At 44.6% G+C, this 143,835-nt stretch overlaps 4 protein-coding genes and 2 non-coding genes across 10 annotated transcripts in view; 1 reads left to right on the top strand and 5 right to left on the bottom strand.

Moving 5' to 3' along the window:
• Window positions 1–2,620: 2,620 nt before the first annotated feature.
• On the bottom strand, window positions 2,621–40,609 carry PABPC4 (poly(A) binding protein cytoplasmic 4). Of its 2 annotated transcripts, none has more exons than XM_061596311.1 (15): window positions 40,407–40,609; window positions 33,153–33,346; window positions 31,492–31,607; window positions 30,916–31,055; window positions 28,876–28,970; window positions 27,140–27,277; window positions 26,441–26,536; window positions 24,908–25,180; window positions 20,935–21,022; window positions 7,812–7,931; window positions 6,383–6,510; window positions 4,176–4,269; window positions 3,625–3,755; window positions 3,418–3,516; window positions 2,621–2,972 (listed from the first exon to the last, which is right to left on the bottom strand). In XM_061596311.1, exons 2-14 carry the CDS (start codon window positions 33,324–33,326, stop codon window positions 3,430–3,432), a joined length of 1,680 nt encoding a protein of 559 aa, XP_061452295.1. In that variant the 5' UTR covers window positions 33,327–33,346; window positions 40,407–40,609; the 3' UTR covers window positions 2,621–2,972; window positions 3,418–3,429. The 2 variants fall into 2 exon arrangements, with proteins under 2 accessions (XP_061452295.1, XP_061452294.1); XM_061596310.1 differs by having other exon boundaries at window positions 39,013–40,609.
• Window positions 25,997–26,132, bottom strand: LOC133371046 (small nucleolar RNA SNORA55). Its single transcript, XR_009759251.1, has one exon. It is a non-coding gene; the product is annotated as a small nucleolar RNA SNORA55 (small nucleolar RNA).
• On the bottom strand, window positions 26,702–26,834 carry LOC133371045 (small nucleolar RNA SNORA55). The gene has a single exon (XR_009759250.1). It is a non-coding gene; the product is annotated as a small nucleolar RNA SNORA55 (small nucleolar RNA).
• Window positions 40,610–44,288: 3,679 nt separating the features above from the next.
• LOC133370516 (F-box only protein 6-like) lies at window positions 44,289–45,493 on the top strand. Its single transcript, XM_061596944.1, is given in 2 exon segments — window positions 44,289–44,820; window positions 44,823–45,493. Coding segments are annotated over 2 exon segments (762 nt in total). The 5' UTR covers window positions 44,289–44,690; the 3' UTR covers window positions 45,455–45,493.
• A 5,352-nt stretch (window positions 45,494–50,845) lies between these two features.
• On the bottom strand, window positions 50,846–66,350 carry HEYL (hes related family bHLH transcription factor with YRPW motif like). Of its 3 annotated transcripts, XM_061596556.1 has the most exons (6): window positions 65,813–66,350; window positions 63,019–63,073; window positions 60,610–60,693; window positions 60,100–60,181; window positions 52,894–52,989; window positions 50,846–52,392 (listed from the first exon to the last, which is right to left on the bottom strand). In XM_061596556.1, exons 1-6 carry the CDS (start codon window positions 65,914–65,916, stop codon window positions 52,322–52,324), a joined length of 492 nt encoding a protein of 163 aa, XP_061452540.1. In that variant the 5' UTR covers window positions 65,917–66,350; the 3' UTR covers window positions 50,846–52,321. The 3 variants fall into 3 exon arrangements, with proteins under 3 accessions (XP_061452540.1, XP_061452537.1, XP_061452539.1); XM_061596553.1 differs by having other exon boundaries at window positions 50,846–52,989; window positions 65,813–66,349; XM_061596555.1 differs by lacking the exons at window positions 60,610–60,693; window positions 63,019–63,073 and having other exon boundaries at window positions 50,846–52,989; window positions 65,813–65,869.
• Window positions 66,351–106,417: 40,067 nt separating this feature from the next.
• The window catches only part of NT5C1A (5'-nucleotidase, cytosolic IA), a 40,183-nt gene continuing 2,765 nt past the window's right edge, over window positions 106,418–143,835 (bottom strand). Inside the window, exons 2-6 of one of the 2 annotated variants that reach the window (XM_061597323.1) lie at window positions 121,460–121,627; window positions 113,851–113,980; window positions 112,407–112,529; window positions 111,176–111,360; window positions 106,418–109,478 (exon numbers count right to left, since the gene is read on the bottom strand). In XM_061597323.1, coding sequence (XP_061453307.1) covers window positions 109,113–109,478; window positions 111,176–111,360; window positions 112,407–112,529; window positions 113,851–113,980; window positions 121,460–121,627 — 972 coding nt within the window. In that variant the 3' untranslated portion in view covers window positions 106,418–109,112. The remainder of the gene's footprint in view (window positions 109,479–111,175; window positions 111,361–112,406; window positions 112,530–113,850; window positions 113,981–121,459; window positions 121,628–143,835) is intronic. The other variant, XM_061597324.1, reaches the window with a different exon arrangement.

Consider the following 143,835-nt stretch of genomic DNA (forward strand, 5'->3'; position numbering starts at 1 on the left):
ACCCACCCCTCCAGGTTTCAGAAGCAACTGCTGGGGAGCAACAATGGGAGAAGGCTTCATGTCCTGGTGGGCTTTCCAGAGGCATCTAGGTTGGCCTCTGTAGGAGACAGGATGCTGAACTAGAGGGCCTTTTGGTCTGATCTAGAGGAACTCTTATGATGCATCTTTTTTGAACAGACAAATCTTTTGCACAGTTCTCTGCTGTAGTTACAAAAGGAACAGAGAACTACAGAATGATTTAGCTTCATTAGTGTTTCTTAAACTTTACTCATCTGCTTCTTTCTCAAAGTATCTCTTTGCTGTTAAAATGCATAGGTGGGGATCCGAAGAGCTGTTATAAACTCACCCAGGAGAGTGTGGGCATAGGATTCCTGTCTTAAAATAGCAGACCCGAGCCATATCGTGAACAAGCTTCTGAAAGCCCCCTGCCGTTTTCAAAGTGGTTTGCTATGTGGTATGGAGAGCTGATCCAAGACAGCCTTGTAAGGCATGAAGAACTACCTGTGGCTTTTTCTATCCTAGCCTTAGTCTTTAAAAAAATATCAGATACTGAGTACCTATTTCTCAGGTTATAAGCCTGAAGTAGAAACCACCTGCAATAGTGGAAGCTTTCCAAGTTGCCTGGGCTATCCTGGAAGTTAGAAGGTACCTTAGGGGCAATCTAGTCCACCCCCTGCTTAATGCAGAATAGTTTACAGCATCTCTAGCAGATAGATGGCCTCTGTTGAAATCTCTAGCGGAGAGCCCACAATCCCAGCTCTTTCCATCATTCCTCACAGAACTTGGTTTCTAGACCCTTCAACTCTCCTAATCATTTTCTCTGGATATGCTAATTTGTCTGTGTCCTTAAAATGCAGTGCCCAGAACTAGACAGTATTCGAAATGCAGCCTGACATGCAATGAAGGGGAATGATTTTATTCAAAGCATTTTTCACCTTCCTTTCAGCTGTACAGATTGCCAGACCAGGTTATAAATCAATAAAAAAGTCAGTAACTGTCCTTAGGCTTACAATCAAAAAGACATGACACAAAAGAAAAAAAGGAATAGGGAGGAAGAAAAAAGTAAACTCAGTTGCTAGTTTTTAGAATTACCAGGTGGGATGGGCAGTTCAGGTAGCCTGTGGAATGGCAACTGCTAGATGACAGCTGAGGAAGAGCCAAATGGCAGCTGGTCTCCCAACAAAGCCTACAGAATAGCCCTGCCTCTCATCTCCCTCTGCTGCACCCTGATGTTGAACCTCTGCTCACCCACGAGGGCTTGGGAGAGGGAAGACATGAGCTTCAGACTCCCCAGCTGCCAGGAGGCGCGGAAGACATAGGAGTGGTGGAGTCTCAACAAGACCTTGGGAGCGAGTGTGAGGGTGAGTTCGGGTCAATTCTCACGGATGGAGCAATATCCGAAGAGAGCGCGCCACCCCCAGACAGATCAGAGGAGCCATCGGAGGTTGCCTCCGAGCGTGTGTTAACTCCCTCTTCACCGAGCGGCTCAAGGGAGCCTCCAAGTGTGTCTCCGCCCCCCGACCTAGAGCCTGTTGCTAAGGAGCCGGTTCTTTTGGATGAGCCACTGGAGGCACGCCCCCCGTCACCCCGCTTGCAACACCGTAAGAAATGGACAGGACAGAGGCCGGACTTGCGCAGGAGTCAGAGATTACGATCAAAGACTTTCCCTACTTAAGACTGCAGCTTTCCAGTTTAAGCTGCTGAGTCAACTTCCTTCACATGTTGCAGAGCATGTCTAGAGTTTAGTTAGGGAATTCTAGTGAGCTAGCGTAGAGATTCTTATGAAGCGCACTGCTTTTGATGTATCCATTACTTTAATAAAACAAGATTTAACTGCACCTGTGTCTCAGCCTCGTGGATCCCGCTCTGAACGGGACACCTGATGGAACTATTACTTCTCCCAATTTGGGCAGTTGGCTTCTGTTAAGGCAGCCCAATACTGCATTGGCTTTTTCAAAAGCAGCTGCAGTGCACTGATGGTTCATGTTCATTGTGATCAATATTATACTCCAAATGCGGGTATCAGCCTTGGAAGTAGGCCTCTAAAATTGGTCAAGTTGGTTCTGTGCAGTGGTGTAGTGGTCTGGGGTCTTTGACCCCTTACTTTTTTGGGAGCAGGGTCCCAGCAGGATCCCTATGACTCCCCCAACCTGTGTTAACCTCTAAGAAGAGTCTTCTAACATGCTCCCTTGTCCTTTCCTGCTGATAGGAGCTAATCAGAGTGAATGGAGGTGAGTCACCCACAAAGGAGACTCTTCTCAGCAGCTAACACTCTCCCCTTTCATGCTTATTGGCTCCTAAGGACTTCTGTTGTTGTGGGAGAAGGCATTCACAAGGATCTCATTCTCAACCCCACAGCAAAAAGGGTGTGTGCTGTGACTATCACGAAGGGACCCTGCACTTCTGAATTTGCCACTGCACTGCTTGTTCTGTGTGGCAACATGAAAATAATAGGAAGCAAAAGGAACTTCCACTGAACTTCTGAAGAGTTTGCATACAGGTACCATTCATTTCTATGGAGCTTGCACTAGAGTTCCTATTTAAAGGATTGCACTCAGGACAATACATTTCAAAACTGCAGGCCACATCTTTGGGGGCCATGAAGAAGAGTAAGGCATGAAACATTTTAATTCTTTTATTGATAACACTTTCCAGACTTTGCAAACAGGATTGTTTGATTAAAACCATGAAGCACAAACGAAAAATGTCCAGTCAGAAAAATGTCCATGCTCTGCTTATGGGAAGACACAGCAGCTGTGTCCTGGCTCTGAGAAGGAAACCTTGCATATTGAAATCCTGGAAATCAAAAGCTGTAGTGGAAGTTTTGTGTTTGTTTTGCAAATAAGGCATATTAAGAGTTTTACACACTGATAATGAAGTATGTTGCATGGGGCTGAAATGTGCAGAACACAGTTATTTCTAAACATCTTTAACAGAAAGTTTCTTCAGAGGGCTCATTTGGCTTTTTCAACCTAGAAAGAGAAAGAGAATGCTTGAGGGTGCTTTCAGGACAGCCTCCCGCTTCAGACAGTGTCATTCAGTATACGTTGTTCCACCATGTGTATGTTTTAGGAAGAACATAAGATGTTTTAGGATTAACTTTGCCAAGGAATTTATAGATCAAGGTGATGTACAGATGGAGGGGAAGGAATCAATACTGAATTCTAATTAACAGAAATTCCCAAGTGATTTTGACTAATTACATGAACATCAATTGACTCTTTATGCAAATATTTTGGTCTTTTAAAAGATGTGGTAATAGCCAATGAACACTGCCTCTCGAATAATCTCCACTCATTTTCCCAAAGGAAAGGCGAGTTACCCTTATGCAGTAAGCCAGGAACCAAACTGTACTTGCTATCTTGATGCAGCAGCTTTTTTTCACCAAAGGGAAAGATCTGCAGCTCGGACACTCACCAGCCTCCCTAGTTAAGAGGTAGCAGCAACGATGCCCACTTTCTGGGCAGCTTCTTTCTTGGCTTGGTGAGCTTGCAGCACAGCCACCGCCTCCTCCACCTGGGACGGGAAGAAACCAGGTTCAGTGTCACTCTCAACCAAGGAAGCAAAAAGAGATATACCCTCGAATGTCTGTGGCAGCGTAAAGACAGCGGGGACAGCCATTACCTTTGAGCGGAGGGATTCTGGAGACTCCAGCATGTGCAGTAACTCTGAGTTATCAATCTCCAGCAGCATTCCTGTGATCTTGCCCGCAAGGCTGAGATGCATAGCTTGGATCAGCGGGAACAAACGTTCTCCTATGGAAACAAATCAAGCCAGTCGAGAAGGAGGGTACCACTTGAGGCTTACACAGCCAGGCCAATTTTGGTGAGAAAGATACTCAAGTGTGTGGGTATTTTGAACTTCTGTACCATTCTGTACTATTCAGCTAAGGTAAGTCTTGGCCAATAAGGGGTTGTGGCAGGAGATCAACAACGAAGGCTGAAAGCTTCCCAAGTCATATTAAATGTCAGGGAGCATTTAAAAATCAACATACAAGGCTCTAAGTTCTCTATGAAGCAATTTGCAAATTAAGATTAAGATTATTGTTGTTCATTGCGACTTTGGTACACACAAAGTAAGAGATTCTAGTGAAACTTGATTCTACAAGATGCCTATGGCACCTCCTACCCCAAAGAGATCCCCAATCTCTCAAGGGCTACAAAGGACTTGCTTACCCAGCATCTGTTTTTGCTCTTGGGGAGGGGCAGCTGCTAGCATGGACGCAGTTAAAGGCTCTTGTCCTTGCACATGGACAGCAGGCTGAGGGGCCTATTAGATAAAGGAGAGAGAAGAAATTGGACACTAACATAGCAAGTGAAAAGGTAATTGGTTTATTTGTTTTGAAGCAATACAATTATCAAACAATTATAGCAAATTATAACAAGCCACCTTTCTAGAAGGCACAGGTCAACTAAAATGTTTAAGAGAATAGTGCATCTTCCTCACAAGAACTATGCTTTCATTTTGGAACTCCTTCAAGTCAGGGAATGGGAGCACATCATCAAGCATTAAAACACAGTGAATGGTTTGGGGAGAAATAAAGAGTTATTCTCTCAAAATCCTCAAATTTTGAAACTGATGAACAAGAAGAAAGGCTTAAATCTATCAGCCAGGTTCTTTAACAAAAGAGCAAGAATGGGCTGCATAAGCTCAGTATTTATTTGCCCTATTTATATACTGCTTAATCACCAGAATTTCTCAGTAGGGTACATAAAAATTCCAAAAACACAATGGCTAAAATCAATTAAAATTATAAAAACAGAGCTTCCTTATAATGCCTGCAGGAATACAAAAATCTTTGTCAAGCACCTGAAGTTCAACAGGGAGGGGTCCTGTCTGATCTCAGCTGGGAGTTCTATGCTGAACGCATGGCTTCTGGTGGATACAAGCTGTGCATATGAGCCATGAGGGACCACTAAGAGAGACTCGCTGAAGATCTCAATGACCAGGCAGGAATTGGGTGTCCAAGATGTCCTAGACCCAAGATGTTATGGGCCTTATCAACTGATAAACAACCTTGAACCTGGCCCTGAACCATATGGGCAGCCAGTGCAAGCTTTTATGCACCACTATTAAGTGCTGGCGGGAGTCTTCTCACAACAGTCCCAAGATAATGACAATTTGCCCTATCATATTACACTAGAGGCAGGATGCCATTCCCTTGAAGTTAGTGTAGCAAACATCTGAAGGGGGTTCTTTAGGCTACTTCACAGTTACCCAGCGCAAAGCTGAGTGGTTCATTTCTGCCCAGACTGTACATGCTCATGGTAAACTAATTGTCTGAATTATACGTAATGAAGAACAGCTGCTGTTTTCTGAGTCAAACTGCAAACAGCTGTTCACATGCCGAATGCTTGCTAAAACTGGTGACCACAGATTCAGATGAGATTTAGAATCAAGGGGAGAAAAGGATCTGCCCACCTTAAATGCAAGAGAAGCTGGTCTGAACCGGTATGAGGTATATAAACACTGTTTCATTCTGAGATTGAAAGGCCTGACCATGACTTCTGCACTCTAGAGCAGTGGTTCCCAAACTTTTTTCCACAGACCACATGACAAACGCTGAGGGTCTTGGCAGGTCACGTAATGATTTATCTACACTTTCCCTCCTAAACATAATCACAGCTTTATCTCCCCCCCCCAACCTCATCATGCAGATGATCCCATGCATTTACTCAGATTTAAGCCCCACAAAGATGAATGGTAGATGTGAATATGCCTTAGAAGATTGATCCCATGCACCTTTACTCAAAAGAAAGCCTGTGTTCTATAGGGCTCTTACTTGCAAGGAAACATCATTTGCAGCCTGGAGATCCTTATTTTATTGGTTTTGCCCCTTCCTACCTGGTGTCTCTCAGCAATACCACATCCAGGCTGTTGAGCAGGAGACTTCTGCTTCAAAGAGGGGACATTAAAGGGAGCTACAACATGGGGGGAGGGGAGAAAGGAAGTGTGGAGGGTGTAAGAGGGGAGTGACAGCAGTTTCGAGCACAGTATGTCAAGCCCTTACTTGCCTGACTGGTTCCATCCCTTGGCACACACGCACAAACAAGAGAGAAGGCCCAGGAAGGGTCACCAGAAAGAACAGGCATCAGCTCTGACTACTGCAGCTGCTGCCAGGTAGAACTTGGGAAAGAGCCAAGGGGGAGGCTGACTGGTTTTCCAATTGTGTGCAAAGCCCAGGTTTAGATTATGACAGAGCAGCCATGACTGCTGCTGTTCTGCAAAAACACACTGTAGACCACCAGCCTGAGGCCCGCTGGTTGTCCACTGACCAGAGTTTGGGAAGCTCTGCTCTAGATGAAAAACCAGGGCACAAATATTTTAATAACCCCTGCTGCAGTTTAACACTGGTGTTGCCAAGCAAAGCCTCTCACGCTACCTGCAAAGGCTGTACAGCTGGGTGGGGGCTGCGGACACTTGAGGCATATTTGTATGGCGGAACAGCCCTTGGAGCTTGGGCAGCTGCAGGTGGTCGAGGCGCTAAGTTTGGAGCTGTGGCAGCAACCCCTGTTGACAAAAAAAGATGCGTAACGGGCAGTCAGAAGCTTAAAGAAGAAAAGGCAACAAAACTAGTATGTATGAGCAAGCTAGCCTGAGTATAAAATGAACATTAAGCAAACACCTTGACTTCCCGTAAGCATATCAGATAGCAGCTATTACCTCTATTAGAATGATATCCCAAACTTTCTTCTAAAAAGCTAAGACAACATAATTATCCCCACAACAAACCTGTGAGGTTAGGCTGGGAGATGCTGGCCTGTTTTCTACTTCATATTAAATCATAGTTTAAAAGAATTTGAACGAACAACGTGCTAGTGCTTTAAGGGAGCGGCTGTAGCTCAGTGTAGAGCGTCTGCTTTCCATGCAGGAAGTCCCAGGTCCAATCCCTGGCACCTTCAGGTAGAGCTGGAGTCCTGGAGAGCTGCTGCCAGTCAGTGTGTGTCCTGGCTCAACACACTGGAATCAGACTCAGACCCGCCGGTATATCTTTCTCCAATATGTTTAATGAAAAACTCCAGTTCAGTGCACTTCATGGATCAGGTTACAGATCACACAAGATTCTGCATCTCCACACCGCATGATTAAGCATGACTACTCAAAGCTAAGACATTGTTGCAGCAAGCAGACATACCCCCTTACAACACTTAAGTAGGTTCGGGCGGGCTCTTTCTACTTGCATGAGGGAGGTGTCACAGCAAGAGAGTGCACACTGGTCTGAGTCTGTATAAGGCAGCTTTCCTATGCTCCTGCTACTCAACAGTCCCTGTGAGGCTCCTCCCTTGCTCCTGCTGCAAGCCAGAGCCTGGGTGGTTGTGTCATCTGAATCTGGGTTTGTGGATTGTTTACTCCCAACCAGAAATGGTGAGCAAGATTTTTTTTCTTGGCTTACTGCTCATGGTTTTGCTGGTGCATACTGCTCAGTCATATTAAACCATAGATCATTTTAAAGTGGCCTAACTTTAAGGTGACATGCAAGCTGACCCAAGGTCACCCAGTGAGCTTCACAGCTGAGTGGGGCTTTGAACCTGGTATCCCCAATCCTAATCCCATTCAGCAATTTTCTTGTGAATCCAGAGCCACGATCTTTCGCTTCTTATAAGATGTGCATGAACTAAAATTCTCTGCTCCCACAAGGCCTTTAGACAGTCTCATTAACCTTAGTGATTGTCAGCATCATGCGACAATACCCACATAGTGCCACTCTTTCCACACTCCAGAAATATGATGTGAAGAGAAAGCTGAACAAGCTGCTTTCTATCCACACCCAGCATTAGCCTCTACGCCAGAGGGACAGGGCAGTCACTTACCAACCCTTTGGGTTGCACAAGGCATGCCTCGGGAGGCCTGAGTATTACTCGCTGGAGCCAGATGGCGCAGTGCTGGCCGTGGTCCAGACTGGCGCATTGTGCTTGGCATCCCTTGGAAACCTGGGGGGGGGGAGAGCACATGAAGAGTCACACTAAAATACTACTTCCAAGTTAAATTATCACAAGAACCAACACAGAGATTAGACATTTGTGACATACAATGGCTGCCAGGCTACCATATCCTGAGAGACAGGAAGGAGGAGGAGGAGGCTGTCTTCTTAAGGCAAGGATGGCTAACTTTTGGTCTAGGGGCCTGATTAAGTCCCCACCAAGCAAATGTTTCTTCCATCACCACCCCCGCCCCAGAAGGCTGATTTTGACAGCAGCAAAAATGAAGAAATTAAGTCTATACAGTACTGGGTGGGCGGAGCCAGCAACTTGATAGGGGGATGCAAACTGCCTCCTCCCTGCTCATTAAAACAATCGTATGGTGAGCAGAACGAAGGCGATAAGCCCCCTCCTCAGCTGATCTGCATAGGATAGCTATGTGAAACTTCTGTTTAATGATTTGTATTGAGCTTGTCTTCAGGAATTTATTTTACTGGAACCTGACTGTAAGACTCTACAGCCTCTCCTGCAGCAGAACATTTATCTGAGTAACTCTGCATAACTGTACTTAACATCGAAGGCTACAAACCGGAGGGGTCGGGAATGCCATTAATCTCTGGCTGTAGATATAGCCATTAATTACGCCACCTGACGAACTTAAACTTAAGACGTAAATGACCTGTCTCAATACTACAATAAATCCAGATAGTACTGTCTCATTTTGGCACACTCACTTATAAACTCCCTGACCAGTCTCTGGAACCGAGAAAGAACTCTTATCACCTCAGCTCTGTAAACAACCGGCCTATTAAGGAGCTGCTAGTAGGAGCCAATACAGAAATGGAGCAAGATAATTTGAAAAGTAAATTCCAAACAAAAATTACGGAATATTTTTCATACGCTCAAGACCCTGCGCCCATTCTATCTCATTTCCAATCGGTGCCAATAACTAACCTACCGCCACCAGAGTCACATGAATGGACCTTAGAACCATTTTCAGTAAAAGCATATGGTGCCAGCATAGCTGCTAAAACTCTGGCAGAGGAGCTGAGCAGCTAGACGCTGGCTTTAACTGCACCACAAACTCATTGATTGATGGTCCTCCCTCCGAGGTGATTACAATCGATTCATATCACGAACCCCAAAGACAACTATCACCTTTGCCTGTGCTGTTTCACATTCTCACACATTCTCACACATTTACATCCCCTTTGGCGTCTAAACCTGCTGCTCATGGATGGCAAGCCCTCCTATTTGAAGAACTGAGTCTGGTTAAAGTGTACATAGCAGAAACAAATAATCTACTCACCACTCTGGTGAAAACACTCGGACCTCACCTCCCTCAGCGAACTAAGGAACAAGGAACTCCAGCAACCCTGCCAATTACCACCTTACAACAGAAACTGAAAGCAGGAGAACTAGGGAAATACAATAACACCCTTTCGAAGAAACTTTCCTCAGCTACTGGGAAACAGAAACACAAGGTTTGACAAGGTACCTCACCAAAGGCTTCTGAGGAAGCTCAGCAGTCATGGAATAAGAGGAGAGGTCCTCTTGTGGATAAGAAATTGGTTAAGAAGCAGAAAGCAGAGAGTAGGAATAAACGGACAGTTCTCCCAATGGAGGGCTGTAGAAAGTGGAGTCCCTCAAGGATCGGTATTGGGACCTGTACTTTTCAACTTGTTCATTAATGACCGAGAATTAGGAGTGAGCAGTGAAGTGGCCAAGTTTGCTGACGACACTAAATTGTTCAGGGTTGTTAAAACAAAAAGGGATTGCGAAGAGCTCCAAAAAGATCTCTCCAAACTGAGTGAATGGGCGGAAAAATGGCAAATGCAATTCAATATAAACAAGTGTAAAATTATGCATATTGGAGCAAAAAATCTGAATTTCACATATATGCTCATGGGGTCTGAACTGGCGGTGACCGACCAGGAGAGAGACCTCGGGGTTGTGGTGGACAGCACGATGAAAATGTCGACCCAGTGTGCGGCAGCTGTGAAAAAGGCAAATTCCATGCTAGGGATAATTAGGAAAGGTATTGAAAATAAAACAGCCGATATCATAATGCCGTTGTATAAATCTATGGTGCGGCCGCATTTGGAATACTGTGTACAGTTCTGGTCGCCTCATCTCAAAAAGGATATTATAGAGTTGGAAAAGGTTCAGAAGAGGGCAACCAGAATGATCAAGGGGATGGAGCGACTCCCTTACGAGGAAAGGTAGCAGCATTTGGGGCTTTTTAGTTTAGAGAAAAGGCGGGTCAGAGGAGACATGATAGAAGTGTATAAAATTATGCATGGCATTGAGAAAGTGGATAGAGAAAAGTTCTTCTCCCTCTCTCATAATACTAGAACTCGTGGACATTCAAAGAAGCTGAATGTTGGAAGATTCAGGACAGACAAAAGGAAGTACTTCTTTACTCAGCGCATAGTTAAACTATGGAATTTGCTCCCACAAGATACAGTAATGGCCACCAGCTTGGACGGCTTTAAAAGAAGATTAGACAAATTCATGGAGGACAGGGCTATCAATGGCTACTAGCCGTGATGGCTGTGCTGTGCCACCCTAGTCAGAGGCAGCATGCTTCTGAAAACCAGTTGCCGGAAGCCTCAGGAGGGGAGAGTGTTCTTGCACTCGGGTCCTGCTTGCGGGCTTCCCCCAGGCACCTGGTTGGCCACTGTGAGAACAGGATGCTGGACTAGATGGGCCACTGGCCTGATCCAGCAGGCTCTTCTTATGTTCTTATGTTCTTATAAGAACAGCTAAGAAATCCAAGAACATTAAAAATAACAAACCTACACCTGAAAGGAAAATGAACTTCAAGCCGTTATTTAAGCTTCTTGATCCCCAGACGCTGAATTACAACCATAGGGCACGATCTCATACCAACTTTAACAACATAATTTGCCCACACAAGAATGGTATCTTGCCAAAACAAGGGGGCAAATTTCTTAGATCTGAGCCACAAAATAGGGCTGGGGAGGCAAGTGCTTTGTCATCAACGTCACAATTGGATATAAGGTCAATTTCTATCAATACTCAACTCTTTCCTCGGAACCTTGTACTGCAAATGGACAAACTAGTAGTGTCATACAATCAGAGAGGCCCTGGACGATGGCCTTCCTTTCCAAGCATCCCATTCTTGGATAACTGTTTTGCCCAACTCCTGCATCCTTTATACCGCACGAACTATATTAAATCTATGGTCAATGCTTCCTCTGAAACTGACCAGTGCCGATCGATTGTAACCTTGCACTCTTCAAACATCGCCAACCAGATTTACTGTATAAAGGAGAACTTCAAGACTAGGGGCTTAACAATACATAGCTACTACATAAATTCCGCCTCTCCTTCACCACTAGTGACTTACAATACTCAAACTCCTAATGCGACTCCTTCTGAGACTGGGATATCTTCTACCTATGATACTCCAGGGTCTCCCCTTCAGTCCAGCTCTTCAATCAAAATTTGTCCTTCTGCTCTCCATACTCGATCTCAAACTCTGTCTTCCTTAATGAACGATCTGGAGCCGGAGGAGCTCCAACTAACGGAACTTTACTCCCAACTCCCAGACTCAGAGCACGTGTTGATCATCAATAAGCTACATCAGTTAATCCAACGTCTCAAGGATATGAAAGCTGATAGGAATCCAGAGGAACAACATTCCTATCCACCCTTAAGCGATACACAACATCCCACAGCTAATCCATCTCAAACTTCGAACAAATATATCATCCCCGCTAAGACATCTGGAGCAATTTACGCGGATGTCACAGGTTCCTTGAACCGAATTGATATATTACACTGACACCCTCTCCTTATAACAACCTCTGTACAGCGACCTATAACACTCCCCTCCTCAACGCGTCCATATACCACTCGGAAAGCATCGCTGACAAACCCTCCTTTACAGTTATTATCTTGGAACATAGCAGGTTGGAATGCTAAACACAACAACCCAGACCTGACTACATACCTACAACAATATGATATAATTTTCCTCCAGGAGACCTGGAATACCAATAATATATTGCTGGATGTTTATTCTTCTCGCGTCCTTCCAGCAAAAACATCCATAGGGATATGCAAAGGAAGAGCTAAAGGAGGATTGGCAATTCTAATCTCTACATCAACGACTGCACATCTTAAAAACATCCATCCGACTTCCGGGAAGGGTGACTTCGCTTGTGCCTGCTTTTGAGACGGGCTCCCGCCTCAAAACAAGCTTATTCAGATATAAATCAGTCAGAACATTTTTTTTTTTTGACTGATGAAATTTCTCCCGGGCAGGGAGAAACGTAGAGATCAACCTCAAAAGCCTGTTTTTGTTGGGAGGACTTGATTTCATTAATTTATGAGAAAAGGTCCAGCCAGCAATGCCGGATGGACTTCCGAACAAGCTCTATCTGATTAATGCGATACGTTTATCTTTTCTTCAAAGAGAAAACGGACTAACAGGCAAGCACCCTTCTTTCTATTCTTCTTTTTACTTGGTTTAAATTGTTGCAGCAAAAAGAGATTTGTCAAATGAATCAGCTTTAAAGAACTTCTGGGTGAGCTATAACTCTTCTCTGTTATTCACGAGATTAACAGCTTATCTCTGTTTCTATTGCAAAAAGCTGTCCTGGAAGTGCATTCTAAAGATATAAACAGAAGAGGGATTTCTATTCCGAGGAACATTATATTGTCTGGGACTATTCTCTTTTTGGTCTATTTTATTTTGACGAATCTGCTTCTTCACGACGCCACTAACTGTTTTGATGCTGGGAACTAAATTTATTTTGCATTCTTGAACATAGAGAGGTAAGGCAGGCTGCTCTGTTTATACTGTGATGTCATCAAGCCTGGAATATTAACTCAATTGTTGCTGAAATAAGAAGTGGTTCTTCTTTATTTTTGTTTTGTTTTGGTGGTTTTAAAAATGGCAATCAAGAAAGTGGCTGAGAATCTGGAAGTAATTATGTTTCAGAAAATAATGGATGAGATTGAGATAACGAAACAAACCCTGCGACAGGGCAGTAAGGAGCTGAAAATTGAACTGAGCAAAATGACGCAGGAGCTTAAAGAAATAGGGGATCCTGTGAGAGAGGAGAATGAGATCAGAGATAAGAAAAAATAAAGGGAAGATACAAGCCCTGGAGATTGGAACAAATGTGGAATTGGAAAAAGATCTGGAGTTTATGGATATTAGAAATAAAATCTACTGTTTGGAATTTAACGTTATCTCTGAAGAAATTAATGAAGATATTAGAGATAAAGTTATCAATGGCTTGGATAATCTTCTGGACTGGAATGACGTGATGGAGCTTGATATAGAGAAAATCTATGGAATTAACTGCAGCCATGTGACAATGGAAAAACTCTCAAGAGATGAGCCAGTGCATTTTGTAAAAAAGAAGAACAGAGATATGACTTTACAACAATATTTCAGCAACTTATTCAGAATTGATGGCAAGAAAATATTTGGGATAGAGGAAATTCCCATCAGACTCTTATTATATGACTATGGCTATGACAGCAAGATTATTACGGAATACTGATAATGGAAGATTGGACACTGAAATTACTGGACTTAACAGGACTATTGAAGATGGAAGATGGAATTTATTTATTTATTTAATTAAGCTTATATACCGCCCGACTAGCAACAGCTCTCTGGGCGGTGAACATTAAAAATACAATAAAAATAACACAAAACTGTACACAAAACTGTACAGTCTAAAATCAAAATATAATAATTTACAATGAACAGGAATTAAAATGCCTCAGAGAAGAGAAAGGTTTTAACCTGGCGCCGAAAAGATGATAGTGTCGGCGCCAGGCGCACCTCCTCGGGGAGACCATTCCATAGTTCGGGGGCCACCACTGAGAAGGCCCTAGATCTTGTCACCACACTCTGGGCTTCCCTATGAGTCGGAACCCGGAGGAGGGCCTTCGTAGGAGACCGTAGTGTACGGGCCGGTTCATATCGGGAGAGGCGTTCCGACAGATATCGTGGTCCCGCGCCGTATAAGGCTTTATAGGTAAGTACCAACACTTTGAATCTGGCCTGGAAGCATATTGGAAGCCAGTGCAAACGGGCTAGCACAGGTGTTATATGCTCAGACCGCTTAGTTCTTGTTAGCAGTCTGGCCACCGCATTTTGCACTAGCTGTAGCTTCCGAATCGTCTTCAAAGGTAGCCCTACGTAAAACGCATTGCAGTAGTCCAGATGCGAGGTTACCATAGCATGTACCACTGATGAGAGGTCCTCCTTACTCAGATAGGGACGTAGCTGGGCTACCGACCGAAGTTGGTAGAACGCATTCCGGGCCACCGAGGCTACATGAGCCTCAAGTGTGAGGGAAGAGTCTAAGATGACTCCCAGACTACGCACCTGTTCCTTTAGGGGGAGTGTAACCCCATCTAGGACAGGGTATATATCCACCATCCGATCAGAGAAACCATCCACCAACAGCATCTCAGTCTTGTCAGGATTGAGTCTGTTTGTTAGTTCTCATCCAGTCCATTGTCGCAGCCAGGCAACGGTTCAGCACGTCGACTGCCTCACCTGAAGAAGATGTAAAGGAGAAGTAGAGCTGCGTGTCATCAGCATATTGATGACAACGCACTCCAAAACTCCTGATGACCGCCCCCAGCGGCTTCATATAAATGTTAAAAAGCATGGGAGACAGAACCGAACCCTGCGGGACCCCACATTGGAGAACCCACGGTGTCGAGCAATGTTCCCCAAGCACTATCTTCTGGAGACGACCCGCTAAGTAGGAGCGGAACCACTGCCAAGCAGTGCCTCCAACTCCCAATTCCGCAAGCCTCTCCAGAAGGATACCATGGTCAATGGTATCAAAAGCCGCTGAGAGGTCAAGGAGAATCAACAGAGTTACACTCCCTCTGTCTCTCTCTCGACATAGGTCATCAAACAGGGCGACCAAGGCAGTCTCAGTGCCAAAACCAGGCCTGAACCCCGATTGAAATGGATCTAGATAATCGGTTTCATCCAATAGCGCCTGGAGCTGGTCAGCAACCACACGTTCCAGGATCTTGCCCAGGAACGGAACATTGGCTACTGGTCTGTAGCTGCTGACATCCTCTGGGTCCAAGGAAGGTTTTTTCAGGAGTGGTCTCACTGCCGCCTCTTTCAGACAGCCAGGGACCACTCCCTCTCGTAAAGAGGCATTAATCACTTCCTTGGCCCAGCCAACTGTTCCTTCCTTGCTAGTTTTAATTAGCCAAGAGGGGCAAGGATCCAGTACCAAAGTGGTCGCACGAACCTGTCGAAGCACCTTGTCCACGTCCTCGAGCTGAACCAACTGAAACTCATCCAACAAAACATGACAAGACTGTGCTCTGGACACCTCAGTAGGATTAACTGCTATTAAATAGGAGTCTAAGTCCCGGCGAATGCATGAGATCTTATGCTGGAAGTGTTCAGCAAATTTATTACATCGAGCTACCGATGTATCTGCCGTATCTTGTAGGCCTGGATGAAGTAGGCCACGAACCACTTTAAAAAGCTCCCGTGGGCGTGAGAGAGATGACTGAATAGTGGCGGCGAAATGTTGTTTTTTTGCCGCCCTCACCGCTCCTACATAGAGCTTAGTAGAAGCACGAACCAGCTCATAATTGCATTCGTCAGGAGTTCGTCTCCATCTCCGCTCAAGCCGCCTCCTGTCTTGTTTCATCGCTCTCAGCTCCGGAGTATACCAAGGAGCTGTATGAGCTCTACATAGGAGAGGGCGCGCAGGAGCGATCGTGTCAACAGCCCGGGTCATCTCTGTATTCCACAGATCGACCAGGGCTTCGACAGGAGCGCCAGTCTTATCAGCCGGAAAAACCCCCAGAGCCTTTTGAAAACCTTCAGAATTCATTAGTCTCCGGGGGCGGACCAATTTAATAGGTCCCCCACCCTTGCAGAGGGAAAAGGCTACTGAAAGTCTAAACTTCAGCAAGCAATGATCTGTCCATGACAACGGGAGAGATGTAAAACTCCTCACATCCAGATCACTATCCCCATGTCCAGTAGCAAAGACCAGGTCAAGAGTATGCCCCGATGTATGTGTTGGGCCACTAACATATTGAGACAGCCCCATGGTTGTCATGGCGGCCATGAAGTCCTGAGCTGCCCCAGACAAAGTAGCCTCAGCATGAATGTTGAGATCTCCCAGTACTAATAGTCTGGGGGATCTCAACAGTATCTCCGAGACCACTTCCGTCAGCTCAGTTAGGGAAGCCATTGGGCAGCAAGGTGGGCGGTATACCAAAAGGATTCCCAGTCTGTCCCTCTGGCCCAGCACAAGATGCACTCCAGACCAGTGATTGCATGGACATGGTGCTTGGTGAGTGAGATGGAACTCTTATAGACCACAGCGACCCCCCCTCCCCGACCCTCAGATCTACCATGATGCTGAACCAGATACCCCGGTGGGCAGAGCTGGGACAGACTAACTCCTCCCTGTTCGCCCACCCAGGTCTCGGTTATACATGCCAGATTGGCCACCTCGTCCACAATCAAATCATGGACGAGGGAGGTTTTATTATGTACCGATCTGGCATTAAAAAGCAGCAACAATTAATCATCAAATCTCATAAACATTACTTTATTCTTTCCACAAAAAGTCAAAGAGAGGTTTCAATTCTTTAAGAAATATATCTATCAATTTTTCTCCAAATAAACATGTCGATTAATCCATCTTGTTAATAATAATAATAATCTTATTGTCATAACCATAGTCCAAATAAACATATCGATTAATCCATCTCATCAAAATCTGTTAGGTCCAATAATTTCAATAGCCATTATTCCATTATCCATATTATTATCCATTATCCATATCCATAGATTTTATCATCAAGAGGGGAGACCTGAGGGGGCCCCAATTGCCGTAGTAGCAGCAACTGGAGATCTGAGAGTTGGCTGATAGGACAACCAACAACCCTGCGGGTATGAGAAGGACCAGAACGCGGCACAGCCACTACATGTCTGGGCTGCGTTCTCCTTACCTGGCACGACCCTCTCATATCACCATACCTCCCTCTACCCGTCACTACGGCAATTGGGGCCCCCTCAGGTCTCCCCTCTTGATGATAAAATCTATGGATATGGATAATGGATAATAATATGGATAATGGAATAATGGCTATTGAAATTATTGGACCTAACAGATTTTGATGAGATGGATTAATCGATATGTTTATTTGGACTATGGTTATGACAATAAGATTATTATTATTATTAACAAGATGGATTAATCGACATGTTTATTTGGAGAAAAATTGATAGATATATTTCTTAAAGAATTGAAACCTCTCTTTGACTTTTTGTGGAAAGAATAAAGTAATGTTTATGAGATTTGATGATTAATTAAGATAACTACTGGAGGAAAGTGATCTTATAATATAATTTAAGAGACAGGATTGTTATATATTGTAGACCTATAACTGATTTGATCTGCGACAAATGGGAAGTCAACATTTTATTTTTTTGTTTAATCATTTTTGTTTTGTTTTGTTTTTTGTCTTTGAATGTTTTATGATTTTGTTTTGTATGTTTTATGAAAATTTGAATAAAAATTATTGTAAAAAAAAAAAAATTAAAAACATCCATCCATGTAACAATATTGCTATGTCTGTTTTGATGATGCTTCACTCTTTATCTCTACTCTTAATTAACGTATATATCCCCCCACCCTCGTCACGGGTGGATACCGATCAAACATGGGATGACCTTGATACCTACATAACAGAGTTGGAGGCCCGGTTTCCCAAAGCTTTACTAATTATCATGGGGAACTTCAATGCCAGGATTGGTCCCAATAACGATATTCTTATGGCATCAAAACTGTGGGGGGGTGAGGACAATGGAAACTATGTTTACCACTCTGATAGGGCCTCCAAAGATCATAGGGTTAACTACCCAGGAATCTGCTTAACCCGACTAACTGGAAGTAGGAATCTTACTATCCTTAATGGATTAAAACCCTTGGATACTTGTGCCGAATTCACCCACATCTCCAACAGAGGAAGTAGTGTAATTGATTACATAATAATTTCCCATCAGTTACTGTACGTAATAGATAACTTCTCTGTGGGCACGAGACTAGATAGCGACCACCTGCCACTAACCTTTTCAATACAAACAAAAGAGAAAATTCGGTTAGAAATGAAGCACAAACCTGCAGTTAACCCAACGAACAACATTTGCAGGAGATCTAACTGGTCCCCTCAAACAGCTTCTAAGATAGCAGCCTTTATCTCCTCCCCCTATTGCTTGGCCATTAAAGAACAACTAGGAAATCCCTCTAACATCCCATCGACCCTAAGTACTTATGATTCCCTGATAGAGATTTTAAATTCCTACTTAGTTTCCAATTTCCATAATAAGGAAAACCTAAGAGATGGCCGCCCAAAATGGTTTGACAAAGATTGCCTAATTGCTAAGAGAACTAAAACAAACATACTTACAATACCGACAACATAATGTAAGCAATCTCCCTTTGGAATACTATACCATCAAAAGGAAATATAAGTCCATAATAGCCACTAAAAAGAGACAAGCACAGCAAGAGGACTGGAAGTCATTAATACTTGCAGCCAAGTCCAAAAATCCAAAAAAATTCTGGTTCCTTGTATCTGGAGCCCTGAGACCCACCAATTACATTACTTGTAATATCCCTTCCTACATATGGGAACAATACTATCTAGGTATACAAGAGGGTACTTGCCACTCCGCTTTAAAATACCCTTTTGCCTTTGACTTTGTAAATCTACCGGTGTGGCCCCCTGTTTCTCAGGAAGAAATATCAGACCTAATCACTCGCCTAAAGGCCACAAGGGCACCAGGTTGCGATAATCTACCACCAGAGCTTTTGAAAAACCATCAAGAATAGTGGGTTCCCATACTGGCTAATTTGTTTACTTTTATAAACAATACCGGTCAGATCCCTGAGGCCTGGCGTGAGGCCATAGTCATTCCTGTATACAAAAAAGGCCCAAGAGATGATCCCTCCAATTACCGACCAATTAGCCTGCTCTCGGTAATAGGAAAACTCTACGTTAGTTACCTGAAAGGAAAATTATCCACCTGGATAGAAGAGGAAAATATCCAGGGATGGGAACAGCTAGGATTTAGAAGAGGTAGCTCTGCCATAGATCACTGCATACTCTTACATCATTTGGCAAAAAATATAAGACTCAAGCGGGGAATGGCCTATTTGTTGCTTTCGTGGACCTAAAATCGGCCTTTGATTCTATCTCCAGGGACAAATTATGGGCCAAATTGGCAAACACAACCATTGAGAAAAGATTGCTTTTTCTAATTTACAGCCTGCATCTGAACACCTCACTTCGTGTTCGTTGCGGTAGAGATGGCGGATTGAACAACACAATTCCCACAACGAAAGGGGTCAGACAGGGCTGCGTCCTGGCTCCACTACTCTTTAACCTCTTTCTGAATGATCTGAGAACAAGATGTTTATCCCCTAACTTCCATGCGCCCAAAGTCAATGAGAACAGATGCCCCATCCTGCTCTATGCGGATGACGCAGCTCTCCTGTCATTCTCTAAAGTGGGCCTCAAACGTCTGCTGCGGGTTTTTATGGCATACTGCTTAGATAACCATCTAACCATAAATTTTACTGAAACTAAAATTATAGTCTTCTCTAAGCATCCTGTAGACTCTGAATGGATAATCAATAGACAATCAATCGCCCAAGTTACTTGCTATAAATACCTTGGTATTATTTTCCATTACACTCTCTCATGGGCTGCACATATTCGCGCAGCGGTAATGACTGCTCGTTCCACAGCAAAAAACATCCAACGCTACTTCTACACCAAAGGGGGGCAGTATATCCCTGCAGCCATTCAGGTTTTCAAAACTAAGATCATTCCCCAACTATTGTATGGTGCCCCTCTCTGGATCTCTGCCTATAACCCTTCTATAGAATCAGTACTATCAACCTTTCTGCGTCAAATCTTCGGGATGCCAAGATGTGTCCCGAATGCCGCTCTCAGACTGGAAGTCAGTTTACCATCAATTGAATGTCAAGCATGGTCTCTTGCGTTCAATTACTGGATCAAACTCTCTTATAATTCCCCATCTGGATATTTAGCATCCCTCTGGGAAGATTCTTATCTTTCCACGTGGATGAAAACCTTTCATGATAAACTACCTAGGCTTGGCTTCTCCTTAGAACATCTAGCCTCCATAGACCCTACAGTGTTTAGACACGCCATCCGAAATAGACTTAAAGATATAGACCTCCAAAGCTCAACTGCAGCAGCTTCCAAAACCTGTTCACCCTTGCATCACAAGCTGTGCTTTGACCCTCTGAACCATGCTCAATATCTGGAGTTTCTAACAATTCCTAAATACCGCCACTCATTTGCAAAGGCTAGATTTAACTGATTTATCCTCAGCAATATTAGAAGGGAGATACAAGGGAATAGCCTACGATCAGCGTTTTTGCCCGTGCAAAATGGGAGATCTGGAAACCCTCTCACACGTCTTTTTTGTTTGCCCACTATACTCACAAGAACGCGATAAATACATTATCTCAATTATAAATAAGTATCCAACTAAATCTCCTGAAAGCCTGCTCCGCTGCTTTCCTGAAGGTTCAAATAAGTCCCTAATGAGATCCGTGGCCAAATTTGTCTACGCAGCACAACTTAAGAGGTTAAAACATTCCGATTAAATTTTTCTTGTAGACTCTATTTTTATTCTATTTTATTTCTACCTCATTCTCCTTTAGTCTAATTTCATTTTAGCTATTGTACCATTTTATATTTGTATTTTATACGCCTCCTATGGGTCTTTGACCGTAATAAACTTTGATTTGATTTGGATAGCTGTGGGTCCTGTTCTGTGTGTGCAAGAATGTTGGATTGCCATGCCTACCACTGCCATGCAGCCCCCCCCCCCCGAGACTTGGCCAAGGGTGCACGTGGCCGGCAAAACCAAGAAAGGCCAGCTGTTTCTGCTTTAAGGTTTAAGTGGCTCCTTCATGCTCACCTTGAGGTCTCCCTCCTTGCTGCCAGCGTGGGTTGGGTCTCATCTGAGTGATCTGATTAGGTGCATAGTAAGTGGGTCTGTTCTGAGCCTGAAAAGTAGGACAGGGTCATGCTCAAATCAGTCACATTGCAAAACGGTTCTGCAACAGGTGTCAAAACCCTGACTCATTTGCTCCCGCCCCAATTCACAGGAAAAAGTGGAGAAACTGTGACGTTGCCTCCTATTCCGATGCAATCTATGGCGTTAGCAACTTCAGGTTTGCAAAGGAGATACAGAAAGGGAAAGCAGGACTTCCTCCCAAGAAGTGTTTTTCTGGTCAGCAGGAGAGAAGAACATACAGGAAAGGGTTAACTCCTCTTCTAAAAGGCAGTGTCAAGTCTAGACAAAAGATGTTTCCTGTGGCCATCAGGGAGGGGAGGGAACCCTCCCAGCAGTTCCCAGACTTGGCGATAGCCTTGCAGGTCGTCTCCAAGTGGAGATCCTCACAACACCAAACTGTTAAAACCACAAAATAAGGACCAGAAGAAACTGAGAGGGACAGAACAGGAGGAATGCCCACACAGCCCATCTTAAAGCTACACGCAGAATGCACGAGGCCCCAAAGGTGCCGGGATCGACTTGCAGGCAGGGCCCTATGCTCCACTCTCCCTTGACCATAAGCGCCTAATAAGAAGTCCAGCTTGCTGTTCTTCGCCAGTGAAGAAGTGCAGCATGCAGAGGCGTGGGTGGGAGGAGAATCCCTGGCGGCAGCATTTGCTGGAGGACCAACCTCACAAAATACACATGTGCCCACCTTATCTGTCATCCTCATGGCAGGTCGCCTGCCACTTAGCCTGCAGGCTAGACGTTCCCCACCCCTGAGATAGATCAGTGGGAGTGGCTTCCCCATCAGGAGGCCCTCCAGAACACTGTAGAGATATGGGGGCTTCCACGGATCAACCTGTTAGTGACCTCCTGCAACAGGACAGTGACCCTCATGCCTGGATTCTGGGACCCAGAGGTGAAAGCGACCAAAGCACAGATGCCTCCATGGCCACAGGGCCTTCTATATGCCTCCACCCTACTTCTCCTTCTGCCCAGGGTGTCTCCATGTTCTGCTGGTAGCTCCTCACTGGCCCAGGAGATCATGATTCCAGGATCTTGTGGATCTCTGCTCCAGACCTCCCTGATGCATTCCTCTCGGGGGACTGTTCACCCATCCTGACCCAGACTGACTCTAGCTCTACAGGTGGACATTGAATACCACATACTGATGGGGCAGAGATTTTCTGTCCATTCTCGCCTCCAGGATTTCCTCTGCTAATCAGAACTACAAGATGACTTGGAAGGCCTTCCAGAGGTGGTGCAAACATCACCAGATTCTCTCTTCTGAGGCCAAAGGTGCCTGATATTTTTGAATTCCTGCAGGCAAGCTTGGATTAAAGGTTTCTGCCCAACACCTTGATACATCAAGTGGTGGCCCTGGGCAATGTGATGTAAGCCCCAGGGGATCTCAATGGCCAGCCACCCAAGGGTCAAGACCCTCCATCAAGGGGCCTCTCTCATCTTGTTTTCTGTCATCCACAGGCTCCCCATGTGGGATCTTCCACATTATCTATCCGAACTATGCCACACTTAAAGACAGTGATAATTAAGCAGTATATTAAAGAAAATAAATATTGCCAAGTTTTTCCTGGAAACTTGGGAGGCCAGAATCTTGCTGCTAGGTACAAAAGCAAACTCAGGGGTATAGCACAGTGGGGAGGAGAGCCTGGCTGGGAGCCCAGAGTCTGTGAGTTCAAATCCCCGCTTGTGTCTCCTGGGTGGAAAGGACCAGCTAAAGATCACCCCCACAGTGAGTGGCTCAGGGGTTACGTGCCCTGCCACCTGTGCAGCCGTGGGCAAGCTGCATAGTCCCAAGGAGCCCAGTTGCCCCCCAGCTGGCAGTTGTGGACAAGGAAGGGGGCTGGCTTGTGCAGCTGTGGGGAGGACTAGCCCCAGTGGGAGGCAATGGTAAACCCCCCCTGAATACCACTTACCATGAAATTCCTATTCATAGGGTCGCCATAAGTTGGGATCAACTTGAAGGCAGGCCATTCCATTTTTTTTCCCAGGACCCAGTTGTCCTTGGTGGTCTGGTCCCAAACCTCCTGGAAGCCCATCAGTGGGTGTGGGGACCCTTTGACTGTCCAGATGTTGCTGAACTGTAACTTCCATCATCCCTGGCCATGCTTGCTTGGGTCGGTCAGAGTTGTAGTTCAGCAATATCTGGGTGGCCAAAGGTCCCCACTACTACACTACAGACTCTCCCCCCCCACCCCCCATTGGAGAGGGCCAGGTGTCATGCTGAGGACTATCTGAGCTGGAGATTGCTCCCTCGATTTTGTCTTCAGGGTATTTGGAAGCCTGGAAGCATTCCATAAACTTTGAAAAGGCCTGGTGGTGCAATAGGTGGTTGCGTAAGTTCTGGGCCAAAAGGACGATTGGGTCTATTTTTAGACTTGTCCTTGGGCACAGACAGGAATGCCTTCTTTTCCTGTTTCCACCAAGATTGGTTCTAAGGACTTCCCAAAAAGCTTGCCCCGTTGAAAGCAAGTGGTGCACAAGTTAGACTTAGACCAATGGCTAATTTCCCAGTGCGTAAGCCTTAAGTTATGACACATGCTACAGGTCTAAGGCAACAAACTTGGCTGAGTACTGAATGCACTCCAAGGAGTCATCAACCATGGCAACTCAGCCGCCTTGGCCAGCTTATTTAGGCCTGCTCTCAAGTGTTAGGTGTTGGCTGGTTTTGAAAAGTGGACGGAAAGGTCCCACCAGTTTGGTGACCCTGCCTAAGGCAACACAACTGAGGACCCATAGATTTTACCACCTCAGGCTGAATTGCAACCTCCTTGGTCGGCTCCAGCTATAGAGCCTTAATGGCTTTGTATAGTATTATCAGATGTGTGTAAAGCTGCTCCTGAGATGGGGATGAGAGCAGCATTGTTCCTTGAAGGCGTCCTTCCTCTCTGTCCTAATTCAGACCAAGACTGATATATGTGTAGCCATTTCATTCTCACCTTCTCCCATCTGTGGGGTGGAGAGTAACCTGGAATACCAGATTCTTCTCCAATGCTGTCAGCACTTTAGAATCAGTTTTGAAAAGACAGGGGTCATGCTCCTTGAAGGGCACCTGCATTTATCCCCACTGGAGCAGCTGCGCCTAGGGTGGGTACTGTGTCACTTCCTCATGCCACATGCTCACTTGAGTTATCAAAGGAGGTAGGTGAGGAGGAGCAGGAGGATGAAAAGGATTAATAATCCCTACACCTTAAGATTTAGGACCCTTATTCAGAATGGTGGGGAAATCTTTTTGCTAGCTGCTTCGTAACCGTTTCTCTGTCAACCCTTGAGACACCTCTATGGGGAAGGGGTTTGTCCCAATGTTACTCAAGGAGGCTAGAGGAGGATCTGTTCATTTCCCCTTCTCAGGCCTTCCTGCTCTCTCCTGGGAGGATCCAAAATGGCACCCATCAGGGTCATCAGTATATCCAGGGCACTTCTCATTTGCAGATTCCCTTCACCCTCGCTGAGGGACATGGTGAGCTTTGCTCTACTCTCTCCTCTCCATGGTTCGGCTGACGTGATCAGGGGAGACAAGCACACAGGCTAAAGGATAAAAATCAAACAACACCCCCCCCAAACTGCTCCTGTCCCAACCCAAGAAAAAATTAATAAGGAGCAGCAGCAAAGGATTAACCCTGCTCTCCTATCAAAGACTGGAGGAAACTCCCGCCTTCCATTTAGACCCTCTCTGCTAACCTTTTCCTGCATGTTCCATTCTTCTGCTGGCTAACGACCTACACATTTTAAACGCTGATGCAATTGTGAACAGGGTGCCAGTTTAATTATTTCAAGAAATGCAATCTGCCATTGGCAGCTCAAAGCTAGCATTTTGGATGTACAGTGAGTATAACCCTTGAAAGGACGGACAACTTTTGCTGGGACTTACCTGGGGGACAGCAGGCATGAAATACCCTCCTGCAGCTGGCTGGAACTGATTGATGATCGCATTTGCAGGCAGGGCTCTCATTCCAGCAATGCGCTGCATATATTGGTTGGTTAAGTGGGCTTTCCGCTCCTCCTTTCGCTGTGCCAAAGCCACATACAATGGCTTGGAGCCCACAATGCGCCCATTCATTTCCGTTACAGCTTTGGTGGCTTCTTCTGGAGAGGAAAAGCAGACAAAGCCGAAGCCTTTGCTTCGCCCGTCTTCTAGCATTACCTAAAGAAAGGTCGTTTTTTAAAAACTCAGAGGAAGTATTATGCTTTCTGCGTTGATGTTGCGTCAAACTGCCTGAGCTGGTGAAACACCACAGTGGGAAAAACACCCCAAGATGGGGATCCCAGAGGAGCTCCACTGTTACGAGAGATTATGCCCAGCGCTCTGCATGGGGCTGTCTCTAGCTTAGTTCTCAGTTTCGTTACAGAAGGTTGTTCAATAATCCAAGCCACCCCTCTCCCTGCCCTTAGTCCACACGCTGATGGTTAACTTTAGCCTTGTTCAGTCTCTTGCTGTTTATTATTTATTTATTTATTTGATGTGTCTCCCACCCTTTCTCCCAGTGGGAGCCCCAGGGTGGCAAACAAACGCACTAAAAACACTTTAAAACATCATCGAAACAGACTTCAAAATATATTAAAACACAACAGTCATTAAAAGCATATTAGAACAAAACCTATTTAATTTTTTTTAAAAAAAAAGCTTTAAAAACATTTAAAAAATAAAAAGCAATCCCAGCACAGTCTCTACTTTAAAAGGCTTGTTGAAAGAGGAAGGTCTTCAGTAGGCACCGAAAAGATAACAGAGATGGCGCTTGTCCAATATTTAAGGGGAAGGAATTCCACAGGGTAGGTGCCACCACACTAAAGGTCTGCTTCCTATATTGTGCTGAACGGGCCTCCTGATAAGATGGTATCTTAACAGTGCAGCTAGAAACAACCATAAGCCTAGTACAGGCTTCAACATCTGAATGGCAGAAATGACAGCAATGCTGAACTGAACCTAGGAGGCGACCCTGCAGAGGTGTCTGCAGAAGCCCAATGTTGCAAAGGTGTAGAAACAAGCCCGCAATGAGGGAGAAAAATGACTTGTCTGGATTTCCTCTGCTTTGCTTTAGCACCACATGTCCCCAGGCCTACATGTATTTTGCAAGACATGGGAAAGATTCAGGTGCAACCTCTCACAGCAGCAACAGCAGCACATATGATGAGTCTTGTCAGAGGTCACGCGAGAGGCAAAGCCATGTGTCATTTCCCGTCCTCGTGTCCCTACAGGTTTCAACATATAGCATGCACACAATATGTTTTACAGACTTATCCTAAGCAGGTTACCCTGAAGAAAGTTCCACTCAGTTCAGCGAAATCTCAACTGAATATATTTAGGACTGTACCCTTGGGTGGATTCCTCAACAGTTCCTACTTCTGAGGGACTTTCAGTTATGGATCCCTGTTCTACATCTGCTAAATTCCATCCGCTCATTACCTTGGCACTTGTGATAGATCCAAAAGGAGAGAATTCCTTCCTCAGTTTCTCATCATCAATAGTATCATCCAAGTTCTTAATATATAAATTAACTCCCTAAAACAGAGAGAAGGTATGAGCACGACACAGTAGCAATGCAGAAGGTAGCAATTTATAGTTACAAGCAATCATCTACAAGCAAAACCAGATTATCTCATCAGCCAATATTCAATGATCAATGACCAAGAACATTTCATTACCTTCTGCAGGCAAAAAAAGCGGCAATGTTGCGGAGTCGTAGAGGCAAGTCTCTTGTAAGCGAATGTAAACTTGCCTGGATTTGCTCTGCATTGCTTTAGCATCCCATGTCCCCGGGCCTGCACCTCGCAGCAAGGAGCGGGAAAGATTCAGATGCAACTCAGGTCAGCCCACTTCCCTGATCTGATCTTTCTCCTATGCTACATAGAACCCATGTATGGTTTCTACCAGAATTTATCAATACTCAAATCTGATGTTAAGTTGATATGTTGCACCAAAGCTTCTCACGTGGTTAATTCCACTAAGTGGCAGTGTCAAATGGTACTTCTCAAGAGTCCCTTCTTATATGACCCAACAAAGAATGCATAGGAAGATCAGACAAAACCCAGCACAACAATTACACCTCTCAAATGTGTGAAGAAATCAGAACACCTATTCGAACTGGGAGCAAATTCTTTTTACCTGGTATCGGCTGATTCTCTCTTGTTTTAGCTGCTCAAACTTCCTTTTCAGCTCTGCCTGGCGTTCCACTTTCTTCTGCGCACGGCCCACAAACACCATTTTCCCATTTATATCTTTTCCATTCATCTCTTCCACTGCCTGTGAGGGAATTCAAGACAGTCAATGCCCCTGAGATACTGCATCAGTTACCAATATTCCTATTTACACCACTGTTTATCCTGACCTAACAACCCCTTCCATACCCTAACTGGAATGCTACAAGAGAGGCCCTTCAGACAGCTGCAACATATTCTTGACACAATAATAGTGCATTCGTAGTGGATTTATTCTGTTTCAATTTGTTCTGTGATGCTTCCCCAGTGCTACCACATTTGCTGTAGCCCTTCTGGACAGCAGTAAATAAAAGCAGGAGCAAAATAAACCAGAAAAGTTAACAGGATTTCAGCAGGAAGTTACGAGATATTCACTTATTGGAAATGAAACAGTGGAACCATCCCAAAGCTTTTGCAGGCACAAACAGTGTGGAAAGCAGGGTTGCACGTTTCTGCTCCAATTGCACTGAGCACAAATATAACGAAGGCACAACAAAAAGGATGTCTGGAGGGACCCTCACAGATTCAAGAGGGTTGAAAGTATCAACAATCCATGGAAACATCAGGGGCTGCTTATTCACATTATATCTTTGGATCGTATTATCATACGGGTGCTAACCTCATTCAGTGAAGCTCACAGTTCTCTACAGAAACACAAGGACTTGTGAATGACCCACCATGGTCAACTGAAATACCCAGAAATTCCTTGTTCACACAGGTAGCTGTTCCTGGGATAAAAGGTAGGAGCATGCATCCACTTCAGATGAAGCTTGAAGGCAAAGCTTCCCATGTTTGAGATATCCGGAGGAGACTAATCCAAAGTGGTCCAAACTAAAGCAGATTGATTCAACGGCTTTGGACCTGCTTTGGAGTTTCAGAGGGTGGTTTTTAGTTTTCTAGGCCTAGTTTGATACATTTTTTCATCTTCCCAAGCTCTCCACACAAGGAAAACGCCAGGCAGGATGGGAGGGGAGGGAATGTAATTTTATGATTGATAGCTCTAGCTTCCAAACAGGAAATGATGTCACCAGGGCTATCCAATCAGAGTGCTTTTGAGAGGGATGTAGAAGGAACCTCAGCAGTCCTCTGCTGTTTGTGACAGCCTGTCTCTGGCATCAGCAGCAGCAATGCTCCGGTTCTACTTGATAACCACCACTAACTAGGAAATGATATCTGACCAGTGTGCCCACTTCCATATCATCAAGCTCTGCCTTCTGCAGTTCATCCCTGACCCCCTTGCATGTAACTGTGGGCATGACATGCGTTCCTGGGCAACCTTGGCTAAGCCCTGCTCCAGAAAACAGACCAAAGTGAGGTTCCTCCTCCTTTGATCCATACTAAAGTGCTATTTCCATCCAAACTGAAACAGCTCCCATCTAAAGTGGGTTCCAAACAGATTTTTTTCCTGTGTACACACCTAAATATTATCCAGGAGCTAGAACTGACTTTTAAGTATAAACAAGTCCCTTTACAGCCCAGAAGCACCCTGTTCTGTGGTTGCAGAAGGACAGCTTGCAAATAATGCAAAAACCTCAAAGCAAAGAATAGGCCCTGTTTTTGGATTTCACCCTTGAACCTTTGATGAAAGACTATTTTCCAATCCATAAGCAGGTAATGCATGTGCCACAGCCTGGATGTGTATACCTTGTTGGCTTCTTCATGCTTTTCAAAGCTGACAAAGCCGAAGCCTTTCGACTTCCCAGTGGGGTCTGTCATGACTTTAACGCTGAGAGTCTTACCTATCACCAGAAGAACAGAGTTAGTAAAGATAGCCTACTGCAAAATTTCAAGAAGAACCTTTCAAAATGAAAATCAGAAGCTTAAGGGTTATTTCCCCTGCAAAATCCACACCGATGCTTCAAATTTACCAAACTATTTGAGACCCAATATTTATACACTCTCCTAGGAGAAACTCCCTTTTATTCTGGTTTGCAATCGTTCATTTTTCCTTTGTTAAATTTGACTGTTGGGAAGTAGTAACTAAACAACCTTATGCATAAGAACTTAACCTCCTCTGCCCTCAAAACAGCACACCAAGTGTTGAAAAACAAGTTCTCAGTTTTCTATTAATTTGCTCCAGTGAGCATATGGATAATAACCAGAGCCAGAACCACACGAAAATTAAAGTCAGCTTTAAATGGTGAACAATTGTAAATATTAATTTAAAAACTAAAGGCATGATATAAAATGAACAATGTATTGCATTAAAGCAATGTTAATCAAGCATTATATTTTTCATTTGTAATCATATTATATTCAGAAAACTATCAATACAGCACATTTTTCATTCTCCCTCCAGTCCAGCTAAATTGAAAAGCAACAGCAGTGAAAATGTTTCACTATATTATGAAGGGATAAATGCAATATATTAAAACAATACAGGAAAAGTTAAGAAGATCTTAAGAAATTAAATAAGCTATTATAAACTGAAAAATATCAATACCTTTAATATACAGGAACAAAACAATCTCTAAGAACGCTGGACATCATTCTTTAATGATAGCCAGAATGTAAAAAAATCAGGAAACTTTAAAAATAAGGCCTTATAAGCCTCTTCTAGAAGCAAGATGGAATGGAAGAGGTAAGACTTCAGAGTTCAACACAATGGCACACAGGGTGATGTCAAGCCCACAGCAGGAAAAGCAAGAGATACCTTGTACTTTAACTTAAAGCACCAACATTTCATCTGAATCTACAATAGCTTAACTGCTAACTATGCATTAATTAAAAATGATGTCTTGTTTCGTGAACAGCCAAGATCAACCTGAGAAACAAATACTCATAAGTGGGTTTGTCACAAGATGTGGCACTATTTATGGAAGAAACCATGAGGCTCAGCCCTGAGGTGCCCAGTATATCCACATTTCATTACTCCCTTCATACAAGTCACTTTTCCCTTGCTCTCTTCTGCATTCCAGTTTCATAAGACAGAAGTAATTCTTAACCCTGAACAGTGAGCCTCTTCAATCAAAAGACACCCAATGATCTCAATGGATCAAATAATGAGATTTGATCCAAGCTCACATGACTTCAAATAAAATAAAAGACTTCCTCGGATTTTTAGCAGGGCTGTGTCAGAAATCAAAAGTTCCATTATGAAAGAGGTTATAATTGTAGAAACAGGAAATCTTCCCCTACAAGTTCTGCCAAAACCCAAAGGTAGAATACAGAAGTGTGAATCAAAATGAAAGCAGACGAAAGCCAGATACCATTAACCTGCAGCCTAATATCAGCCCAATTTTGTTTGTTTAACCCTCATTCCAATTAACCCCCCAAAAATCTTGTGTTAAAGCTGCCTGTCAGGGCTGCAACAACTTGTCTCCCCCCCTTTTTTTAATTAATAAGGAGTAATCAGGAATTTCTCATCAAGAGGTACATCATGTGCTGCTGGCAGAGTGCAGTCTATTATCAAGACACCCATCTTAGGACGAATGGACCTCTGGCATTCAAGGATGCTTTGCCAGCATCTTTTCAGCTCTTCCAGCCGTTGGCATAGGCACAACAGATCATCGTGACCCCCATCATGACCAAACTCTGGTTTGGTCCTTATGTGAACACGCTTCACGGTCGCTGCTCCCCAGAATCCAGAAAAGAAGTTTAAAAGGGAACCAACAAAGAAGTACCAGCCACAATGGGTTCAGTGGTTATTTCAGAATGTTAAGGACCTGCTGCTGGGATATTTACCATATTTGCTGAAGAGCTCCTTCAGCTTCTCATCATCCATGTCGTCTCCAAAGTTTTTAATGTAGACATTAGTGAATTCCTTTGCTTTGGCTCCCAGTTCTGCCTCACGCTCTTTACGGGATTTAAATCTGCCAACAAATCTGGATGGGAGAAGAAGCTATAATGAAAAATCCTCTCCTGCCAACAGTATACAAGCAAAGCACTATTTCAGGGGATAAAAGCAAAAACAAGCAGCAGGTAGATGTGAAAAGGGCAGATGTAAAAGGGGTAAAAGGCCAAGCAGAAAAAATCCACTGTCCTCATATGGAAAAGCGGCAGCACTAGAACACCCACCCAGCTCTGCTGAGCAGGACATAGCACAAGGGAGCCAACTAAACCCAGCAGCAGGGAGACACCCAGTGAGGGTAGGCCCCTGCATCAGGGGGAGCGGGCTGTGGCTCGGCCAGGGAAACTCACCAGCCCTGGAGTAGAGAGGTAGCCGGCCAAAGCTTGGGCCAGGAGGACCAGCAGCCTTGTGGGTTAATACCGAGATGCATCACGGCTCATGCGGTGGCTGCTTCTGGCTGAGACACTCACACTTTGCGGTCGTTCAGCAGCATGCCATTCATCTTCTCAATGGCCCGGTCCGCAGCATCTTGTGTCTCAAAGTGCACAAATGCATAGCCTTTAGAGCCGTTCTCGTCACACACCACCTGCAAGGCATTTTGGCAGAGCTGAGTAACACGTACGAGCACCTCAACGTGCTGCGTTGTTCAGTTTGCTTCACCTGAACTGAGCCTCATTGACACAAAAAACCTGAGTGTTTTACATGTTTGTTAAGAGACTGCAAAGAGAACAACTCAGCGCCACTTTTTTGCACCAATATCGTGAATGAAATCACAACAGCTGTTGTTCAATGTCTAAAGTGGGCGATTCCAATACTTTTTTTTAAAAAAAGAAGCAACTTTCAATAAGCCTCTCTTCTCTTGAACAGCATGAAAACTCATCACCTACATCAACTGATTATGTGAAAATATAGATAGAATCTCACAGAAAAGTAACTGGAGAAAACTTATTCCACCTATTCCTCCTGGAACCAAGAAAGAATTAGGACAAATATAGACACAGTTAAGACACTTGCCAAAACAAACTTCTTGTCTGGGAATCATTTTTATTTATTTATAGGATGATTGATTGATTGATATCCCACCCTTCCTCCCAGTAACAGCCCAGGGTGGCAGACAAAAGCACTAAAAACACTTTAAAACATCATAAAAACAGATTTTAAAATATATTAAAAAAAAATCTGTAAAAACATTTTTTTTAAAGCTTTAAAAACATTTAAAAAAAGAAAAAAGAAAAGGTTTAAAAACATATTAAAAAGCAGTTGCAACACAGACTGGGATAAGGACTCAACTTAAAAGGCTTGTTGAAAGAGTAAAGTCTTCAGTAGGCGTTGAAAAGATAACAGAGATGGGGCCTGTCTAATAATAAATAATAATAAACTTTAATTTATAGGCCGCTTACAGTAACATATGATAAAATACAATAAGTAAGATCTATTTAAGGGGAGGGAATTCCAAAGGGTGGGTGCCACTACACTAAAGGCCAATTTCCTATGTTGCGCAGAACGGACCTCCTGACAAGATGGTATCTGCTGGGCGCTCTCACCTGCGCGCGCGTGCTCTCTCTCGCGCTCTCTCTCGCGCTCGCGCTCTCTCTCGCGCTCGCGCTCTCTCTCGCGCTCGCGCTCTCTCTCGCGCTCGCGCTCTCTCTCGCTCGCGCTCTCTCTCGCTCGCGCTCTCTCTCGCGCTCGCGCTCTCTCTCGCGCTCGCGCTCTCTCTCGCGCTCGCGCTCTCTCTCGCGCTCGCGCTCTCTCTCGCGCTCGCGCTCTCTCTCGCGCTCGCGCTCGCGCTCTCTCTCGCGCTCGCGCTCTCGCTCGCGCTCGCGCTCTCGCTCGCGCTCGCGCTCTCGCTCGCGCTCTCGCTCGCGCTCTCTCTCTCGCTCGCGCTCTCTCTCTCGCTCGCGCTCTCTCTCGCTCGCGCTCTCTCTCGCTCGCGCTCTCTCTCGCTCGCGCTCTCTCTCGCGCTCGCTCTCTCTCGCGCTCGCTCTCTCTCGCGCTCGCTCTCTCGCGCTCGCTCTCTCGCGCTCGCTCTCTCGCGCTCTCTCTCTCGCTCTCTCGCGCGCGCACGCACGCACACACACACACACCCTTCATGCTTGAAGACACTTAAAAGCAGATATTTGAAAAATCTCACCTTGCAAGAAAGGATATTCCCAAAAGCTGAGAATGTGTCATAAAGCGCCTTGTTGTCTATGGATTTGTCCAAGTTCTTGATGAAAACATTCCCTACACCTGATTTCCTCAGAGAAGGGTCCCGCTGAGACCACATGATGCGGATGGGTTTGCCTTTGATCACATCGAAGTTCATGGTGTCCAGGGCTCGCTCAGCTGTAAAATTAGGAGCAAAAAGTAGCAAGGACTCATTCTGTCCACATCACACATTTAGGCAATTTTTTTTATAAGTTGTATTTTAAATAAATAGAACAAAACATTTTCCTCAACTTAGCAGCAAACCTTTTAAGTCCAAGACTCCTGACTCCTGACCCTCGGCTGCTGTGCATACGAGAACTCAGCTGGGCACATGGCCGCCAAGATAGGAGCAGCAGCCTCATCCAGCCAAGTTTCCGTAATACATACCAGGTCTGCGCTCTCATTCAATATCATATCATGGATGAGAGATGTCAGGCTGAAGCTCAATCCTGATAAGACCGAGGTGCTACTTGTGGGCGACAGGGGAAAGTTGGGTGTTGCTGACCTGAGTCTTAATGGGGTAAGATTACCCCTGAAGGATCAGGTCCGCAGCCTCGGGGTTGTTCTTGATTCCAAGCTGTCCATGGAGGCTCAGATTTCGGCAGTGAGCCGGGCAGCTTGGTATCAATTACACCTCATACGGAGGTTGCAACCCTACCTCCCTATTCATCAGCTCCCACTGGTGGTACATGCCCTGGTCACCTCTCGATTAGACTACTGCAATGCGCTCTACGTGGGGTTACCCTTGAAAACGGTCCGGAAACTACAACTGGTGCAGAATGCGGCGGCACGCCTGCTTACAAACAGCCGCCGCCGTGATCACATCACGCCGGTGTTAATTCATCTACACTGGCTTCCAGTTGTTTTCCGGGCCCAATTCAAGGTGTTGGTCTTAACCTTTAAATCCCTATACGGTCTCGGCCCAGTTTACCTGAAGGAGCACCTCCAGTATCACCAACTAAGCCGCCCGACCAGATCAGCCACACAGGGCCTTCTCTCCGTCCCACCAACGAAAACAGCTAGATTGGTGGGGACTAGAGAGAGGGCATTTTCAGTGGCGGCCCCCACTCTCTGGAACTCCCTCCCATTCTATCTTCGCCATGCCCCTTCCCTAGATACATTTCGCCGAGCCTTGAAAACATGGCTCTTTGGACAGACCTTTGGGATCCCCGGGGTGGGCTAATTTTTTTATATTGTTTTAAAACTGTCTATTGATGGCCCTAAACTGTTTTGTACTGCTGCTTTTAAAATGATTATTGTTGACTGCACTGTATTTTATTATGTATTTATATTGTATTGTTGAACTTTAATGTTGTACGTCGCCTAGAGTGGTTTCGGCCAGATAGGCGACACAAAAATTAAATGTATTATTATTTATTATTATTAAGAGGAAAGATGTGTGCATGCATGCACATCTATATATTATGCATCATGTGAAAATCGCCAAGGGAAAATGTTGATGATCTCTGCAGATAATTCAGTACATCTGCAACAATGTGGGTAAGCCCAGGGACACCACACAATACATGCAGCATTTGTATAGAGTGGCAAGCACACCAATGAAAGATCTATTCTGAGGGCACGTTTTGCCCTACCCAGGTGTCACAGGCAGAAAATGGAGAAAAATGCCTCTTGGATATCCAGAACATGTCCATGCCAAGTAATTGCTAAAACAGCAACAAAATTTGCATTGCCGTATGTACTTCAGCATCATCACTTCCGTTGCAATTAGGGCATTATTATGTATGTCTGAATGGCCGAACACTCCACCCTCCAACACTCCAATACATAACCAGGGAAGTCCTATGTTAAGCACTAAGTAGGAAATCGCATCCACCATCATATTCTAAAGCTTCAGCAATGTAGACTCTCTTAACTCACACTAATCCTCCTTCAGGATTCTATTTTTGCACTGAGTAGCATATTAAAAGCATGATGACATCTACACACCAGGATCCGGTTCATAAAATTTAGAGGCTTCGGACAGAGTTGCATGCCAAATGAGTAGTAAGAAAGAAAGAAAGCTCAAGGGTAGAATGAGAATGAACTCCTTGATTTGCCACTCACTTGCTCACCCATAAGATGCAAAAACAGCGGGCAGGGGGAGACCATACAAGGTTTTCTCGGCTGCTTCACTTGACAAAACACAGCCAAGGTAAGGCAGTGCCAGACAAATGAGGGGAGTATGGGTAGCAGGGGAGGGGGAGAATGTAAGTTTATGATTCCATAGATTTATTTATTTGTTTCTTACATTTCTACCCCAACTTTTTTCATCAGACCCCAAGGGAGCATACATATGGTTTCCAAGGCAGTCTCCCATCCAGGCACTGACCAGACCCAGACCTACTTAGCTTCAGCAAGGTGGTGGCCTCTTGCACTTTCAGATCATAGTCTGGGACCATGTACGGAACTCTTTATATAGCTATTCATACGGCTTCTTTAAAAAAACCTCAGCCACAAAATTAGAAAGAGCTGCCTGATCAAACTGAACTGAACACCTGCAGTTCCTTTTCCCTGGTGTAGGATATTCTAAATATAGGGAGACTGAGCCTCCAACAAAAGTGAAAACAGTTTGATAAGGAAACACTCATCATTCTTGACTATCTCTCCAAATACAAGGTGCAGTTAATATCCAACTGCATCTCAAGGAGGAAATGCGTACCATTTTCCCTATCCATTCATTTCACAGCCTTCCCAAAGTAAAAGGTCTCCCTTTGCACCCAAAATATGGATCTCAACAAGTACACCCAAGATCCTATACAGAACCCTTAAAAATTAACTCATGCACCAAGCTTCATAGAACTACGTCACAGTATAATACAAACTGGGCTTGTCACAACTTGTCACAAAGGAGTGCTTGCTACCAATAGCTCCTCAGGTCACATTACTGGACAGGTGGCACTGAAGCACTGACTGAGCAAGACACTAACACTACCCAGGAATGAACCATGGCTGGAATTTTCAAGAACTTGTACCGTCATACCATTCCCTTGTTGTCAGTCACTTGCTGAAAGAGGAAAGGCACCATGATTTTAGTTGAAGGTGAACAGTCAGTTGTTTTGCTTTAACCACAAGAATTCCATTTCAAGTGCCACCTCAGCTCAGCTAGTCAAATTTGGCATCATTTATTTATAGCAAGAAGACATGTGCTTGCAAGGATGGCAGCCCTTAGAATACGCCACTTGCAGCTGAAAGAGGATGAGCAGTTTGAAGCAGGCCAGGAAGAGGAGAGGTCCCACTACAGCACTCGCTGCACAGTAGATCTGCAGGACCCATGCCATGCAGGAGTCTCGTAACACCATGTGACCATGGGCTTTGAGAAGCTGCTGGAAAAAACACACTCCTCTTGCTTTAAGAACATTCGTATCTAGACATGGTAGCAGATGAATAGGATGCATTCCTAAACACTTACTTACAAGCAGTGCTTCTCTTCTCTACAGTGTTGGATCATATTCAAGTTAAGCTTGCATGGCACAGTACTTTGTGCATTTATTGATTTCTATTCTGCTTTTTGATGCAGAAAGATCCACAACTTAGCTTCCGTAAAATATACTCCTATCAAGGCTGCTTCTCTGACACATAGTATAGTTCCAGGGTAGCAACATGCCCTTTCATCAAAACTCTAGATCTCATTACAATATTACAACTCTTCAAATTGCTTTACACACACACACACACACACAATTGCTTCACACACGCACACACACCTGTTGGCAACTGGGTGGCTCATTGCCAAACTGCATGTTCCTTAGTCCCTTCCACTGAAGAATGCAATCAATCACTAAGCACATGGCTCAGATAACTTTACTTTGAGGAAAATGGAAATGCTTTTTTCAGCCCATGCTTGTCTCTAGACCACATGGCTAGCAGGAAGAGGGGCTAGTGGTTTCTGCAGACTGCAAAATAGGGCATTGGAATCTCGGGGGGGGGGGGATTCTGTGCTTTTTCACAGAACATGTTTCACGCTGCAAGCAAAGCATGTTCTAGCACCCCAAACAGAAGTGGGAATAGATGCTCTCCAGACAAACTCTTAATATTGCTGTAGTTCAATGTCCTTTGGCAGAGCTCCACATCTACATGAACTCACTTGCTCAAATCACCATGATGAGCATCCTTTGAATGTGCTCTGGCAAGAGAGGAGCACTATGTGAGTGGGCTGAGCCCCCATCCCCTCTGCAGCTTCAATTTGGAGAAGAAAGCTGTAATCCCTGCAATCATGCTCCAAATTCTTCCTCAACTCAGTGGGATATCAAAGACAAGATCCTGCCTTTCTTCAAATTTGGGTTGGCTACCAAGGTCACCTCAAATGTGTGGACCTCAGTCCCTTAACATTTGTTTGATCATCTTACCCTTAAGTTTTTAATCCAGCTTGGAGACTGCCTTCAACATCCTGGAGACCTCAGAATAAGTGTATGATCACCCCTATCTTTCCCCAAGAGAGATCAACATCATGTCACAGAAATAAAAAACTTTTGAGGCAGAGTGATGAGCATCCTTTGAATGTGCTCTGGCAAGAGAGGAGCACTATGTGAGTGGGCTGAGCCCCCATCCCCTCTGCAGCTTCAATTTGGAGAAGAAAGCTGTAATCCCTGCAATCATGCTCCAAATTCTTCCTCAACTCAGTGGGATATCAAAGACAAGATCCTGCCTTTCTTCAAATTTGGGTTGGCTACCAAGGTCACCTCAAATGTGTGGACCTCAGTCCCTTAGCATTTGTTTGATCATCTTACCCTTAAGTTTTTAATCCAGCTTGGAGACTGCCTTCAACATCCTGGAGACCTCAGAATAAGTGTATGATCACCCCTATCTTTCCCCAAGAGAGATAAACATCATGTCACAGAAATAAAAAACTTTTGAGGCAGAGTGCAAGCAAGAAAACAGCCCAGCTTCTCCAGAAAGCCTTTTTACAAGTATGGGCAACTTATTTCCTCTTATTAGCGGTAGTTTAATGTTCAATATTTACACAGCCCATCACAAACATCTCCACGACATGGTCTCCTTTAAGCACCCATTACCATTCATCTCATGGTGCAGCCACCCACAACAGTGAAAAGATAACTGGGCAGAACGCACTGCTACAGCATGAGGCATTAACTAGTCACCTACTGATAGGCAACTTCCACCTTCCGTGAAGATTTCAAAACAGGCAAACAGGTCTTTCTGCCACACTTTCACACATCTAGAAAAGATCTTGTCATATCCCTCTCAAAGCATGTCACTTTTCCAGTACGCTTTTTAAGCTAGCTTGCAAAGTACACCACATGTAAGGTGACCTTGCTGTTAGATGTATGCGCCCCAGAATAAAGCACAGCTGAAGTCATTCAACACTGATATACCCTTTCAAACCAAACTTTCAGCTGGATCTAACATAAGTCAGGTGCTCAAAGTCCATGCAAGGCAATGGATAGTTTCTGGAGGTACAGTCATGGGAAGCTGCCTTATACCGAATCAGACCCATCAGTCCACTTTGCTAAGTATTGTTTTCACTGGCTGGCAGCTGCTCTCCAGGATTTCAGGCAGGAGTCTCTCCCAGCGCTACATGGAAATACCGGAGATTGAACCTGAGACCTTCTGCATGCAAAGCAGATGCTCTGCCACTGAGCTATGTTGAAATCCCTGGAATCAGTCCTAATGAAACTTCAAAAAGGTACTGGAACTCACCCCATGCCTCAACTACCGGGTGGGAAAATGGGAATAAATTATGGGCTTAACATGGTAGAATACAGGGTAAATACTGGAATATGTTGCCCACCCTTTGGGATGCAATCAGACATAGAATCGTAGATAATCTGGACATGCCTCACCATCAGCTGGCTGCTGAAAGTTGACATAGGCATATCCTAGGGAGCGCCGGGTTATCATATCTCTGCAGACTCGGATGGAAAGCACAGGACCAGCAGGGCTGAACTTCTCATACAACATGGCCTCCGTGACATCAGGGTGCAGGTCACCCACATACAGAGATGCCATAGGGTAGCTACTGGCAGCTGTGTTCATCTTCCAACTCCCTACACACGGACCCAGGTGTTCCGTTTAAGTTTTCAACAAGTATTTCTTCCAAAATATATTTTTAACTTTACTAGTTTTTACAGGAAAGAGGGCAGAGCTTAGAGGATAGGCTGAAAGTGTTGCCAGAAAGCCTTCTGTGTTGGAACGTAAGGGGAAGCAGCTACCAGAGAAAAAAGCAGTGCAAATTTCAAAAAGATAAATAGTATTTGATAAAAAGACAGAGACAGAACTGGGTGGAAGACCTGCACAGAAAATTAAATGAAAGGTCCTGAAATAAACTTAGTTCAAAAAGCAGTTTAAATAGATTTCAAAAAATAAAATATCCAATTCTACCTTTAAAAAAATAAATTCTTAATCTTTCCCTTGCAAAATAAGCAATTTGGGATTGTGTTAAACTTGTACCTTAATGCAATCAGATTAACTTTTTTTCTATCTCCCAAATTGTAAAAAAGGTAGCTTTTTTTTTGGGGGGGTGGAGGTCTTCAACAACCCTGAATCATTTTAAACATATAAAGTTCCTTGCCCCCAGGAGACTATTTATAAAACACAGCTAAACTGGGCGTTCATGCGGTGCTTATAACAGACAACAAAAATATTGATCTAGAAAAGCCTGGCGCGCAGATAACACGGTATGACTTTTCTTTTTTTGCTGCTGCGAAAATTTTCATTTCAAAGGGCAGGAAAACACCAAGGAAGGACAAACCGAAGAAGACGGAAGTAAGGAGCAGGGGGGGCACTTACAGAGAAAATGATGCCGGTGGAGAGGAAAGAGAGAAAACTTGGGTGGGAGAGAAAAGAACATGCAGATGAGTCGCAGAAACGGGGGGGGGGGCGGAGACAGTAAGTTGGGAAGAGGGACCAAGTAAATCTTGAGTCTGAGAAAAGGCAAAGGCGGAGTAAGAGACAAGAAAAAACGGAAGAAAAAGCCCTCTTGGCGGGGGCAGGGAATTCTAGAATTCGGGGCCGTGAATATCGCGGGGGGGGTGTAAGAATATTAAATAGGGATCAAAGCAGGGGGGCGAGAGAGAGAAGACCCCAGCAATAAAAAAGGGACCCTGGGGGAGCCTTGCCACAAAATGGGGGGGGGGAGAACAACCAGGCAACAAATTTGGGGGCTGGGGGCACGACAGACAGACAGACAGGCTCTCCCGCGCTATTCTGCTTAATTACTATATTATTAATTAATTACCCTCCTCTTTTTCCTGTTTATTATTAAATCAAATTTTTCCTTTTGTTTTTCTCTTTTGCTGTTTTTAAGGCTTTTTCCCCCCTTTTAAGATTTTTTTTGTCCTTTCCCCCACCCTCCCTTCCTTCGTCCTTTCCTCCTCCGAGGCTGCGGGCAGAGAGGGAGCAGCGTCCGCCGCGGAGGCCCCTTTATAGGCCGCGCCGAGACGGGCTGCCGGGCGAGGGCGCCGTTGGCGCCGCCACCGCCGCAAGGCCTGCTGGGCCCCCGCGCGGGGGGGGGGGGCAGAGAGGCCGAGGCCGCTCGCTGCAGCGACGCCCCGCGGCCGGAGGAGCGAGCGGAGGAGCGGCCTCAGTCTTCCTCCTGCTCGCACCTCCCTCCCCTTTTGGCTGAAGTGGCGCTGGCACCGCCACAAAAGTTTCTCTGTTTGCTATATCGAAAATGGAAATGGGCTGCCTTCAAGTCAATCCCGACTTATGGCCACCGTACGAATAGGGTGTTCATGGTAAGCGGTATTCAGAGGGGGTTTACCATTGCCTCCCTCTGAAGCTAGTCCTCCACAGCTGGCTAGGGCCTGCTCAGCTTGCCACAGCTGCACAAGCCAGCCCCTTCCTTGCCACAACTGCCAGCTGGAGGGCAACTGGGCTCCTTGGGACTCTGCAGCTTGCCCACGGCTGCACAGGTGGCAGGGCACGTCACCCCTGAGCCACTCACTGTGGGGTGATCTTTAGCTGGCCATTGACACCCAGGAGACACGAGCAGGGATTTGAACTCACAGACTCTGGACTCCCAGCCAGGCTGTGCTCCCAACTGTGCTATACCAGCTGTGTTTGTTTTGTTTTGTTTTGTTTTGTTATGTTATGTTATATTATATAGCCACAAGAGTAGCTGTATACTATAACCAGCATGGATTTTTCACACTCTGCAATGTTAAATTTAAAATATTCTCCCATGCCATTCTGATGCTTCCCATAAGCTCATTTCAAAACAAAGCCTTACAAAACTTATAGTCCTGAACTCAGAAATGCTTCCTTAACAACTCTCTCAATTTTCATGGCGATACACAAAACAGTCAGAGAGAATCAGGAGTTCAAAGTGTAAAAAGTGTAGAGTGGCCGTTGGCCAGATAGGCGACCCACAAATTAAATTATTATTATTATTATTATTAAAAAGATCAAGAGAAAAACCAGACCCCTTTCGGACTTTTTTCTGTCAGAGTTGTCATAATCTGTTGAAATTAATTAAAAATCAGCCATGTTCACAGAGTACCTGTAATCCTATTACTGACCTTGCCCCATATTCTGATCTTCATCTTCTGCAGTTTAAAAGTTTTAAAAATTCCTGCCTGATTTTTAATTAATTTAAGAAACTTAGTACTGGAGTCAATGATAAGCCCGGACATGCTCAGTAAGAACCAGCTGTCAGTGTTCTAAAAGCCAGACTCACAGCTGCTTGGCTAATGAGGGGGCCAATACCCACACCAGACCTTTACTTCACTTTAGACAGTGCGGGTTTCCCCCAAAGAATCCTGGGAAGTGTAGTTTGTGAAGGGTGCTGAGAGGACACTTCTATTCCCCTGACAGAGCTCCAGTGGCCAGAGTGGTTTAAGAGTCAGCCGCTCTGAAGCTCTGTGAGGGGAACAGGGCATCTCCTAGCAACTCTCGGCACCCTTCACTAACTACACTTCCCAGGATTCTTTGAGAGAAGCCATGACTATCTAAAGTGAAATAAAGGCTTGGTGTGGATCATGTGGCCAGGGACAGCTTTGGTTTAAATTTGGGTGGGAGAGTACATGTGCCTGCTGTAGAATAAAAAGGTGGGGAAAACCTGAAAAAGAATGATGTTCACAATGTTTTCCTTTGGGAAAGGAAAGGGGCATCCCCTCTACCCAGTGCCCACCCATCCAATCTCCTCCCCTCCCTCCCACTCCCCTTCCTGCCCTCCTCTTCCCCTCACTGCCCCTCCCCCAGGTCAGTTTCATCTATCCTAAGCATGATTGCACAAAAGTAAATCCCACTGAACTCAAAAAGTATGCAAATGTTCAAACCTGCCCTCCCGTCCTCCCCCCTGTCTCTTCCCTCTTGCCCCTTCCCTCCCCCTTCCTTCACCCCTCCCCACCCCCTTCCAATCCCTTCCTTTCTCCTTCCCCTCCCCATCTCCCTCCCCCATGGTCAGTTTTACATATCCTAAGCATGTTTCCACGGGAGTAAATCCCACTGAACTCAACCATGCAAATGATCAAACTTGCCCTCTCCTTCTCCTCCCTCCTATCACATCCCCTTTGCCCCTTCCCTCTCCCCTCCTTCTGCTCCCCTTCCAATCCCCTCCTTCCTCCTCTCCCTCCTTCTCCCCCATGGTCAGTATCTATCCTAACCATGATTGCACAGTAGTAAATCCCACTGAACTCAACAAGCATGCTATTGATCAGACTTGCCTTTCCCCTCCTTCCCCTTTCGTCTCCCTTCCTCCCCTTCCCTCTTTCCCTTCCCCTGCCCACTCCAGGCCTCCCTTCCCATGGTCAGTTTTACCTATCCTAAGCATGATTGCATGGGAGTAAATCCCACTGAACTCAATAAACATGCAAATGATCAAACCTGCCCATCTCCTCCCCCTTCTGCCTCCCCCCATCCCCCTCTTCCCCTCCCTATCCCCCTGTGGTCAGTTTCACCTATCCTAAGCATGATTGCAGGGGAGTAAATCCCACTGAACTCAATAAGCATGCAAATGATCAATCCATTCTCAGCAATCTTGCACAGGATCCCATTTCTTACCTCCTGGATTAAAAAGCAGAGAAATTCACTAATAGGCAAAAAACCTTGCGGTTTAAGAACATACCTATAGCCAACAAATATTTCTATCAAACTTTAAAAAGCAGGGAAATTGGGCAGCTATAGTGAATGCACCAGAGGAGCAGGAGACCTGACCTCCACTCTGAGATACTGTACTGCCCTACAAATTTGACAAAATGCAAACACAATTTGAGTTGGTCTTTCACGGTCCGATCCACTTCCTGTGTAGCTTGGAAGAATTTGGTAACATGTGCCTCTGAGCATATGGTGAGTGGGGGCAACACCTGCAATCAGCTCAAATAACATAAGCAAGACATGTGCTGTGCTGATCTTGTTTTAGCAGGTAGGAAGCAACAATATTAAAACAGTTGATATTGATATTTCCTCTTTCAACAAGCCTTTTAAGTTGAGACCTATCCCAGTCCGCATCTGTGTTGGAATTACTTTTTAATACGTTCTTAAACTTCTTTTTTTAAAATGTTTCTAATCTTAGAAGATGTTTTGATAGGTTTTTTGAAGTAACGTTTTTGAAGATGTTTTGTTTTAATGTGTTTTAAAGTTTGTTTTTATGATGTTTTAATGTTTTTAGTGCTTTTGTTTGCCACCTTGGGCTCCTGCAGGGAGGAAGGGCAGGATATATATCAAATAATAATAATAATAGTTCAGATAGTCACTTTAAATATGTTTTACTTTTAGTGAAGTTTCCTATAGTAAATCATTTTCTTTTGCTTCTGTTTCTGTGAATATGTGAAGTACAGTAACACTTTGCAACACTAAAAAAAAGCTCCAAAAACAATTGTGGAATAATGGCACTGACTGTTCTGCAGAATAGTTTCCAATGGACATGAGGAGTGTCTCAGTTTGCACAAGATAAAACAGTGGGAGGTGAAATATATTCTAGCAAAATTCTAGGTGTGCTCTATGTTTTCAGTTGACCATGCCCACCTTTCCTTAAGTGAAGTTGTTAAGTACAGCAGGCTGAAAACATGCATCTTGGGCAGGCCAAGTTTGTTTTTTCCAACAGCTAGAGTCATTGCTGAAGTAGCAACATATTGTAATCTGTCTGATTTTACACCAAATTCCAGTTTCAGATTCAACTGTTAATGCACCCAAAATAGAAATAGAGCATAACCTCCAGTTTGAAACACAAAAGGCTGTCTTCACCATCATATGACACTGACCAATAAAAAGGCTTTGATTTATTTTTTTTTGCATATCTTCCTTTTTTTGCAACTGGTGGCTCTTCGGAGCAGAGACTCCTTCTCCTTTCCTCCGCTGTTTTCCCAGCACAGAGGCATGTGAGCCTGAGAGAGACTCGCCTGGCGCCTTCTTTGTGATCTTTTCATCAACCGGTTGAAAAACCTGTCGAAAGGAACAGGCGCGACTAGCTTATGAATTAACTTAAGTGGGTTTACTCTGAGCAAAATTTACGTGGATGCAGCCCCCCCTCTGTTTTCCTTAGTCCTCCTTTGCAGCCAGCTGAGGACCTTTCCAAAGTCAGATGGGGAACATTGGCGACTTGCCCAAAGACATCTTGATGGATGTGCTCTGCCTTGTCCCTGCCCGGGAAATCATCTGCAGCTGCCGGCTAGTTTGCCTCCTGTGGCGCAATCTGGTGGACCTTCCCTCTCTGGGAAACGCAAGTGCCAGCAGGAAGGATACCATCCCCAAGCGGCGGACAAGAGCATCCAGGACTGGAGGATCTTCTACTTTCTCTGCAGACTGAAGAAGAACTTAATCAAGAACACTTGTGCGGAAGAGGGTTTTGAGTCCTGGAAAATCGAGTCAAATCGAGGGAACCGTTGGAAAGTCGAGGATCTTCCTGGAGAACATGGGAGGGAATTTCCTGATCCACATGTCCAGAAATACTTTGTTACATCTTATGGGTCCTGCCTCAAAAACCAGCTGGTTACCTTAAAGGATCATGGCTACTGGGATCAGCTGATGGATGAGGTCAAGCCGGATATTGTAGTCAAGGACCGGTATGCTGCCCGACACGACTGCGGGTGCCGCTACCATCTGTGCATGAAGCTTCTCTCTGCAGACGACATTATTCTCCAGGAATTTCTCCCAGAAGATGTGGTCATTGAGCAGTGCAGTGATGCAGAATGGCATGAGGTTTCGTACACTTTTCACAACTACCCTCCTGGGGTCCGCCACATCCTCTTTCACCACGGAGGCCGTGACACTCAGGGCTGGTATGGCTGGTACGGCGTCCGAGTCACCAACAGCAGCATCACCGTTGGTCCAGAGGTAGCAGGGTGAAAGGAAGACCGTGGCCCTGATAGGCTTGGCTAACTTTATAGAGAGATGGTGGCTTCTCATTATGTGATCAATACTTCCTCTGCTAAATCTTAATACCTGTTGTAGTTGTTTTACTGTTCTGTACACCACTTAGAGAACTTTTTATATATTAAGCGGTATAGAAATAGTCTAAATAAATAATAATTAATTAATTAATTAAAATAAATTTGATAGAGATTTCTAGGATGAATATAAATTTGACAGAGATTTCTAGGAGAAATATAGTTTTCTAGATTAGATTCTCTGTAGAACCAGTATTAACACAGGAAAGAAGCAAAGTAAGAAGAACATCAAAATGGAAATGGAATGCCTTCAAGTCGATCCTGACTTATGGCAACCCTATGAATAGGGTTTTCATGGTAAGCGGTATTCAGAGGTGGTTTACGGTTGCCTTCCTCTGAGGCTGAGAGGCAGTTACTAGCCCAAGGTCACCCAGTGAGCTTCGTGGCTATGTGGAGATTAGAACCCTGGTCTTCCAGGTCGTAGTCCAACACTGTAACCATTATACCACACTGGTTCTCAGGAAGAACACCAATATACATACAAAAATGTAATTCTCCATCTTTGGAGATGGCAGGTGTTTCCCCCCACTCACCATATGCTCAGAGGCACATGTTACCAAATTCTTCCAAGCTACACAGGAAGTGGATTGGACTGTGAAAGACCAACCCAAATTGTGTTTGCATTTTGACAAATTTGTACAGTATCTCAGAGAGGAGGTCAGGTCTCATGCTCCGCTGGTGCATTCACTACAGCTGCCCAATTTCCCTGCTTTTAAAATTTGATGGAAATATTTGTTGGCTATAGGTACGTTCTTAAACCACAAGTTTTTTTGCCTATTAGTGAATTATATTAAGTTCACAGTGCGAGCACACGCCCGTCAGCAAAACATGCCCCAGGGGCGAGCGGGAGGGGAGAACCGTGTGTCAAATGGAAGAATAAAGAAAACGCCTCGAGATTATTATTCATTAGGCTATTTATAACCCACTCCTGCGAAGGTTTCAGGGTTAGGTACGCTGCTTGAAGGAGAGCAAACCCAAGTGTTAATCTGGAGTTGTACACCAGGAGTGGGGAACCTCAGTCCCGTTCCCCCCTCCCCGCTTTGAGAATGAACATGGCCCTCGGAGCATCTCTCTGGCCCTCTCCCCAGCCCTGTATCATAGCCTTCCTGGGTGCTTTTGCCTGTCTGGCATGTACGGTCTTGACCTGTGCTAAGGATGGGGGGGGGTAAGTGTGTGCAGAAGCCAGCCTACTATGGAAGGCGAAATTTTATGTTTGGCCCTCTGCTCACTTTTGCCTGAGGCAGGCCCTGCCCACCCCAGAAGCTGCCCAGAGGGGAATGCGGCCCTTGGGCTGAAAAAAAGGTCCCCAATGCCTGGGATAAACAATAAAACAATACATGATCTTAAAATGCAAACACCCATCATTACAAATTAAGTACTGGGTTACAAAAAGCTTGAGTACATAACCAGGTTTTCACCTGGCGCCAAAATGAAGGCCAAAGTCTGGTTGGTGCCAAACAGGTCTTCACAAGCAGTGTGCCATGACAGAGAAAACCCTCGTCCGCATCACCAGCACATCGTGTGCAAACACCAAAGATAGGACACGTAAGGAGAGCCTCCCAGTGTTACGTGTCGCCCAGTTGCCCGGTCATCTCTCCGGGGTGCTTCCCTGTTTGTGGAATGCCTTCCTTTTACCCAGGCATTTGATGGCTGAAGTATGGCAACCTTGAAATTAGCAACTGTGAAGGTAGGTGATTGCTTCTGAATGCTTTTAAATGTTTTATATGGTTTTTCAATGTTTTTAGTTGGCTTTCAGTTTGTTTTGTGAAGGCTTTAACTATATTTTTATTTTATTATTTTAAATTGTTTTAACTTTTTGGTGTTTGCCGTCCTGGGCCCCTTTGGGAGGAAGAGCAGGATAGAAATTTGATAAATAAATAATTATTATTAATAGTGCTTTTTTTTGGTAACAAATGAGGCTCCAGTACTCATACCTTGATAAAAGTGCTGTGAGTGCCAGCACAAAATGGTTGCTATGGACAGCAAAACCCCAAGAGGTGCCAGTACTCCATACAAGTGAATTCCATCACAAAAAAGCACATTATTATTGGCAATGTATTTTTTTAAAGAAATCAGCAAAATGTTCTGCTTTTGTGTTTGTTTTATTACATTTGTTACCTGTCCTGAACTGAGCCTTTGAGATGCGACCAGGCATTGTCTAAAATAAATAGTAATGCCTGGATTGGCATTTACAGAAATGCAGATAAACTCTTCAGGGAGCTGGAATTTGCTGTAATACTCACCCCAAACTAGGCACAGTGGCATGCTCAGGTTTGTTACTGCGTAATGTGTCAAGTAGCTTAGAGAGAGGATGGGATCAAATTTGTGCAGCTGGAAATAAAACAGTGGAACACACCTTAAAACTCTCCCTTTGCCTGTGGTTTTGTGCTGAGGTGATTTTGGAAGGTTTACCCAAACACCACAGGATCAGGAGTGATTACCAAAACTGCTCCTATTTGGAATGCCTAACTTCTGTGTAAGCTTTGTGCAAACAAATCAAATGCTGAATAAATGGGTCGTCTGGAGGAGCCCAACCTCATTTTAATCTCCAGCATTTCCAGTCAACTGACAGATTTTTCATGGCTTTGCCAGCAGGAGGCAAACATAGGCTGCATACATTTTTCTAGGAGCAAAGTAGTCCTGTGGCTCCTCCACTTTGGCATAACCTAGCTGGGATCATCCTGTGCACTCCCAACAGTAAAGCCAAAAGCAAAACAAGACCAGGAAAAATAGCTCAGAAGGTGGTAGAAGACACACTTTGTATGCAAAAGGAAAGGCTCCGGCCTGAAAGTTTTTGTGAGAGCCACTGCCAGTCTGGGTAGAATGATATAAGGCAATACTGAGCTAGACAGACCAGTGGCCTGATTTGGAAGTTCCGTTTGCTTCCCAAGCAGTGGAATAGCAACATTGACAGCCTCTCCCACATCATCTGTGACAGCCACAGCATAGCAACTTCACTGTCACCCACCAATCACAACATTGCCCCACAGTGATAATCTGCATGTCACCTAAGCAGAGAAGGTGCCGATCAAATCACAGGGACAGCAATGATGTTGTCTTGTCTCGTGCACACTCCTTCTACATACGCTATGCATATCAGGAATGTCAGAGAGAAGACACAGTTAAGAAGAGGGTAGGGTAGCAAAAGCACCACCTGTAACCGCAACCTCCAGCTGTCCCTCAGAGATGATCTTTAAAAAGTGATGGAAATGCATTAAAAAGTGTAGAATAAATTATTAATTAATGGGAAGACATATAATCACCATGGAAGCAAATCAGGATGAAATCAGGATGAATACTCATTACATAACCTCCCCACAAACAAATCAGAATAGATGTTCAATAAAGACTGGAGATCATCTAACCTCTGCGTAAGCTTTGTGAAAGCAAATTGAGATGAATGCTTAATACAAAGGTCATCTGGAAGAACCCTCGAAGTACACATGGTCCTCTTTTGGAGCTGCAGTTTGACAACATGGAACTTAATATTTTTCACTATGAATTTTGATAGTTTTAAGTCCAAAGTGAGGCAATACCACTCATAATAAATAGTATCACAGATTCACTTTGTAGGATCTGGGTATCGCATATTTTGTCAACTTCAAGGCCATTTATAGTTTCATTATGACTCTCTTAGCTATCTTTTAGGGAACAAAACTGACTGTGATAACAGCACATTTTGTGAAAAACAACAGCAGTTAAAATGTTTATTGCCAAATGTCCAGTGAAACTCTAGAAGTGTTCTGCATTGTCCAGTGAGTGGGCAGGAGCATATATATACCACCAAGGCAAACTCTAGGAACAGCTTATCCATGGAAAACAGGGTCACATATAACAACAGGGGCATTTTATTCCATATTGTATCTCATTTGATGGAGATACTTAAAGCATATCAGGAGCAGATGTGGTCTCATCGTTTGTGAAAGTTCACTCCCCAAATGTATGTTTGGCACATTTTTAACATGCCCACCAGATATGCCAGTTGTATCCTTTGCAAGTCACCACTTGTGAGTGACTTTGGAGTGAAGAGCATCTGTTTTGCATATATCTCCATTTCCCCCCACAAGGTTTTCCTTCCTTTTGCTCCCCATTTAGATTTATCTTGATAGAAGTCAGCCCAGTGGCCTCATCCTAACACATACCTAAAAGAGACTGGAGTTCTTCCAAGTGGCTTGAGGGGTGTGTAAAATTAAGGTACTTGTCACATGTGCTGGGCATGTTCCAAAGTTTACTAGAGTCAATGTGCAAACATTCCAGTTGACAAAATGTCTTTGGTTCAAGCACATTATAAAGTGAGGTGGGGAACCTCAATCTTTGGGGCCAAATGTGGTCCTCAGAGCCTCCCTATCTGGCCATTGGGACTCTGCCTATGCCACATCTCCTCCCTGAAAACACTGGAACAGGTTCAGAGGAGGGTAACAAGGATGATAAGGGGACTGGAAACAAAGCCATACGAGGAGAGACTGAAAGAGCTGGGCATGTTTAGCCTGGAGAAGGCTGAGGGGAGATATGATAGCACTCTTCAAGTACATGAAAGGTTGTCACACAGAGGACGGCCAGGATCTGTTCTCTATCGTCCCAGAGTGCAGGACACAGAATAATGGGCTCAAGTTGCAGGAAGCCAGAGTTCGACTGGACATCAGGAAAAACCTCCTAACTGTTAGAGCCATACGACAATGGAATCAATTACCTAGAGAGGTAGTGGGCTCTCCGACACTAGAGGCATTCAAGAGGCAGCTGGACAGCCATCTGTCGGGAATGCTTTGATTTGGATTCCTGCATTGAGCAGGGGGTTGGAATTGATGGCCTTATAGGCCCCTTCCAACTCTATGATTCTATGATCTATGACCCCAAACCAGCCTTGCCGCACAATCTCCATGAGTGTTTTTGCCTGACTGGAATGTGGCCTTGAACTCTGATAATGCCTCTTGCATCATCATTGTATGAAGGATAATGAAGAGTGCAAGTACGTGTAGAAACTAGCCTACTGTACAAAGATAAAATTTACATTTGTTGGTCCATCCACTTTTGCTTCTGACCTTGCCCACCACTGGCATGTGGCCTCTGGAAGGTTGCCCAAAAGGAAACATGGCCCCCAGGCTGAAAAAGATTGCCCACCCCTGATGAAGAGGGAAAGAAGATGCAGAAAGGTAAGTATCAGAGCAATGGTCACCTTTCACCCATCTCGTTTCTTAAAAAAGGAACAGTATACTACAACTGAGAGTGCATCACTGAACCAAACAAAATTTAAAAAAATTAGAGGAATGGCTCAGCAGATGGTGACGTTTGCATTTATTTATTTATTTATTTATTTATTTATTGCATTTGTATACCGCCACATAGCCAAAGCTCTCTGGGCGGTTTACAACAATTAAAAACATTAAAAACAAGGGGAGAAATTTGATTGTTTGCATTTAAACCGAATTTATCATATTTGCAGTTTCCAAAACAACATGAGGACCGAAACACAGTCATTCTTCAAAATTGCACTTACCCAAATTTTGTGATGTAGTTCTCCAACCAAGCAGTGTTTACAAAAATGCATATAATAGAGGAAAGTGTGCATAAAATATGTACTGGTGAAAATAACATACAAAAATTCATTATATTAGGATAAATTCCTTGCAAAAATGTGTACATTAGTCAAAACTGCATATGTTCTCTTATATTTATTAAGAGAAATTCGTACTAAAATGCTGAAGGATTTTCATGAGGAATTTCTTTTTTAAAAAATTCGCAAATTGCTGCAGAAATGTGGAGAACTGAATTTAAGATTAGAAAAAATAGAAACTGAGATAACTGAAATTGACAGATCCTTCCATCTCTAATAGCTCAGCCTTTAAGGCTGTGAGCATATGTAGGCTTGAAACTCACAGGGGTAATTTTTTCCAGAGTGTGCTTTTGTAGTTGTGCACACCTTTGTGCAAGAATGTCACCTAAAGCAACAGCTACTATTTGTGTTGTCTACACTCAGATGGATCTGTTTTCAAACTCCCCTCCCCTCAATTGGGTTTTCACAAACCTTTTTGTTTCATTTTTTTTTGCAGTCTTTCGAAAGAGAAGGACTGGAAACTGGTGTGCTGATATACTTATGCAGGGATATATATCGATATACAGAGGTGGTAGTTACTGTACTGCTTCCTATTTTGCCTATTTCATACACAGACAAGTTAAACATGGAGAGGCGGAGTGGCACAGCCCTGCAGCGTCTGCCCCAATAGAAGGTGTCCTGAGAAAGCCCTCTCTGAATGTACACATGTATGCAGGACGTGCGTGAGAACTACATCCTCAGCACAAAACAGATTATAACCATTCCATCAGAATGTGCTTTAGATCAACAAATAGTGTGGAACATGGACAACATGGGGATGACATTGTGTGTATAGCATCCCAAAAAGGCACTTGTATCAAGCACTGAGTGCACATTATCACATAGTGTATACATGCCCTAACAAACATAAAAAATTAAACAGGTGTTTTTAGAAAAAGAAAAGGAGGGAAGGTGCATATTGTCCAAGCACTAGCCACTATATGCTCCTGACTCTTGCCAATTATGGGCCAGGGAGAGCACTCCCAATTGAAATTAAAAGCATGGTAGGTGAGGGGAAAACATCATTTTCCTTGCAAAGACAATATGTCCCCAACACAATAAACAAAGTGCCTGGAAAAGTTCTCTTAGTACTGTATATGCAAAGCAGGGATCGGTGCTGAGTTTAGCTTCATTTTGTTTTTGTTCAAGCAAATTTAGTCTCTGTTGGAGAAAGGATCAGAAAGCTCCAATTTCTGTAGTCCAGGAGTGGCAGAGTCTAGCAGTGGCCCGGTTTTTGTTTCCTGGTCCTTGAGCAGAAGGGTTCAGAACATGAGGAGACACGTCAACTGGTGCTACTGGACCTCGAGCCGAAAAAGAGGAGGAAGAGAACAGAAATGCTGCATACTGGCTGCTCCTGGAAGCTGCAGCCACCTCCCTCATCCTCTCGCCTGATGCAATACTGGGGGTACTTGATGCCTCCAGCAGGGGCTTACCCATTTGGGGTGATGCAGTTCTACTCAACAGGGTGCTAGGGCAGACTGCTGTGAGAGCATTTGGGATCTGGCAAACAGGAGCTGCTCTCAGCATGGGGCCTGGATAGACAACTGATGAAGCAGCCAGGACAGCTAAGCCAGATGTGCACTCCCTCCTGGGGAGAGGCAGTTGGGTGAATTTATGGAGAAGCGCCCGAGGCCAGAGCTGAAAGGGCAAGAGGGACGAGGTGGCAAGAGGAGGGGGCTCCATTTCAGCCACACAGTTGTTCAGGTGGGAGAGGAGTCGTAGCTGGAGAGGATCGGTGCTGCTCTTACCCTTGAAGGTGCCCAAGTATCTCACCACTTCAGTAAGGCATTCACGGAAACCTAGCGCCCTGTAATCCACTGCCAGTGCTCGAGCGTCTAAGAACCCTGTTTTGAAAATGAAATCAAATACATCACCATTCTGTCCTGCAACAGCACACACATTAAACTGCTGCACTCTGAAATGCGGCTTGGGATACAGTCTTGATCTAGTAATGCACTGTGCAGAAGAGTTTAAGGTGTATAAGTGGCCTCCTTAAGGTACTTCCCCTGAGGTTGCCACTTGGAATGAATTGACCTCATTCATGCAATTAGCTATTGGATGACCATTTTGTTTTATTCAAAGAGTACAAAGCAGATGCAGCAGGGCTCCCAGTGCTGATCAGAGCCCTAGCAGTGGCTGGATGGAGGTGTAAGGGAATTTTAACCCTTTGCTCCCTGCTGCAGTCCCCAATCTGGTACCCTCCCCACTCCACCCCTGCAGTTTACTCTATAAAACCATTCAGGCAATTGCTAATTGCCTGAATGGTGTCACATCTAAGCTGCCTACATACCATACAGTTAAAGCACATTATTTTCCCCAAAGAATCCTAGAAGCTGTAGTTTATGCCTCACAGACATTCAGTTCCCAGCACCCTTAACAAACTGCAGTTCCCAAGTTTGGGTCTCAGACCATAGTAGAGTGAGATTACTACTGAGGAATCGTTTATACAAATCAGTCTCTACCTGCTAACTTTGAGGGCTGGCCAAAGACATTTTGCTGCTACTGAGGCACAGCAACAAATACCGCCTCCCCTCCATTCAAGGTCATTCATTCATTGGCGATCACTCATGGCCAAGTAAGATTGTCTTCCAGGGTAAGGTCTTTAACAGTGGGTCCGTAAGTGACTGTGGAGGCCGATCCACACAGCCTCCCACAGTGAGGACATAGGTTTCCAGATGGAAGATGGTCACGATGAGGATTTGCTTGATGTGCCTTCCGCTTAGCTCGTTTGTCCCTTTCGCCCTGTACGCATGCTTCTTCAAAGTCCATAGCACCTTTGATAATGGCCAACCTCCAATTGGGACACTCATGGCCAAGGCTTCCCAGTTCTCGATGCTCACGTTACATTTTTTTAGATTAGCTTTGAGAACATCTTTAAACCTCTTTTGCTGTCCACCGATATTCCATTTTCCATCCTTAAGTTGGGAGTAAAGTAGCTGCTCAGGCATTCGAACAACATGGCCGGTCCAGCGAAGTTGATGTTGGAGGATCATTGTTTCAACACTGGTGGTCTTTGCTTCTTCCAATATACTAACATTAGTCTGCCTATCTTCCCAAGTAATTTGCAGAATTTTCCAGAGGCAGCGTTGGTGGAATCTTTCAAGAAGCTGGGAGTGGCGTTTATAGATAGTCCATGTTTCACAGGCGTACAGTAAGATCGGTAGTACAATGGCTTTGTAAATAAGCATTTTGGTCTCCCTGCAAATATCCCAATCCTCGAACACTCTATGCTTCATTTGGGAGAATGCGGCACTCACAGAGCTCAGACGATGTTGAATTTCAGCGTCGATGTCAGTTTTTACAGAGAGATGGCTGCCAAGATAAGAAAAGTGATCAACATTCTCCAGCATCGCACCATTAAGCTGGATTGATGGTGCTACAGAGGGATTGGTTCGCACTTGCTGATGAAGGATTTTGGGTTTTTTTATGTTAAGCGAGAGGCCAAGCTTTTCATATGCTTCTGCAAAAACATTTAGGATAGTTTGAAGATCTTCCTCTGAATGTGCGGAGACTACATTATCATCAGCATATTGAAGTTCTAAGACAGAGGTTGTAATTACCTTACATTTTGCTTTCAGCCTACTGAGATTAAAAAGCTTTCCATTGGTTCGATATGTGATTTCCACGCCAGTGGGAAGTTTCCTCTCAACAAGGTGTAGAATCATGGCAATGAAAATAGCAAATAAGGTAGGAGCAATGACACGTCCCTGTTTGACGCCTGATCCCACTTTGAATGGATCACTTTGAGAGCCATTGTTATCCAAATTTGTTGCCATCATGTTGTCATGGAGGAGTCGCAAAATGTTCACAAATTTATCAGGGCATCCAATTTTCAGAAGGTCCAGAGAGCTGTTCGATTTACAGTATCAAAGGCCTTAGTCAGATCAATAAACGCCATATACATAGGTCGGTTTTGCTCCCTGCATTTTTCTTGAAGCTGTCGTGCAGTGAAGATCATGTCCACTGTCCCCCTGGAAGGGCGGAAACCATTTAAATTTGTTTAAAAACACTATATTAGAAGCTCAACTGGAGTGCATACCGCAGATCAGAAAAGGTACCGCCAGGGCCAAGAAGATGCCAGCATGGTTAACGAGCAAAGTCAAGGAAGCTCGTAGAGGCAAAAAGTCTTCCTTCAAAAAATGGAAGTCTTGTCCGAATGAAGAAAATAAAAAAGAACACAAACTCTGGCAAAAGAAATGCAAGAAGACAATAAGGGATGCTAAAAAAGAATTTGAGGAGCACATTGCTAAGAACATAAAAACCAACAACAAAAAATTCTATAAATACATTCAAAGCAGGAGACCATCTAGGGAGACAATTGGACCCTTGGATGATAAGGGAGTCAAAGGTGTCCTAAAGAACGATAAGGAGATTGCAGAGAAGCTAAATGAATTCTTTGCATCTGTCTTCACAGTGGAAGATATAGGGCAGATCCCTGAACCTGAACTAACATTTGCAGGAAGGGATTCTGAGGAACTGAGACAAATAGTGGTAACGAGAGAGGAAGTTCTAGGCTTAATGGACAATATAAAAACTGACAAATCACCGAGCCCGGATGGCATCCACCCGAGAGTTCTCAAAGAACTCAAAGGTGAAATTGCTGATCTGCTAACTAAAATATGTAACTTGTCCCTTGGGTCCTCCTCCGTGCCTGAGGACTGGAAAGTGGCAAATGTAACGCCAATCTTCAAAAAGGGATCCAGAGGGGATCCCGGAAATTACAGGCCAGTTAGCTTAACTTGTGTCCCTGGAAAACTGGTAGAAAGTATTATTAAAGCTAGATTAACTAATTACATAGAAGAACAAGCCTTGCTGAAGCAGAGCCAGCATGGCTTCTGCAAGGGAAAGTCCTGTCTCAGTAACCTATTAGAATTCTTTGAGAGTGTCAACAAGCATATAGATAGAGGTGATCCAGTGGACATAGTGTACTTAGACTTTCAAAAAGCGTTTGACAAGGTACCTCACCAAAGGCTTCTGAGGAAGCTTAGCAGTCATGGAATAAGAGGAGAGGTCCTCTTGTGGATAAGGAATTGGTTAAGAAGCAGAAAGCAGAGAGTAGGAATAAACGGACAATTCTCCCAATGGAGGGCTGTAGAAAGTGGAGTCCCTCAAGGATCGGTATTGGGACCTATACTTTTCAACTTGTTCATTAATGACCTAGAATTAGGAGTGAGCAGTGAAGTGGCCAAGTTTGCTGATGACACTAAATTGTTCAGGGTTGTTAAAACAAAAAGGGATTGCGAAGAGCTCCAAAAAGACCTCTCCAAACTGAGTGAATGGGCAGAAAAATGGCAAATGCAATTCAATATAAACAAGTGTAAAATTATGCATATTGGAGCAAAAAATCTGAATTTCACGTATACGCTCATGGGGTCTGAACTGGCGGTGACCGACCAGGAGAGAGACCTCGGGGTTGTAGTGGACAGCACGATGAAAATGTCGACCCAGTGTGCGGCAGCTGTGAAAAAGGCAAATTCCATGCTAGCAATAATTAGGAAAGGTATTGAAAATAAAACAGCCGATATCATAATGCCGTTGTACAAATCTATGGTGCGGCCGCATTTGGAATACTGTGTACAGTTCTGGTCGCCTCATCTCAAAAAGGATATTATAGAGTTGGAAAAGGTTCAGAAGAGGGCAACCAGAATGATCAAGGGGATGGAGCGACTCCCTTACGAGGAAAGGTTGCAACATTTGGGGCTTTTTAGTTTAGAGAAAAGGCGGGTCAGAGGAGACATGATAGAAGTGTATAAAATTATGCATGGCATTGAGAAAGTGGATAGAGAAAAGTTCTTCTCCCTCTCTCATAATACTAGAACTCGTGGACATTCAAAGAAGCTGAATGTTGGAAGATTCAGGACAGACAAAAGGAAGTACTTCTTTACTCAGCGCATAGTTAAACTATGGAATTTGCTCCCACAAGATGCAGTAATGGCCACCAGCTTGGATGGCTTTAAAAGAAGATTAGACAAATTCATGGAGGACAGGGCTATCAATGGCTACTAGCCGTGATGGCTGTGCTCTGCCAGCCTAGTCAGAGGCAGCATGCTTCTGAAAACCAGTTGCTGGAAGCCTCAGGAGGGGAGAGTGTTCTTGCACTCGGGTCCTGCTTGTGGGCTTCCCATGGGCACCTGGTTGGCCACTGTGAGAACAGGATGCTGGACTAGATGGGCCACTGGCCTGATCCAGCAGGCTCTTCTTATGTTCTTATGTTCTTATTATTTTGGGATTCAGGGAGGATGTCTTCTGAGATAAGTAGGAGGCGATTTGCAAGGATCCTTGAAGGATTTTACCTGCGGTAGCTAGAAGAGAGATGCCTCGGTAGTTCCCACAATCTGTTCTATTGCCCTTCTTGAAAAGAGTGATAATTATGGCATCCCTAAAGTCTTCCGGGATCTTCTTCCTCATCCAGATTTTTTCGATGAGTTTATGAAGTTGTTGTGTAAGTTCAGGCCCACCTTCTTTAAAGACTTCAGCAGGAATCCCATCAGGTCCACTAGCTTTGTTGTTCTTCATTTGATTAATGGCTTTACTGACTTCATCCAGATTAGGGGATACTGCAAGATCATCTCTAATTTGTTGTTGCGGGATTTGCGAGAAGACCTCATCAGCCACAATAGAGTTACGATTAAGGAGGTCGTGGTAATGCTCTTTCCAACGCAGTGCAATAGACTCTTTGTCCTTTAGAAGTTTGGTACCATCTATTGAATGTAAGGGATTTGTACCATAATTTGTTGGTCCGTAGATGGCCTTTGTGGCATTAAAAAAAGCATCATGAGCATCTGCAAAATGCTGGATTTCTTGAGCTTTCTTTATCCACCAGGCGTTCTTAAGTTCTCTAGTTCTTCTTTGGACCTCAATCCTTTGCACTGGCATAGATGTTTTTCTTAGGAGCACAGTTAATGTCTTTCTGCCATATCTGGAAGGCTTTCCTTTTCTTGTCAATGATATGTTCAATCTCACTATCATTCTCATCAAACCAGTCCTGATGTTTCTTAGTTTGGTATCCAATAGTTTGTTCACATGCTGCAATAATGGAAGTCTTCAGTTTAATCCAGTGTTCCTCAACGTCTTCAGGAAGTTCCATAGGTAGATGTTTCTTGAGAGTTGTTTGAAAATAGGATCTTGAAGGGGGTGGATGTTCATTTTACACCTTGGTTTTGTTCCTTGGAGCCTACATTGAGGAACAATATTAATGGCCATAGTGGATCGAATTAATCGGTGATCTGTCCAGCAGTCATCGGCACTCGTCGTGGCCCTGGTGAGGAGTACATCACGACAATCTCTGGCATGGACAATTATGTAATCCAGGAGATGCCTGTGCTTCGACCAAGGGTGCTTCCATGATGTTTTAAATTTATCTTTCTGCCGAAAGAGTGTGTTTGTGCTCAAGATTATGCTCTGCACATTTAGTCAGAAGTAGAATTCCATTCAGGTTGCTATTGCCAACTCCTCCTTTCCCAATGGTTTCTGGCCATAAATCAAAATCACACCCAACTCTTGAATTGAAATCGCCCAGGAGGATAATTTTATCCTCCTTAGGTAACTCTGATAAGATGGTGTCCAGCTGGGTATAAAAACTTTCCTTGATGTCTTCATCAGCATCTAATGTTGGTGCATAAGCACTTAGAATAGTTGCCTGCTGGTTCTTGGTAAGTTTTAATCGGAGAGTTGAGAGTCGTTCATTAATGCCAGTAGGAACTTCTGACATTAGCTTCACAAGATCATTTTTAATAGCAAAGCCTACTCCATGTATTCGTTGTTCTTGTTCAGGCAGTCCTTTCCAGAAGAAGGTGTAACCTCCTTTTTCTTCCTTCATTTGTCCCTCTCCTGCTCTTTGAGTTTCTTGGAGTGCTGCTATGTCAATATTAAGACATCTCAACTTCCTCACAATGATGGCAGTCCTGTGTTCAGGACGTTCATTATCTGTATTGTCCAGAAATGTCCGTATATTCCACGTTCCAAAGTTCATTTGTCTTTTGCGACTGCTAAGTGGTGACCCCACTGGACATGGCAATCCAGTCAGGGAGAGAGATGAGGCAGACTATGTTTAGGGCACCTTTTCTAGCCCCCTCCCCATACGGGGTGAGCAGAGTGGATCCTGAGTAGGACTGCTCAGTCATGGATATAGCTGCTGAACTACTCAACTGCCTCGGTCCTTGAGCCAGGACGACTGAGTTTGTATCCACCGCCCATGTGCCGGTCCATGACTAGGGGCTTCCGGATTTCACAGTCCTGCCCCTGTTGCCATTCGCCAATCGCCATGGGACTTTTGGTTTGGTTTGGTTTGGTTGGAAGATGCCTGTGCATGAATTTGTTTTATGTGGGGAGATCGGTGCACCATGATCAACACACAATCTTGACAGAAAAAGGTTTTGATCCAATGGCATGGATACCACGATGACTGGAAGTCTTTTATCTGCTGCAGCCTTTGTCTGCCTTCACAGCCGTTGTAACATACACATTGTTATCCTGCGCCTGTTCTGCCGTTGAGGACTTTCTTGGATCGTTCTTTTTCTGGTTCCTCTCCCTTGACCTTACCGCCATGGGTGACCCTGCTGGGAGTACATGAGTCCCGACAGCATCACTCACAGGGTTCACTGGAACACGCAAGCCCACTCACCACTGCAAGGTGCATAGCGCCCCTGAACATGCACAGAATTGTCTTTAAAGGAACATTTTCTTTCAGATCAGTAGGTAGCCTAAATGTAATCTACACTGCTATGCCGCCGGCCTCGTTTTCCCATAGGACCAAAGATAGGGCCCCCCAAACCCCAAAGAACCAAAGCAGGGCTGGAGCTGAATAATTGCTGTAAGGCACAATATATCCTATGGGTTTGGCATGATTTATCTCCTCTTTTTTGCTGCATTTACTCATGAGGAATTACTTCTGCAGCCTGATCTGTTCATGTGGGAGAGGTTCAGGTGGAATGACCAGAGAAGAAATGTTTTACCTGTGCCCTCAATGGCATGAAGCATTTTTAAGTGATCTACTGTCATCTGCAAAATCTCTGCTTTTTCCAGTTTAGAAGAGCCCTGTTAATTGAAAGAAAGAAATATTCCCATTATAATGTGTGTGAGTATAACGACCACTTGTAGAAAAAAAGGTGCAAACTGAATGCAGACTGTAATGAGTAATTATGGCGACGTCAAGATTGTCAGTATTTTGCAGGAGGGATTCAAGCACATACCAAAAAATTAGGTGTGCAGAGTTAAAGTGGATTAAAAGTGTGCTGTCACCCTAGTGCAACAAATCCAATTTTGAAAAAAAAACCCTCATTGTCATATAACCTCCCTGCAAATAAATCAGAACAAATGCTGAATAAAGACCAGACATTGTCTAATCTCCATGTAAGCTTTGTGCAAGCAATCAGGATGAATACTCAGTAAATAGATCATCTGGTGGAACCTGATGTTAGAACTTGGAGTGGGGGGGGAGTTGACAGGGGGATCCTTGTACCTACCTGCTTCTCAAAGGCAGTCGGAAGCAAGTGCCGCAGCTCAGACAGGCTGCTATTAATACGGTCCCTGCGCCGTTTCTCAATTACCTGCAAGAGCATTATGGAAGAGGACAACTGAATCATTTGTGCCATGCAGTTCTACCATTTCCTCCACCAAAGCTTGCAACCATATGGGACTGGTTCACACGGCAACTTACTGTGAGATTGGTGCTATTTGCATCCCCGTTTAATTTGCATGATTCACATGACATTGCAGGCAATCAGCAGCTATCACACAGTTTTCCCATCAACCAATCAAATTTTAATACGAAAAAGAAAGGAAAACCATCTCAGCTTCGCTGCGCTCCTCTGTGTAGGCCTTTGCCTCAATTTTTTTTAGTGGGCGGGGTCTCTTATGCCCCATCGCCAGCTCCCTCTCTCTGCCTCACTCCAGCCTCAATTGAGTTTCATACAGTATCATGTCAATTGCACCCCTACACTAAGCTGGGAGAGGCTTGCAATTGACAAGGAACAATTAAATTGACCAAAAAACTCTCCTCCATTAGCAATATCCATACTCTGGAGGGAGTAAGCGTGTAAAATTAAGGGCAGGGCCACAAGGAAACAGCGATACTAAACCTTTCCAGAGGAACACCTGCTTATGTGAAAGGAAAACAGTGGATTTGAAGGTAGGAAGTGTGAACCTTGCAAATCTATCAGGATGGCAAAAGTGGCGTCTTTACTGCGAAGTTCAGCTCCCACGTGAAGGAGCCCATGGACATTACCAGGGAGTAAATCTCACTGAACTCCCTGGGACTTACTTTTGAGAAGGCATACATAGGGTGGCTCTGTAAGTAGACTCAAGAATTATGGGCAAGGGGGAGGCAAAAGTTCTGTATTGCTCTGTCATCTTGTTCAACTTGATTCTGCTTGCTACTTTAGATTTCTTTTATGAGGAAAAGGTCTTTTAATAAACAAATAAATGAAATGTTATTTTTAAAAAAATAAATTTGTATTGTTTTGTTATGTTGTTTGCCTCCCTGGGCACCTTTGGAAGAAAGGGCAAGACAGAACTCTAATTATTCTTATTATACTAATTTCAAACTGAACAGTGTACTCTCTGAGGTAGTACACTATAATTTCAACACAGTAAGTCCCAGTATTGTACTGTTTCCCGAACATTTCTATCTTTATAAAGAAAAGGAGCCTTTCATAAGTTTATAGGAGGGTCCTAAGTTCAGTTTAAATTATAAGTTCGATCCAGAATGGGGACATCTCAAGTTTTCACTTGCTCCTCTTCCCTCTGCACCTCCCCACTGCACTCACTGAAAATCTGCACCGGAGGGTGGGGGGCACCCTCTAGAAAGTGTGGGAAGTGGTCTGGAGGCTGCAGAGGGAACTGGTAAATATCACTTCCTCCTACACTTCTGTTTACAGAAGCCTCAGCTGCATCAAAGCCCCTTCCATTCTAGAAATGGAACAACTATTCATGGAAGGACAGCTGTAGTATGAATCTGCATTAAGTTCAGAACTCATTTTAAAATACAGTATTTTTAAAAAGAGAAATGTATTGTAGCTTTAACTTTAAAAAGAATTAAAACCCAATTTAAAATTTGAATTGTTTTTTAATTTTAAAATAATCATCAACTATTAACTACCTAGCCTCAAAGAACAGCTGTGTGCCGTCTACACAGACAGCAAGCATCGTGTAAGTGCCAAGCCCCTGACTATTTACATTATAATGTATAAGCTGCCTTTCAAGGTAAACTCTCCCAAGACAGCCTACAATAATAGAGATGTAAAAACAATGCAATAAAACCGCATAAATTAGTAAAACAGCAGCAAAATAAAAGCTGTCATCAGATCAATCTGGCCAATGGGAAGGTCTACAGGGTCCACTTAAAACTCTGAAGTGAGGAAGTCAACTGAAGTTCTCAGGGGAGGGAATTCCAAAGAACTGGGGCCAGCACTAAAAAGGCCCTGTGCCTGGCATGGCTAGTGCTCTCAGGCAGTGATTAACTCCCAGCAAAGTCCTGAGGATGGAAGGCCAAACAAATGGAGAAGACTGGCAACTCTGATCACACAATCTAGTGGACAGTGATAAGTGATAGTCTCAGACCTGGGTTCAACTTGCCCCTCCCACCATGGACTCCTGGGATGTCCTTCAGACGTTTCAGACTATTTTCCTGTTAGAGCCTAATTCCTATTTCAGCCTATGTTCCTCCCAGAGCTTGGAAAAGTTACTTTTTTGAACTACAGCTCCCATCAGCCCCAGCCAGCATGGCCACTGGATTGGGCTGATGGGAGTTGTAGCTCAAAAAAGTAACTTTTCCAAGCTCTGGTTCCTCCTCATTGTAGAATTTGAAATATAATCACTTCACACATTAAAACCACTCTACAAAAATAAGAACAGGTTTTAGATCATGTACCCACCCCTCTCCGCTTCTTTCTTGCTTGTGCCTGGGATATTGTTGTGGGAGATGCAGACCTGGGCATGCGGTAAACAGAAACAGACAAGCAGACAAAGGTGAAAGGGAGAGGGAGGAGAGGTGGTTTTGCATCTTACGGACACAAATGTCAGTACACAAACGCTTCATGCAAGATATTTTCCAAACTAATTATTCAAAGGCTTTTAAAGGCACAATTTAGGGAATTTGTTAAGTGTTAAATTCACTCTCTTCCACATAGAGCCAGTTTTTATGTAATGCCTGATACATTCTGAATTATTTTAAAATAATTATTATCCTGAAACAAACATACCAAAAAGTATCAATATATGAAATGTGCTGAGGTCATTCCAGACAACCTGTTTATTGAGCATTCTTCCTGATTTGTTTGAAGAGAGGTTGGATGACGTTTCATCAAACATCCCACACTTTCTAAGGCATTTGCCCCTCATGTTCCTTATCGCAAAAAGTCTGGTCTGTTTTTGGGATTGTTGTGCAAGTGCTCCAGCTCCACTTTAATTGTACAGCCTAAATTTGCCCACATGAGTCTGGAAGTGCTGCTAGTCATCCCTTACATTTTTTCTCATGACAGCACCCTATCAGAGGGTAGGTGGGACTGGGTGGCTAGAAAGAGGAATGCTGAAATCTACTAAGCTGGAGGTGGAAAGGCCAGACTCTTCTGCATTCCTGGGCAGTGACTCCTCACTTTGCTTTGCTGATGAACCTTGCCATTCAGGCATAGTTATCCTATCTTCTGCAGCAGCTGGAGGTCATATATTATTAACACAGCACAAACGTTCAGAATGAAAGAGGCCTCTTATCATGGGAAAGAAGGGAGAGTGATCTTCAAACAAGGACAGAAACCATTTCCCAGTCCTCTCATTCCTACTCATCCCTGTGTCCGTGTTGGAATTGCTTTTTAATATGTTTTATATATTTTCTCTTTTTTAAACAAATGTTTTTATGCTTTAAAAATGTTTTTAAAGAGGTTTTGTTTTAATGTATTTTAAAGTCTGTTTTTATGATGTTTTAAAGTGCTTTTGTTTGCCTCCCTGGGCTCCTACTAGGAGGAAGGGTGGGATATCAATCAAATAATAAATAAATAAATAAATAACCCAGCTGATCTGTGCTTCCAGATGACCTGTTTATTGAGCTGATTTGTTTGCAAAAAGTTTGCACAAAAGTTAGGTGATGTCAGCTTATTTATTGAGCCGTAATTCTGATTTGTTTGCAAGTAGGTTATGTAACAATGTGTCAAGTAGTTGTTACCCACACTTTCCAGTGCATTTCCCCATCACTTTTATTCTTGCAAAATGTCAGCAAGATTGTTGTGCAAGATCGCCAAATCAGCTTTAACTGTGCAATCTGAATTTGCTGGTATGTGATTAAATCCCACCTGAAAATAGCAACAGTCTGGAAGTGCCCTCAGTTCCCGGTCACAGGATGTGGATAAATAAACTCACTAAAGCTCATTCCAGATAAGGCTGAATGAATGACAAGTGGAAGGCCTTGTGACCTCGGGAACAATAATTTGACTAACTGATGACAAAATCTTGATCATACAGATGTTAGAGCCATGAGTGTTCCTAGAGTCACTGTTGTTCCTAAGGCAAGGTAACCAGAAGAAATGTGCATAAATTCCAACTGGTGAGAATCATGTGTTCACTTTTCCTCAGATTTAGATCTGGTAAGAAGCGTTCACATCTTCACCACTTTTTGACTAGACTGCTATGCCATGCTTTGTATGAGGCTGCCCTTAAAGTATGTTTAGCAGCTGTTGCTAGGGCAACATTTTTTTTTATGGCCCAGAATTTTAATATGGTCTGGCCCTAAATCAGCTTGTTTGTTGTTATGTGTCTTCAAGTCGACTATGACTTATGGCAACCCTATGAATCAGCGACCTCCAATAGCATCTGTCATGAACCACCCTGTTCAGATCTTGTAAGTTCAAGTCTGTGGCTTCCTTTATGGAATCAATCCATCTCTTGTTTGGCCTTCCTCTTTTCCTGCTCCCTTCTGTTTTTCCCCAGCATCATTGTCTATTCTAGTGAATCACGTCTTCTCATGATGTGTCCAAAGTATGATAACCTCAGTTTCATCATTTTAGCTTCTAGTGATAGTTCTGGTTTAATTTGTTCTGACACCCAATTATTTGTCTTTTCGCAATCCAAAGCTCTCCTCCAACTTGTATGGTGATAAAATCTTCTGCATAATAGTAAGAAAAAGAGGACTTTTGCAGAAGCTGAATTGAAAAGGCCTGGTGCTCCAACCTGAGATCATCCCCCCTCCATTTGCACCTGAAAGTGACATGAAACATAAAAATGGAAATGGACTGCCTTCAAGTCGATTCTGACTTATGGCGACCCTATGAACAGGGTTTTCATGGTAAGGGGCATTCAGAGGTGATTTACCATTGCCTCCCTCTGAGGCTGAGAGGCAGTGACTGGCCCAAGGTCACCCAGGGAGCTTCGTGGCTGTGTGGGGATTCGAACCCTGGTCTCCCAGGGCATAGTCCAACACTCTAACCACTACGCCACACTGGGTCTCACATGAAACATACACATGCCAAATAATTTTACAACAATGCCAACAAAAACTAAATCTACAAACAAATCTACAAACCTTAGAACAGCCTTGTGCTTTGGTTGCTGAAGCTTGCTCTGGTGGCTTCCCACCACTAAGTTCCTTCCCAAATGTGGACCATTCTGTAGTGCCACCAGTGCAGTTCCAACCATTTGGCATCTGCAGCCATTCCCCCAAGGAAGCTACTGTCCCCTTACCTGCTGCATTCCTCTTCCTTCTCCTCCTCTTTTCCCACCACAATGGTCCCATGAGGATCCATGCCTGTGTCTGATAAGCTCTCCTCCTGGCAGGGTCTCTTCATCCTGAAACCCCCAAGTTGTGGACAAACCTCCTTCTCTCTGCTCTGCCCAGAGGATGAAGTGACTGTAAGCGGCCCAACTCTTTTTTCTTCCACCAGGTCCCTTCCTTTACCTTTGCCTTCTCCAGCGGGAAAAGGAAGTTGCAATCCTCTCTCCTGTGCAATGACACCTGTCTGGAGATACAGAAATGGGGTCTTCCTTGTCACCCACTCACAGATTTCACCTCTCCCGCCTCCCTTCTTTTCTCAGCACATCTTTGCAGTGCAGTGAGATAAGAAGATCTCTCCCAGCGGTGAGCGATTAGTGGTTTGTTCTTGCTTTTTCCCCTCTCTCCCTTTTTGTTGGTTCCGATCCCAGAAGAAAATCTGACTGTAAAAGAGCAGTCTGTGTGTGAATTGTCTCATGCCCCAGCTCTCCGCCTCCTCTGCTCCCTTGACTGGGTGATTGGTCTCAGCTGCAGTTTAAAAGGACTAGTGACCTTATTGGCAACAGAAAACCGTGGGAAAGAGACGAGGCTGATAAAGCCCAGACTTGTTTCAGGGAAAGAAATAAAGAAAAAGCGGGGGAGGGGAGGAAGGAGACCTAGGCTCCCGCTAGGCACATGTCTCTGCGGCTCTGCTGGGCTAGAGGCTTAAGTGAGCCAGATACAAACCAGCTTTTTCAAAGCTTCTTGGCCACAGGAGAACCAGTTTTTCAAAGGGCTATTGACCAGGATCAGCCAGAGAGCAAAACCAGGAAGGCGCAGGGACTAGTGGAGCTATAGAGACCCACAGCCAGGAAGGGCTAAGCTAAGAGTCACATAGAAGAATCTCAGGGCTGGCACAAACAATAGGTTTCCGAGCACCAAGGACCCAGTCCTGTGCAATCTTAAAGACATATCCCAGGATCCTCTGCAACGTTACAAAGGGTTCTGGGATGCACCTCTCAAATGGGAACACTCCCTGATACTGAGTCAGACTGATGGTCTGTTTTGCTCAATATTATGAGTATTGGCTGGGGAATGGGAAGGTCTGTCAATTTTGGTTCTCTCAGTTTCTAATTTTTCCAGTCTTAAATTCAGTTATCCAGATTTCTGCAGCATTTTTTTTAAACAAAATCCTCATAAAAATTCTCCAACATTTTAGAGCAAATTTCTCCTAATAAACACATTTTGTACATATTTTTGCAGGCAATTTCTTGTTATATAATGCATTTTTGTATATTATTTTCACTCACATATTCATTTTTATGCACACTTTCCCATAATATATGCATTTTTTTAGGCATTGTTTGGTGAACTGCATCGCAAAATTCAAGTAAGTGCAAATTTTGAGGGATGGCTGGGTTTCGATTCTCATATTGTTTTGGAAAGTGCGAATTTGATAAATTCAACTTGAAATATGAACTGAATCTAATTTCTCACCCATCCCTAGTACTGGCCGGCAGTAGCTCTTCAGGGTTTCAGGCAGGGAACATTCCCATTCTTACCTGAAGATGCCTAGGATTGAATCCAGACATTTACGCATGCAGAATAGGTGCTCTACCACTGTGCTCCCACAGAGGGGGCAGCAGCATTGGGGGGAGGACAAAGAGGAGTAAGAAGCTCCACTCTCCCCTTCATTCCCTCCTGCTGCCGCTATGCTTTCCAGTCAGCTGACTGTTGGGTGCTTGGGAAACCCATGCAAGGGTGCTTCCGAACACCAGTTGCTGGACACTGCAGGAGTGCTCTTGCACTCAGGTCCTGCTTGCAGGCTTCCCACAGGGGCATCTGGTTGGCCTCTGTGAGGACAGTGAATGGTGGACTAGATGGGCCACTGGCCTGATCCAGCAAGGCTCTCCTTATGTTCTTAAGGAATATAATTGTGTGGGTCCTAAAGCCATCATCTCAAAAACAGAAAATATCTGGATCCTTCTGAACAGAGATCCAAGTTGCACCTAAAGTCAAAGTGTGAGTCTCCACAGCAGCTAATACAACTCCATAAATGGCAAATGGCAATGTTTTAACTGCTAAAGAAACTCTGGATTTACCATTGCAGTAATTGGGCCCAGGCAATGAACAATTTAAAAATGGGGCTGTGTTCTATAATAAACCACCCCAAAGTTGCTTCAAAGGTCAGATGCTGGGTACAGTTGCAGGAGAATAACAGAAAGGTGTCCCCCCCCCACTATTCCAGGCCTTTTAGATCAAACAGATTAATAGTAAATCTTTCTGAGTACTTACTGCCTATTCTGTCCTGGAATAGGGCAGGATAAGTAAACTGTCTCAGTCTGAGGATGACTAGTGCTGAAACAGCTTTTTGAGCTCTGCTTTATGGAGGCTACACTCCGAGCCCTGTATGGAGCTGTCCAAAGTAGCTCACTTTGCCCTAGAACATTTCGTACCTTGCCTTGTCTTGCTCTGTTTGCCTTAACAAGAACTCTTACCTTGGATCAGAACCCCTGTACTGCTGAGGCTGTTGCTTGCAAAAGTAGACTTATCTAGCAGGGCTCTTATTTGGGCCTGTCTTAATTGTATTTTAAATGAATAATTGTATTTTGTTCATCTTATAAGCTGCTTTAGAAGAATTTACCTTTGCCCCCAAAAAGACACAATATAAACCTGCCTTTGTCAACCTGGTGCCCGCCAGATGTTTTGAAATACAACAAACATTGTGAGGGCACCAGGTTGGGTGACACCTCGTATAAATTCATTAATCCATTTATTAAATAAGTACATTGTTCGTCTGTTCTTCCTGTTAAGGTCAACAGTGGGGTTACTATTGAACAGCCTGTTAATTTTGCCTGTTAATTGACGTTTAATATTGGTTCCTTTTCCTGCAGGTGGTGGTGGGGTGAGCTTTACTGGTTTATTCTATTTTCATTATTTTCTTAATAGCAAAATAGCTAATAAAGTTAGTCTCTCATGTGTGGACGAACAGGGGTCCTAAGAGGGGAAGGGATACAGAAGGAGAGTGGGGACAATTTCCTTTGCAGTTCATTCACTCCCTCACCTCCCTATAAACATCATGTGGTAATATGCAAAATTTCTAAGCAAATTTTTACAATGAGGGCCATGTGGATGGAAATGAATGTATATATATTGTGAGGCTTTGGTGCTCTATTCCCCTCGCATGGTGGTAGCTAGGCAACAGACTTTGCCTATGGCACTGAGGGCTTCTATTGGTGGTTGCTAAGCAGCCAAGACAATGTGGTGCTGTGTCCACCTCTAGTGATAGCCCTTATTAGGCAATGCACTCTCCTTAGAAAGTTGTCTATTGCTTCTTTATTTAGTTCTGCCCTTTGTCATAAATAATGCCAGGGTGGCTTACACATGTAAAATTATGAGGATTTTAAAACTATCAAACACATTAAATATAAAATAGAAACGATGCCACTTGCCTATTTAGCAGGGTTGAATTTCAGCTAAAATGACCGGAGGATCACAGAGTTTTCTCTTCTGCCATATGGGAAGCCTCTGCCATCTCCCTCCACAGGGACTGCTTATTCTCTTCTGCAGCAGTATAAGGAAAATGTGTTGTCACCAGGAACTCCACCGTGAGAAGAGGATGCTGGACTAGATGGGCCTTTGGTCTGATGATCCAGCAGGAGGACTTCTCTTGTGGTCTTATCACACTACGGAAGTTGAAGGGTGAGTCTTGCGAGTCTGGAGATCATAGGCAGATGGAGTGCTGATGTCCTATTTTTTTAATGCTAAGACAGTTCAGTTCTTATTGCTCAGAAAACAGTCTAGTAATCAACATGCCAAATCTAAAGTAGTAGTTTTTGGCAGAAGGAAAAAATCATATAGATTGCTGATTAATTCTAAAGAATCATAGAATCATAGAGTTGGAAGGGGCCTTGTAGGCCATCGAGTCCAACCCCCTGCTCACAGCAGGAAATCCACAGCTAGAGCATCTCCCGAGTTAGAGCAGAAAACATTTTATTGTTATCTTGGCATAATCTTTTTGGCCTCAGGTTCCTGGGCTTTACAAATAAAGAAAAGTGAAGTGAAAACAGTCGCTAGCTTACAAGCATTAAACAAACTGATGACTTTTGGATATCCAAGGAAAATATACCCAATTTTAAATATTTTTAAAGCAAAGGTGATATCATTGTTAATGTTCAGTGCTGACATTTGGGGCTTTGCAGACCTTACTAAAATTGAAAGAGTTCACAGTTGCTTTCTGTACATGATTTTGGGGGTTTCTTAATCGAATCCCATCTTATTTAATTAGAGAAGAGCTGGGTATGGAAATTATTTCTGGTCTAATATATGCCAGGATGGTAAATTATTGGTGCAAAATAAATCAGCTGACAGAAGATAGGCTTCCTAAGATCTGTCTAGAGTAACAGAGGGAATATGCTCAAGGAAACCTTTCATTACAAAAACTGTCAAAACTGATTCAGAATTTCAGATCCTCTATTCAAGCATTGAATCCACAAGGAAACTTTACCAGAAATATTTTTCAACGAAGAGTTTTGGGGGTAGGAGCACAAAGTGACATAACTGCCCTTGCATCCTCAGGAACAGCAAAATAGTTAGCAAGTGCAAAACGTCAGTATCAATGTGAAAAATATTTCTCATTCCCTATGTCAATGGAACACTTCGAAAGCTTTCACATGAGTACATTTTAAATAAATGGAATAAATGATGCAAATGGAGAGATTTAATGGCATACCAGTCCAAGATAGGCAGTGTGTTTGTGGGGAACGAGGAGGATTTGGAACATGATATTCCCAAAGGTCAACTAAATACTGGTATCAGAGAATGCTGTTTAGAACCCTTTTTATAAAGAAAATGAAGTGAAAAAGAAATTGGGCTTTTTGCTACAAACAACAAAGCAGTATGTGATTTGGAGAGTTGCTTTGTTGGCAGTAAAGGCTGCTGGAGGCATGACTTCTTTAGGATTCTTTAGGGGAAGAAATGCGAGTTGGATGTGCTTTAAATGTATTGTGTGGCTCTAATAAATTTAGTCTGTGTGTAAATTGTTTTAATTAATTTTTCAAAATGGAAATGAGCTATAAAGTGTAGTGGGTGACCATGGGCTACTCACCATCTTTCAGCCTATCCGCCCCTCAGGATGAAAACAAAGGAGACCCATGACCATCTCAAGGAAGAAGGGCACACTTAAAATGTAGAGGAAAAAACTATCTACAACCATAGTGTCAAATCAAATATTTATTGGGACACAGTATGAAGAAATATTTATATAAGCGTGACTATCATAGAATCATAGAGTTGGAAGGGGCCTTGTAGGCCATCGAGTCCAACCCCCTGCTCACAGCAGGAAATCCACAGCTAGAGCATCTCCCGCAGATAGCTGTCCAGCCTCTGCTTGAAGACATCCAGCGAAGGGGATCCCACCACCTCCCTAGGCAGTCGGTTCCATTGCTGAACTGCCCTTACTGTCAAGAAGTTCCTTCTAATGTCCAATCTGAATCTACGCTCCTGCAACTTAAAACCATTAGACCTAGTCCTACCCTCTGGGGCAGCAGTGAACAAATCTGTACCCTCCTCTATGTGACAGTCCTTCAAATGTTTATTATTTATACAACCTGTAAAGATATTTATAGTGCAATCCTATGTTTGTTTACTCAAACAGGGAAATGTCCAGAGAACTGCAACCTCAAGTGATAAGGAACTTGTTCTTTTAACAAGCCTTGTAAGTTGAGACCTTATCCCAGTCTGTGTCTGTGTTAGAATTGCTTTTTAATAGGTTTCTAAACCTTTTCTTTTTTAAAAAAAGATGTTTTTTAAAGCTTTAAAAATGTTTTTAAAGATGTTTTGTTTCAGTATATTTTAAAGTATGTTTTCATGATGTATTAAAGTGTTTTTAGTGCTTTTGTTTGCCGCCCTGGGCTCCTACCGGGAGGAAGGGTGGGATATAAATCAAATAATAAATAAATAATTAATAAATACACTTCATTCACCCAACCCAAAATTCAGAATCATGCCACTTTAAGCTGTTTTGCAACTGTTTATTCTTGCTTTATGATTATTGGATTTTAAAGGGATTTATTTCTTATTGTGAGCTGCCTTGGTTGCCAATCACCAACCTTACCTCACAGGGTTGTTGGAAATACTTCTCTCTCTCCAGATGTAAAAATACACCCCATATAATAAGTTTATTGTCAAACCAGTTGGTCAGTGCAAACATTTTTTAAAAAAAATCAGTATTGGTTTCCTACATAATAAAAACTGTGATACCCAAGTAAGCCCTGCCTAATTGCTTTAAAAATAGGATTGGAAGGGGAAACATTTACAACACAAACTTCTTTGCTATGTTCACTCAAAAGTCCCAACACAATCCTAACCATGACTGCTCAAAAGTAAGTCCTATTGAATTCAATGGGGTTTACTCCTGGTATGTGGAATTAGCATGGCTTTACTCCCAGAGAAGCAAGTATTGGATTAAAGCTTTCATATTGGGAAGGTGTTCAAAGCACTGCCCTCTTCAACAGCCCAGGGTTTGCACACAAGAGAAAAAAACAGAAAGCTACATATTTACCCAATTTATGAAATTTTTAGATAAATAGAGAAAAAACACAATTTTCTGGCATTGCAGTGAGGTCTAGGCATTGCCTGGAGGTCAACAAATCACAACCCTGGCTTCACTTATTGGCTACAATCCTGAAAGGGTGGGGTTAGAGTTACCAGCTGCTATAACAAATCTCTTAAACAGATTTAACAGCCACATTTTAGTGGATATCTTGGGAACCAGACCACCTAGAAACTTTTTTTTTTTAAAAAAATGAAGCCGAGAGTCCGGAGATTAAGGTGAATCACCTGGAGACCTGGAAAGGACCCCCAAAAGCCAGTGTTTCTGGCTGAAAACTGGACACCTGGCAACCCTAGTCTCCAGGACCCCTGGTGGTGAGGCCCGACTACCCTCCGCTCCTCAGGCAAATGTGATGGGGATCATTGGGCAGATCATCAAGTTCACCAAGGGTCCTAGGGTGCTGGAGTCCCTGGTTCCCCAAACGTCTGCTAGGCCTGGTGAATAACAGCCTGTGCAAAGTTGGAACCAAAAGAAGAGCTGCCTGCTTCCCGAGTAAGCAATGGCATTAGGAGAGCTGAAGAAGAGGCCTAATTCTGCTTCTGCCCCACCATCTCTCTGAGGACAGGCACGTCCGGCTAGATTCCATGGGGGTCCTTCTAGCACTGGAATTGCAACAGGGACACAAGAAACCCTGTTTGCTAAATGGAAGCAGCAACCTTCAAAGATTCTTGGAGCCTTTGCTTTCATTTTAAGCCAAATGAAGTTTCTAGCCCTCTTGATGTGAACACAATGTTGAGAAAAGTACCAGAAAATAGTCTCCTAGTGGTCAGAGGTGGAGATGAAGGAAGAAAGTTCTCTACATGATCACCATATTTTTCTCTAGCCCTGCTCCTCTGCATTTAAGCATACACACAGAAATTAAGGAGGGAGACGGGGGAAATCATACCAATCCTCTGTTTGAGAAGGTGCTGTTAGGCATGGGGACAAGGGAAGTAAAAAGGTGGTCTTCCTAGTTCAGAGCCCTTGTTGCATCATAGATGTGGACATCCTGTCTTGGTAACACTGGCCTTGTCTCATCTGCAAGGAAGCAGATGAGATAATCCAGGTGTTGCTCCAGAGGTAGGACACATGACATGTGCTTCCCCACCTGCCGCCTCCAAGGAGTGTCCCTCTTGGTGAGGTAAGAGGGCAAACATAATGGTCCCCTCACAGGTTCAACTCCAGCCTGGTCTCTCTGGAGGCTTTTTCTCACAAGACTTCTTGCATGTTGCAGGACAGTCATCAAACATCCTCCTCCATAGGATGCATTCTGATAAAGTATCTGATGCCCATCTTTGAGAACAAGGAAGATCCACAGGAGCATTCAACCACCATGGTGGCCTAATTTGTAGAGATAGGGAAAGTATTCGTCAATGTGGGGTTCAGTGAGAGAGCCTGGACACGGTTAGAAGCCATAAAGAGGTATTTCCTTGCCTCCTCTGAGGTCAGAGGACAGCCAACAGGAATCTGTCTCCCTGTCTGGCACAACCCTTCACCAGCATCTCATGCCCACAATATGGTTAATTTTGTGGCTATAAAGGGAAGGGTGAATCATGAAAAAGCTTCCCACTTCTCACAGCACTCTTTGCACTCCTTGTTTTCTTGCAGTATGTCCATGGTTAGACCCTCTTCTGCTCCTCAGAAAAGAGGCCACTTGGCGAGGTGCACACCTCCCCTTAGCCAGCCTTCCTCCCTCAAAAGGAGGGCCCAAATCAGGGTGCCTTAGAGAACCAGCCTGGCCCTCCTACACTGGGGTCTAGTCACATATGGGGTTTTCTGCTGCTTAGTTCTTTGCTAGCTGCTCATGAACTTCAAGTGCTCTGCCTCCCTGGAGAAGACCTCGAAGCTTGGCTAGTCCACCCCAGTCAAACCACCATCTGAGAAGGATGGGGCTTCTGCACATCAGTGAAAACTACAAGGTAGCAAGAGTCACTCACACTCAAATGCAACGCATCCCTGGAGACCCTGGCAAGGTCTTTCTCATTCCTATTCTGTGCTCCAGTCCAAACTCCCTGGGCAGCATACTATAAAACAATGTGTTCGCTAATCTGCGTAAGCAAGAGGGACAGCCAGTGGTCTGGGTTTCACGGGAGGAGGATGGCTGAGTTGGTAAGACTTTCATTTATATATGCAGAAGATGAGACTCCAGGTTTTAATCCATCAAATCATTGGGCGTCTCAGCTCTGCAAACATGGAGATCACCTGGGAGTTCCCGGGCTTTGCGGATCTACTGAGGCTTCATGTGTGGGAGCTCTCTGTTCTGAATATTATACGGTGACAGAGCTATCGACTCACGTGTAGGGACAGGTGACTAACAATGCTGTGGCACCTCAGACAAATTCTGATTGGCCTGGAGGTGAAAGGAAGCCAATTTCCCCCTTTGGGTGCCCCCAGAGGAGCCGGGCAAGGCACGCCCTGTTAGGCTACAGCAAAACAAGAACCATTCTTCATATCTTGTTTGCAGAAAAGGGTGAAGATCAGGAAGTCAGCCTTCTAGTGTTATCAGGATCTTCTCAAGCACCCAGAACATTGTGAGAATGGGAAGCAGACCGTCAGAGGCCTCACCACAGTGCTTGTGCATGTAGAAGAGGAGCATGAGGATGTGGTCGAGATGAGGACCCAGATGTGCTGCCCAAAAAGTGTTACGGCTTCCCTAAGTCAAACTGCCCACTTAAAGGACCACATGGTTTTGGAGACCATTCTAAGATCTTTCTCTGCATCACACATACCCCTGGGTCTAATGGAGTAAAAATGAACAACAGATCTGGCAAATGAATACTGTCAGTTGGTCACTGGAGAGGGCCTTCTTCGTCCAAGGTCATCTCACTCGCTTTCTGTCCTCTACTTCTGAAGGCAACAAAGGACATCTTGCAGCATCTTCTGGAGGTCCTCCACTGGCACCCTGGGGGCTGTCTTTTGGCGGGATATCCTTACAGCCTGCAGGAGCGGCTCCACAAGACCACCAAGCACCTGGTAAGAACCCTTCCTTCTCCAGCTACCCAATCTCTCTGGTGCAGAGAGAAGAGGCTGGAGCATGATGCATGAACTACACAACATTGGATTTTGTCTGTTGTCTTAGATTCGGCACTCCAGCTCAGAGAGGGAGTTGGAGACACTGGCACTACTTCAGCAAGCATGCTTCAGTGAGGAGGGCAGCTGCCATGCTAACTGGTAACTGAAATAGAATTTTGGGGTTCCCCTTAGAGTGGGCATCCAACAGGCAGAATCTCCCTTCAGGGTTTGTCCCGGAGGATGCACGGTTGCAGGATATGCTCTGCCTGTTGGAGGGCTGGCTCTTTCAAGCATTTGATAGTCATTTGCCTGTTTGGGTAGAATTGACTGCAGAATTCCCTCCCCGCAATGCAACCTGAGTTTTTCACTCGGGGATCAGACTATGAGTAGGAACTCTTCATGGAGATGGCCGGTGTTTTCTCCATTTTCATCTCTCTAAAAAATGTACTGCCTTCAAGTCGATTTCGACTTATGGCAACCCTATGAATAGGGTTTTCATGAGGCTGAGAGGCAGTGACTGGCCCAAGGTCACCCAGTGAGTTTCATGGCTAAGTGGGGATTGAAACCCTGATCTCCCAGGTCATAGTCCAAGACCTTAACCACTACACCACACTGGCTCTCCCATCATTATCTCTCTAAGTCACATGATTCACAAGAAAGACAGCATCCTCATTGAAGAGAACCTCTGTGTCTATCACACTTGTAAGTAAGGAATTGCTGGTGAGAAGGAGCAGGCAGAAATATCTCTGCTGGGTGAAGTTTGGGTACAGATTATTCAGTTCAGTACAGATTAGCTGTGGACGTATTGTGGCTCAATTTTCTCATTTTAGGCAGAATTTCCTGATCAAGGGGCTCTAGTGAGAATTTTTTTTTTATTTTACATTTCCCCCTCCCTGTTCTCTCAACATGACTCTCAAAGTATTTTTACTTATCTCCTGTAATTTCCTCTCCCTATTGCCTTTCATACTCGCTTTGTGCCTTATCCCCGCCAATTTCCAGTTTCTTTCACCCCTCCTCCCTGCTCTTTTTACATTCACTGTAACAGCTTCTCTCTTGTATCCCCTCCCTCTCATTTTCCAATTTATTATTATTGTTTTTTAAAATATTAATCATTTATCTCTCTTTTGAATGTCCTTTACACTGCCTCTGGTTCCTTCCCCTCAGGACAGAAAGACCTTTCCCTCCCTGCCAAACTTCTCTGTCTCCTGGGCACCTTTGCTGGGCAACATTTAGGGAGCTGCTGGTCCTGGCATCTATCCAAACAAAAGGCTATTGCACAGCCAGGAAGGCTAAGGACCATTGGTGGTTCCTGGACTACCATTTGAGACATGCCGGCTTAGTGTTGTATCCAAAGTAGGGGTGGAGAAATTTGATTCAGTTCTCATTTAAAGCAAATCTATGAAGTTCTCGATTTCTGAAGCAATATGAGAACTGAGACACAGCCATGCTTTGAAATTCACACTTATCCAAATTTTGCAGTGCAGTTCTCTGACCAAATAATGTTTACAAAAATACATATATGAGGGGGAAGTGTGCATAAAAATGAATATATTAGTGAAAATAATATACAAAAATGCATTATATTATATCCCAGTCTGCATCTGTTGGAATTGTTTTTTAATATGTTTTTAAACCTTTTTTAAAACATTATGTTTTTAACCTTTTTTTAAAAGATATCTTGAAAGCTTTTTAAAAAAATGTTTTTAAAGATGTTTTGTTTAATGTATTTTAAAGTCTGTTTTTATGAAGTTTTAAAGTGTTTTTAATGCTATTGTTTGCTGCCCTGGGCTCCTGCTGGGAGGAAGAGCAGGATATAAATCAAATAATAAATAAATAAAATTATATTAGAAGTGTCTTGCAAAAATGTGTTCATTAGTCAAAACTGCATACAAAAATGTGTTTATTCTGAGTAACTCGCACGAAAATGCTGAATAATTTTCACAGGGATTTTTAAAATAAAAATTTGCAGATTGGTGTGGAATTGCGGAGGACTGAATTTAAGATTGGAAAAATAAGAAACTGAGAGGACTGAAATGGACAGATCCTGCCATCCTTAGTCAAAAGCTCCATTCAAGCATCATGCATATCTATGGGCAGAGGAATCTCGGAGCCTGAGACCAGCTTGTGGGCATGCCTGCTTCATTCATGGCCTTGGCCTCTTCTGCACTTCTCCCCGCTCCATCCCTCCCTCGCCCCCACCCCCACATGCAACAAAACACCATTGTGTCCTGAGAGGAAACAATTAATTTGTTAGGATCAAGTCAGTACAGCGGGTTTTTTTTATTAAAAAATCACCCACCACCCTCACTTTTCATAAAACTCCAAGGCATCCTTTGCCATTGGCCTCTTCCCCCCCCCCCCACGTTTGCATTAACAGACTAGGTTGTCTGTGTAGGCACAATGTCCCTCCTACCCAAGGATGTACAGAAAATTGCCTCTAGGTGCCAACCTCTTTCATTCCTTAGATCTTGGGGGTGGCTTTCAGGATGCTACAACCTGGTCAAATGCACACTCTCTCATAACCCGTCTTAAAACAGCTGCATTGGTTGCCACTTCATTTCTGGGCCTAACTCAGTTTTCCCATTAGTATTCAAAGCCCTAAACAACTTAGGCCCCAAACATCTGAAAGACTGCCCCTTTCCCTACAGACCATCTTGGGAGTTAAGATTGGCAGAGGGGGCTGTCTTGGTAGTTCCGCGGCCCCCAGAAGTTCCAGGTGGTGGAGACCCAGGAAATGACATTCTCTGTGGTGCCCCCCCTAAGCTGTGGAATTCCCTCCCCACAGAGCTGCATCTCTGACACCTCCTCCATTACGTAGTTTTCATCATGTGCTGAAAATCCACCTCTTTACCTTGGCTTCTGACACCTGAGATACATATATTAGATTTCACTTTATTCTCGTTGAGAGACAGTGTGGTGTAGTGGTTAAGGTGTTGGACTATGACCTGGGAGACCAGGGTTCAAATCCCCACCCAGCCATGAGGCTCACCTTAGGCCAGTCACTGCCTCTCAGCCTCAGAGGAAGGCAATGGTAAACCCCCTCTGAATACCGCTTACCATGAAAACCCTATTCATAGGGTCAACATAAGTCAGAATCGACTTGAAGGCAGTCCATTTCCATTTTTTTATTCTCTTTAGTGTAATTTCTTCATAACTGATTTCAACACTGTATTTTAACATTGTTGAGACCCACCCTGGGACCTTGTGGTGAAGGGCTAGTAAGAAATCTAATAAAAGAAGAATTATGGCTTTCTATCAGCTGCCGATACCGGCCCACTGTGGCAACAAAAGAGCCAAGGGCTAATGCTCCATTTCTGCTCCGCAGGAGGTAGAAGCCAAGAGGTTTCAAGGCCCAGGAGTGACAGCTGCAGGATCTGAACCAGCTGAACCAGCTACTGCTTGGACAACATTCCTGTGGCTCCCCGCACTGCCTGCTTCCCTTCACTCCCTCTCTTGGCACCAGCTAAAGGATTCTCTAGGAAACCAGCTTGGCAGGCACCAGGGAAATGAAAGCAGGACATGCACGCAGGATTCTTGCTCTAGCTCTCCTTTCCAGTTCCCAGACTTTCACAGTGGCTGCCCTCTTGCTATCCCATACCAGGAGGAGGTGGAGGCGCCTAACAGCCATTCTGCACTTCCAGCTTATGACGCACAATGGCTTCTTCCCTGTTACATGCACAGAGTGCATTTCTTAAGGCTGCACTTTGGCAGTGAGGATATTACATTTTCCCAGTACTCAAATCATAATATTCTGTATTAGGCAAAGTGTGATGCTTTCCTTGGATACTGCATGGATGTATTTTGTGACCTCTGTTGACTGTGGTTGTGTGGGGTGCCACAGAATGCCTTCTTGTGAGGCAGAAATCAAGCTCATTACTCCATCACACACGCACACGCACACACTGCCCATCATATCATGATTTAGTATTTCTCAAGGCAATGTGCTCCTTGCTGTACAGTTCCATTAAGGAGCACACACATATTATATTCAAGTAGCAAGGAGGTAGCAGAGACAGAATATAAGAAGAGTGTGGTTGCTGGATCCGGCCAAAGGCCTATGAGGTCCAAGTGGGGAGAGCCCTGCTGTTGCCCTCAGGTCCTGCTTGTGGGCTTCTCACAGATGTCTGGTTGGCCACTCTGAGAACAGGATGCTGGACTAGAAGGCCCTCTTATGTTCTCTTATTGCTTAGCTTACTGCAGAAAGAGTAATAGATTATGTTTTGTGATCTGTCTAAATCCACAAGGCAGGAGGGTCAGAAAGTACCTTCTTCACACAGCACATAGTTAAACTATGGAATTTGTTCCCGCAAGAAGTGGTGACGGCCACCAAGTGATAGCTGTAAAAGAGGATTAGACAGATTTATGGAGGAGAAAGCTACCACGGCCACTATGTTCTCCCTCCCCAGTTGGAGGCAGTATGCCTTTGTGAAGGAAATAAACTGCTTTGTGTTATATAAACAAATTATAAATCTTGCAGGTCAGTTTCTTTGGGAATTATGGGGTTAACACGTTAACTTTGACCTGCCTGTAACTCAACTCGAAAGGCAGGAAAACTGTTGAAGGTGGACGTAAGTCAGTCAAGATTGTTTAGAGGGAACACAAATTGTGTTTAAATCCACAAACTGCTTTGGGCTGTATTCAACTGTTCTACTCAGAGTAGACCCATTATTAATGAACCTAGGTTAGTCATGTCTAAATTTCAATGGGTCTACTATGAGTAGGACTAGCGCTGAATACTACCTTTTCTTTCTTTCTTTCTGCTCCATTGGGTGGATTTGCTGGTTTTCTGTAACTGTTCCTATGTGAAACCTTTTTCTTCAACACTATTTTTTTCCTTTTAGTAAAACCTTTAATTGCAATTCAAAACCTTGTTGTGCCAATTTTGTAAACCACCCCATGTCCAAGCTCATGTTCCATGCTACTTTGAGGTGCTCTCAGCAGACATAAGGCGGTTTTTTTAGGCTGTGAGGTGGAAGGCGGCTTTGCAGGTAAACAAATCCTTTCACCTGGTGGCAGCGCAGGGTTTTTAAAGGGAAGGGTGAGCAAACAGAGAGGGACAGATTCTGGCTTGGCCGGAACACGGTCCCCCTTCCCCACCATGGCCCAGGACTCAGGGAGGTGGGGTGCCGTCACAGCCTCTGAATGCCGGTTTCTGAGAAGTATAAATGGGGAGAGTTGCTCTGGCGCTCACTTCCTGCTTGTGGGCTGCTTCCCATAGGGGCATCTGGTTGGCCACTGTGAGAACGGGATGCTGGACTAGATGAGCCCCTTTGGCCTGATTGGGCAGCAAGGCTCTGCTTATGTTTGGAGAATGTCTCTTACACTATTTACTTGAATCACATGGGCAGGGGCTGATAGGAGAGTAGTCCAAAGCATCTGGAAGGCCCCACCTTGGCGAAGGCTGGGTTTCAGCCTTGCTTCTTCAACAACTCTTATCTCCATGAGTATACATATAAATGAAAAGGCCCCATGATGACAGCAACACACTCTCCCTTGAGGGTGAGCACGTGTCCTACTTTACAGAGGACGGGTTTCTGTTCTGAAATGCTATCAGGCTGCAGTCCTCTGTTTGAAGTTGTCCTCTATTTGAGGGCTGTTCAGGCCAATCTGGTTTAAAGAGAAGTGTTAGGGATAAATTGAAACCCCCAGTGCCTGTAAAACTATAATTCACTTGTCTTACCTAAACCAGCTTGGGCTTCATGGGAAATAGAACCAAAGTGGCCTTTATATGACTCTTGATATAAAATGTCGGTTTATTTCCTGGTGACCTGACCCTTACCTACATTCCAGTGGCTCGCATAATAAAAGCCGGTTTAAGCTGGAAACTTCCCTACTATGCATTTCTGTATCACATTTATGCTTATGGCCTTGCTTATTGTTACAAACGCGCCTTGCATAGAAATGTCAAATGCTATTCCAATGCCCCTCATATCCTTGACTTGTAATACTCCTTTGATATGTAAGCAGAGTAATATCATGTCTGTCTCCAGTTTAGGGGGCGCCCGGTTGCAGCTGGGCCTCCCCTCAATAGTTGCCTTTGTCTGTTCCTGCATAGTGCTTATCTCAAGGACATGCGAAATATGCAGACATAGAGTCTGAGAGATAGTCTTGATGTTTCCACTTTGTCCTTCCCCCTGTACCCCTTTACCTCCTTACATATGCCCCAAAGCTATGACAGTTGGCAATTGCTTCTTATGACGTGAACCCGATATTGTAAACTTCGGGGTAAGCCTATATAAACCATTGAACACCAATAAACGAGGTTCCCATGCTGGCCTGCTTCGGCTTGTAAGTATTGGGTCCCCTTTGCAAAGGTTTTTGTCTCGTGTTACTTGATCTCTGATAGTGGGTTCATTTGCACTCAACTCCGCACTCTTCCCGGGTGTAATAAGCGAGTTGGGGTTGACAGGACGACTTGCGTGTTGGGTTTGGACCTAACAATTGGGGGCTCGTCCGGGATCCCTTGTGCGGACCCCCTTTTTGCCATTGCACCCCTTAATTTGATAACAGGCGCCACGAGAGAATTTTCTCGGTTATCAATAAAAGCGGGCGGCTTTGACACTTTGGGAATAAAGCACAGTTGAGGAAAAACCCGTTATCAGACGTCATGGGAAATAAAGGGAGTGTGCCGGTAAAGGACAGCCCTTTGGGAATCATGTGTATGCTGTGGCAAGAGGAGGAATTGCCAGTGCGAAGGAGAGGCCTGAAAAAGAAAAAGATGATAGAGCTCTGTGAGGAGGAGTGGCCGCGGATGACTGCAGTGTCGGTGCCGGGTGAACGGTGGCCGAGGGGTGGGTCCTTTGAAACCGCTCCGCTACTGGGAATGCGGAGACGGATTGGGGATACCCACCCGGATCAATTGGAATTTTGGCTCCTATGGAAAATAGGGTCGCAAAAATGGGATAGTCTTACTTTGATGGCAGTGAGAACTTTGTCCATTGAGGAACCCCCTCCTCATTATTTTAATGACGACACGTCAAGTAAAAGAACGGTCTTGAATCGTTCTATAATACCCTCTGCTCCGGATCCGCTACCAGCTCCCGGGGGCGGGGATCCCAATCCGGAGGAAGGGGCCTTTTCATTTGTATCAGATGATGAGACAGACGAAAAGGGGAAAGAGAAGGGGGCCTCAGGGGGCATGGACACGCGCAAGTGAAAAAAGGAAAAGAAAAGAAAAGAAAAGAGGCAGAAGCGTTGGAAATGCCTTTGCTTGTACATGATCAGCCGTACGTGGATGGCCACGGGGGTATCCAGCGTACTGAGGTGGTTGAACTAAAGAGTTGGTTGGAATGGGATTTAAAAGAATGGAGTAGAATGGCTGGAACCTTCGGGGAACAGCCAAGGAGAATCAGAGAACTGTTAGGCAGGTTGTTTGAAAGCCACAATCCAACGTACTCGGATATGGAGCATTTGTTGAGAAGAGTACTGACAGGTGAAGAACGTAGCAGGTTGTGGACAATGGAGACTGCTTGGGCTGCAGAAGCGGCAACAAATAGAGCTTGGTCGGACCAAGCACAAAAGGCTGCAGCGTGGGCAGCGGGAGACTGGACGCAGCCTCGCCGCGCTCAGCTGCAGACCGATAGGGATAGGATTTTGACACACTTGGAGCGAATGTCACAGAAACCCCCCAACCAAGCTAAATTTATGGCGATCAAACAAGAAGCCAGCGAACCTCCCAGAAAATTCTGGTCGCGCTTGTTAGAGGGAGCACGTAGTTATACTAATTTGAACCCAGAAAACGTGCTGGACCATCCGACCCTCATTGCCAATTTTGTTCACCAAGCGCAGCCAGCGGTGAGGGATTACTTTCTGAATTTCAGACCCAGATGGGGGGGGGAGGCTGTGACTGTGATTTTAGAGGTAGCAGATTTTGTGTGGGACAAAGATAAGGAGAAAAGTAGAAAGAAGGAGAAGAAGGAGGATTTTGAAATGCTGGCTCTTGCAATAAGAGGCCAGCCACCAAATAGAGGATTTCGAGGCAGGGGAAGAGGTTTTCCGAGGGGGCTGAGAGCCGGAAACCAGAGAGGAAGGGGACAGATGAGGCATTCATGGCAGGGAGATAGGGCTTGTTTCCAATGTGGAGAGTACACTCATTTCAAGAAAGACTGTCCGTGGAGGACAGGGGATGCGCAGTACACCCCTAACAACCCTTCTTACTCAGATTTTACAGGTACGAACGCAGATTTTCCGCCCCCACCTCCACCTGCCGCTCAACAGACACCGGCTTCATGGGACCAGTACGGCGGATGCCCAGTGAACCAGCAATGACTAAATGCAAACGGTGACTTTTCTGGTGGATACTGGAGCCACATATTCCCTGATAAATGTTGCATCCGATAGTTGGTTAAGTAAAGAAGTGAAAATGACAATGGGGGTAGACGGAAACCCCACACCTAATGTGCATAACGTTACCATTGCAAGTAAAATACAATGATAAAATGTTTAACCATGTTTTTCTTTATTCTGCTTCATGCCCTATTTCTTTAATGGGCCGTGATATGTTATGTAAACTGGAGGCTACCTTAACCTGCACCCCTGACGGGTGGGTTTGTTGATGAGTGTATTGGGGGTGCCTGTGGGGAACACAATTAAACACAAACATATAGGTCACAGCTTACCAGAAGATCTCGTTGACCTACCACCCGACTTGTGGGGCACGGAGGATACGGATGTGGGACTGTTGCGATCGGTAAGCCCTGTCAGAATTCAGGTAAAGCCTTTCCTCCCGCCACCAAATGTTGCCCAGTATCCTCTGTCATTAGAAGCAAGAGAAGGCATACGCCCCATAATGAAGGGTTTATCGCAAAAGGAGTTATCCGGCCGCAGCGAACCCCCTGCAACACGCCTATTTTACCCATAAAGAAACCCCCAAAGAAACCCGGAGATCCAGTCCGATGGAGATTTTGCCAAGACTTGAGGGCGGTAAACAGGTATGTGGTCCCTTTACACACTGTTGTTCCAGACCCGGTGACAATCATCAGTCAGATTCCATGGGACGCGAAGTGGTTTACCGTCATTGATCTAAAAAATGCCTTTTTCAGTATCCCTCTCCACCCAGATTCGCAGCAAATTGACAATGTGGCTCGTGGGACCCCCACGTGCACACGCACGCTGACAGCGGTGGCTTTACTTTTGACCAAGGTGAAAGGATTGACCCTCGGTCATTCCACTACTGTCTGGACTTCACATGCACTTTCGGCTTTGTTGCGAAAAGGTACCACGCAAGTGTTTTCAGCGCAGAGGCAGCAACAGCTGGAAGCAGAGCTGTTGGAGGATCCTAATGTGCGGTTTGAACGTTGTGGACCGTTAAACCCAGCTACCCTCCTGCCCGAGTTGCCTCCGCCCTTCCCGGACCATGACTGCGTAGAAGTTTTGCAATCCACCTTGCAGATTAGACCCGATCTATCTGATGAACCGCTACCGGAATCAGATGTCATTCTCTTCATGGACGGCAGTTCTTACTATCAGAATGGGGTAAGATACACAGGTTTTGCAATAACAACACAATGGGATGTGGTAGAGGCGGCAGCACTCCCAGGACGGTGGGGAGTGCAAGCAGCAGAAATCTACGCGCTGGCCAGAGCATGTCAATTGTCAGCAGGTAAAAAGGTGACTATCTTTACAGATAGCAGGTATGCTTTCGGGGTTATACATTGTCACATTCATTTGTGGAAATACAGGGGGTTTACAACTGCAGGGGGAAAACCAATCCAACATCTGGAACTCGTGCAAAAGTTGTTACAAACTATTCTTGAACCTTTACAGCTAGCAGTGGTGCATTGCAAAGCACACACCAAGGAGCAGGATCCTGTGACACTAGGAAATGCCCTGGCAGACCAAACTGCGCGCCAAGCGGCACTGCTTCCTATAAGCATGCCAACTTTGGTGCTGGCAACCACTGCTTTTGTCCCGCCTGTATCTGTTTCAATACCCCCACAGGAACTGAAGCGATGGACCGAGCTAGGAGCGATCCTGACACAGCAGTTATGGACTATGCCTGATGGTCGAGCATGCCTTCCCAGAGCTCTGTACCACACAGCAGCGAAATGGTTCCACGACCATGGGGGCCATTATGGTACACACGCGCTGGTGGACTCGATCACGCGCTTCTGGTATGCTCCCGGAATTCAACCAGTATGTGGTGCAATAGTGAAAGCATGTCACATTTGCCAAGCAAACGGCCCAGCTTTACCAAACAGGGCCCCGCAAGGGGGCAGACCTGTACCGGCTGCACCATTTATACATCTTCAAATTGACTTTGTTGATCTCCCTAAAGCAGAAGGAAAGAAACATCTTTTGGTCATGGTATGTCCTTTAACAGCATGGGTAGAGGCATTCCCAACCACAAATGCCACCGCCACAACGGTGGCCAAATTGCTGCTGAAAGAAATAATACCGCGGTTCGGGGTTCCAGAGGTAATAGACTCAGACCGAGGAACACACTTTACAGGACAGATTTTGGCAAAAGTCGAAGAAGGTCTGGGAATCAAACATCTATTTCACACTGTTTATCATCCACAATCGTCCGGGGCGACGGAGAAACAGAACCGGGAAATTAAGACAGCATTGGCTAAGTATACTCAGGAAACAGGTTTAAGGTGGCCTCAGGTACTCCCTCTCGTTCTTTTCCATTTGCGCACCCGCCCTACCCGAGCCTTAGGGCTCTCGCCGTTTGAATTACTGTATGGCAGGCCTCCCACAAAAGGGGGGAGCTTGCCAAATGTGGATGTTTCACTATTGGGGGGGGATCACATAACTGTATCCCAGTATCTTTCTCTGCAGAATAGACTCCGTGAACTGTGGAAAGCTGCGGGATCCACCAAGACGGTGCCCCTTGAGGACCAGGTGCATCCATACTGTCCCGGGGACTTTGTTTGGGCAAAGAAATTCGTGAGGGGCGATTCTTTGCAGCCAAGATACACAGGACCACATCAAGTCCTTTTAACCACACAAGCAGCCATCTTCCTGGAAGGACGGAAGTCGTGGATACATCATTCCCACGTAAAGCCTGCTGTGGTAGCGGCACCACCACCACCCCAGGTCCCCAAAATACGTTTGCAGAGGAACGAAGAAACAGGCCAGTGGCAGGCAGCCCAACTCCCTTTCCAGGACGCAGACATCGAGTAAACATCAACGCAGAAATGCCCCGGCAAGGATGGAGGATGTCTGCCTACTTGTGGGTTGTGGGTGTTTTGATTCATCATGCCTGGCCCCTATGTTGCCCCCCCAATGTGAAAATATGCAGTGACAATGACTATTACTATCTGAAAGATTTTGGACGAACAATTCCGAAAACACAGGACTGTCCAGATCCCTTCCTGTATGATGTGGACCAGATAAAGGAAGGAATGGTGAAGGCTGACATAGCGGGACGTTTGTGTCATAAAGCAGCTGTTATATTGCAACATAACTACACAGGCAGCTGGATAGTACATTGTATCCGAGTGGAAATTGAATGGCCCATCAGACTTGCACTTCGGTGCAGACAATATCGCCCTATGCCTAACTATGGTTGCCCCCCTAATGTGGATGCAAAGTCCATAAGAGCGGAGTATAACATGCTTACTTTTCAGACACAAGATAATAGAATTACTTTTCAATTCAGGACAACAGAAAAACAGAAGTTTTGTGTGGGTATCGGTATACTCTCTTGCTATGCGTGGCTGAATGATAAACTGAGCGCTCAGAAACCTTTACAGAAACAGGTAACACAGGCTACACAAAAAATAAAGACATTAGGTGGGTTTAAACAAAGAAATACTAAAATAGGCGATGGGTGGGATGTTAATACGTTTGTTGCCTTAATGGAAGAAACAGCTCCTAAAAAGGGCACTTGTTATGTCTGTGCACACACACCACCACATGGACAGGCTGGAGTCCCCTTGACTGGGGCCCCTTTGCCGTTGAAGGAATATCTTTCCTTTGCCTCACATTCCAGCTCACAGGAACTAGAAGGGGGGCTGGTTCTAAGCGGGCCCATCGCTAGATCAGTCTGTGTAGGCAGCGGAAGCCAGCCAACGGGTGGGATGATGTGTGATGGTTTGATTTACTCTACAAACCCGGGTAATTGGACTTTTTTGAATGGAACACACAGAGCAGAGAGCTTGACTTGGTTATCCATCTGGCAGCAGTTGTTGCGGCTGACTTTTGCAGACCATCATCTGGTGCCTTTCCTCACGGACTTAGTGGACCATCAAACCCCAGCTGGACTCTGGTGGCTTTGTGGGCACTCAGTGGTAAGGAAACTACCAGTATCAGGCTCTTGGACCTGCACTCTGGGAAGGGTGGTGCCAGGGCTTCGGGTTTCCCCCACTCTGCCCACTTTGCGCCGCCGTAATAAGAGAGGCACAGGGGAGGCAGTGTTGAGAGGATTTTTTCCAATGTATGGCACAGCCAAAACATACCAGGAACTCATAGAACTTTCCCAAGCTTTTGAACGTTTCATGAATGATTCGGCCATTTCCTTTTCAGATCTTACAAATGAACAAGGACAAATTAGAACTGTAGTTTTGCAAAACCGGCTCGCCTTGGATTTTTTATTAAGCTCTTACGGGGGGGTCTGTTCGTTAATAGGGAGTGAATGTTGTACCCATATTACGGACAGCAAGGCTGATGTCATTAAACACATTAATGATATCGGAAACATTTATCATGAGGTAGAGCGCATTGGGAACTTCTCTTTGTTCTCTGGATTTTCTGACTGGTTTTCCGCATGGCCGGACTGGCACAAAATTTTATTTTACATTGTTATGGTACTTGCCTTATTGATTTCTGTTTGCTGTTGTTTGCAATGTATTCCTAATTTAATGCAATTGGCCTCAGTCTGTCGCAAGCTCACACTGTCCTTTTCCCGAAAACCACAACCAACTTACGTGGAAATGGCTTTGAGACCGATTTGGCAACCCAAGCAGGGAAATACAGCTACCTGAGAGACTAGACAGTCTCTCAGGGCTGAAAGGGGGGACTGTTAGGGATAAATTGAAACCCCCAGTGCCTGTAAAACTATAATTCACTTGTCTTACCTAAACCAGCTTGGGCTTCATGGGAAATAGAACCAAAGTGGCCTTTATATGACTCTTGATATAAAATGTCGGTTTATTTCCTGGTGACCTGACCCTTACCTACATTCCAGTGGCTCGCATAATAAAAGCCGGTTTAAGCTGGAAACTTCCCTACTATGCATTTCTGTATCACATTTATGCTTATGGCCTTGCTTATTGTTACAAACACGCCTTGCATAGAAATGTCAAACGCTATTCCAATGCCCCTCATATCCTTGACTTGTAATACTCCTTTGATATGTAAGCAGAGTAATATCATGTCTGTCTCCAGTTTAGGGGGCGCCCGGTTGCAGCTGGGCCTCCCCTCAATAGTTGCCTTTGTCTGTTCCTGCATAGTGCTTATCTCAAGGACATGCGAAATATGCAGACATAGAGTCTGAGAGATAGTCTTGATGTTTCCACTTTGTCCTTCCCCCTGTACCCCTTTACCTCCTTACATATGCCCCAAAGCTATGACAGTTGGCAATTGCTTCTTATGACGTGAACCCGATATTGTAAACTTCGGGGTAAGCCTATATAAACCATTGAACACCAATAAACGAGGTTCCCATGCTGGCCTGCTTCGGCTTGTAAGTATTGGGTCCCCTTTGCAAAGGAATTGTCTCGTGTTACTTGATCTCTGATAGTGGGTTCATTTGCACTCAACTCCGCACTCTTCCCGGGTGTAATAAGCGAGTTGGGGTTGACAGGGCGACTTGCGTGTTGGGTTTGGACCTAACAGAAGGAACTATTAAAAGGGAGAATCTGAGCCTTGAATTTGCCCATCGACAGTCAGCAGCAGACGGAGCAGGCACATTCCTTATGATGGTGAGATGCATTTCTACTTCTATCATTTATTGTCACATTTACACCCCACCTTTCCTCCAAGAAGCTCAAAGTGGTATTTGTCATTCTCCCCCTCCCCATTTTATCTTTGCAACAACCCTGTGAGGTAGGTTAGGTTGAGAAACAGTGACTGGCCCACGGTCACCCAATGGGCTTCATGGCTGAGTGGGGATTTGAAGCTGGGTCTCCCAGTTCCTAGTCCATCACTATAACCACTGTAGAACACTACACCATGCTGGCTCGGGCTGATGGGAGCTGTAGTCCAAATCATCTGGAGGGCGCCAGGATGACAAAGGCTGATTTCTAGTGTAAAAACACTCCTTCCACCCACATGTGCCCACTTATGCACACACACACATGCTGTCCTGGGGGAACCCTCCCTTCATTTCCTCTCCCTATCCCCAGTTCTTTCCCTTTAAATTTTCTCATGAAAGATTTAAAGGTAAAGGTAAAGGTATCCCCGCACTTATAGTGCGAGTCGTTTCCGACTCTTAGGGTGACGTCTTGCGACGTTTACTAGGCAGACCGTATATATGGGGTGGGATTGCCAGTTCCTTCCCCAGCCTTTCTTTACCTCCCAGCATATTGAATTGAATGAATGGCACCAGAGCCTCTTTCTCGGATTTCTGGTGGCTCACCAGAGCCCCCTCGTGGCAGCTCTTGTGATTTTTTAAATTCAGGTATCCTAGTTGACAGAAAGTATATCTCATTTAGAATCATAGAACAGCAGAGTTGGAATAGTCATACAAGGCCATCGAGCCCAACCCCCTGCTCATTGCAGGAATCCAACATAAAGCATCCCAGACAGGTGGCTGTCCAGCTGCCTCTCGAAGGCCTCCAGTGACAGAGAGCCCAACACCTCCTTAGGTCATGGGTCCCATTGTTGTAGCACTCAACAGTTTTGCCTGATGTTCAGCTGAAATCTAGCTTCCCGTAACCTGAGCCCATTATTCTGGGATGATTGAGAAGAGATCCTTGCCCTCCTCTGTGTGACAACCTTTCAAGGACTTGAAAAGTGCTATCCTCTCTCCCCTCAGTCTTCTCTGCTCAGGGCTAATCATGCCCAGTTCTTTCAGTCTCACTTCAGAGGGCTTTGTTTCTTTCCATGCATTCCAACTATGTTTGGACCAGCAGAATACAATATTTTGTACCAATCCCTTGAGAGTCACCGAGCCATCAATCCAAAGGGTTGCTTTCCACTGCCAGTTTCAATATTAGGAAAACGGGGGAGTCCTCAGGTATGTGTCCTTCACTCCTGCTCCTCCACAAACCAAGAAGAAACAGAGCCTGCAAGCTGAGAACTCTTTCCAACTGCCTCTGACCTTTCTGGGTGATGGAACTGTTGGGGCAGCACTGGCCCCTTTGCTAATCTCAGGGCCTTAGCAGAAGCCTGACTTCACCACCTAATGGCACCCTTGGACAAATAATACAGGCATCTAGAATCATAGAGCTGGAAGGGAGCTTGGAGGTCATCTAGTCATGTTCTTTGCTCAATGTAGGAGCTGCAGCCACGGATGGCCATCCAGCCTCTGCTTCAATTTATTTTATTTATTTATTTTGTTACATTTATATACCGCCCATAGCAAGTAGCTCTCAATACCTTCTGGGAAGGAGAGGCCACCATCTCCTGAAGCAGATTGTTCCACTCTCAAACAGCTCTTGCCCTTTGGAGGTTTCTCTTAACATTTAGCCAAAATCTGCTTCTCTGTAATGTCTGCATAACAAAGGGCCTTAACTGTCATACTTCCCAGCGTTGTCTGGGGAAAGACATGACAGGAAAAGTAGCATAACATTTATAGAGGTTTCCATGGTTTAGTGGAGTGCTGCATTTTTGTTATTGTGATTGCTGTTATTGTTATTGCCAGCAGTATCCAAAATGCTTGCAAAGTGCAAGAAGCCAGACTCACAGTCCAAAATAAGCACCCCTCTCTCCTTCTAGCCTAGCTTGCAGGATTGTTGTAAGTAGTGGGGGTTTTTTGGTACTCATATTTTGATAGAAGTACCATGGGTGCCAGCATAAAATGGCTGTCATGGACAGAAAAAAAAGAGAGGTGACGATACTCTGTACTGGTGAAAATTGCCACAAAAAAAGTCCTGGTTCTGAGGATACAGTGGGATAATCCTCACATATATGGCTGCCCTGAACTCAGTGGATGGATGGATGAGATAAATAACTCACTCTAAAAGAAAAAAAGTTCAGTGAAGAAAAGCTCAGTATAAAGCAACAGTTTGCTTCCAATTTTCTGGTGCAATAAAAGGTAACTTGCTCAGTGCAAGAGATGACTGCAGGGACAGGATCCAGCCAAGATAAAGGAGTCTGCTCAAAGAGTTGTCCTCAAGAAGAGGGCTGAATAAATCACTAAGGGAAGCAGACTTCTTGTAGGTTTATACATTCCAATAGTTCTGCCTTGCAGGAAAATAAAGCATTAACCTTTGAAGGTTTTAAACTGCCTTCTTTTTTGGTTCCTCATCTTTCATGTTAATTATTTACTACCTGCCTGGATTTTCATTTTCAATATTTGTGTGCTCACAGTACTTTGGGCACTTCCTTACAAAACAGCCCAAAATAATACATTTTGCACCAATACAGCAACAAATTGAGTGTTAGCAAGAATGCATTCCAAAGTAAAGGTCCGGTCTTCTCTTGAACATTTATCAAAAGCTCTTGGGGTTAAATAAAATAATTTCATTTATATACAGTAGAAGCCAATCCCAATCACACACTTGGCTGTTGCCACTTGCACATCAGGTGCAGGGAAGCAGGCATGTTTGAACACGGACAGACAAATGTATCCTTTGGATAAATCGAGGCCACAACATTACTGGTTACAGGAACACTGGGTGTGGCATGGGACAAAGATCTGTCTCCAGGGCAGCCTGACTTCTGAGCCGGCTCTCCAACAAGCCCACCTCCTAGGCCCTGCAGAGGAGTTGCTGGCGGGAGGTTCCTACAGACGAAAGCGGTGGGTCCTGCAGTGACCCAGGTGTGAGACTTCCAGTCCCCTCCCCGAACTTGGGCCAGGATCCTACTGTGCCCACCCAAGACCCCTTATGGGCATCCCCTTTCAAATGTTGGCTCCTGCCCAATGCCTATTCCTGCCAAGTTGTGACAAACATAACCACATCCTACACGTGTGCCCATGGGCCCCCAAAAGTTGGTGAGCCCTGTCTTAAAGTATAGGCAGTCACTGTCAGGAGTTACTAAGGAGATTCTCCAGTTCTAAGCTGTGAAGGGTTTTAACATTAACACACAACAATGGCCGGGATGTTTCACTGGGAGAGATAGAAGGAATCCTGGTTGTGGTGGGGAGGAAATAAGCTTCCCTGCTTTAGAAGAGCAGCTCTTTCCTTACAGGCTCACGTTGTAAAACATTCTCTGATGCTCCCGTGGCAAAGGCATGGATCAGTCCATCTATAAATAGTGGGCACTGCTGTCACAAGAACGAGATGCCTGGCACAGACTGCCAGCAATGTTGCAAGAGCTGTAAGCCAAGGCTGCCCTCCTCACCTTCCTGCCGCACCATCGTTGTTTGTGCAGAGTTCCCACAATCATCGACCTCCTGTTCATCACGCACCTCCTTTTAAGCCACCCTTTCTCCAGAGCAGCACAGCAGGCAACCCTTTTCACCTCCCCCGGTGCTTACATTCCAACCTGCTCACTTCACTACACTGAGCATGATGTGCAGACTGTGGCTCTCCAGCGTCTGCCTTCAGGGAACCTCTTGCATACTGCTGCAGCCCAACATTCCCAAGGCAAAAAGAGGGCTGTGCTTGTAATAATTCTCATATCACAAGGACAACTGTCCATTTACATATCAATCTGAAAGCAGTGCTCCGCCGTCTATATGCTGCAGTTATTTACTCCACAATCACTGGTCTTCCACCAATATAAAAGACTGGAAGGTGTGTGTTTGTTTTGTTAAAGATATACTGGAAGAGGTCACCAATGTGGCACCGATGGGTACAATGACGCCCTTGATGTCTTTCCCTGGCACTCAAGAAACCTCTGGGCCTTACCTTTTCCTCCTTTGAGTACACAGAGCTGAAGGAGGAAGTTGGAAGAGTGACACTCTTTCCCACTTCCTCTTTCAACTCTATGTGCTTTTTCAAGGCTCAGACTAATTCAATTGGATCTGAATTTTATCCAGATCCCTTGGAAAAGCAAAATGTGTTGCTGCATTTTCTTTCTGTCTGTCTGTTGGGGAGGAGAGGACAGAGAAGTGACCACCGTGACACCCCCGGCACTAGCTCAAAAGTCCAAATTTACCCATGGCTGTACCTAGAAGAATGAGTTCCAAGGACTCACAGTAAATACTTTAATAAGTCATCCCTAAAAGGCGGAAATAGGGGTGGGGATTTATTAGGCAACAAAAAGGTGGAGGATTAGGGCTTCTTCCATACTTGACGTTTAGAGTGGAATCACCATGACTGAGTGGGGGAGGGGAGTGGGCAGGTAGCAAATGTTGTCAGCCATTTATAATACTCCCTGCGTTTTCACAGTGCTTCTTCCATCTTTTTTCTTACCATAGAGCTCTAATTTTATTTTCTAATGCCAATCCTCTCCACAGGAACTCCCAAACACATACACCCACATATAAACCCACCCAGGGACTCCCAACCCCCTCTGGGACTTCCAAACATTTGCACACGCACACACATCAGGCACCCCCAAACACATACACAGGGACTCCCAAACACATGCATGCACACACAGGCAACTCCCAAATAGCCCCCACTCCCCCAGGCAACCCCCCAAATGGTCCCCCACCCCCAGGCAACTCCCCAAACTGCCGCCACCTGCTTGCATCCCGCTGCCCTGATTGCACCCGTTCGCTCTCCATGTTTGCTTCCTTCACTCCCTCGCCTCACTTGCCCCATCCCCATGTATGACGGGTTACAAGAATATTACATAGTTAAATAGAATAGATTCGATTTGATAGACAAGGATGGAAAAACAGGACAGTCTCCACAGATGTACATGATCTTACTGCTATGCTTCCATCTTTTTAAAGAGGTATGGCTTTGATATGTTAGGCTGGTGACATTCTTACAGCACACACATTTAATATATAACCTTCGCAGTGGGCACCATCTTACTTTGATCTATTAATTAGTACCAAAATGTTTTTCAGTCTTTTTTTTAAAACAGTTGAAATATTATTTCATTGAGCTATTGCTCTATAATTATGTAATGCTATTGTGTTTTTTTTAAAGAAAAGAAAAAAACCCCTTTCCAGTCACTAGCATTTTTTCCCTACTTAAACACTTATAACCTACACTTCTGATACAAAATGCATGTCAAAACACTTCATTTTTAAAATTTCATGGGCAGTTAGGGACACCCATGTTTTACTGCATTCTATAAATATCTACTCAGAGCAAGTTCCGTTGAGTTCAATAGGACTCGCTCCCACATAAGGGTGTATGAGATTGCAGCTTTGCAGCCTGAGACTAAATAAACATACTTTTACTAGGGGCTTTGCCCCTGCGCGCTTCATGTGCCAATCCCACACCCAGGTTCTCCCAAACATACACATACCCACACACACACAGATTCCCAGGTGCACACACATACACACCCACAGAGGCAATTCCCAAAATGCCCCCACCCCCAGGCAACTCCCCAAACACCTCCCATCCCCTGGCAAGCAGTTGCTGCTTTCCCATTTAGGAGAAGCCTCCTGCCATCCCAGGCTGCCACTGCTTACCAGCCTCTGGTGTTGTTGTTGCTGCCTGCCCACTCACCCTCCATACTCACCTGCTCACTCCCATTCTTGCCTCTACCCCCTCCCCATGCTCACCTGCCTGCCCCCACCCACCTCCCCCATGCTCACCTTCCCGCCTCCCCATGCTAGATCGCTCACTCACCCGCCATCCTTGTTCTCCTCACTCCCTCGCTTCACTTGCCTGCCATCTTGCCACCATGTCACACTCCGCACGTGACAGCTTACAAAAATATTATATCGTTAGAAAAGATGCTTTCTGAAACCTGGTGCCCTCCAAATGTTTTGGCTTATAACTCCCATCAGTCTCAGCCAGCATAGCCAATGGAGATGATGGGAGTTATAGTCTAACAACATCTGGAGGGCACCAGGGTGGGACACCAGGCTGGAGAAGGGTGTTCTAAAGGATTGCTCAGCATGCGCCCGCCTCCTCAAATAGCCACTTCTGTGAACTGCACCTCCCACCCCCCATGCAGCAACTTTGTCACACCCTCTGAACTAGAGGAAAGGTAAACTATGGCTCTATTTGCCACAAGGAAATCACTGTTGCAAATATTTTAGCAATTTCCAGTGCTATCCATTAAAATAAGGTCTATAATTACCAACTGATTATGACAAACTCCACCTCCATCTTCCTCTCCTAATGTGCGGGCAAGAGGAATCTGTTTGGCCCACTTTTTGCAGTGGACTGACCCAGTTTGTCCCACCCACTGATGTGGTTGGAACACAGCAAGATGAACAAACCAAAGGAACACCCTATCTCCAAGAGCGTGGGAAATCAGTTGCTTACATTGAAAGAGTAACGATTTATTGGTGCTGGGAAGCCATCAATCTGCAAGCAGGTCAGGGCAGTTGCAGGGTATATTTTTGCTGATTCCTGTGGCTGCGAGTAACTCCTGAGCATCTTCCAGAGAACTCTTGCATGCTGCAAAGGCTACTGAGCTTAGCCCTACCTCAGGGGCCCAATCTGGCCTGCCAAGTGATTTTTCTGGCTCCCACAACAGCACTGAAGTTGGTGGTGACAAAAAGAAAAAAATATTAAAATGGACACAGTGCTGGGTTTGATGGAGAGGGTTAAACCCTGATGAAAAGGGAGGGAGCAGTATAAATCTCCATCCCCACCCAGCCCAGCGCTCCGATAGGGATGCAAATCTCTCCTCCTTGGTCATCATATATTTATTTATTTATTGTATTTATATCCCATCTTTTCTTCAAGGAGCTCAAGGTGGGGTACATAGTTCTCTCCCTCCTCTTTTAATCCCCACAACAGCCCCATGAGGTAGGTCAGGCTGAGAGGCAGTGACTGGCCCAAGGTCACCCAGGGAGCTTCATGGCGAAGGGGGAATTTGAACCCGGGTCTTCCAGGTCCTATCACAACACTCTAACCACTATACCACCACTGCCTCTCTGGATCATCTCTGTTCCTGCATGTGTGTGTTTTACTGGCCACTGGGGATGGAAGGATCTGTCAGTTTCAGTTCTCTCAGCTTTTCATTTTTCCAATGTTAAACTGTCTTAAATTCAGTTATCCAAATTTCAGCAGCAATTTGTGATAAAATTTTAAAAAAATCCCCATAAACATTCACCGGCATTTTAGTGCAAATTTTTGCAAGCAATTTCCCCTAATTTTATGAATTTTGTATGTTATTTTCGCCAGTATGTTTATTTCTATGGATACTTTCCCCTAATATATGCACTTTTGTAAACAACAGTTGGAGAACTGCATTGCACAATTCGGAGAGGTGTGAATTTCAAACAATGGGCGCATTTTGCTTCTTATATTGTGTCAGAAAGTGTGAATCTGATAGATTTGCCTTTAAATGCAAACTGAATCTAATTTCTACCCCAGCCTGACTGGCTACACCTACTTTTGGCCAGCCTTTGAGGGTTAGCCCTTTGGCCAAAAAAGTTTGGCCACCCTTGTAGGGCTTGTTGCCAGTTCAGGGTGGGCCTCACTGAGACCCTGCATCAACCGAGAGTGGTCCTTCACACATGCAAATCCAACTCTCCCCTGCAGCTCTAGAGTGAAGGGAAGATGATGATGCTATTTACATCCCACCTTTCCTCCAAGGAGCTCAAGGTGACATACACGATTCTCCCCTTTCCTATTTTATCCTCACAACAACTCTGTGAGGTAGGTTAGGCTGACAGACAATGCCTGTCCCAGTGAGTTTTGTGGCTGAGTGGGCATTTGAACCATGGTCTCCCAGGTCCTAGTCCAACTCTCTAACCACTACACCATTCTGGATTGTGGTGGGCAGGCTGCCTTTCAGAGTAGCTTGTCTGCCTTTCCTGGTCTTCTCATAGAGGCACCCCTATGCTTATGAAGAGCTTGGGGGAAAGTTTCCCTGGGACACTGCTTTTGAAAGCCAGTGCATTTTGGTAGCACAGCAGAGACAACAAGCTCTGACTCTGGACTGTTTAACAAAACAGGCCTCTTATCAAAATATTTCAGTTGCTGGGGAGAGGATGGTGCCATACGCTCCTTCTCAAAAACACGGAGTGCAATCTGAGTGGGGCTTCTATATTTAACCGGCCTCAAAATAGGCAGAGCTTGGGTGGGATTCAAATACGCACACTGAGATGGGAGAAAAACGTAATGTACTAGCAGGGATATTTTGACCGAGGGCCTCAAAGCAGAATTGGCAATGAGGAAATGCCAGCTTTGGGGCCAGAGGGCAGCCAGTTTGGGCCCTGGCGAAGGGCCCCGGCAGCCCAGAGGGACCCCTGAAGGGCCCCTCGTTAGGTGGGGTGGTGCTCCCATTCCATGATCTGTGTCAGGTCCTGCAACCTGACCCTGCCAAGGATCGCAGAGAGGGATCTCCCAGGCACTCCCCCAATACAGACAGCGTGGGCTTCAATAAGCTCACCTGCATGCCCCACCTACATCTCCCATCAATGTGAATGGTGTGTGCACTGGGCACAACATGCCTGCCATCATCCAAGATGGTGATGGGGGCTTCCCTAAAGGCAGGGTTAGCTCCCTGCTGCCTGTATGAGCGGTGTTGGGCTATGGTGCAGCAGGCCCGGGTCGGCTGGTGCCCAAGGGCCCAGTCACGCCTGCCGTGGCCCTGTTCAATAAGGGCGTGTCCCATCAGTACAAGGATGTATGTGTGCGTAATGAACACGGCCCAGTCTTCCCTCTGTGCATGCCCTGTGCCCTCCCCAGATCTGCTCCAGATGGTTGAAGGAACCCCTAGAACAGATTTAGGGGGGTTGTAGGAAGAGGAGGGGAGAAGTTCCATTGCACAAGCGGAAATCCTTGTGTTTGATGGAACAATTTACTTAGCGCTACTTTGGATTCGGAATAGGAGGATCTGACCATTTCGATTCTCTGTTTCCCATTTTTCCAGTATTAAATTCAGTTCTCCACATTTCTGAACCAATTTGCAAATTTTTATTTTAAAAATCCTCATGAAAATTCTTCAGCATTTTAGTGTAAATTACTTGGAATAAACACCTTTTTGTAGGCAGTTTAGTCTTAAGAATGCATTTTTGTGTGTCACTTTCACTAATTATTCTTATGCACATTTTGCCCTAATATATGCATTTTTGTAAACAATGTTTGGTTGGAGCACTACATTGCAAATTTGGATAAGTGCAAATTTTGAAGAATGACTGTGTTTCGGTTCTCATATTGCTTTGGAAATTAAGAACTTGATGTTGTTATGTGCCTTTAAGTCGATTTCGACTTATGGCGACCCTATGAATCAGTGACCTCCAATAGCATCAGTCATCAACCACCCTGTTCAGATCTTGTAAGTTCAGATCTGTGGCTTCCTTTATGGAATCAATCCATCTCTTCTTTGGCCTTCCTCTTTTTCTACTCCCTTCTGTTTTTTCCAGCATCATTGTCTTTTCTAGTGAATCATGCCTTCAGGGGGGCATTGGCATGACTACAAACTTTAGGGGGGCATTTGGGTTCATTAGGGGGATGTTGACATTGGGGGGTCTGATGCAACAGCTGAAGCATTTAAGTTTAATTTTATTTAATACACAAATCATTAATTTTTAAACTGTTTTGTCCCCAGTTAGAATGTATTTAATAGTCTCAATTCATGGAAATAACACTATAAATAGTGTGTGCTCTTTAGTAAAGAAATTCTGAATAGCGGCCAGTGTCATATCAAGGAATGGGGATATTAGCCACGCCCCGGCACTAGGTAATGTTCCTATGCTGTCTTGAGGGATGTTGGAACCAATCACGAGAGAGTGTTTGATAAGCTGGGTGTATTGGTGGAGGGCGCATTCTTCCAACAGATGAGTGCCATGCGCAAACGGGTGATGCAGACAGTCAGTTATTTGCTGGTTTTCTTCAGGAATGGGACACACTCGCTACCCGTTGTTTCTGTGATGTTTAAATGAACTTGTTTAACGAAACAATGCTGGTAAACTGAATGAGTTTGTTGTTAAGTAACACAGTGTATTCTATTGGTTCATACTGTGTGGACTTAATTTGTTCTTTATATTGCCTTTCCATCTTCTTATCTCGTTGAACAAGGATTTAGTGCAGTGAATCGCATACTAGCGAAGAATCGAAACCGTTTGGATATTGTTAGTCGTGGTGACTTAAGACTATTACTATCCAAGTATACTCCAGTTATTGTGAAGTTAGCTAAAACTCATCAAGCTCAAGGATCACAATAGTATTTTATAATAAATCTCATTTTATTTACTTTTCTATAACTATGTATGTATATTAATAAATCATACTAAGAATTTAATGTGTAATCTAAGTGCAATATAAGAACATAAGAACATAAGAAGAGCCTGCTGGATCAGGCCAGTGGCCCATCTAGTCCAGCATCCTGTTCTCACAGTGGCCTACCAGGTGCCTGGGGGAAGCCCGCAAGCAGGACCCGAGTGCAAGAACACTTTCCCCTCCTGAGGCTTCCGGCAACTGGTTTTCAGAAGCATGCTGCCTCTGACTAGGGTGGCAGAGCACAGCCATCATGGCTAGTAGCCATTGATAGCCCTGTCCTCCATGAATTTGTCTAATCTTCTTTTAAAGCCATCCAAGCTGGTGGCCATTACTGCATCTTGTGGGAGCAAATTCCATAGTTTAACTATGCGCTGAGTAAAGAAGTACTTCCTTTTGTCTGTCCTGAATCTTCCAACATTCAGCTTCTTTGAATGTCCACGAGTTCTAGTATTATGAGAGAGGGAGAAGAACTTTTCTCTATCCACTTTCTCAATGCCATGCATAATTTTATACACTTCTATCAAGTCTCCTCTGACCCGCCTTTTCTCTAAACTAAAAAGCCCCAAATGCTGCAACCTTTCCTCGTAAGGGAGTCGCTCCATCCCCTTGATCATTCTGGTTGCCCTCTTCTGAACCTTTTCCAACTCTATAATATCCTTTTTGAGATGAGGCGACCAGAACTGTACACAGTATTCCAAATGCGGCCGCACCATAGATTTATACAACGGCATTATGATATCGGCTGTTTTATTTTCAATACCTTTCCTAATTATTGCTAGCATGGAATTTGCCTTTTTCACAGCTGCCGCACACTGGGTCGACATTTTTATTGTGCTGTCCACCACAACCCCGAGGTCTCTCTCCTGGTCGGTCACCGCCAGTTCAGACCCCATGAGCATATATGTGAAATTCAGATTTTTTGCTCCAATATGCATAATTTTACACTTGTTTATATTGAATTGCATTTGCCATTTTTCCGCCCATTCACTCAGTTTGGAGAGATCTTTTTGGAGCTCTTCGCAATCCCTTTTTGTTTTAACAACCCTGAACAATTTAGTGTCGTCAGCAAACTTGGCCACTTCACTGCTCGCTCCTAATTCTAGGTCATTAATGAACAAGTTGAAAAGTACAGGTCCCAATACCGATCCTTGAGGGACTCCACTTTCTACAGCCCTCCATTGGGAGAACTGTCCGTTTATTCCTACTCTCTGCTTTCTGCTTCTTAACCAATTCCTTATCCACAAGAGGACCTCTCCTCTTATTCCATGACTGCTAAGCTTCCTCAGAAGCCTTTGGTGAGGTACCTTGTCAAACGCTTTTTGAAAGTCTAAGTACACTATGTCCACTGGATCACCTCTATCTATATGCTTGTTGACACTCTCAAAGAATTCTAATAGGTTACTGAGACAGGACCTTCCCTTGCAGAAGCCATGCTGGCTCTGCTTCAGCAAGGCTTGTTCTTCTATGTGCTTAGTTAATCTAGCTTTAATAATACTTTCTACCAGTTTTCCAGGGACACAAGTTAAGCTAACTGGCCTGTAATTTCCGGGATCCCCTCTGGATCCCTTTTTGAAGATTGGCGTTACATTTGCCACTTTCCAGTCCTCAGGCACGGAGGAGGACCCGAGGGACAAGTTACATATTTTAGTTAGCAGATCAGCAATTTCACCTTTGAGTTCTTTGAGAACTCTCGGGTGGATGCCATCCGGGCCCGGTGATTTGTCAGTTTTTATATTGTCCATTAAGCTTAGAACTTCCTCTCTCGTTACCACTATTTGTCTTAGTTCCTCAGAATCCCTTCCTGCAAATGTTAGTTCAGGTTCAGGGATCTGCCCTATATCTTCCACTGTGAAGACAGATGCAAAGAATTCATTTAGCTTCTCTGCAATCTCCTTATCGTTCTTTAGTACACCTTTGACTCCCTTATCATCCAAGGCTGACAACACTAAATTGTTCAGGGTTGTTAAAACAAAAAGGGATTGCGAAGAGCTCCAAAAAGACCTCTCCAAACTGAGTGAATGGGCAGAAAAATGGCAAATGCAATTCAATATAAACAAGTGTAAAATTATGCATATTGGAGCAAAAAATCTTAATTTCACATATACGCTCATGGGGTCTGAACTGGCGGTGACCGACCAGGAGAGAGACCTCGGGGTTGTAGTGGACAGCACGATGAAAATGTCGACCCAGTGTGCGGCAGCTGTGAAAAAGGCAAATTCCATGCTAGCGATAATTAGGAAAGGTATTGAAAATAAAACAGCCGATATCATAATGCTGTTGTATAAATCTATGGTGCGGCCGCATTTGGAATACTGTGTACAGTTCTGGTCGCCTCATCTCAAAAAGGATATTATAGAGTTGGAAAAGGTTCAGAAGAGGGCAACCAGAATGATCAAGGGGATGGAGCGACTCCCTTACGAGGAAAGGTTGCAGCATTTGGGGCTTTTTAGTTTAGAGAAAAGGCGGGTCAGAGGAGACATGATAGAAGTGTATAAAATTATGCATGGCATTGAGAAAGTGGATAGAGAAAAGTTCTTCTCCCTCTCTCATAATACTAGAACTCGTGGACATTCAAAGAAGCTGAATGTTGGAAGATTCAGGACAGACAAAAGGAAGTACTTCTTTACTCAGCGTATAGTTAAACTATGGAATTTGCTCCCACAAGATGCAGTAATGGCCACCAGCTTGGATGGCTTTAAAAGAAGATTAGACAAATTCATGGAGGACAGGGCTATCAATGGCTACTAGCCGTGATGGCTGTGCTCTGCCAGCCTAGTCAGAGGCAGCATGCTTCTGAAAACCAGTTGCCGGAAGCCTCAGGAGGGGAGAGTGTTCTTGCACTCGGGTCCTGCTTGCGGGCTTCCCCCAGGCACCTGGTTGGCCACTGTGAGAACAGGATGCTGGACTAGATGGGCCACTGGCCTGATCCAGCAGGCTCTTCTTATGTTCTTATGTTCTTAAGGGTCCAATTGTCTCCCTAGATGGTCTCCTGCTTTGAATGTATTTATAGAATTTTTTGTTGTTGGTTTTTATGTTCTTAGCAATGTGCTCCTCAAATTCTTTTTTAGCATCCCTTATTGTCTTCTTGCATTTCTTTTGCCAGAGTTTGTGTTCTTTTTTATTTTCTTCATTTGGACAAGACTTCCATTTTCTGAAGGAAGACTTTTTGCCTCTAAGAGCTTCCTTGACTTTGCTCGTTAACCATGCTGGCATCTTCTTGGCCCTGGCGGTACCTTTTCTGATCTGCGGTATGCACTCCAGTTGAGCTTCTAATATAGTGTTTTTAAACAACTTCCAAGCATTTTCGAGTGATGTGACCCTCTGGACTTTGTTTTTCAGCTTTCTTTTTACCAATCCCCTCATTTTTGTGAAGTTTCCTCTTTTGAAGTCAAATGTGACCGTGTTGGATTTTCGTGGCAATTGGCCAGTTACATGTATGTTTAATTTAATAGCACTGTGGTCACTGCTCCCAATCGGTTCAACAACACTTACATCTCGCACCAGGTCCCGGTCCCCACTGAGGATTAAGTCCAGGGTTGCCGTCCCTCTGGTCGGTTCCATGACCAAGTGATCTAGGGAATAGTCATTTAGAATATCTAGAAACTTTGCTTCTTTGTCATGACTGGAACACATATGCAGCCAGTCTATGTCTGGGTAGTTGAAGTCACCCATTACTACCACATTTCCTAGTTTGGATGCTTCCTCAATTTCATATCTCATCTCAAGGTCTCCCTGAGCATTTTGATCAGGGGGACGATAGATCGTTCCCAGTATTAAGTCCCTCCTGCGGCACTGTATCACCACCCACAACGATTCTGTGGAGGAGTCTGCCTGTTTTGGGGTTTCGAGCTTGCTGGATTCAATGCCTTCTTTCACATATAGAGCGACTCCGCCACCATGATAAAAAGGCATGATAAAAAAGATCAGTAATAATAATTGAAAATACCTTTTATGCATTACTCATATTTTAAGGGATGAATAGGAAGCATTGGCATATACTTAATCTGAGTGGGGTGTTGGGCACAAAAAGATTTTGCAAAGGGGCGTTGGGTTGAAAAAGGTTGGGTAACACTGGTTAGGATGGATGTTTGTTTGGATGGATGCCAGCACCAGCAACTCCCTGAATGCCCAGCAAAGGTGTCCAGGAGACAGAGAAATTTGACAGGAAGGGAAAGATCTTCCTTCTCTGAGGGGAAGGGGCCAGAGACAGTGGTAAAGAAGATCAGAAAGAGAGATAAAAGGGTTTTTTTTAATTGGAAAATGAGAGGGAGGGGATACAAGAGAGAAGCTGTTACAGTGAATGTAAAAAGAGCAGGGAGGAGGGGTGAAAGAAACTGGAAGTTGGCGGGGATAAGGCACAAAGTGAGTATGAAAGGCAATAGGGAGAGGAAATTACAGGAGATAAGTAAAAATACTTTGAGAGTCATGTTGAGAACAGGGAGGGGGAAATGTAAAATAAAAAGCATTCTCACTAGAGCCCCTGGATCAGGAAATTCTGCCTAAAATGAGAAAATTGAGCCACAATATGTCCACAGCTAATCTGTACTGAACTGAATAATCTGTACTGATCTTGAGGGAAACTAAACTATGCCACTCCTTGCCACAAGGAAAACACCATGGCAAATAATTTAACAATTTCTATCAAGTGATATCAGTAGAAAAGGAGGTCTTTAATTACCAGCTGATTGTGATACTCTATATCCATTCCACTCTAATGAGTTTGTGCAGTGGACTGACCCAGTTTGACATTCCTAAACTTGTTTGCAGATTGGAGAACATCCATCAATCAGATTATACACTTCTCCTGATTTTGCAATGCAGTTTCAGTCCCAAAAAGTGTACACACAAAAAAACGTATTTTACATTAGAAATACATATTTTAGAGGGAAGGAATGCATCGAAAGTCTTTGGGAAATGTGTATTTTGTCGGAAGAGTGCATGCAAAATACACACAATTTACATGCAGATTTGTTGTGCATTCTTTGGGCAGGTCTACAAAAAAGGGGGCAGAACAGACTTATGCTTGAACAAAAAGGACTTAGGCTGGTCTGTCTGTTCCTAACCCTGCCCCATCCTTTTGTGGCTGGTGGGCCTCAATAGAAAGCTCAAGAACCCCTCGCTGAATCACAAAAGGAAGTAGGGAATTGCCTGGGGCAAATGTCACAGAGGTCCTATTGACCTTCCACAAAACTCTCTGGTGCCACTCTGCTTTTTTTCATCAACAGAGTTAGAGGAGTCAAGCTGTTGAGGCTCTGAGTCCCATGACAACAGGGCAAATGCAGCTGGCACATTCTCTTGGCTTAATCTCCCTCCTCCTCCAGTTCAGAACTTCCCTGCAAAGAAATCTCTTGCATATTGCAGGAGAGTGTAGTCATACCTACACTAACAGCAGCAGCAGCAGCAACACCACCAGCTCCTCTCCAAAACCCAACTCCTTATGGGTACCAGGACCCCTCCCAACTGGAGTCTTTTTGTGGGTGTGTTCTGCAACAGGTCATTGATGCACTAATTCGTGCATTAGTGGTGGATTTATACTAGACTATCCACACATCTTTTCACTTTCTCAGCTGTTCTGCAACGCTTCCCCAGTGTTACTGCATTATTGCTGTCTGGAGGGGCACGTTTGCACTTTAGCACAACAAAAGTGGGACAAACAACCACCACCGTGGAACATTTGTAGTATGAAACCTTACAAGATTTCAGTAGGAAGCAATGGGCCATGCATGGAATGGAAACCAAGCAGCATGTCTGCCCCAGGTGCTTTGCAAGCGCAAACAGTATTGAAAGTAGGATGGTGTGTAACTGCCCCACTACCATCAAGAGCAGAAATCATCATGAAGGCACAATTAAAAAAAGACGGGGGGGCAGTTTCACTGTCAGGGCCCCCCTTAAAAAATCCATGGCACTGTAGTGTGGTGGAGTGGAGTGTGTGCGCATGTGCACGTGCACGCATGCACACACACACACACACACACTTGACAGAACGACACTTCCCAGGGCAGAAGAACTGCTACTATTAAACTATTTTAGGTCTATTGCAGGAGGGGGAACCTTTTGCAGCCCAAGGGCCACATTCCCTTCTGGGCAACCTTCCAAGGGCCACATGCCAGTGGTGGTCAGGGCCAGAAGCAAAACCAAGTAGAGCAATAAATGGTAATTTATATCCAGTAGGCTAGTTCTCGCTCTCTCTCGCTCTCTCTCTCTCTCTCTCTCTCACACACACACACACACACACACTGTATCTTCCATCTAGGCGAGCAAGAGGCATGATCAGGGTTTGGTTAGTGCAAAGCAGCGTCAGTGAGAGGCGTGGCATGGGGAAAGGGGGTGTGGCCATGGTAAAGTTCTGAAGGCCAGACAGAGAGCCCTGGAGACTTGTATTTGAGTCCCAGAGGTTGCCCACCCCTGTCCTGTGGTATACTCAATGACCCTCCCAACAACAAGTACTAAGGCAGATGTCTCACATTCTACCAGTTAACAGATGGCTCCGGTTGATATTCTCCAATAATGCATACATTAAGTAGGTTTTGTTTCCCTAGAGAGAGAAAATGAATACCACAACGGAGGGAATGTTGCTATTGCCTAGCTGCCTGTCACTCTTCAAGTTTCTAGCCCTTATGTTCAAGAGCACTTGAGTTTGCTCCCAATGTTCCAGTGCTGACACGTCACAAATAGAAGGGGAATGAGTGATAACAGAGAGATAATTTATTAAAGATAACACACGCATAAGGACAGACAGCCATTAACTGCATTGTTTTGATCCCAAGGAAGATCACCTGCAGATACAGAAGCAGGACCTTTGACAGTTTCCTCTACAGCAAATGGGAGGGGTACTATTTTGAGGCAGTTAAGTTTGCCCCAACATTACCAGCACAGCCCGCAAGCATAGAGAGGAAAATGCAGGACTGGTGAAAAATGGAAGAGGCCACATTATTTTTTAAAAAAACCTTCTGAAACACCACCGACAAAACCTGGTGGTAAATGGTAATGAGGTCCCAGACACACTTGGAACGGAAAGTTTCTGGATGTTATATTTATCACATTTATAGCCTGCTTGCCCTCTAAAGATGGTGTACAGGCATGGGGGGTGTTGTTGTCTAATCTTATCCTCACCACAAACCTGTAAGGCAGAGCAAGAATGATTTGTTCATGAACTTCATGGTTTAGTGGGGGTCTGAAGCTTGGCCATCATATTCCAGGTCCAGTACTGTCAACTGCAGCACACTGAGTCTCTCATGAATACCACCTTTATTTAATATCTTTTCTCAGAACTGAGAAATGAAAAGATAAGCAGGGGGTTGGACTTGATGGCCTTATAGGCCCCTTCCAACTCTACTATTCTAGGATTCTATGAAAATTGTTCCCAATATGCCCTCTCTCTCTTCAAGAAAACTGACCCTGCAAAGGCACTCTGGCGCTCCTTATTGCTCAGCGAAGGATGAGTGACCAGCTCCACACTGCAGGAATTTAATGCTGTAGCCAAAACAGTGTTTCCATTCAATCTCAAAGACAGGCATAACAACACTGCCAGTTTCCCCCAGTCACTTAACAGGAGGAGCTGGTGAATATTTTAGGTTGGGGAAGAGGATAGGGATGGGCGAGAATTTCGCTAAATCGAACTTGGCACCAACACATCCCTCTAGTTCACACGTTCACTGTCTTTGCACGCCGATCCTGAATGCTGCAAGCTTCTTTTCCTGACTCCAGGTTTTTTTTTTAAATGCATCAAATATAACAATATTGTTATCATTGTATTCTATTAAACGTCAGTCAATGAGGTGTTCATGGTTGGCATTAACAATCATTGCTTGCTGTAGCGTTTCAATAGCAACCTGGAAAGCAGGCTGCTGTGCAAAACCAGACAGAAAGCCCCACGCCTGCCCCCCCAATCCCCCCCACCTCCTTTCTACTGATGGTCTTGAAGAGTGGATGGAAGGGGAAGGGACACTGCAAAATCGGGAGGCTGGTGGAAGGGAACCATCTATATTGACTGCCAATGTCTCTCCAGGGTTTCAGAGGGAAATCTTCTCCAGTCCAAACTCGTGAAACTGACCAGCCTGCCTCTTTGCTTTGCTAAGGTGAAACTAGCCAAATAGTCTCTTACTGTCTCCCATGGTAATTGATGAGGTGATCCCTCGCTTTCTTCCATGGCTGGGGGGGGGAGGATCCAATATGATTCTGGAGGAGGGGGAGGCAAAGGGGAGGATTGGGTGGTGGGTACTGGGCAGAAAGAAAGCCGCTTTCCTTTCCAAAAGGAAAGCATTGTTAGAAATAACCCTAATAATATTGTTATTTTTCGGGAAAGGAAAAACCCAAACTGGTGAAAGCAAAGGATCACTGAAAAATAATGAACGCAAACCGAAACTGACTGCCAGTTTGGTGGAATGCGATCCCAGCTGGCACCACCAAGTGAATTCCATCCCTCGTAGGGAGGGAAAATCCAGAACGGTGTGCCAAGGAAACAAAATTTTAACACAAGTGAAGCAAATGTGCTTTTATCGTTGGGTTTTGCATTATTATTCAGCTTCCATTGGCCAGAAGCAATGGTAAATAACTGTACAGAACACTTTCTGACCCTAGAAGCCTACTCAGTCAATCTGTTTCTGACAGAGACACCTTTTGGCTCTGAGGTGCACAATGGGCCCTGCTGGCCCAGAAGAGGTGGAGTATGAAGACAGAGAATTGCCTCACCACTGCTTTAGAACTTTTTCGGGTGCTCAGTGTGGGGGGACACAGCTTGATTGTCTTGGAAGGTCACCCAGCGGTGCCCAGCCTCACCACCTGCTCTCTGAGACTTCTGATTCCAGAAATGCCATCAAGCAATAGCCCACGTGTTTTCAAGCTTATCCCTGCAATCTTAAAAGCTAGATATTGCCTTTTTTTCCAAAACAAGTGTTGAAAGCTGGGATTTTCACAATGCTTAAATTGGCACCGTAACAAATTCTGCACAATGCAATTGTTGAACCGTGTGATCACCACAGCCCCCTTATAGCAGGTCACAACAAAAACAATACCCATCATGAATATTCAGAAGTAAAAAGATCAGGTGGCAATCATTCTTGAAGCATCGTGAGTGGAGAGGCAGGACTGAATTCAAGGTCCACCAACAGATACTGGCACCAAGGGCATAGTGAAGGTGTGACGGGCACAGAAGCATAAAGGCAAGACAGAGGGAACAGCATTTCTATAAAGTGCAACGTACACAGGTAGACGCAAGGGAAGCTTCTCTTAGACAACCCACCCAAAAGAAGATACCTGCCATCCCAACACCTTTGGTTCTAGGACTCGGGGAAGATGTCCTCTAACTTTTCATCCCCTGACAGAGTCATTGCTCTCCACGTATCAAAAACAGCTCCAGCCCAGTTCCACCCTTTGTTGCTACTTGCTGTTCTGAGCTTGTTTTCCCTGTGCCATGCGCCTGGATCTCTGAGCTACCCCATAAGGGACATGGGCTGCAATGGTGCCCATCTCCTTTGCCCCTTCCACATGGAACATCTGGTCATCAAAGAAGATGTGTGGGCGAATCTTTTCCAACAAGGGTCCCTTGGGGGCACCAGCTAGAAAGAGGGCTTCATCTGTTTCTAGTCCCCAGCTCCGGAGAGTCTTTAGGGCACGGGCCCCAGAGCTGGCAGCGCTGCGGGCTGTGACGAGGTAGGTGCGGATGGGGCATTCCAGGCGCAGCCCTTTGGAGTAGAACTTCTTCTGAAGTTTCCCAAGAGCTTCCAAGAAACCTTTCAGCGGCCCCTGGGGAGGTGAACAGATCATGTCAGCCATAGTTCCCTTCCCCATTCCTCCTACAGTAGGACAACAGAGCCCTCTCTGGCTACCCGCATAGCAAAGGGGTGCTTGGCACATCTGTGAATGGGGAAGCGCATGGCATGACTGTAGCTCAGCCAATTGGGAAGAGATGTGTCACTCCTGTCATCATAAGACCACTGTGAAAGAACAAAATGGGGTTCATTCATCTATTTTGCCTCAGGGGCCAAGTGGGGAGGGCTGGCAGGCAACGTTTGGAGGGTCCCCACCCTTGCTATACAAACTTACCTGGGAGTAAAGGCCAATGAAAACAATGGGACTTATGTCTGAGTCAACATGTTTAGGATTGGGCTACAAGGTAGCTGGCCTGCCAGCCTCCCTTCTAAGGGTGCATTTAGACGTGGAGTTTGTTGCATTAGTTTTACAGATTATGATAGCACTTCTACCCTGATTTCTAGCATTCTTTTCACACTGCAGTACCTGCTGCATTAGGGAACTGTGGCGTTGTGACCTATATACTGCCATGTCGCGCTAAATTTCATTCACGCCAGCAGGCATGGTGGGACACAACAATGAATGTCACTGGACATGTTGCTCCACCCCCACCCTATCTATACATGCGCACTTATGTTCCCCCATGATTCCCCTATGAAACCTACAGAAAAGAACTGTAAGCCGGTATCCCACTCCAAATTTTGTCACCTTACTCCTGTGATTTGCGGGGTTAATGCAGTTGCAAACAGATTTTTTCTGGAAGCAATTAATGCAGAAATAAGCTCGAACCTTCCACTATATCCCGCTAGATTTGCAGAAGTGACTTTTACGTCATGTGAATGATCAGATAAAATGCGGAAATTGTCAGGTAAGAAAACGCTGGGAAAATGGCATAAATTGCTTTCTGAATGCAGCCTGACTCAAGCTTAAGGGCAGAGCCGGTGGTGTGACAGCCCCTTCAAACATGAGCATACAGGTGCCCGGTTGTCCCTTTCTGATTTTCAGCATGGAGACAAAGGGTTCTGTCCTGGATGGGTGTGCCAGGTGTACCTTTTGTATCACCTCTCCAGGGATGTTTGCCTGACACCACCACTGCTCTCTTTTCAGCACCAGGAGATTTGCCAGGCCTTGAACATCTGCTAAGTTTAAATTAATGTTTATATGTTGGGATTTCATCGCTGCTCCACTTCCTCTTTTATTGTATTTTATGGCTTTTGCTCTTTTTGTTGCTTTAAAAAAAATTGTCAGCTAAAAACCCGCCAATACGTTTCAGAAATAATATGGCTTATGTTATCAGACTTACAAAGATTACCAAAGTTTAGAGGGGGCAGACAGAAAAATGACAAATTTATGCGAAAAATGGAATCTCTTTATGCATTATTGGAATGATAAAGTTCTGAGACACCTTTTTAGCTTGCTGTGAGGGCTTCACTCTTTAATTTTGTCCTGTTGAATGTATTATCCAGCAGGAGAAAGTGAGTGATGTATTAACTGACTGGTATCTGGAATTCTATTTTTGCTGCCCAGAGTGAGAGTATGGATTGTCATTTTTGTGTGTGTTTCAGAGTTGCTTAATACCACCCAATGAGGATAAGGAATTCAATTAAGTTTGCATTTAAAGGTGAATCTATCAGATGTGCACTTTCCAAAACATTTCCTTGTGATGAATTTCCAGATATTCTCAGCCATACCTGAGCAAGTGGCTTGTTCTCATAAGTCTTCTCATGCTCAAAGAACTTGTCGAGGCCATGAGCCTTCACAATCTGCTCAGACTCATCTGAAAACAGCACAGCATCTCCATCAAAGGCTACGCGCAGCTGATCCTCAGTGACTTGCATGTCCCTGCTGGGGCCGAAGATGGTGGCTGCAGCAATTCCTTGGGAACAGAGGAAGAAAGGGGTCTAGGTGCATTTTGCCAAAGTCTCCCTACACCCTCCAAATAGGGCTGCCATTTTCCTTCCTGAAGGATAATCTCCTGATGGCTCACGTTTCTGCTTTTAAAATATGCTAATTAATATAAAGGTGTGTAAAATCCAAAATGCTATATTAATTATGCTGGAGAGTAACTAAGCAAAGTGATCAAAATAACATGTGGCCACATCTGCACCTTACATTTAAAACGGTATCACATCACTTTAAACAGTCATGGCTTCCCCCAAAGAATCCTGGGAACTGTAGTTTGTGAAGGGTGCTGAGAGTTGTTAGAAGACCCCTGTTCCCCTTGCAGAGCTACACTTCCCAGAGTTCCCTGGAAAGAAAGATTGATTGTTAATAGGGGTCTCTCAACAACTCACAGCCCCCTTAACAAACTACAGTTCCCAGGATCCTTTGGAGGAAGCCATGACTGTTAAAGTGGTATAATACTGCTCTTTATGTCAAGCAGCACTCGTGTTTGGAGGCTGTAATTAATGTGTAATTCTGTATCAAAAAAAAAGTTAATAAAAGAAAAAGAACTAAACGTAAGGTACAGAGCAGATGTAGCCTGTGGGTGTGTTCAACTGGGGACCTCTCAAGCTGACTATAAGTATACTATGTTCCCTTCAGTCTTCTGTCCATGAACACGAGTAACCCAACATCATCCTCAAGCCGGCTGTTCTAAGCAACTTTCTTCTGCATCTACTAAACAAGGTCACAAGACAAGTAGGTTACCTGCCTACCTGCCATTGCCATCACTAGCAAGGCAAATGAACATCTTGTGAGCCCTCTCAGCATCAAGGAGTCTGCTATGGAAACAGAGTGCAAAGGGCTTACAAGACTGCAAGATCTGGGGAAAACAAATCATAACACTTACATTTAGTTTAGGTTTTAGCATATATATGCCAACAGACCTCTCTCACGCGCGCACGCATGCACACACACACACATGGAATTTCCTGCTCCCTTTCCAAGAGCAGACAAAGGGCAACAGACACTTTCACTCACCCTCTTCTATGGCTTCACTCACTTTCTCACAGTCAGATGACAGGTACAGGTTGGTGTGGTAGGCCTTCAGGTAGCCAATAGGGCTGTTCCCACCTGTCATGCAAAACCTCTCAATGAACAGATCTGGAAGGGTGAAAAGAGAGAGTGGGGGGGAGGGAGGCATTTTGAGGAGAAAGGCAGAGGACATGGAAAGTGCTCTCCGCCAGAGGAGGTCATGGCTGCACCGGTTCAGGGTTGCCTTTTGAGGTCAAAGTTTTGCTCAGTTGTTTCTCAAGGAATTCAGATGTCGCCTTAGGCATCACCCTAACTGCTATATGAAGTTCCTCACTCCCCCGTTACTGCTCTAAATGCATTTGTTGGTGCTGCATGAAATGCCAGGCATTGCTATTTTCTCAAGAGTGGGATTAGGGCGGGGTGGGGAATACTGGGAGGTAGGCTGCTGATTTCGTCTCCCAACTCAATCCACCCAGTTGATCCCTCCGTTCCCTCTGCCCACCATCTTGTAGCCTGTGTGCACATGTGACTCTTCACTGCTGGGGGAATCCTGCTAGTGTCCTAGTGCAATGTCCACACTACAGATCAAACATGGTTGAATGATTACTTCCCACTCTCCCCTGCAAGGGTACAGTGAGCTGGGAAGGCCAAAGGGACCGCCCAAAGGGATCACTGAACTACATTTCCCAGGGTTCTTTGAGAGATGGGGAGCCGTGGCAGTTTGTTGTTGTTGTTATGTGCCTTCAAGTCGATTTTGACTTATGGGGACCCTATGAATCAGCGACCTCCAATAGCATCTGTTATAAACCACCCTGTTCAGATCTTGTAAGTTCAGGTCTGTGGAATGTTGATGCATTCCATTTCTGTGCTTGACAATTTTGTCCCTGGTTCGTGCTTCTCACATTCCATGTTCCTATTGTGTATGTCATACAACTCTGGACTCTCCTTTCACATCTGTGCGCATCAGCCTCTGGGCTTCCTTTCGGCTTTGACCCAGTGGCATCATTAGTCACAGTGCTACTCGTAGTCCGTTGTTCTTCCCCAGTAGCTCAGTGATTGCCTTCTGACATGGGGGCCTCATCTTCCAGTACTATCTCGTGTTGCATTTTGGATATTATGTTCATAGGGTTTTCATGGTAAGAGGTATTCAGAGGTGGTTTACCATTGCCTTCCTCTGAGTCTGGATGCATCTTAGTCTGGTGTCTCAGCTTTGACCATTCCGCCATGGGTGCCCCTGCTAGTTGTCTAGCCTCTTGATGGCATTGCTCTCAGCTTCTTCGACACTCTCAAACCCCCTCACCACATTAAGGTGTGCACCCTAGAGGAGGCCATGGCAGTTAGAGTGGTATAAAACCAAGATAAGTTTGTAGTTTGCAAATAGGTAGGTGGTAAGTAACCCATCACCTGTTTGGGTGCTTCTGATCAAGGGAGAGAGCTTTCAGTTACTCACTGTAATGGTTGATGCTGTTGATCAAGCGGACTCCCACTTGCGCATGGTTGTTAGTCATGAGGACGATATCAAAGAGTTCCTCGCTTTCTGGGTAGAGCTGCCGCAGCTGGGTGTTGACGGCTTCCAATGCCTAGAAAGTCAAAGATGGCAGAGCGGTCTAGCCAAGAACACAAACCCAGTTTAAATACGGCAATCAACAGAAGGGAAAGGGAGGCGGTAAACTGTCAGCACCCACTGACAGATAAACAGTTCACTTTGGGGGTACTTTCTTTGCCCCTTTTATCCAAAGCATGCAAAAGAAAATGAGGGGAAAGCCCTGATTGTACATATGAAGCTGCCTTATATGGATCATACGGTTGATTAGTCCACCTGTCTCAGTGTTTACTCTGACTAGGGATGGAAGGGTCTGTCAGCTTCGGTTCTCTCCGTTTCTCATTTTTCTAATCTTCTCCACATTTCTGCAGAATTTAAAAAAAATCCTCATGACAATTCTTCAGCATTTTAGTGCAAATTTATCCTAATAAATATAGTTTTGTATGCAGTTTTGACTAATGTAAACATTTTTGCAAGCAATTTATCCTAATATAACACATTTCTGTATGTTATTGTCACCAGTATATTCATTTTATGCACACTTTCCTCTAATATATGCATTTCGGTAAGCATTGCTTGGTTGGAGAATTACCTCACCGAATTCAGGTAAGTGTGAATTTCGAAGGACGGCTGTGTTTCGGTTCTCATATTGTTTCGGAAAGTGCAAATTTGATAAATTCAACGTTAAATGCAAACTGAATCAAATTTCTTCCCCATACCTAACTCTGACGGACAGTGGCTCTCCATGGTCTAAGGCAAAGAGAGGCCTTTCTGTCTACTCATCTTCTGCCTGAGACTAGATGACCCACTGGCCTGATCCTGCTCACCATCTAGCTGGAAATGCCAGGGGTTGGCTCTAGGACTTTCTGTAATGCAAAGCATGGGCTATCCCACTGAGCTGGGTCCCCTTCCTAAAATATTGCTATGCACATCCCATTTCTCAAGGCAAAGTTTCAGGGATTCCAGCGCTTACCAGGGTTCAATATTCTTTGGAACGAGGTCACAAGAAGCCTATTAGTTTTTTTGTAATATCTGTATCTATTTACAAATATACGGGTTGTACATAGGTGGAGGTACAGCATTAAATACCCCAATAGTCCCTCCAAAGACCACTACTCTCAAGACCTTCAAGGAGGATGACCAGCACTGTGAGATTCTTACAGGAAATATTTCAGTTCTCTGTCTTTTCCTTTTTTTTATCATTAATTTTATTCAAAGTTTCAAAACACAAAAGAAAACAAAAGAAAAACAAATTAATAACTAATATAATAAAAAATATTGACTTCCGATTTGTCACAGTTCAGCTATAAGTATATAATATATAACAAACCTGTTCCTTAATATATTACAAAATCACTTTCCTCCAGTAGTTATCTTAATTAATCATCAAATCTCATTAACATCATATCATTTTGTTCTTTCCGCAAAAAGTCAAAGAGAGGTTCCTCTCCTTGAGAAATATATCCATCGATTTTTCTCCAAATAGACATGTCAATTGATCCATCTCTACCAAGTCTGCTAAGTCCAATAATTTCAATAGCCATTCTTCCATTATCGGTATTAATTCCATCTTCCATCTGCCATCCTTGCACACATAATAATCTTGCTGTCATAATCATATAGTAAGAGTCTGATAGGAATTTCCTTCATCACAAATATTTCCTTGCAATCAATTCTGAATGTATTACTGAAATGTTGTTGTAAGGCCATATCTCTGTTCCTCTTTTTTACGAAATGCACTAGCACATCTCTTGAGAGTTTTTCCATTGTCACATATCTAAAATTAATTCTATAAACTTTCTCTATTTCAAGTTCCATCAAATCATTCCAGTCCAGAAATTTTATCGAAACAGTGATAGCTTTATCTCTGATATCTTCACCAGTTTCTTCAGGGACAGCACTAGATTCCAAACAGTAATCTTTGTCTCTAATATCCATCACGGCCATAAAGTCCAAATCTTTTTCCAATTCCACATTTGATATATCTGTTCCAATCTCCAGGACATGCACCTTCCCTTTAATTTCTCTTTCATCTTCTGTTGTTTGTCCAGTTATATCTTTGGTCTCATCTGCCTCTTTTCTCATATAATCCCTTATTTCTTTCAGCTCCTGTTTCACTTTGCCAAATTCAATTTCCATCTCTTGTCTGCCCTGTCTCAGTTCTTGTTTCGTTGTCTTAATCTCATCCATTATCTTCTGAAACATATCTCGAGGGAGAACCCCTTCCTGTACATCCAGGGTCTCTGCCACTTCTTTGATTGTCAGTCTTAAGACCGAAGAAAAAACCCTTCAATTTCCAATATAGCCACTATTCCCAAGCAAAGAGCAATTTGCTTCTTTTTCCAGCAATAAAGGAGTTAATATTCCAAACCTGTTGACATCATCATCTTAGACAGCACAAACTGCCTTATCTCTTTAGTGTCCAAGAATGCAAAACAAATTTAGTTCACAGCATCAAAATAGTTAGTGGCATAAAGAACAAGCAGATTCGTCAAAAAAAAAAAAGTAGACCGGAAAAAATAGTCCCAGACATATGATACTCAAATATTCATATAAATCAAATTTTCCTCCTTAGATTAGATGCCCCTCATCCGTTTGTATCTTTATAATGCTCAATTCCAGGCCAGCTTTTTGCTATAAAGCCAAAGATAAGCTATTTCGATTTTCTTCCTCCTTAATTCCGCGTATAAAAGAGAAAAGTATAACTCACCCAGGGATTCTTTGTTGCTGATTCTTTAACAGATCTCTTTTGCTGTAACAATTTAGTCCAGTTGATAAGAATAGACAGAAGAATGCTTGCCTGTTAAAATCCGTTTTTCTTTGAAGAAAAAAAACACGTCTCGCTTAGTCAGTTTGAGCTTGCTTGAATTCCCTGGCACCGTCTGACGCTGCTGGCTACAGCTTCATTCATAGGCGATCCTAATGAATTCCAGTCCCCAACAAACACAACGAAGCTTTTGTGGATGATCTCTTCGTTTCTCCCTTGCCTGGGAGAAAATTTTTACCAGTCAAAAAACTCTTCTGACTGGTTTTAAAACTGAAAAAGCTTCCTCTGAGACGAGAGCTCATCTCAAAGGCAGTCACAGGCGTAGCGATCCTCCTGGGAAGTCTGTTCTCTGTCTTTTCCCAGTATGAACCTCACTCACTGCATCTGTGAAGGACTCTGAAGCCCATTTTGTGTATCAGCAAGTTCAGGTTGCACAGTTGATTGGGAGGTTTTGTGCAACAAACCCGCTTCCCCCCAGAATTGCAGTAAGGAAAGTAACAGGTAAATGCACCAGGAAGTGTGAGAAAGCGCTTGCTTTCATGTAACATCATCTACCTTTCCCACAAACAATTCACTATGAATGCTCATTAAATAACCAATGTTAAGAACATGAGAAGAGCCTCCTGGATCAGGCCAGTGGCCCATCTAGTCCAGCATCCTGCTCCCACAGTGGCCAACCAGATGTCCTAATAGGAAGCTTGCAAGCAGGACCTGAGCACAAGAGCACTTGCCCTGTCCGTGCTCCGCAGCAGCTGGAATTCAGAGGAGGGGTGGGGGAAGAAATTCAATTCAGTTCACAATTAAAGCCAAATTTATCAAATTTGCACTTTCCAGAACAACATGAGAACCAAAAACACAGCCATTCTTTGAAATTTGCATGTATCTGAATTTTGTGATGCAGTTGTCCAACCAAGCAGCGCTTACAAAAATGAATATGTTAGGGGAAAGTGTGCACAACATGAATACATTGGTGAAAATAACATACAAAAATGCAATACATGATGAGAAATTGCTAGCAAAAATGTGCACATTAGTCAAAACTGCCTACACAAAAGCATGTATTAGGAGAAATCCACACTAAAATGCTAAAAAAAATTATGATTTTTTTAAAAATCGCAAATTGCTGCAGGAATGTGGAGGAAGGAATTTAAGATTAGAAAAATGAGAAATCGAGAGAACGGAAATGGACAGCTCTTTCCATCCCTTATTCCTCCATGGAGGCAGAGCACAAGTAGCCATTGATAGCCTTACACTCCCTGAATTTGTCTAGTCCTGTTTTAAATCCATCCAAGTTAGTGGCCATCACTGCCTCTTGTAGGAGCCAATTCCATAGTTTAACTATGCGATGCGTGAAGAAGTACTTCCTTTTGTCTGTCCTGAATGTTCCAACATTCAGCTTCTTTGGATGTCCAAGAGTTCTAGCGTTAAGAGAGAGCAAAAATACATCTATCTACTTTCTCCATACTATGCATAATTTTATACACTTCTATCATGTCACCTCTTGCTCACCTTTTCTCTAAACTAAAAAGCCCCAAATGCTGCAACCTTTCCTCATAGGGAAGTCTCTCCATCTCCTTGATCATTTTGGTTGCCCTTTTCTGAACCTTTTCCAACTCCACAATAACCTTTTTGAGGTGAGGCAATGAGAATTGTCCACATTATTCTAAATGTGGCTGCACCATAGATTTGGCATTATGATATCGGCAGTTTTATTTTCAATCCCTTTCCTAATAATCCCTAGCATGGAATTTGCCTTATTCACAGCTGCTGCACACTGGATCAGCATCTTCATCGAGCTGTCCACTATGACCCCGAGGTCTCTCTCCTGGTCGGTCACCGCCAGTTCAAACCCCGTGAGCGTATATGTGAAATTAAGATGTTTTGCTCCAATATGCATAACTTTAAATTGCTCACATTGAATTGCAGTTGCCATTTTATCACCCATTCACTCCATTTAGAGATATCCTTTTGGAGCTCTTCGCAATCCCTTTTTGTTTTAACATCCCTGAACAATTTATTTTCAGCAGCAAACTTGGCCACTGCTCACCCCTAATTCTAGATCATTTATGAACAAGTTAAAAAGCACAGGTCCCCCAATACAGATCCTTGGAGACTCCACTTTCTACATGTCTCCATTGGGAGAACTGTCCATTTATTCCTACTCTCTGTTTCCTGTTTCCTAGCCTATTGGGCTCCTACTGGGAGGAAGGGCAGGATATAAATCTATTAAACAACAACAACAATAGCCAGTTCCTGATCCACAAGAGGACATCTCCTGTTATTCCATGACTGCTAAGCTTACTCAAGAGTCTTTGGTGATCTACCTTGTTGAAAGCTTTTTGAAAGTCCAAATTTGCTATGTCAACTGGATCACCTCTATCTATATGCTTATTGATACTCTCAAAGAACTCTAATAGGTTAGTGAGACAGGATGTATGCACCCTTGCAGAATCCATGCTGGTTCTGCTTCAGCAAGGGTTGTTCTTCTATATGTTTGGTTATTTTATCTTTAACAATACTTTTACCTAGTTTTCCCAGGACAGATGTTAATATAACTGGCCTGTAATTTCCAGGATCCCCTGCAGATCTCTTTTAAAAGATTGGTGTTACATTGGCTACAATGTTATCTAATCTCCCTCCGAAAACAAACAAACAACAAATCATGATGAATGCTCAATAAATAGGTCACATGGAAGCACTCTTGGCTAAGAGGAGTGCTAGCTCTCCTCCTATACCTCTCCTGCCATTTGATGGATCTTTAATTTTTTTGCTTAAATTTGGCATACATGCACTCACTCTATCCTTGGCTGGAGCACATATCCAGCCTGGTTTAAAAGGGGGGAGCGGCACAATGGGCTACCCCTCCAACATAGCTTTCCAATTCCCTCCAGCATGTGCAAAGGGGCTATGGTGACATTGTTTCTGTATTGGGATTTGCCATAACACTGCAACAGATAATGATCCACATTTCATTGGATCATTCAGAAAACTTCCATTAGGACTAAATTACTGATTTTATTTATTTATTTATTTAATTTCATTTTTAAACCGCCCATAGCGAATAGCTCTCTGGGCGGTGTACAAAAGATTAAAAGTACAGAAATACAAAATATCACAATAAATAAACTGAAACAAAGAGATTTAAAATTGTAACATTAAACGCTTTAAAATGCCTGGGAGCATAGCCAGGTCTTAACCTGGCGCCGAAAAAATAGAAGCGTCGGCGCCAGGCGTATTTCTTCGGGGAGGCTATTCCACAATTCGGGGGCCACTACAGAAAAGGCCCTAGATCGAGTAACTGTCCTCCAGGCTTCCCGATGGGTTGGTACCCGGAGGAGGGCCTTAGACGCTGAGCGAAGTGACCGGGTCGGTTCATAGCGGGAGAGGCATTCCACAAGATACTGCGGTCCCACGCCATGTAAGGCTTTATAGGTCAAAATCAGCACCTTGAATCTGGCTCGGAAGCAAATAGGTAGCCAGTGCAAACGGGCCAGAACAGGTGTTATATGCGCTGACCGGCTGGTCCTCGTCAGCAGTCTGGCTGCTGCATTTTGCACTAGCTGAAGCTTCCGAACTGTCTTCAAGGGCAGCCCTACGTAGAGCGCATTACAGTAATCCAACCTAGAAGTTACCAGAGCATGAACAACTGAGGCGAGGTCATCCCTGTCCAGACAGGGGTGTAGCTGGGCTACCAACCGAAGGTGGTAGAATGCATTCTGCATGATAAGTGACATCCAGCACAGGTTCAAGCTGAAGTTGAACCCTGATAAGACCGAGGTACTACTTGTGGGGGACAAGAGAAGGTTGGGCGACATTGACCTGAAGTTCAACGGGGTGAGTCTACCCCTAAAGGACCAGGTCCGCAGCCTTGGGGTTGTGCTTGATTCCAGGCTGTCCATGGAGGCTCAGATTTCGGCAGTGAGCCGGGCAGCCTGGTACCAACTACACCTCATACGAAGGCTGCAACCCTACCTTCCTGTTCACCAGCTCCCACTAGTGGTACACGCCCTGGTCACCTCTCGTTTGGACTACTGTAATGCGCTCTACGTGGGGATACCCTTGAAAACGGTCCGGAAATTACAACTGATACAAAATGCGGCGGCTCGACTACTTACGAATAGTCGCCGCCGAGATCACATCACACCAGTGTTGTTCGACCTACACTGACTACCAGTTGTTTTCCGAGCCCAATTCAAGGTGTTGGTATTGACCTTTAAATCCCTACATGGTTCTGGCCCAGTTTATCTCACAGAGCGCCTTCAACGCCACCAATTATGCCGCCCGACAAGATCGGCCACACAGGGCCTTCTCTCAATCCCGCCAACAAAAACAGCCAGATTGGCGGGTACAAGAGAGAGGGCATTCTCAGTGGCGGCCCCCACTCTTTGGAACTCCCTCCCACAAGATCTCCGGCACGCCTCTTCTTTAAATGTGTTTCGGAAAGCCTTAAAGACCTGGCTCTTTCAGCAGGCCTTCGGGGTATCTGGGGAGGGTTAATTGTTATAACTGAAATGCCTCCTGCCCAGTTTTAATATTGTTGCTGCAGATGTGTTGTTTTTATATTGTATTACTGTATTTTATCAATTGTATTTTAACAATTTTGTAAGTCGCCTAGAGTGGCCATTGGCCAGATAGGCGACAAAGAAATTAAATTTATTATTATTATTATTATTATTTATCCCAAGATTTTGAACCAGGTTCTGTTTCTTCCATCTGGAGGTGAACAAAAGCACAAGAGAAGGAATAGACCTTGACAAAAGGGAAGGCTGCTCCTGGCAGAAAGGGCTCGTTCTCGTGATCCAGTTGGTAATTCACATAGGCCTCCACACCCTGCTCACTGTAAATCTTCTGCTCCTCTTCCATACGGAACAGGGCTCTGGATGACACGGCAATGGTGATGGCATTTTGTGGTTTTGGCTGCATGACAGAAAGACAGAGAAAGAGAGAATTGGCAGGGTCCACCTGCGTCCCATGAAAGACAATAGGCTGTCTGTGGTAGCAGCTAAAGGGGGCTTCCATGTATTGTGTGCCTCTGAATCCCAGGGCCTCTTGTTGGGGACAATCAACAAGAGATGGTGGCCATCCACTTTATGCTCTCCTTGTGAGCATTCCAGAGCATCTGGCTGGCCACTGATGGAAGCAGAATGGACTTTGGTTTGATCCAGTATGGCAGTTCTAATGAAGGATGAGATCATAAGAAGACCCTGCTGGATGAGGCCAGCACCCTGTTCTTACAGTGGCCAACCAGATACCTATGGGAAGCCTGCAACAGGACCTGAGCTCAACAGCACTCTCCCCTCCGGAGCTTTCAGTATTGCCAGAAAAATATCAATGATGTATCATAAAAGTGTACACAATTAATATTATTACTCAGTCTTCCTCTGCCAGGTGGCCTCCAGATAGTTTGAATTATAATTCCCATGGTCATACTGGTTGAGGCTGATGGGAGTTGTAGTCCTATACATCTAGAGGGCACCAGGTGGGGGGAAAGCTGATCTATTTCAATAAAATAGCATATTGCTTGTTGCCCACATATCTTTCAGAAGCAATATAACTAAGAACCTCAGGCCACATCCACACCATACATTTAAAGCAATATCATATCACTTTAAATAGTCATGGCTCACAAAGCTACAATTCCCAGCACACTTAATAAACCACAGTTCCCAGGATTCATTGGGGGAAGCCATGACTATTAAAGTGGTATGAGAATGTTTTAAAACGTAGTCTTAAGACCCCTGCTCCCCTCACAGGGATACAGTTGCCAGAGTGGTTTAACAGTCAGTCTCTCTTCACAAAGAACTCTTGGAATTGTAGCCCTCTGAGGGGAATAGAGGCCTCCTAGCAACTGTCAGCACCCTTCACAAACTACATTTCCCAGGATTCTTTGGGGGAAGCCACAGCTGTTTATAGTAGAAAAACAGTGGAATAAATGTATGGTTTGAATGTGTACCTACCTCCTAGGGAGATCCAGTCTGGCATTGAGAAAGTCCTGTGGGTGAGCCAATGACTTCTAGGCCTGTCCCGCTATCCCTTCTTAAAAGTTTTTTTCCTCTTTAAACAAGGTGTAGACAAGACAGCCCTCTAAATAGAGGACACCTTCAAAGTAGAGGATTGTAAATTAGCCCACATGGTCCCCGTAGGCAAGGGGGGGTGTCGTTGTTTTGCTGCATGGTCCTTGTTGTCTTTCCCCGTTAGTCAGCCCAAGGGCAGAGAGGGAGGAGGAAAAGCAAGGTGCAGCAGGTGAGCTCATGAGCATGTCAAGAGATTTTTATATCTGCACCGACCCCATGTACTGCCTCGCAGGAGTGGGGGGAGAGGTGAGAGCTCAAGCAGGGGGCACCCTAAAGCAAGAAAAAGCAAATCTACATCTATGGAATGGATACAGTTCACAAAGGGGTATGTTGTTTAACAAGTCATGTGTCAATGTTGTGGACAATTGTAGGTATTTGTTAATATCATGTTCATTGTCTCAGCCGGTTACTCCAGAGATTGTCATGAGTCAACAGCGGTGTCCTAGTCACGTTGCCTCCAAGGTGTCGAATAAAAATGTATCACGTTTCCTCAAAATTGTCTTTCTTTTGTGTGTCTTCTAGAGCCTTAAATTGCTTAGAGAGTTGTTTCTGTGAGTGCGATGGTCCAGATCTTCTCATACCATACCTCCAGTGTCAGATTGACAGCTGTCTTCCAATTTTGATCTAAAACTTGTCTGGCAGCTACCAGAAAAAGGGCTAGTAATTCTTTAAACACGAAGTCCCTTAAACCTTCAGTAAACAAGTTCAATAATGCTACGCTGGGATCACAAGGAACCATCTGACCTGTAAGAAGACCTACTTCAGATATTATCATTCCTTGAGCTCCTTGGAAGAGAGTTGGGATATAAATGTAATAATAAATAAATAAATAATGGCTTACAGTAAGCTGGTTTCTACACGCAGGACTTATCCACCCCTAAGCTGAATGTGAAGTTGAAGCTGTTTGCATTCCCATTTAAGTAGTGTGGCCCACATGACATTTCCCTCATGCAGTTCCTATCCCACTGGTGTTTCCCATGTAAATTTGCATTTTCCTGACCAAAGGATAATCCAATAAGATTTCAAAAATGTGACTCCAAACTGCTCCAGTCAAGACAGTGGCCACATTGTCTTGTTTTTTTCCAGGGGTGTGTGCATTTGTATCAAACATTCATTTTCACTGTTCTCCTTTCCATACCCCCTACAACCTCCAAACAGCAGTTCTGTTCCCGCAGCAGTGGTGCCTGTCTCCAGCCAGCTCTGCAGCTGTGTGGGTTTTTTTTTTTTATCAGATTTGTGATCTGGAAAACTGACAAATTTTCTACTGATTTCTCTGTGTATTATTGTATTGATTTCTCTCACAACCATCTTCCTGTTTTGGTATTAGAAATGCCTGTCATTTTAGGACTAAACATAAAGCATGCGCGTGCAAGCTTATACTGAATTGGGAATTCCCAGATGTGTGCTATTGTGCAGGTCCTGAGCAGACACAACTTATTGAAAAAGGTGTGTGCTCTGCTCAACTGATTCCTGTGCACTTGCTCTGATTGTGCAAAATTAACACATTTGAATAATCAGATCGGAAGGTAGGGACACAAAGTCACAAGGTTCCTGGTGTGGACAGGAGCAAATGATTTGATCTTCATCCTCAACTGCGAAAGGTTGTGTGTGTGTGCGCGTGCATGTGTGCATCCGTGCGTACTAATGAGGTCAATTTCAAATGGAGAAAACAGGATTCCAAGCAAGAGCCAGTATGGACAATGTGTTTCTCTCCTCTATCCAGACAACCAAGAGGCATGATCAGAGTTCCACGACATCTTCAGCCAGGCAAATAATAATAATAATAATAATAATAATTTACTTTGTGGGTCGCCTATCTGGCCAATGGCCACTCTAGGCGACATACAATTTAACAACAATACATTACATCATAATAAAATACATCATAAAATACAATATAACAATAAAACAATAAAACAGTTCCAGTACAGAGTAGTAGGCTATTCGTCGTAAAAATTTAACCCTCCCCGTAAGTCCCAAAGGCCTGTCTGAAGAGCCAGGTCTTCAAAGCTTGGCGGAATACATTCAGGGAAGGGGCATGTTGAAGGTCATACGGGAGGGAGTTCCAGAGAGTGGGGGCCGCCACTGAAAATGCCCTCTCTCTTGTCCCCGCCAACCTAGCTGTTTTAGTTGGCGGGACTGAGAGAAGGTCCTGTGTGGCTGATCTTGTTGGGCGGCATGGTTGGTGGCGCTGGAGGCGCTCCATCAGGTAAATTGGGCCGAGACCGTATAGGGATTTAAAGGTTAATACCAACACCTTGAATTGGGCCCGGAAAATAACTGGGAGCCAGTGTAGGTCAAACAATACTGGGGTGATGTGTTCCCGGCGGCGACAGTTTGTAAGTAGTCGAGCCGCAGCATTTTGTATAAGTTGTAATTTCCGGACCGTTTTCAAGGGTAACCCCACATACAGCGCATTACAGTAATCCAACCGAGAGGTGACCAGGGCATGTACCACCAGTGGGAGCTGATGAGCAGGAAGGTAGGGCTGCAGTCTACGAATGAGGTGTAATTGATACCAAGCTGCCCGGCTCACTGCCAAAATCTGAGCCTCCATGGACAGCTTGGAATCAAGAACAACCCCAAGGCTGCAGACCTGGTCCTTCAGGGGCAATTTCACCCCGTCGAACACCAGGTCAACATCTTCCAGCCCTCCCTTGTCTCCCACGAGTAGCACCTCAGTCTTATCAGGATTCAACTTCAGCCTGTTCCTTCCCATCCATCCACTCACGGATTCCAGGCACTTGGACATGGTCTCCACAGCAGACTCTGGTGAAGATTTAAACGAGAGATAGAGCTGAGTGTCATCCGCATATTGGTGACACTGCAGCCCAAATCTCCTGATGATTGTCCCCAGCAGCTTCATATAGATATTAAATAGCATGGGAGAGAGGATAGAGCCCTGTGGCACACCACAATTGAGAGGCCAAGGGTCTGAAACCTCCTCCCCCAATGCTACCTGTTGATGCCTGTCGGAAAGAAAGGAATGGAACCACCGTAGTACAGTGCCTCCTATTCCCGATTCCTCCAGGCGATGTAAAAGGATACTGTGGTCGACAGTATCAAAAGCCGCTGAGAGATCGAGGAGGACAAGAAAGGTGAATTCTCCCCTATCTAATGCCCTCCTCATATCATCAACCAGAGCGACCAAGGCTGTTTCAGTTCCATGTCCAGTCCTGAAACCCAATTGGTATGGATCCAAATAATCCGTTTCATCCAAAATCACTCAAAGAGGGTGCAGAGCAGGGTAAGTGAGGATGTGGCTAGGGGAGTGTTCTGGGGGCCAGAAAGAGAGGTTTGAAGGGCCACATTGGCCTCAGTGCCTGAGGTTCCCCACTCCTGAGCTATGTCCGTGAGAGGGAACTTGTGATGCTTCCTGCAGTGATGACTTAAGCACTGCTGCAGCAGCATCAAGAACAGGGGAAATTCAAACCATGAGGAGTGTCCTCCTGCTTGGTGCACTCGTGCCCCGTGAGGCTGTGAAAAGAAAAAGAGAGGGAACCACAAACAGCGCCGTGGCTCCACTCACATCCCACCGCAAGCCTGAATGCCTGCCCAAGACCAACCCTCCATCACACACGCACACACACACCCTGTTCAATGCACAGTTCCCAGTAGAATCCATTTCTTGCCCTGATCTGCTCTCTTGCAAACGTAATGTAGAGCAAGCCTGGCAGAACAAACCTGGAGTGCAACAGCAAACTAGAGGCCTTTGCAGAAGCTTCACGTAAAAGATAAGCAAACACACCTTCCTAACACCACCTCTCCAGATTTCAAAAAGGCAAAATATGAAACATTATTGCATCATTAGTCATTCAAGATAAGTCAGTTATTAACTAGTTATTAACTCCCCTGCTAACAACAATTCTCAAAAATGTGGGAATAATTAGTTACTAATTAGCTGAAATATTATTTTTATAGCTCTTAAGAGGTTGCAGGGTGATTAAGTTGACGACTCAGTTTTACAATCATCATATATGATGTCAGGTGTGGAACAGGTAAAGACATGGCTCCCTGCCAAAAGCAGGGTTTGCAGTGCCTACAAAGCCCTGTGCTTTTGCCCATGTGGTTTGATGTCAAATCATGTGGACAAAGGAAAACACTTCACCTGGCATCATGGTAATGGCATGTGACTGATATGTGTGTGGTCCCACCCACCTGTTGAAAGGGCCTGGGGTGTTGGGAGAAGTCAAGATCCAGCCTGCCAACCAGATGCAGTTCTCTACCTCTTCTGTAGACATAACCCACCCCCCTCCCGACATCAATATCCCAGGAGTTTTTATGTGGCATCTGGCTGGGTTAGTGGCAATTTTGGCTATGGCAAATTTGGTGGCACCAGAAGCAGCAGGGGACAATTGACAAGCCACATTGGCCAAAGGTGAGGGCTGCATTTGAGGTTGCACACCTATGCTTGCAGCAAATGGGCAAGCCATTCTCATTTTTCCAGGCACTTGGACTGTTGAAAATGTTCTCATTTCTGCAATGGATGGCTTTAGTCTTCCTCTAGATTTTAGTCCTCAGTTTTTCTGTTTGTTGATTTTATTATATGCATCTTGAGAGACCATGTAGCCCAAAGGCACATCATATCTTTTAAGAATATAGCCATATCCACATCCATCTGTCTCTGGTTGGCAGATGAAACTGTTAACTGGCAGTGCTAAAAAATAGCTCACGCTCCTGCTGTGTGTATTGCTGGGAGGACCCCACCTTAGGGCGCCTCTTGCCTCTGAGGTGCTGTTTTTGAGTCTTGACCTATAAAGCCCCTTTTCCTGTTACAGCTAGAGATGGCAGGGGGCTGTCCCCAGAGTGATTTCTCAAGGGATAACTGAGCAATATGACTGTCAACATTTTTCTGAGAAGGCACTTGTACCTTCCGTATCAGCCTGACAAACAGAAATTTAGCAGGTGACTACCCTATTACTTTCTCTTTAGACCATGAAAAGCTTCATCTGCCAAATTATTACCCATCACATGGCTGTTCAAAGGCGCAGGAGCCCTGCCAACAAAGGCTATCAATGTTTCCCACAGGGTTGGGGGCCTGGAGGGGAGTACAGCGCTCAGCTTGCTGCAATGTGGGCAAACCTGCCCACTCTTTCTGCCACAAGGTGAGTGGCATGACCTCCATCAACGGGAGCCCTCGGGGGTGTCTCTGCCTGGGACTAGCGATGCTTGGCTCACATTCACTGCAGACCCACAATGTTTCACAGACGAAAACAGAGTCACACTTGCAACGCCTGGATTTTGTAACAAGAATCGCTGCCTGAAGCTCTGCCGCAATGCTCGCACATTATTGCAGGGTGGTGAATCTTTTTCATCCCGAGTGCCACACTCCCTTCTGCCCAACCTCCCAGGGGCCACATGCCAGTGAGGGTGCCAGGGGCCACAGGCAAATGACGGCAAAGCAATGACTGTGGACTAGTTTCTACACACACTCAGACAGCCCTCTCTGTCCTCCATCCAGGCACGCAAGACGCATGATCAGAATACCGTGGGGGTGGTGTGGCCTGGGGAATGATATCCCAGAGGCAGAGCTTGGAAAAGTTACTTTTTTTGAACTACAACTCCCATCAGCCCCAGCCAGCATGGCCACTGGATTGGGCTGATGGGAGTTGTAGTTCAAAAAAGTAACTTTTCCAAGCTCTGCCCAGAGGCCAGATATAGAGACGTGCAGGGCCACAGTCAACTCCCAGTTCCTCAGCCCTGCATTTTTGCACGTTGATGAACTCTGTGTTGCCTGCTTTGTTTGTTTACCCTGCAATAGCTTGTCCTTCAGTCATTTAAACCAGGTGTGGGGAACCTTTGGCCCTCCAGATGTTGTTGAACGACAACTCCCATCATCCCTGGCCATTGGCCATGCTTGCTTGGGCTGATGGGATTTGTAGTTCAGTAACATCTGGAGGACCAAAAGTTCCCCACTCCTGGTCGAAAACAAAGAGGGCATTTTTCTTCTGTTTGACATAAGCTAGAAATACACATTTGTCACATCATATATTAGTAACAATTCAGAATACACCCCATTGGCTGCAGGGTGGGCGACATGGCAGGCTATATGCATTGCATGTTGCTTTAGTGCTCCTGCACTGAATTTACACACATATGCACTGGAGATACAATGTGTCCTCTCCTCACTGTGATTTAGGCTGTGTACACACCATAGGTTTAAAGCACACACACACCCCAAAAATCTTGGGAACTGTAGTTTGTTAAGGGTGTTGGAAATTCTACCTCTCTGAGGGCTTTAAATGTGCTTTCAATGTATGGTATATGCATTTGGGGGAGGTAGCTGAGTCCTAAAAGATTGTCTCACCCTTATATCTCCAACCAATCACTGTGCTTGCAGTAGAGGACCTCCTGCAGATACTGTCCAATCAGGAACTCCATCCCATAGGATGCAGAAATCAGACCTTTAGTGTGGTGACTATTGTCTTTTGAAGAAATTTCCCTTCAACAAGTCTTTTAAAAAGTGGAGATTTTTATCCCATGTATTGGACATGGCATTTAATTGTTTTTATATATGAAACTGCTTTATAGATGTTTTGATTTTTGATGTTTTTAATTGTTAAATCACTTCCAGATGCTTCATTGGAAGTAATTCATAAATGGAATGAAATAAATAGATATTTAATAAATAAATAGAACAAGAACTCTAGCAACACTTGGGGTAGAAACACACTCACTGTTCTACTGGTTCCAGTGTGTCTTCACCTCTCTGTTCTGAAAATGGGGGCAAACAATGCTGGCCAAACCCTGCCCCTTTTTACTGCAAAACCTGGTGAGAGCACCGCGAGTGTCTGTTTTTAAAATTCAGCTTCAAAGAGATTTTGCAACTGATCAGCAGATCAACCCGTTCCCCCTCCAGGTTTGGCTAATGGAAACGCTTTGCTCCAGCAACCTGTGTGTTCACAGCCTTGGACAGCGATTTCCCAGGGTCAGTGGCCAGAAGAGAAGGCCTCATCCCTGGTTAACAGGGAGCAGCATTTGCCATCAAGGCCTGCCCTGGCCTAGCACGGGCTCAGGCAGTCCCTCTGCCTACCCACCTTGCTGATTGTAATAATGGGCATTTCACCAGTTAAATAACAAGAAGTGTACAGTATGAAAACCCAGGCAAATCTTGTTGCTGCACTCTTCTTTCTGTGGCAGGTCTCCCCTATCAAGGCACAGAAACCTTCTCAGGACCTTCACCAGGCCCTGTTGATCTAGTGCCCTTCAGTGACCTTCAGGTGTTGCAAGGATCCAGGAGATGGCCATACTCCTGAACAAGCCCCCTTTATCCTCTAGCAACAGCCGAGGTTACACAAGGTCAGGGGAATGCCAATGAGGTGTCTAGATCTAGAAAGCACCCCCTGGCTGGCAGGGAGGAGAAGAAAGGGAATGGTTGCATGAATGCAAGCAGAAGAAGAACCCAGTAGTTTTAGCATGGGGGAGAAATAGGCCAGCTCTCTTCCAGTTACAGTCTCCTCCTTCTCCTCTGCACTCCTGACTGGGGTGAGGGGTTAAGTTTAGCAGAAATATTGTGGAATCATAGAGGAGGTGATTTGGTTGAATCCACTGGGTTTCCAATCAGACCCTTGCATCCCAAGGAGGTCAGAAAGATCATGATGCGATGAGAAAGTAAAGGGCCAATGTTACCATCACAAGTGACGCAAGCTATTTCACCCCTGAAAGTTGCCAGAAATGGACTGAGAGGTGTAGTCATCCAGGGCTGCAGGGGGTCATAGACCTCTTACTTTTTTGGGAACAGGGTCCCAGCCAGGTCCCTCTGAATGAACTAATCATCATAAAAGGGGAATGTGTTAATGACTCAGAAGAAGCCTTGTCTGTTTGTGCTGACTAGAGTCAATCAGAGTGAAAGGACATGAGTCAGTCACTGAGAAGACACTTCTCAGTAGCTAACACACAGCCTCACCTTTCATGCTGACTGGCTTCTAGATGGCCACTGTGAGAACAGGATGCTGGATGGAAGGGTGACTGGCCTGATCCAGCTACAGGGCTCTCCTTATGTTCTTATGGGTGGACCTATGGCTCATGGGCCCCCAGATCTTTTGCTCAGTGCTACAAGCATTTCTGGGTGGGTAATGAATTTGGGGGAAACTGAATTGGTGGGTGATCAAGGTAACTAGGTAGGATATTTATTAATTTAATTAATTAATTAAATATGACTTTATCTGGAGATTATCTGGTAGCAATGAATGAGAATGACTGAAGGGGAATTGAACTGATTTTGAGCAGCCTGTGCTGGGAAATGAACGGGGCATAAATGAATTTAAGAGGAACTGATCTGAGGTGAAACATAAGGATTTATCTGGGCTGATCTGGGTGAGAAATTCGTTGGCTTGCCTTCTGTGACATTTAGATTCTAAATTTGCCTGTTAGATAATTGCATCTATTTGCATGAATTAGCATATCTATGTATGTGTTTCTATGGGCCTGTGCTTAGGAATACCCCTGCATTGGACTTCAGCTGTGGCTTTCTCTCTTCACATGGCAGTCTGTTTTGCAGGAGTCCACATTTTGCAGTGCTGCTGAAACGGGGCCATCCCTTGAGCAAAATGAGGCCGCCAGCTGGCACAGGCTGCCAGCATCTGGGCCAGGGAGCAACGGGGAAAAGGAAAAGAAGGAACCCTGGAGTCCCACACAAGTCTGCAGACTTGTGGAGTAAAAAATTTCAGTGAAGGGCCCCAAGCGAACACCAAGCTGAGGGCCAAACTAAATGCATGAGGTGCAAGGCATGACTTCCCCCAAAGATTTAGGATCTGCAGCTCTGTGAGGGGTAAACTACAGCTCCAAGCACTCTTTGAGGGGACTAGTGTGCTCTACATGCATGGTGTGTACGCAGGGTGGGGAGGAGCAAATTTAATCAGAGCAGTGCATTTCCCTTGCACGATGTGGGAAAGTGGCTGAAGTAGTCCATCATAACACACACAGTAGTAGTAGTAGTAGTATTTCTTACCTACCCTTTACCAGAAGGTCCCAGGGCATATGAAAACACAATTTTAAAACTCCATCCATAGCCCCAAAACCAAATATCCTTCAAACTCATGGGCTGAGGGGGACCTAGCTCTCTTTTCCATCTTTCCTGGCTTGTCTCTTTTGTTTTCTGCTTCTTTCCCATCCCTGGACCCAGAAGCTGCATCAGTGCTCTAGTCAAAAGAGTGTTGGATAAAGTCCTGAGAGTCCATCAGCATCATTGGAAAAAAGTTCCACAGCAGATCTTGAAGCCATTTCCCAGGAGGCAGCAGAGGGTTGATCTCTTATATTCTAAGGGTAAAGAGGCTTGAATGTGTGAAAGGATAATAGAGCTTGTCCTTTCTGATAAGGAGGATTCTATAATCAATATGCTTATATTTGCTTATAAGACCTGGGAGGCTTTCTATTACATCTTAAGGTACATCTTCACAAAGGGAAATGAGGAAGTTCCATGTGATGCCAGCTAACAGGGGAGAAAGGGGAATTGTGGGCAACAGAGATATGTGAAATCTTTCTGTTAAAGGTTTGTGTCTGCTACTAGCTAAAATAGTGGTTAGGAGTATGTCACACCTGACACGAGTACATACACTTGACACATGCTCTGCAAATCTCTCCTCACTACTCTAAGGAGGAGGAGATATATGATGTGTATTAGTAACCACTCCCCATGAAATTGTTGCGCTGTGTGTTTGTGTGCTTAATTTTGTTTAAAGCAACACCACAGCAGCAGAGTATCAGCAGATGTTGAAATGTGAGTGTGCCAGCTTGTGCGTGCGTTTGCCTAAGAAAGCAGGCTTTTATCCTGCATCAGCATCACTGAGACTGGAGACTTAGTAAAATAAGAAAAGCTACTTTATCTATAGACATACATAGTAGATAGAAAAGCAAACCTAGTTCTAACTAACTAAGTTGGAGGTGTAATGCCCAGGTACGGGAGTTAGCCTCATGGCTTGGAGACAGCAGAGACAAAGGGATGTCTCCTCTCTCCCGGACAGTCAGAGAACAAAGGAGTGGAAAGGGAGGAAGGAGGAAGGGCAGGTAAGCTTCCCTAAAGATGTCACAGTCTAGCGACAGAAGGAAGTCAGTCAGAGCATCACAGGTAAAGGTAAACAAGCCTATCCATCTGGAGGACCCTAGCTCTATCTCCCTTCTGGAGCACAAACAAAAGAACAAAACAGGAGTTGCTCTTGCCCCACTTCCAACACCCCTTCTCAATGAGTGTTTGGTTCAGTCCACGAGATTCGTCTTGTCTTGCAGCTTGCAATGTCTGACTTTGCCCAACGTCTTCGTGAGAGCGTCTGCAGTCATGTCTCCTGTTGGGCAATACTCCATCTTGAGTAGTCCTCTGCAGTAGGTGGGTGCTTCACGTCTATGTACTTGGTGCGTGAACTCACCCCTTCTGACTCCAAGAGTCTGTTGCATACTTGCTTGCTTCCCAGTCCCTTTTGGTTGGCGAGCTGGTTTTTCAGCACAGGTATCCCACCTCTACCACCACATCTGGCTTGGTAACAGTACTCATATACAGGCTTTTCTTTAGCATTTGGCTTCTTCTTGAATTTCCTCTTGTAGCCTGCAGCTTTCCTTCCTTGAGGAAGCTTGGTCAGTGTCCAAGTTTTGCTTCGGTGTAGAGATTCCAGCTCTTCCTTGGCTGGCTGCCTCCACCTCTCAGCTTCGGCTTTGGGTAAGGCATCAATCTCTTTCCAGGTCTCTGGTTCTGGAAGTTCATCTCTCAGGAAGTAAGCAAGTCTCTCTGGTGGTACACCTCTGTTGGTGCGTTCAGAGCGTCTGGGTGCTGGCGCTTTGGCTGCCCTTTCTGGCTCTGTTGCCCCTTCTGGTTCAGACTCCTCATCTTCCTCTGCAGGTATATTGTTATACCTTCTGTGGTGGAAGAATAACTCAGCTTGTTCTTCCATTTCGCTGTCATCTGTTTGGTGTGGCGCCCCTTCTGGTCACTGTGTGCACTTTCTTTCATCAAAATGGATAGCTCTGCATACTTCAACTTTGCCAGTTTTGGGATCTATTACTCTGTATCCCTTTTGCGTTGGAGAATATCCAATAAATATTACTTCCCTGGCAGTGTTGTCAAGTTTGGATCTCTTTTGTTTTGCGATGTGCACAAAGGCCTTGCACCCAAATACATGAAGGTGAGACATACTTGGTGTCCTACCATGCCACAGCTCAAATGGTTGCAGATGCAGGAAGTCGGTTCTGCAGGTAAGTGGCAGTAACCGCAGCTTCTCCCCAGTACTTCTTTGGTAACTGCACATCTTCCAACAAGGAATGAACCATTTGTTGAAGGGTCCTGTTCATTCTCTCCAAGACCCCATTCTGCTCTGGGTTGTACACAACTGTGGTCTGGTGCTCTATGCCTTCCTCACGGAGAAAGTTTTGCATAGCTCTAGACACATACTCCCCTCCATTAGCAGATATTATGATCTGTGGCTTTCTGCCAAATTTGTTGGACACAATCCTAACATGGTCCTTCACTTTTGGAAGTACTTGACTTTTCTCCTTTAGGAGGTATATTGCAGTATACCTGGAGTAGTCATCTATAAAATTGAGCATGTATACATTTCCACCTTGGGACGGCACTTTCATTGGCCCACAAAGATCAGTGTGGATTAACTCTAGAGGCTTTTTGGTTTTCCTCTCATTTGTCTTAGGACATTTTGGCTTCACACTTTTGGTTTTAATACAGCACTTGCAAGTCTGTGTACAATTGCACTGTCTCAATTTAATGCCTCTTGCCAAATTGTCTTTCTCTAGAGCAGTTACTCTAGCTAAGCTGGCATGTCCCATTCTTCTATGCCAGATATGCAAGCATTCAGAATCACTGGTTTCCTTGACCACATTTGCATGCATAGTTTCAATGTACAGTATTCTAAAATTAAAAGTCCATTTTTCAATTTTGTAGTGCAACTTATTCCTCCTTCATCTAGAACATGGCAAAATTCTCCACTCATATGTTCACCTCCAAACTTGATTATTCTTGTCGCACTTATTAAATTGTCTTTAAAATCTGGAACATAAAGACATTCCTTAAGTTCCATCCGTCTTTCCCCATGTGGCACTTTGCATAGCAATTCTACTGTACCAATTCCTTCACAAAAGAATTCTTGTCCAGACACTGTAAGTATCTTTTGCTTGTGATTTTTAAAACTTTTAAACAGGTTTCTATCAATTACAATATGTGAGGTGGATCCTGAATCAATTAAAAAACTGCTTTTGCAATCATTCTTGCCCTGATCAGACACATAGTAGCTAGAAGTCTCTGTTTTGGGCTTTCTCTGCCTAGGGGCATCTCTGACTTCAGCCGGCCTCTGTTTGAAGTCAGGCTTTGGAGTTTGCATGTGAAACCCGTTGCTGTGTTTGTCTTTGCCCTTTTGTGGATTCGGGTGGTGACTCATTCTTTTGTTCCTTTCATGTCTGCCTCTAGCAAGGTTTGCTTCTTGCTCCAACATAGCCTCCAGTTCCCGCCTTTCTCTAAAGTCCTGGTCTTTTAAATACGATATAAGCTGACTCAGACTTTGGTTAGAACTTTCTAGCACGCAGGAAATTAATTTATGATCCTGATTAAGAGGGCTCAAAAGCAAGGCTTTCTTCAATTCATGATCCAGAACTCTGCCACATCTCTCAAGCTTAGCCAAAAGTTCTGAAAACTTTTCTATGTGCTTATTCAGACTGCCTCTTTCAGCAGTCTCCTTCAGAGAAAATAACTCCTTGTAAAGGTACATGATGTGGCTCTTTGTTTTCTTGTTATAGACTCCTCCTAGTTTGTCATACATTTCCTTTGCACTGTTACATCCAGCACAAATATTTAATGCCTCGTCTGATAGTGCAGAAATAAGCAGAGACCTTACTTTTGCATGCTTACGTCTCCATGAAGCCGTTGTGTTATCATCATCAGCCGAGGGTTCAGGATCAGTCAAGATTCCGTTTAAACCTTCTCCTTCTAGGAGTTCTGTGAATCTTATATCCCATAATTCGTAGTTATCTTTTTCAAGCCTCGGAACACGTCTCTCGAGCATTGATACTTCAGCCATCATTTTCTATCCTTTTCTGCTTTTCTTTCTAACTTAAAGTCTCCCTTGTAAATTACACACAAGCACTTTTAGCTTCAGCTACAACTTGCATTCAACTTAGTTTGCTGGGCCCCATAACCCTTGTTGCTCTGTGTGTTTGTGTGATTAATTTAATTTAAAGCAACACCACAGCAGCAGAGTATCAGCAGATGTTGAAATGCGTGTGTGCCAGCGTGTGTGTGCATTTGCCTAAGAAAGCAGGCTTTTACCCTGCATCAGCATCACTGAGACTGGAGACTTAGTAAAATAAGAAAAACTACTTTAGTTATAGAAATACATAGTAGATAGAAAAGCAAACCTGGTTCTAACTAACTAACTAAGTTGGAGGCGTAACGCCCAGGTGCGGGAGTTAGCCTCATGGCTTGGAGACAGCAGAGACAAAGGGATGTCTCCTCTCTCCCGGACAGTCGGAGAACAAAGGAGTGGAAAGGGAGGAAGGGGGGGCAGGTAAGCTTCCCTAAAGATGTCACAGTCTAGCGACAGAAGGAAGTCAGTCAGAGCAACACAGGTAAAGGTAAACAAGCCTATCCATCTGGAGGACCCTAGCTCTGTCTTCCTTCTGGGGCGCAAACAACAGAACAAAACAGGAGCTGCTCTTGCCCCACTTCCAACAGAAATGGCCAGCTTACCATGTATGGGATAAATCTAGTAGGTTCTATGTGACATATGTAAAACTATATAAGCCTATGGGTCCATGGTTCAGGAGGGAGACTCTTTGACTCTCTCTCCTGATGTACATCAGTGTATGTTTCTTGCTTAATAAAACTCTGTCCTTCTGGCAGTTTGATTTTAAAACAAATTGAGTTTTAGAGTTTTTCCTTCAACAAATGGGAAACTAGGGGCAATTCCAGACATGGGCAACTTCAAAGCATCCATAAGAACCGAAGAAGAGCCTGCTGGGTCAGGCCAGTGGCCATCTAGTCCAGCCCATCTATTCTCACAGAGGCCAACCAAATGCCCTTATGGGAAGCCTGCATGCAGGACCTGACCACAAGAGCACTCTCCCCTCGTGCCATTTCCAGCAACTGGTATTCAGAAGCATCCTGCCTCCGACTATGGAAGCAGAGCAGAGCCATTGTGACTAGTAGCTCTTGATAGGGTTATTGTCTTCCATAAATTTGTCTAATCTTCTTTCAAAGCCATCCAAGCTGATGGCTGTGCAGAACACCTGATTTTTAAAATGGCTCTGTGACAAAGAATTGTGGGGCCTCTGTGAATAGCAATGACTCGCATTTTTCCACAGCTGAAGTTAGTTAATTAGCAAGCAAGAACACCTGCTTATCAGCCGAGACTGGTACAATCAAGGCCCAGGCCTGCGAAGGTTTGGAGAGTATGTGCCACTTGGGCACAAAAACTCCAGAAGCATTTCATCACCTGAGAGCCCCCAGATTGGCTAACTGATTCCTGGCTGTTGCTAGGGATTTTCCCATAAGTATAGGACTACGACTTTAGCCTTTGTTCCCCTGGGTTCCATTATGCTGTTGTGTTACCTGTGGGGGGGTTCCATTTTCCATCTGCTATCCAGGCTATACATCTCTGGGGAGATGTGGAACAGTGAAGTTATTCAACTGTTATCTCTTTGTAAGTATAGAATAGGCTAAATAGTTTTGTTATTTTGTTTTGTGACTGTAACTCTCTGTATTTTACCTAGCCCTCTGGGTGTGGGGTTTAAGGAACAGTTTTGCTGCTCTTTTTGTGCACTTATATTCTATTTAATAAAGCTACTGTTATCTATACTTACAAAGAGATAACAGTTGAATAACTTCATGGTTCCACATCACCCCAGAGATGTATAGCCTGGATAGCAGATAGAAAATGGAAAAAAAAAACCTTCTTATTTAGAGACCCAGTGTGGTGTAGTGGTTAAGGTGTTTTACCTAGGAGACCAGAGTTCGTATCCCCACACAGCCATGAAGCTCCCTGGGTGACCTTGGGCCAGTCACTGCCTCTCAGCCTCAGAGGAAGGCAATAGTAAACCCCCTCTGAATACCGCTTACCATGAAAGCCCTATTTGTAGGGTCGCCATAAGTCAGAATCGACTTGAAGGCAGCCACTTCTTATTTATTAGTGTGTGTTCATTTCAGTAGTGTGGCTCTGAATCTGGTACCTTGGTGATTTGCCCACAGACTACCATATAAATGGGTATTTTGCCTTAAGGCTCCAAGACAAGGAGTGCATCTTTGGCTCTTGTCTTCTGAAATCCTTGGCAGGTCTGTTTCTGGCACTTTGGGTTTCCCCTTGGCCCAGAGTGGTTGACCAGTTTAAGGGGTGGTGGCAGTCTACGTACCTTGCAGGGTTGTTGTTGGCTTAGTCAGCCCTGGTAAGGGAGGCATGGGTTGTGCCTTGCCAGGATCAATTGCCTGGGTTGGGGAATTGAGTCCTGGGACCAAACTGGGTCAGGTTTATGACAGGTTCTTGACAGTGGCCATCACTGCCTCTTGTCACTGTTCTTCTACTGTAAGCTGGATGTGGATTCACAGCTCTCTGTAAAAAGTTTATCTAGATAAAATTCTGTAGCCAAGTGATCTGCCTCCCTTTCTTCCTTCCTCCAGCCCAAAATGTTGGGGGATAATTTTTACTGGGGCCATGGGGTGTGTGTGTGTGGGGGGGTAAGGGTAAAATACTCCCGATCACGATGTTTCCCTTGGTGCAGTTGGGGAGCGGGAAGGGAAAAAAGAAAGATATAAAGGCAATGTTTTGGAAAAGGAAGGGTTAAAGCAGCCTTCACCAATCTGGTGCCCTCCAGATGTTTTGGACTACAACTCCCATCAGCCTCTAGCAGCACAGCCGTCTGATGCTGGGACTGGTCAGAGTTGTAGTCCAAAACATCTGGAGGGCACCAGGTTCATGAAGGGAGGGTTAAAGTGACAAAGCTGATTCCTAGAAAGGAGAAGTGAACGACAGAGAAGAACACGACTAACGGATAGTCTATGCAGGCCATTAGTGACCTGTACAGGCCAGATCCCACTCCCTCCTCCTGCACCAGCTTTGCAGCTGTCAAAGTACGTGGAAACTAGTAACTAAATGGACAACTAACACAGGGCACTTCCACGCTGTTGCTATTTTCGGGTGGGAATAAATCACATACCTCCAAACTGAAGTTGCGCAATTGCAGCTGACTGGGAGGTCTTGTGCAACAAACGTGCTTCCCGAAAAGATCAGACTTTTTGCAATGAGGAAAGTGATGGGGAAATGCACTGGAAAGTGTGGGAGAACACTGGCTTTGATGCAACGTTGTCTCACCTCCCCACAAACAAACCAGGATGAGTGCTCAGTGAACAGCCAGCCTTGACTAGCTTCCCTGTGCTGAATAACAGGTTGTCTGGAAGCACCCATCAGTGCAGTCATCCAGGGTTTCAGGGGATCTTAGACCCCTTACTTTTTTGGGAACAGGAGCCCAGCAGGTGCCCAATGTCTCCAGCATCAAATGAGCCAATCAGCATGAAAGGGGAGTGTGTTAGCCACTGAGAAGAGTCTTCTAACATGCTTCCTTGTCCTTTCCTGCTGATTGGAGCCAATCAGAGTAAAAGGAGGTGAGTCAACCACTGAGAAGACTCTTTTCAATAGCTAACACTCTCCTCTTTCGTGCTTATTGGCTCCTAGAGACGTCTGTTGTTGTGGGAGAAGGCATTAACAAGGATCTCATTCTCAGCCCAACAGCAAAAAAAGAGGGGTGGTGGCTGTGACTATCATGAAGGGACACTGCACTTCTGAATTTGCCACTACACCATTGGCGCCCATGGTGTTGAAAGGGAGGCCAGGGCAACTGACAATTGCAATTCAAAGGCAGGGAAAGCTGGGCTGTCCCCACTGGAGAAAACCCCCACACTAGCTGCTGTTTTTAAGTGGATTTAGGTAACCAGACTTATCAGTGTGCCAAATGCTGACTATTGTTTAAGACCACCACTTGCATTAATCTGATTTAATGTTTGTTCAACACTTTAAAAAAAGACTCACTCAGTTTTTAAAGAATTGAAAGACTGCTTGTCAAGAAAGAAGCAAGTGGGATTTGTGACATCACAAGCTAGCAGCCAATCAATGCAGTGCGTGGATGGTTTCTACCACAAATATATGGACCTTCTCTCTCCTCCTCATCACCCCCCAAGCTTAATCCCTGAGGAGAAGATTGTATATATGAACAAAATGCATTCAGAGCATGTTCCCAGCTGACCCCAGAAAGAATGTCTTCCTGAGTGCCCCTTACGGAAACTCTTGTCTCTAGAGGACAATCCACATATATGTTTTTCCTGAGACATTTTTGAAATCTCATGCTATCCAACAGCATCAGTGGGGGTCTAAGGTCTGCATGGTAGCATTTCGCAAATTGCCAGTATAACCCATGGACCCTGCTAGTCATGGAAGCTTAAATACTTCAGGAGATGCTTGTTAGTTTGCAAAGCGCTCTGTTGAATAATGCAGGCTTGCAAACTAGGCAAAGGAGAGTAAGCCAAGCATAAGAGAGAAAACTTAAAACTGACTACTGGTGTTGGGTCTTGACTCACCTGTCCTCTCAGACTTAGAGAACATTCTCCCACTCTACTACTCCAGAGCGTGGAATTCCCATTGGGGCATCTGGCTTGCCACTGCGCGAACAGGATGCTAGACTAGATGGGCCCCCTTGGGCCTGATCCAGCTGCAAGACTCTTCTTATGCTCTTGTGTTAAGCACTCTACGTATGCTCAAGGCTGCTCCCTTCTTTAGAGTTTGGTTAACTTACATTCCAGGAGTGAGGCTAGCATTCCAAAGGGCATTCCAGGGCAAAAACCTGTTGAGCCCCAGATCCATCCCTATTTATTTATTTATTTATTTATTTATATACCGCTCCATAGCCAAAACTCTCTGGGCAGTTTACAGGGGGCGATATGTGGGGGAGGGGTGATAATTTGTGGTCAACTCAACCTGTTTCAAGGCCTGTTTGGCACTGAGAACGCAGTAGCCAGACCAGGACTGGCCCAAGACATCTTGCATCCTGAGATGTGTTGGAATGTATGAGGTTCAACTCCAACTTGGTGGGTTGAGGCTGCATGGGGTTAATAAGGGTAGCTAGAGAGCTAGACCTCTTGCTGGTTGAGGTTATACCTATCCCTTTGATCCTCTGCCGTCTCTCCTCTTCCTGCTAGGCCGATAAGCAACAGGATGTTTGATCCCAGTTCCTTCCCGCCTTTCTCAGTGTTTTTTTTCTGAAACTTCTCTTTGTCTCTCCTCTCAACCAGGATGAGGGCAAGTACTGGGACCAGTGCTCGTTGCTCCAGCATAGCTAGTTAGCTAGATATAGAACTTTTTCCTATCAAGCATGTACTTCCAGAATAAAGTAGTTGTTTCTTATTTTACAGCTTAAAGTCTCTGTCTGACTAATTTGCAGGGAAGGTAGAATCTTAGCAAAGATTCAAACACACACACACTAAGCTCGCTCAATACTCTCCGCTCGGCAGTGCTACGCAACTCTGCTACGCATCTCAATAGAGAAATTCCGACAGGTTATGGGCCCAGCCATGCAAATGGAGATTTGAGCAATTAAAGGAGCTATTGTGTTTGAATCAAGGAAGCTATTAGAGACCTTCAGAGTTTTAGTCAGTGAAGAATTGAGGCTTTTACTTAGGATGGCTTCCATGAGGGAGCGGCTAGGTCTCCACAGACTGGAACCCGGAGGATGGAAGCTCTGGCAATTTCACATGCAAAAACACCTGAGGCAACAGAAGCTGTTAGAAGTTATTACAGGATCGGAACCAGGAGAAGGTGCTTCTCGGGAGGAACAAAGAGTTTGGACTGAGAAGGATGAAACAGTACAAGACCTCACCACTAAATGTGTGAGTAATGCGCAGATTCCTTTGATTATGAATAGTAAAAATGCCAGAGAGATGTGGAAAACTCTTGAATCCCATCATAATCCAAAAAGCCAGGGACATTGATTGCAATGTTAAGAAGTCTTATTAATTTGCAAATGAGGGATGATTTTTTTGAGGAACATCTTACTAGTTTTATGGTGTTAATCCAAGGGATAGAAGAGGCGGGAATGCAGCTGGACCAAAATGTACAGGTTGCATTATTTCTGGATTCTCTTCCAAAATATATGGAGACTTTCGTACTTATAATGCAACAACAAAACAAAACTCTAAACGAGATTATTTCCAAAGTTAGAGAGCAGTTCTTTCAGAAGAACAAAGGAAAAACTGATGCAAGAGAAGACAGAGTCTCCTCTTTCTTAAGTAAACAATCTGGTTCAGGAACAAAGGGAATCCAAAGGTGTGAAAGCCAAGTGTTGCTATTTATGCAATTCAGAAAAACACCTTACAGACCAATGTGACAAGAAAGGGAAGCCTGAAAGAAATAAAGAATTTAAAGGGACAGAAAAGAAAAGTGCAAAGGGCTTTCAAGTAACTCATGTTGGAAAATGTTATGACAATAAATTCTATATTGATTCAGGAGCAAGTGCTCATCTAATAAAGGAAAAAGCTTTGTTTGAAGATTTAACCCCATATGAAGGCACAGTTAAATTGGCTGACCTGAGAGTCCTGCCCATAAAGGCACGGGGAGATGCTAAGCTGTTTTGCCAGACTCCAAGCGGCACTGAGGAAATTTATCTCAGGAATGCGCTCTGGACCCCAGGAATCTCAAACAATTTAATTTCTGTTAATGAAGCTACAAACAATGGGTGCTTGTGTTATTTGAACAAGATTCCTGCACAATTTCTAGAGATGGTGAAATTTTATGCACAGCTACCAAAAGAAAGGGCATGTGTATGAAGTGGATCAGGAAGGTCCACAAGCTAATGTGTATAAGCTTAATGCTGTAACAAGTCTTGTTTCAATTTATGGCATCGGAGATTAGGGCATAGAGACATTGCAAAGATAAATACCCTTCAAAATAATAATTTAGTAAGAGGCATGAAAGTTGAACCCTGCCAAGAAAAAGGGAGATGTACTTGCTGTGTTAAAGCAAAAGGGACCCAACCCAGTTTTCCTGAGCAGAGTGAAAGGAAGACTAAGCGCCCCCTAGAGTTGATTCACAGTGACATTTGTGAAATGCCAATCACTTCAACTGGTGGAAACAAATATATTGTGAGTTTTATTGATGATTATTCAAGATTCACTGTGATATATATGTTGAAGGAGAAGGGGCAAATGCTTCAGAAACTCAAAGAATATGTGGCAATGGTGACCACTAAATTTCAGAGAAAACCACAAATTCTACATTCTGATAATGGGGGAGAGTACATGTCACATGCTACCCAGCAGTTTCTGCGTGAAAATGGGATTGAGCATCAGACCACTGTACCCCACAACCCAGAATAGAACGGAGTCTCGGAGAGAAAATTCAGAACCCTAATTGAGATGGTGAGACCATGCTGGAAGATGCCAATCTCCCACAGAAACACTGGGGAGAGGCAGTGTATACTGCTACCTATCTACAAAATCGTTTGCCAACAAAGGTGAATGGCAACAAGACTCCATTCGAATTATGGTATGGGCGCATACCCAGTTTGGCTCATGTAAAGGTGTTTGGATCAAAAGTGTATGGTCACATTCCACACCAGAAGAGAACCAAATTGGACAATACTACAAAGGAAGGAATCTTTGTTGGATATTCTTCAAAGCAAAAGGGATACAGAATCCTAAATCCCAAAACAGAAAGGATTGAAATCCAAAGAGCTGTCTACTTTGATGAAGGTCATGGTGCATTCCAACCAGAAGGGGCACCATTCCAAGACCACAACAGTGCCAGCACTGGAGGACAGTGAGGAATCAGAGCAAGAAGGGGAACCCGCACAGCCAGAAGGGGCAGCAGAGAGTCCTGTACCAAGACTCTCTAACCGCACCAACAGAGGTGTACCTCCACTGAAACTGTCCTACCTTGCAAAAGCTGATAAACTTCCAGAGCCTGAGACCTGGAAAGATATTGAAGCCTTACCCAAAGCTGAAGCTGAGAGGTGGAGGCAGGCAGCCAAGGAAGAGCTGGAAGCTCTGCACAAGAACAAAACTTGAACACTTACCAAGCTTCCTCA

Source organism: Rhineura floridana, chromosome 15, assembly GCF_030035675.1.
Source record: "Rhineura floridana isolate rRhiFlo1 chromosome 15, rRhiFlo1.hap2, whole genome shotgun sequence".
Classification (NCBI taxonomy): Eukaryota; Metazoa; Chordata; class Lepidosauria; order Squamata; family Rhineuridae; genus Rhineura; species Rhineura floridana.

What these genes read in the sequence shown, in the direction of transcription:
- PABPC4 (XM_061596310.1), bottom strand. Translation starts at nt 39,205, where the DNA reads ATGAACACAGCTGCCAGTAGCTACCCTATGGCATCTCTGTATGTGGGT. An exon ending in CTTTCAGCAGCCAGCTGATG is followed by an intron (nt 33,347 to 39,012) that starts GTGAGGCATGTC and finishes CTAATTTTACAG; the next exon opens with CTGAGCGAGCCCTGGACACC. An exon ending in AGAGAATCAGCCGATACCAG is followed by an intron (nt 26,537 to 27,139) that starts GTAAAAAGAATT and finishes TCTCTGTTTTAG; the next exon opens with GGAGTTAATTTATATATTAA.
- HEYL (XM_061596553.1), bottom strand. Translation starts at nt 65,916, where the DNA reads ATGAAGAGACCCTGCCAGGAGGAGAGCTTATCAGACACAGGCATGGAT. An exon ending in AAGGAAGAGGAATGCAGCAG is followed by an intron (nt 63,074 to 65,812) that starts GTAAGGGGACAG and finishes CCGCATGCCCAG; the next exon opens with GTCTGCATCTCCCACAACAA. An exon ending in CAAGAAAGAAGCGGAGAGGG is followed by an intron (nt 60,694 to 63,018) that starts GTGGGTACATGA and finishes ATGCTCTTGCAG; the next exon opens with GTAATTGAGAAACGGCGCAG.